This window comes from Gordionus sp. m RMFG-2023, chromosome 5, assembly GCF_954871325.1.
Source record: "Gordionus sp. m RMFG-2023 chromosome 5, tfGorSpeb1-WG-v2, whole genome shotgun sequence".
NCBI classification, from domain to species: domain Eukaryota; kingdom Metazoa; phylum Nematomorpha; class Gordioida; order Chordodea; family Parachordodidae; genus Gordionus; species Gordionus sp. m RMFG-2023.
The window spans coordinates 30,780,063-30,924,241 of NC_088779.1; the positions used below are offsets into that span (position 1 = coordinate 30,780,063).

At 27.9% G+C, this 144,179-nt stretch overlaps 6 protein-coding genes and 9 long non-coding RNA genes across 18 annotated transcripts; 9 read left to right on the plus strand and 6 right to left on the minus strand.

The window, feature by feature from the left end:
- Positions 1-11,335: 11,335 nt before the first annotated feature.
- Positions 11,336-11,988, minus strand: LOC135930008 (uncharacterized). Its single transcript, XR_010572704.1, has 3 exons — positions 11,778-11,988; positions 11,671-11,724; positions 11,336-11,545 (listed from the first exon to the last, which is right to left on the minus strand). It is a non-coding gene; the product is annotated as an uncharacterized LOC135930008 (long non-coding RNA).
- Positions 11,989-17,360: 5,372 nt separating this feature from the next.
- LOC135930037 (uncharacterized) lies at positions 17,361-19,743 on the plus strand. Its single transcript, XR_010572711.1, has 4 exons — positions 17,361-17,502; positions 17,572-17,625; positions 17,704-17,764; positions 19,262-19,743. It is a non-coding gene; the product is annotated as an uncharacterized LOC135930037 (long non-coding RNA).
- A 6,659-nt stretch (positions 19,744-26,402) lies between these two features.
- Positions 26,403-26,960, plus strand: LOC135930019 (uncharacterized). Its single transcript, XR_010572707.1, has 3 exons — positions 26,403-26,565; positions 26,614-26,667; positions 26,731-26,960. It is a non-coding gene; the product is annotated as an uncharacterized LOC135930019 (long non-coding RNA).
- A 1,285-nt stretch (positions 26,961-28,245) lies between these two features.
- LOC135930490 (uncharacterized) lies at positions 28,246-30,061 on the plus strand. 3 transcript variants are annotated; one of them, XR_010572790.1, is made up of 5 exons: positions 28,246-28,439; positions 28,487-28,540; positions 28,600-28,754; positions 29,325-29,624; positions 29,912-30,046. It is a non-coding gene; the product is annotated as an uncharacterized LOC135930490 (long non-coding RNA). The 3 variants fall into 3 exon arrangements; XR_010572791.1 differs by having other exon boundaries at positions 28,253-28,439; positions 29,325-29,392; positions 29,488-30,060; XR_010572789.1 differs by having other exon boundaries at positions 28,259-28,439; positions 29,325-30,061.
- Positions 30,062-30,245: 184 nt separating this feature from the next.
- Positions 30,246-30,843, plus strand: LOC135930489 (uncharacterized). The gene is made up of 3 exons (XR_010572788.1): positions 30,246-30,416; positions 30,465-30,518; positions 30,603-30,843. It is a non-coding gene; the product is annotated as an uncharacterized LOC135930489 (long non-coding RNA).
- Positions 30,694-31,442, minus strand: LOC135929727 (uncharacterized). The gene is made up of 2 exons (XR_010572634.1): positions 31,094-31,442; positions 30,694-31,052 (listed from the first exon to the last, which is right to left on the minus strand). It is a non-coding gene; the product is annotated as an uncharacterized LOC135929727 (long non-coding RNA).
- An 846-nt stretch (positions 31,443-32,288) lies between these two features.
- LOC135929669 (uncharacterized) lies at positions 32,289-33,799 on the plus strand. The gene is made up of 4 exons (XR_010572629.1): positions 32,289-32,447; positions 32,516-32,569; positions 32,614-32,674; positions 33,323-33,799. It is a non-coding gene; the product is annotated as an uncharacterized LOC135929669 (long non-coding RNA).
- A 3,195-nt stretch (positions 33,800-36,994) lies between these two features.
- LOC135929623 (uncharacterized) lies at positions 36,995-38,176 on the plus strand. Its single transcript, XR_010572621.1, has 3 exons — positions 36,995-37,201; positions 37,246-37,299; positions 37,453-38,176. It is a non-coding gene; the product is annotated as an uncharacterized LOC135929623 (long non-coding RNA).
- A 6,284-nt stretch (positions 38,177-44,460) lies between these two features.
- Positions 44,461-45,570, plus strand: LOC135929621 (uncharacterized). The gene is made up of 3 exons (XR_010572620.1): positions 44,461-44,619; positions 44,672-44,725; positions 45,069-45,570. It is a non-coding gene; the product is annotated as an uncharacterized LOC135929621 (long non-coding RNA).
- Positions 45,571-47,793: 2,223 nt separating this feature from the next.
- On the minus strand, positions 47,794-50,964 carry LOC135930352 (cytochrome P450 3A24-like). The gene is made up of 4 exons (XM_065467135.1): positions 49,940-50,964; positions 49,037-49,348; positions 48,320-48,703; positions 47,794-48,105 (listed from the first exon to the last, which is right to left on the minus strand). The coding sequence occupies exons 1-4, from the start codon at positions 50,962-50,964 to the stop codon at positions 47,874-47,876; spliced, it is 1,953 nt and encodes a 650-aa protein (XP_065323207.1). The 3' UTR covers positions 47,794-47,873.
- Positions 50,965-58,131: 7,167 nt separating this feature from the next.
- Positions 58,132-64,350, plus strand: LOC135929876 (peripherin-2-like). Of its 2 annotated transcripts, none has more exons than XM_065466612.1 (8): positions 58,132-58,396; positions 59,108-59,224; positions 60,773-60,895; positions 61,333-61,438; positions 61,488-61,740; positions 62,744-62,885; positions 63,441-63,655; positions 64,158-64,350. In XM_065466612.1, the coding sequence occupies exons 1-8, from the start codon at positions 58,165-58,167 to the stop codon at positions 64,314-64,316; spliced, it is 1,347 nt and encodes a 448-aa protein (XP_065322684.1). In that variant the 5' UTR covers positions 58,132-58,164; the 3' UTR covers positions 64,317-64,350. The 2 variants fall into 2 exon arrangements, with proteins under 2 accessions (XP_065322684.1, XP_065322685.1); XM_065466613.1 differs by having other exon boundaries at positions 63,441-63,670; positions 64,158-64,246.
- Positions 64,351-66,810: 2,460 nt separating this feature from the next.
- Positions 66,811-84,329, minus strand: LOC135930396 (probable ATP-dependent RNA helicase DDX23). Its single transcript, XM_065467191.1, has 17 exons — positions 84,194-84,329; positions 84,028-84,153; positions 81,216-81,429; positions 79,206-79,344; positions 78,487-78,614; positions 76,683-76,859; positions 71,238-71,317; positions 70,603-70,739; positions 70,180-70,268; positions 69,982-70,127; positions 69,441-69,618; positions 69,105-69,194; positions 68,828-68,977; positions 68,382-68,533; positions 67,918-68,026; positions 67,365-67,539; positions 66,811-67,229 (listed from the first exon to the last, which is right to left on the minus strand). The coding sequence occupies exons 1-17, from the start codon at positions 84,301-84,303 to the stop codon at positions 67,003-67,005; spliced, it is 2,427 nt and encodes an 808-aa protein (XP_065323263.1). The 5' UTR covers positions 84,304-84,329; the 3' UTR covers positions 66,811-67,002.
- A 1,107-nt stretch (positions 84,330-85,436) lies between these two features.
- On the minus strand, positions 85,437-90,968 carry LOC135930563 (leukocyte elastase inhibitor-like). Its single transcript, XM_065467385.1, has 3 exons — positions 90,177-90,968; positions 86,107-86,481; positions 85,437-86,027 (listed from the first exon to the last, which is right to left on the minus strand). The coding sequence occupies exons 1-3, from the start codon at positions 90,863-90,865 to the stop codon at positions 85,769-85,771; spliced, it is 1,323 nt and encodes a 440-aa protein (XP_065323457.1). The 5' UTR covers positions 90,866-90,968; the 3' UTR covers positions 85,437-85,768.
- A 7,291-nt stretch (positions 90,969-98,259) lies between these two features.
- LOC135929400 (leukocyte elastase inhibitor-like) lies at positions 98,260-102,037 on the minus strand. The gene is made up of 3 exons (XM_065465955.1): positions 101,246-102,037; positions 98,977-99,351; positions 98,260-98,629 (listed from the first exon to the last, which is right to left on the minus strand). The coding sequence occupies exons 1-3, from the start codon at positions 101,932-101,934 to the stop codon at positions 98,350-98,352; spliced, it is 1,344 nt and encodes a 447-aa protein (XP_065322027.1). The 5' UTR covers positions 101,935-102,037; the 3' UTR covers positions 98,260-98,349.
- A 6,737-nt stretch (positions 102,038-108,774) lies between these two features.
- On the plus strand, positions 108,775-121,641 carry LOC135930353 (uncharacterized). Its single transcript, XM_065467136.1, has 8 exons — positions 108,775-109,922; positions 110,230-110,538; positions 111,216-111,602; positions 111,798-112,026; positions 118,839-119,752; positions 120,044-120,343; positions 120,757-121,119; positions 121,401-121,641. Exons 1-8 carry the CDS (start codon positions 108,931-108,933, stop codon positions 121,630-121,632), a joined length of 3,726 nt encoding a protein of 1,241 aa, XP_065323208.1. The 5' UTR covers positions 108,775-108,930; the 3' UTR covers positions 121,633-121,641.
- The last annotated feature ends 22,538 nt before the right edge of the window (positions 121,642-144,179 follow it).

Sequence of the window (144,179 nt, forward strand, 5' to 3'; positions counted from 1 at the left end):
TTAAGGACATTGATAACTTGCTAATCGTTAAACATATATATTTGTTTCTAGATTAATATAACATGGTTTCGATTTAGAGCATTAGGGGTTCTAAGCTTTTTCTCGAGAAGGGAGAAGGAATGGGGAACCAATATCAGGATTGAATATCCCTCTAATAAATTTTATTGGAGATCGTTACAGTTGTAGGCCCTTGGTTATATTACATTTTTTTTGAAAAAGATTTCTTCCTTCCTATTTTATAAAAATCCTTTTTAGTCATTATTTTCATGAATTAATTATTGTATAATAATTTTAAAATGATAATTACGAAGTAAATTTTAGAAGGGGAAATTTTCCCTGTTCATTTATTATATCATTCGGAGAATTAGCTATAGAAGATTAAATAAAATAAATTATGAGCATATATAAACAAAATTCATTATATATGTGCAAAACATTCGGTGGTCCATGAATTAAAACATTCATTATTATGATAAAACTCTTCTTCTCTTCTCTTCTCTTCTCTTCTCTTCTCTTCTCTTCTCTTCTCTTCTCTTCTCTTCTCTTCTCTTCTCTTCTCTTCTCTTCTCTTCTCTTCTCTTCTCTTCTCTTCTCTTCTTCTTCTCTTCTCTTCTCTTCTCTTCTCTTCTCTTCTTCTTCTCTTCTCTTCTCTTCTTCTTCTCTTCTCTTCTCTTCTCTTCTCTTCTCTTCTCTGCAAAGCAGTATTTCGGTTTCAAATCGGATCAACTTTAAATCGCTTTTTAAGCGCGTTTTCTTAGAAATTTTCAAATTTTGATTTTACCGGAAATGTATTCCAGCATATTTAAAAAAAACTATCTTATGATTCGTAGATAATTTCTTCAAAATTTTAGTATAAATTATATTAAGTATTAAAAGTTGATGCAAAAAATTATCTGAAATTTATAGGGTTAAGGTGTTCAAAATTATTTCTCAAAAAATAATTTAAATTTGAAAAAATAGCATAAGCATGAGTCGCTAACATATATAAAACAAATGTAAAATCTCTATTTTATATGCAATGTAGATCTAGGTATGTATGAAATTATTAATATAAAAATTATAATGTATAATTGCATCATTACGATTAATTTATTCCTAAAAAAAAACTTTAAAAATTTTGTTAGTAGAAGCCAAAATAATATTCATAAAAAATAGATGATATATTTTTTTGCATAATTAATGAGATAAAATTAAATTATTTTTTATGCAATAAATATAGTTTTAAAAAAAATTGTTATGAAGCATTTTATGAAGAATTTGGCTTGTACTATAAGTATTCCGTGAAGAATTTAGCTATTCCTATCTATTGAAATAATATAAAACCCTAATTTATACATTTTTTTATAAAAAATTTAAATTTTAACAAATTTCAATATATCTTTTTTTCAGCTTATTTAAAAAAAAATATTATTTCATTGATAATATAAGCAAAATAATTTCACAAACATGACGAAAGTAAAAATGTTGACACACCTCCCGAATAAAATTTTTTTAAATAAACCATTAAATTATTTAATGAACCCTAACAGAAAATCGACTTCCATAACAAATTTTTATCTTTTATCTAAGAAGTTACTAGATTCTTTTTCCCGTTATATAGAAATATTTTTGATTGCATTCAGTTAATTTACTGGGAAACTGATAAATTAGAACTGCACATTTGGAGGGAAAAACTTGTAATATTTAAAAATAACCCTTAAATATCTTTAAATAGTTTTAAGTAAATTTTTTTTACCGCTAAATTATTATACTTTTTTTGGATAATATATTATATTTTTATATATATAAACTACTTAATATATCTTAAAAAAAAAATAAAATGAAATAGTTTTTCAATGTATAAAATAAAAATTAAATGCTAAATATCATAGTATAATGTAAATTAAATAAAATAATTTTTCCAATTTGCATGCCATTTATTTAATTGTTAATTTTTTTTAAAATATTATTTTTTAAATAAAGCAACCTTCGGTCTATTATTATCTAAAGAAAGATATTTTACAATTAAATATTTCTCATAAAATTATTAATGATGTTTAAAAAAAATATTTTAATAGGATTATTTCTATATATTTTCATAGTGATAATCAACTTTAATATTCAACAATCCAACGGATGCTATTCTCATCGTAAACACACATAAATATTACATATATCCATAAAAATCTTAATAATAATTTTTATTTTTTTAACAAAAAGATAGTCCATTCAGTAACATAGTAAGGGCTCATCGCCTTTTCATAAGAGCAAACGGTAAACGTATTATATATATATATATTATATATTTGAAATTAAAAAAATTATATTTTCTAAATTTTCTAATGCTTTAAGGTCAGAAAAATTTCTGCACAAGATATTGCAAATCGTACGATTACGTTTGTTGTATATGCCGGTAATTTTAAATTTAAATTCGCATTTTGTTGATTATATAATTAATTTGAGAGATGATATAGATTCAAATTATCAATATAAGATCAGGCGTCTTAAAAAAACGCTTAGATATTTTATTTTAAACATAATTGTTCCCGAATTTAAAATTAATAAAGGGTAAATTGTTTTGGTAAATTTAAAAATAATCTTCCAATTTTTGGAATTTTAGGAAAAAGTCAATCATAAAAAATATTCCCAAAGAGAATATACAATAGAGATCTACATCGGGCTTAAATATCATTAGGTCCGGACCGAAAAAACCCTGCCCGAAATTTTTTTTTAAAAATAAATTTTTTAAAAATTAGGCTAACCTGAGACCAAAAATAAATCCCAGGGATTAATCGGGGAGGGCCTTGCAGATATAACTAATATAAATGGTTATCAAATGAAACATAATATAAAAAGTTACTTTGACCAGTTTTTAATTAATCTCTTTATTCATATGTAAAGAGGGTGTGTGGGTCTTAAATTAGCTCTAATCGTTTAAAATATTGATATTAAATCATATCTGCTTATAATATTCACGTGGGGAGTCCCTATTAAAAAACTGATAATAAGATCTTTTTTAGTTGTTTTCCTAATCCTTTCTTTAGATTCTTCGAGTAAACTATGACCAATTTAAATGAAAAAAAAAAATTATGATAAAAATTTGTAGACTTTCTGAATCACCCATTTAGAGATTGATTTAGGATCAAAGATTATTGTTAGATAAAGTTATCTCTGGGTATATAAAAAATGGAGAAGTTCGATTGGATGACTGAAATAAGTATACAGGAAAAAATTTTACCTAAATTTCAATTCTTTCTTTGTAAAAAAAAAATCATTTATAAGTGAATAGTTTGTGATTTTTATGGCTTTAGATTTTTTTTGGGAGTGTATCTTATGGGGAGTGTATCACTCCTCGCAGTAGTAATTCGAGGAGTATGCTAAGTCACTCCTTAAAAAATTGTAAATTATAGAAAGATTAACAACATATTGGGGCAGTGTTTTTTTTTTAACCGCAGCGATAAAGTTTGACAAAATCTTTAGAGGCGGCTAAGTCGTAGCGATGCGTTATTCTAGAATTTTGACATTTTTAATTGGTATAAACATACGATAACATAGCAAAAGTAACCCTTGTTCCAATTTATTTTTTAAATAGATGTGCAGCATATGTCAGAGTTAGCTAAGCAAAATTACCAGCGGGAACGGTATAGGGATTAAAGGAATTTTTTTCTATATTAAGCTATTATGTTTTATAGAATTTTGTGACAACGTCTACGTTCTCTAAATATAATTTGACAATTTTGGGAATTTTTTTTTTTTACTTCTCAAAATATCTTAAATAATCAATAATTGTGGAGGTTAAATGTAATATCTGATCAACTAAAAATAAAACCGAAAAAATAGATAGAAAACGATTTCATCCTAACCCTAACACCCTTTAAAATGGTGATTTTTAATTGACAATTATAACATAATTTATTGTGATGTGCAACTAATATATTAATTATAGTTTCATATAGATATCAGGGTAAGGGGTTAGCTTTTTTAACAAGGGACTCAAATTTTGAAAAATTTTAAACATTCGCAGAAACAAAAAAGTGGTATATTTCTATTTAAAAAATATATAGAAAACGCTAAAAATTAGGAGAAAAAAAAGAAGTAATACTACCTAAAATCACACAATCCTTTTTAAATATATATATTTTGGATCTTTAATTAATTGTTCCTATCTTTATTTCTAATTCCTAAGTAGATAATTAATTATGAGCGCTTCATATATTATTCTTATTAATTAATATATTTTTTTTTTCAATCTAGTTTCTAGAAGAATTACGATTTTTATATAAGAATTTTTTTTTAAAAAAAATAGTTTTTAAGCATTATATATTATATTTTTTATCTTACAGCAGATATTAGAGTCGGCAATGATCTAGATCTATCCTTTCTTAAAAAAAATGTCTTAGCCATTAAATCAAAGCCTTAAAATATATATTTATCATTGGATTCGATTACCATTTCTTTAAAACGTTTTAATATATATATTTTTTTTAGGTATACAAATTCTTTTTTTTCATTATACATTATTAAAATAAAAACCATATTTTAAATAATTCAATTTGTAATTTTTTTTTGTATTAAGAAATAGAATTCCTACTCAAGCCTCCGGATAACTATCACCTTGTTGCCATAATTGTTAGCAACTTATGCCATATTAATATCTATAAAAATTTTAAAAATTAAATATAATAATATATCTAATACATCATCATACATTATTACCATAAATATAATGTTACCATAAATTGTAAAAATTTTTTATTTGCCCATAAAGAATAAGTCAAAAGACCTATAAACATTTTAGCTGTATTTATTAGATGATTGATACAATATAGTTATTTTTCTTCTCTTTCTTGAATATTTGTTCATGATGTAGACATTTTAAAATCTTGTCGTTTTACTAATTAAAATTTAATGTATATTTTGTTTTATATGAATTAAGAAAGGTTAAATTTGATTTGAATATATGTATATATTTTTTAAATAATATATGAGATTTAAAAATATTTTTTTATATATAATTAATTATATATGTTAGAGAGTTTATGCATCGCATTAATTTTATTTCTTCTTTTATATATTCCTTTATTTTTTTTTTCAAAAACGATTTTACAATTTTAAAATTAAATACAATTGTAAACGATATCAAAATAAAAAATATTTAATAGAAAAAAATAAATTTATTATTTAACAAAAAAAAAGAAGAAACTTAAAAAAGAGGTTGTAAAATTATATTTTAGTTTTTGTGTAAATTTGGATCATGAACTTACAATATTTATCGAATAAACTTCCAAAGAAGATATATTATTTGCATAATTATGATGTAATAATTGTTTGAATTTGCGTCATCTTGTATTTAATTTGTTCGAGCAAAATATTACATTGTTTTTACATCATAATTTTTCTAAAAACTTAATTATTTATTATATCTTATTTCATTTACATTCCTTTGAATCAAATACGACGTTTTTTTTATAGGATATAACAATCTCACTACTTATTTTATTTATCAAAAAAAAACACATAAATTCCCAAGAATGATACGTATATTATTATTTAGCAAAATTTAATATCGCGAAAACATTTGTAAATAATAACCAATCCACAACGATTTACAATTTTGATCGGTATCTTATATAATACTACAATGAAAAATAATACAATAATCTGTACATATTCCTATTATACATTGATATATGTATTGTATACAGTAATATTAAAACTAAAACTAATGCCATAATAATATTTAATACTAATCTGGAATCCTGCGACAAAATATAATAAGGGAATTTTTATTACGTTATTTATTGTTGTAGTTAATATTTCATATATGACCAAACCAGTATTTAAATATTGAATACTATTTATGAATCTATCATTACCAACCAATAATGGTTTTGAATGGTGCCGCATAATCAATATGCATTCGGTCAATTTAGAATTGATGTTAATAGTGGCATATCGTGTTTCCATCGTTACATTTTTCTACCCATCTTTATATCTTGGTTTATATTAGGCCATCACACGTATTCTCTTGCTCCTTCATTTACCATTCCAATATGTCCTTGATGTATCATGCATAAGTAAGTTGTTCATAGGTATAGTATTTATCATTTTAGTTCTCCATAGTAAATAACCTCTCCCTGTTTGTAACGAGAACTTTTACCATGAAATTCATTGAATTTTATAATCCCATTTAACTATAAAAGATTTCCTGCTAAATTTAGCATTTTTGAGGTGAATGCGATTGATCTCTTCTTTTTACCTTTTTTAAAAAATAATTTATACAATGTTTTGGCCATTTCTGCAAAATTTGAAACGAATTTTGAATATTAATTATTTTTAAGATGGATATAATCACAATAATTTTATGTATTTTCATACAATATTCAAATTTTAGCAATACATAGATTATGTAAATAAAAATCGAAATGCCAATGGTGAAGAAATTAAAATATAATTTATATATTATTTCTAAATGTTATTTCTAAATTTTTATGTTCTTAAATTTTAACATATAATGGATTAAAATCATAATAAAGGTATAAAGTTCAAAGTTTATTTTCGTAGAAATTTTCACATTAATTTTTCCTTCACCTATAAATATTTAAGTTAAATCACATATTTTTATATACTTGCCCTTGAAAAAGTACTGCTTTGTTAAGTTTTTGTCTAATATTTAATTTGGTTACAGCCATTTGCACTACAATTTACTACAATAGATTTCAAATCAAAAAATATCTTTCCTCAAAATATTAAATTAATTTTTATAAAAAATATTCATTCTAACTTGATAAGTCTAAATATATTTGAAAAATCTTAAAGATATTCATGAAGTATTAAAGAAAACAATAAATCTTTACTTCTCTGGAAATGACAAAATTTTAAACTATATTCATTATTACTATAGAGATTTTCTTTTATATTGATTAGTCTATATAAAATATTAAAGATATTCATTAAGTTATAAACTGCAAATGTTAATAAAGAGCATAAATGTTTAATTATATTCTCATCAAAAGGTATATATTCTAACTTGCTTAGTCTAAATAAATCTTAATAATATTCATTAAGTATTAAACATATCCTTTACTTTCTCTGCTAAATGTTAATAAAGACCAGAAAATATTTAATTATAATCTTAATACTATAAAGAGTATTTATTCTAACTTGATTACTCTAAATAAATCTTAAAAATTTTCATTAGACAATAATCTAAACAGTATAACTCTAAATTACTTGCTCTTAAAATGTTTTTTTATTCATCTAGTAAAAAAATAAGATCATAAATATAATATATAACAAAAATAATCCTGAAATTCGTGAAATTATAATACGTTTCTTTCTTAGCTCCAAACACAAAATGGCTGCTACTCAATTCAATTTTTGCCACTCCGAATACATTAATCGGCAGTCTATAGTATTAATATCATTGTGTGCCTTACAAGTTTTATATTATTTTTAGATTCTACACCTGTTCATTAATTAAATGTCAAAGAAACCTATTTGTTTAAAATTTTTTTTAGGTTTTTCACAACATCCAAATATAAAAAAAAGAAGCGCTATCCAATATTTATTCTGGTTTCCTAAGAAAATATTTTTTTTAATATTTATGCATTTAACGCCCTCTTATGGATATATATTTGTTAAATTTTACAAAATAAAATGATAAAATTTGAGTTGTAATAATTTATGTAAATAATTTATTTTCCAATAATATTATAAGTAAAAAATGGAATTAATAATTATTTTTTAAAAAAAAAATGATTATATAATCAAATAATTTGATTGATTATGATTTATTTGCTTTTTTAGAAATGCATTATCTAATCATACCAGTTTATGAGTTAGATGAGGTAATGTGAAAGTTGTTTTTCTGGCCAATCAAAACATAGTGTATATTGACTGAGCCTAAACAGTGTGTCAACTGGCCATAATATATTATTTAATAATTTTTCAAATATTACAATATGAAATACTCGCAATAGACCTATCTTGCATGCCTCTTCCATTTTTTAGGTATATACAATTATATACTAATTTACAGAGTTGTTAAGGTACATTTTTTCAAGAACAAAATTGGGGAACCGGAGCTAGCTCCTTTTAGGGCTGGAGTAGAGGAGCGCCGCTCCACCGCTTCTTTAAATTTAATGTATAAATTAAAATATTTTATTAAATATTAATAATATTTAATAATTAAATTTAATAAAAATGAAATTTAATTTAATTTAAATTTATCCATTATTAAGTGTTTAGCCGAGTTTTATAATGGTTTTTCATCTCATCATTTTAAATTTTAAACATCAAGTTTTCCTTTTAAGATTAGAAATTTTTTTGAAAAATCTTGGAAGTCATATTAATATGTCGTTATATAGACATATAATAAAAAATAGTTTTAGATATTATGGATTTATGATATCATAGATGAAGAAATCGAATTTCCATTTCCATCATATAAAAAATATTTTATGGTGTGGCACTCCATTACATGGAGTGGGAGGCGGGAGCTAGCTCCTTTTAAAAATGATAGTAGCGAGAGCGGGAGCTAGCTATTTTTAAAAAGGAGCGTTAACAACTCTGTTAATTTAATTAGTATTAAACATATAAAATTTATCGTCATATATTTAAATAATATATTTTTTGTTAAACATTTCTTATTTGAAAAATTAATCACTTACTATCTACTTAAGCATTTTTATAAATTATTAAAACTATATGTACATAATGTTTAATACACCAACTCTAATGAAAGCCATACAATTTTAGTAACTTTATTTACATACAAAACAAACAAATAAAACATTGCCATTCGTACATTGATTATGAGCTCATTTTTCAAATTGCAGGCATTTAATTCTTCACTTTTCTTTCTCTTTGAATATGCCCTCTTGCATATTACGCAAAGCTACTCATCATTAGTCTTATTTAAATATTTCTTTTAAAAAATTAGAAAGTGAAAACTCCCAAAAGTATAAAGAAGAGAAAATTAAAAAATAAAATTGCCAAAAATTTTTTTTATAAAAGTACAGAATCTCCAAAATGATTTTGCATTATAATATAAACCTGAATATATTATTTGCATACCAAAAAATATCTTAAGAAAACACTTGGTAGAATCGTATTTAATTCTTCTAATCTCATTCATATAATTCAAATCGATTTCTATAATAAATTTCATGTATAACTAACAAAAATACAATTTCTATAATTCTCAATAATATGGGAAATTTTAAACTTAAAATAAATAATATTCACTCGCAACAAGTAATTATTTTTTTCTTCTTAGTGATGTATTCCCTTAAGAAAATAAGGATCCAACACAAGTTGCATATTTAACTCTTCTATTAGTAAGATAGGCATCATAAACAGTTTTAAAGCTTGAGTAAGAACTTTGTAATGGTTGGGATCGATAAGATATCTTATCTGACCTGAGTCAATAAATGCTAAGATCTTATTGAATTTACAGTCAATAAATGCTAAGATCGTATTGAATTTACCTTCTGTATTAACTCCTCCTTTTACAATTAATAAAGGGTTTAAAAGTAGTGTTGTTAAACGGCTAACTTAATATTTCATCCAGAATAATATCACGCATGCCTAAAGATTTTGCTTGTAGAAGGAACCAAGGTTAGGACATATATTAGCGAAAATATCAAGGTTTACGGCTATGTTTTTAAGGCTAAAATATTGAGCTAGCCGTTTTTAAAAATCGGCCAAAACGAGTCGATTAACAACACTATTTCAAAGTACCAAATCCAAACAACAACAAAAAAGTCATTCAAATCAACCACTTACTTTTTCGTAGACGATAAAATTTGGTAAATGAAAAAGATTACTTATTCTACATATATTTTAAATTATGGATAACAAGAGAAATATCAGTCAAAAGTAGACTACAGTTGTTCAATTCGTTGATTATCCCCATTCTTTTATATGGAAGCGATATCTGGAAAAACTCAGACTAAAAAACTTCAAGTATCAATAGATGTCTAAGACTTATTAATGGATATATATATCCTATAGTCATCACAAATGTTAGCCTATGGAAAATATCCAAACATACTCCAGTCGCAGTACAACTGAAGAAATAATTCAATTATTTGAGCATATTCTGAGAAACACCGGAAATAATTTGGCCTATGAAGCCCTTGACTGGCTACCAATTTATAAAAACAAAAGATATTGTAATTATAAAACGTACTGGCTAAATAAAACTGTATTCGACATTATAAATTTGAATATAAGTCTAACTCAATTTACACATTTGAATAATAATAAAAGTTTAATTAATAAACTACTTAAAATGAAAACCAACTACCTTATAGATCGATAGTTTTTCTTATTTAATCATTCCATCCCTATGGGAGGTTTCAGTAATTTCCTTTTCCTCTTTTACCATTTTCAAGCTCATTCTAAGAATTTACTACGTAACCTTTATATTCCTAAACCTGATATACACTCATTGGATGGTTATTCAATTTATCGCTGCTAAACGTAAGTTTTTGAACCTTATTTTTAATATATTATGTTATTATATTTATTTAAGCCGAGTTTTATTATTTACTTCTCAATATTATTTTAAATAATTCATTACTTCTCAATATTATTTTAAATAAAATTAATATTGCCAATATTATCCTTCCGTAATCAAGTTTTATTTTTAATCGGGCATTGGATTTTTATCTCTCTTTTTATCTTCCCATGGGCCTTTAAGTAAGAGGCTTTGCCTCTTGCGCGCACAGGTAACTACGGCCTGTCCAAAAAACATGGATGGTCCTCTTATTTATTTAATTATTTCCCATTCTTTTATCCCAGTTAGATGGACTCTTACGAGAGAACCAAGCGTTTCTCTGTTGTATATATATCTTTGATATATATGACATTTTAGGGATAGTGCGCTTAATATCACTTATCACGTAATCGATTTTTTTTTCTCATCTAACTAACAAATTATATTTTTTGAAAGTTGTATATTATTTCTTTGTTTTTTGGTATTCTAAAATGCAATTGAACTAGTTTACTACAGTGGAAAAAACTATAAGAAACAATATATTTATATATAGAAATATATTTATTATATAAACTCGCTTCTATACTATTATGTTAAAGGATATTTCTATAGCATACTTAAAATAAAATCAAGGAATAAAAAAAATTAAGGTAGTTATGTATTTTTGATTATTTTAAATAAACAAATATACATATAATGGTATACCTAGGCTAACAAAGATGCTTATTATATTTCATGCTCTTCCTGTTGTTTAGGCTTTCTATTTCTAATATTTTGAAAAAATTAACACATTTTTATATGAAAATAATTGTACAATTTAATATTTCACTATTTCAACTATTTTACAATCCTTACAAAAATTAATATAATACAAATGGGTTTAAATTTTTACAAATAAATTTTTCTTTCATAAATCCCCAAATTCATTTATTTTTTAATATAATAAAATAGTGTATATCTTGAAATAAATTCGATAGCACCCTTAGCAGAGTTGGCAAATTCAACACATACAGCATAAATACTCATTTGAGGTGCAATAATCGTGGCAAAATGTGGTCTTATCTTATAACACAAGTTAATAAATATAATATAAATATTATAATTCTTATAAAAACTATATAAAACTCTTTTTTTAAGTCTTAAATTTTATTAAACATGAAATTTGTAAATTGATATAAAGATTTTACCAAATTTTTTTAAATAACTGAGCTGTCTTTGTAGTTCTTTGCTTTGTGGATCATCTTTACAAAAAATAAAAAATGATGGAATATATGATTTAATCCCACAAAATTACAGATATAGTTAGGGCATCCCTCGTTCCAGTGACTCATGATCATTATAATAATCAAAGTATATAAAAGTCCTACAAGATAGAAATTTGTTTCCATTTTTTATTGCAATTATGTTAAGAAAATCTTCGCTTTTATATACTATTTTTAGAAAAAATAGGCTAAATATAGAAATGATTAATTTAGAAATATTAACAAAATTATGAGATACGTGATAAAATTTTGATAACAATATATTTTAATCAGAAAAACATAATATTTATTTACTTAAAACTGTCTTAAATATTTATGCCAAATTTTAATTTATTGGAAAAGCTCTTCATTTTTATTAAAAAAATAACTTGTCTCATCTTTTTTACTTTCTTTCTTTCTTTCTTTCTTTCTTTCTTTCTTTCTTTCTTTCTTTCTTTCTTTCTTTCTTTCTTTCTTTCTTTCTTTCTTTCTTTCTTTCTTTCTTTCTTTCTTCCTTCCTTCCTTCCTTCCTTCCTTCCTTCCTTCCTTCCTTCCTTCCTTCCTTCCTTAAAAAAACAAAATTATTTTTAAAATATATTTTTAAGGTTATTTGTTTGTTCTTAGGGCCACTTCAAATAAACTTCGTATTGTTTTTTTTTATTGGAATTAATTAAAATTTTAGAGTTTATAATTGCATAACATACATATTTCAGACTTAAACATGGTATATAGATAAAAAAAAATTATAACACCAAAATTTATTTAGTTATATTTTGTACTCCTGAGAATAGTTGAGTTCTAATAATAATTGACGCAGGAACCATTTCTGAAGGGTGGTATGTAAGTTGTGATGGAAAAATTGATAATGACGTTCAAGAATGAATAATGCGTAATTTTGACTAATTTAGATCAAAGTCGAGAATGATATTTAGTAGGATGGCTAATAATTAGTGTCTAAGGTAATGCATTATGGCTATTTTAGTATTTCACATGACAAACCAAAAATGTGCTAAAGGGACCTATAAGAAAGCAGGCTTGAGTTCAATCTTATCTGTTTTCGTTGCCGTCGCTAGCATCGGGATAATTATAAAATCTTGAGTTTGAAGGGGCATAGAATAAATTTTTTTGAAACTTCCTAGAAATTCTTGATCATCCGAGGTGTGTCGTCTCTTTTGCGAATCAGGAAGAGTGTTTTAGGCTTGATAATTGAACTTTTTGGTGATAGTAGAATGTGATGAGTGTAGCGAGGATGGAGGCTGATAACCTTATATTATTTGTATTGGGAATCAAAAATTAGGTGAGCTTGTAGAATTTTCCAGTGGACTCACACTCACTGTTGGACTTCTACGCGGATGAGGTCTTGACAGACGCGTTGTATAGTGTGATTCTCCTAGATATCATATTGGCAATTATTATTGGGTCATCTCCAACATCTATTTGTATCTGCGCTGTTAGTGATTTGGTCATAATCCTCATAGATGCTATAACCTTTATAGGCTCGTCTCCTTCGTCATCTAAAAATAATAGGAAGGTTGAGGTTTAATCTTTATATCCAGCGCCAATTCATAGCAGTTTTTTTAGCCATTTGGGTTTCAATGTTACTCATTACCATTATTTTTATTAAAAATAATTTGAAAAATTTTTTCAATGACAAATAGTGACAACTATCATGTTTCAATATATATTTTTTTTATTCTACAAAAAGGGTTTAAAAATAATTATTAGGTTCATCTTGGCTTTAATATTAATTAAATATGTTTGAAATATGTATTTGACACAACTTTAAAAAAAAATTAGTAAAAATTTGAAAATAGCGATTTAACATAAATGTCTATTTTGTAAAGATCACCTTTGAGATCTTAAGAAGGAACGTATTTCTCCGCACTGCTATATGAGTGCCAAAAGTTTAACTAAATCAATTTGCATTTGAGTATTTTATATTTTTTTTTTATAAATTGTTTTAAATTTAATATTGGAAAATTTTGATTTAATTAATAACTCCATCTAGAAAATAAAATATTATCGATTTATATTTTATATATAAAAAAATATACAAGCAGCTTCAACTGCCAGAAGAAAAATAAAAATTTTTTAAGAAGCATATTTAATAAATATTTAGCATATTTTTATTTTTTTTTCCCCAAAAATGTTTTATTTTGACCTTGAGAATAATATCTCAAAGTTTACAATAACATTAAATAAATGATATTAAATTAGTTTTTGTCATAAATAATATTTCTCTTATATCTACTTAAATAAAGGTTCAGTACACTCAGTATAAACAATAGAAATAATCTGACCATGTTTTGAGTGGTTTTAAAAGAATAAGATTAATTAGATATTTCGGTTAAATTTATATTGAATTAAGCATGTTTAGCACAGGAAGCACTAAATTTATTAGATGATTAAAGTTTTCAGTTAAATATAAATATTTGAAAAATTTGTAAATTTAATTAAAAAGAAACGTTTAATAAGAAGTTTATTGAATTAAAATCATATATATAAGTTTTAATAGGACTGAATTTTGGATCGTGTTAATAAATACTAACCAAAAATACATCTAACTATAATTTATCAAGATTTATTTCAGCCAAATATTTTATAATATATAAAGTTTTCATTTTTCTTCTAATAAAACATTAATATTCATTCAAAATTAGGAAATGATTTAAATCAATTTTGAAAATATTTTAAATCAAAGGAAAAGTTTCTATAAAAAATATTTTATGAAAAATGGTTTAATTAAAAATGGTAGAGGTTTAATAGAAAAAGATAATATTAATCAAAAGCCTAGAATGAGAGGGGGGGGGGTTGTTATGAGATTCAAAAAAAAAATTTTTTTGGAAAAGGGGAAAATGTTTGCACGAAATCTTCGCCAGTAGAATAAACGAACACAACCACTGAATCATCTTGAATGGCTCAGAAACCTCATTACTATAAATATATTAAAGGATATCTTAATTACGATTAAATATTTGTGTGAAATAACCTTGATTTCCTCTTCTATTTAGCTTAAAAATTATTTTTCACAGCAAAGTTAAGTAGGCCATATTAAACAATGACCATTTCCTCTGTGTTAGAAACCTAGTAGTCTACAGGAGACGGAGGAGTTTGTGCAATAACGTAATAAATAGGAGCACATCATTTTAGTTCAATAGTAGTGAACATTTATTATAATCGTTTAATTATTATGTATATAATTAATTTAGTGATTTTTGCAATATTAGTATAGGTATATCGCGTATTGCTTATATAAATTCAATTTATATATTACCTCGTTATTCATAAATCTATAAATATTTATTTAAATTTCTGGATGGTAAAGTTAAATGTAATATATAAAATTATTAGGCTTATTTCCTAGGTTTAGCTTAACGCTTTATTAGCGTGATATATAGTTGGCTTTTTAAGAATCTGCTAAATACCCAAAACACGTAAGAAAAGAAATTAAAATTTTAAGCATGCCACTAATTTAATTTTATAAATAAAGAATGAACTTATATGCACATATACCGTAAAGTAATAGTCAGTCTTTCTTAAGAGCATATTGTATATCTTATAGATACATATTGCATAAATAATTCAATCATATAGAATATAATTAAAGATGAACTCCCTGAGATTCTAAAGAGTAGTGAACGCCCCTGCTTATTAATTATATCAGGATGTGGTTATGGTATTACACTTTTTATATTTCAATAAACAAAATTAGGCATAGAAATTAAAAATTTTTTACAAAAATATACATTATATACTGTTATAATAATAATAATCAGAATAACATCTCTATTCTATAATTATGTTATACAATGATGGAAACACATGGTTTTAGCTAAGATCGAAAACTAAGAAAATAATAAAAAGGGTTTTATATTTTTACTTTATATTTACATTATGATAAAAGTTAATAAATATCGGGATACTCATAATATCATTTTATGTATTCATAAATTTTGTATATCCTTTTCTATTATTTAACAACTTAATTACTATGAACTCTCAGACAGTTAACTGATGATATAAATAAGGAAAGCTTCAGACCTTATTCTAGGTACTTATAATTGATAATTGTTGCATATCAGAGAATATATGCTCTGACAATATATGCAATTAAAGTCCGATTTTATATCGTCGGCCTAGAATTGGTGCACAAATGTTTAAAATGAGAAAATCAATATTAAAGTTTAAAGTCTAGGAAAAACTTATTGATCAATTTTGACAATAACTTTGTGCAAAAATTAATATTTTATAAATCTAATTTTGATTTATATATATATATTGGGAATAAATAAGTTATTATCTTCTCTCTAACTCAAAAATTTTAAAATGTCGAGTGGAATTCTAGATCGACGATATATTGACATATGATTAATCAAGTAAGAAAAGAATGCATTCTTATCTAAAAACATAATAATGCTTAGTATTCCAAACATGAAGGCACACATTTCCTGTAAAATCAGATTTTTAATTATTTTTTTTAAAATCCACAAAAAATGAATTTAAAGTTGAAAAAATAACTCATCGCCTGAAAAAACACATAGGGGATAACATACATATATGAAACAAATTGAAAATGTCTATTTGTATATAATATAGACCAGAGATGACAATATTTAAAAAATGATATTGCGTCATTATGATTATTTATTTAAAAAATTATCAAATAAGCTGAATTTGAAATAAATGTATAACTTAGATTTCATATATTTCATTAGATAAAAAGGCAAATTCTTTCCAAAATATTTCATAACTATATCATAAGAATAAAATTACTATATTTTTAACACAAGAGGGATATATTTATTGCTGAAAAAAATTAAGTTTAAAAGACGAAAGTTTAAGGAAATTTATATTATCTCATTAATTATGCCAAAAAAAAAATATATCATCTTTTTTATGAATATTAAAATATTTTGTCTCTCTCTACTATCAAAATTTTTTATTTTTTTTTACAATGAAATGATTATAAAAAATAATAAAAATTTATGTCACAAAATGTGACATAAAATAAAATGCGACACACCTCCCGAAAAAAAAAATTTAAAATAATATTTAAATTATTTAATGAACCACAACAAAATAAAATTCGACTTTCCCAGAACAAGTTTTGTCAGAAGTTACTAGATGTGTCTATATCATTATATAGTTTAATTTTATTTTAAAAGTCGTAATGTACTAACTAGTGTTGTTAAAGGCCTCGTTTTGAGCCGATTTTTAAAAACGGCTAAATCAATATTTTTAGCCAGAAAAAGAGTGGCTAAGCTTGGAGATTTCGATAATATATTCTTAGATCTTTGTTCCTGCTGTGAGCAAAATCTTCAGGCGTAATGTTTTTCTGGATGGCATACTGAGTAAGCCATTTTAATCGGCTCAAAACGAGCAGTTTAACAACATTATTACTGACAGAGATGGTATCCTACAAAAATGAGATACATGTTAAAGTAATAATAAAATGGTAACAAGGATTACACATATTATTCTAAATTTTTTTTTTTATAATTATAAAATAAATTTCAAAAAAAATTATATATAATAACATTAATTATCATCATATAATGTTAAATATTTTAAATAAAATAATTTTCCAATTGGCCATGCCATTTATTAATTGTTTAATTATTTTCTATTATATTATTTTTAAATAAAGTAAAAATTAATTATTTTTCACATTAAAATTAATTATGTATAAAAAAACGTTTTCTTTAATAGTATTTCTGTATATTTTTATAGTTATAATCTACTTAAATACACAACAATCCAACGGATGCTATTCTCATTGTAAATACACATAAATATTACATATATCCATAAAAATCTTAATAATAATTTTTATTTTTTTAAAAAAAGATAGTCCATTCAGTAACATTGTAAGGGCCCATCTCCTTTTTATCAGAGCAAACGGTAAACGTATTATTTATATATATATATATATTTGAAAGTAAAAAAAAATATATTTTCTAAATTTTCTAATGCTTTAAGGTCAGAAAATATTCTGCACAAGATATTGCCAATCGTATGATTACGTTTGTTGTATATGCCGGTAAGTTTAAATTTAAATTAGCATTTTGTCAATTTATATTATCAATTTTGAGATGTCAATTTGGCAAATATTCCACTAGTCTAAAACACTTAGATTTTGCTCAGAATTTTGAAATTAATAGAAGCTAAATAATTTTAAAACTGAATTTTAATCTCACAATTTTTTGAAATATTTTCTAATCATAATACACGTGTGTATAAAATGATAGTAAAAAGTTAATTTGACCAGTGTTTTATCTCTATCATTATGTAAAAATGGTTAGGTCTTAAATTTGCTCTAATATTTTAATATTGATATCTGTTCCCGTTTCTAAAATCTCTAAAACAAGCTAAAAATTGTGAATACCTTATTCCCAAATTTTATGATATCACATTGTGAGCAATGATAATATTTTCAACTATTTTATTTTAGTTATTTTTTCCAGATAAATTAACTCAAATATAAGTGTTTACGCTTTAGCATAATTAATTTCGAATTTTATTTTAAATGTTTTACTAAGAAATATAAAGAGAAATTTCTAATTTTCTGCAATTTTTAGTTTTAGCTATTTAAGAACCTATCCCAATTAGATCCAACTGATATAATTACATGGGAAACCCTAATAAAAAAAATGATAAAATGATCTTTTAGTGCTTTATCCTAATCATTTCTTTAGATCTTTCGAGTAAAATATGTCGATTTAAATGAAAAAAATTAAACTTTCTGAATCACCCATTTTGGAGACTGATTTTAGACGAAAGATTATTTGTCAGATAACGTTATTTCTCTCTCAGGAATTGGATTCCTGAAATAGCACAAAAAAATGAAACATGTTTATTTATTTACCAGTAGAAGCCGTCCTGGAAAACATTTTCCTGCAGCGAGAGTTTAACATTTCCTAAAAATAAAAAACAATCTTTAATGATTTTGATCTTGAAACATTTTTTTTTTTTTATAGAATTAACATCTTTTCAGAAGATTTGCCAACATTCACAGAAACAAAAAAGTGGCATATTTCTATAAAAAAAATATATTATAATTCTATTTAAAATTAAGGCAAAAAAAGTATCATTTTTAAATATATATTTTTTGGATCTTTAATTAACGGTTCTTATCATTATTTCTAATTAGATAATTAAATTCTAGGCGCTTCATATACTATTCTTATCAATTCATTTTTTCCGATCTCGTTATTTTTATATAAAAATAAAAATAGTTTTAAACAATTATATAGTATTTCTCAGCTTTCAGCAGGTATCGAAGTCTCTGATGATCTAGCCTTTGGTTTCTTAGAAAAAATTCTGAGCGCTTTAATCAGAGCTTTAAAATTATAAACTTATCATTTACAACAGTAATACATATATATAATGACTTTAAATTGGATTACCAATTGTTTAAAACATTTATATTATATTTAAAGGTACACTTAAATCTTCATTCGATATACTACATAATTAAAAATAATTAAAAACTATATTTTAAATATTTCAATTTGCATTTTTTAAATTTTGTCTTAAGAAATAGAATTTCTTAGAATTCAGTCAAGCCACTGGAAAATATCTACTATCATCTCAACTTAGGCCATATTTAATTATCGATGACATTTTAAAACATTATATCATATATTACCATAAATAATAAATATAGTGTTACCATTTATTTGTGAAAAATTATTATTATTAAATACCGAGAAGAGAAAAACCCATAAAATCTTATTAAACATTCATAAGAAAAATTGACACATCCCTTTCTAAATTTCTTTTTTTTAAATTTCTCCTTAATTTATAATTTCATTATTTATCACAATTATAATAATCTTGCATTCAAAATTTTTTAATAATCTATTTATATTAATTTTATTTTACGGTATTATATTGTATATACATTTTTAGCCATTTATTGTTACATTATTATCATGGTTTATATGGTACATATTTTATTCACAATTGATTAATCTATTTATATTAATTAAATTTTACGGTATTATATTGTATATACATTTTTAGCCATTTATTGTTCCATTATTATCATGGATTATATGGTACATATTTTATTCACAATTGATTAATCTATTTATATTAATTGTATTTTACGGTTGTATATACATTTTTAGCCATTTATTGTTCCATTATTATCATGGATTATATGGTACTTATTCACAATTGATTAATCTATTTATATTAATTATATTTTATGGTATTATATTGTATATACATTTTTAGCTATTTATTGTTCCATTATTATCATGGATTATATGGTATATATTTTATTCACAATTGATTAACACGGGAAGGGTAACAATAAATCTATATAATATTTAATAAAGATAAAATGGCCTTGCATTATATTTTTATTTCTTTGAAATTTGCTTTGTGAACTTATAATTATATCGAATAAACTTTCAAAGATATTTTTGCATAATTATGATATAATAATCGTTTCGAATTTGCGTCATCTTGTATTTAATTTTGTTTAAGCATGATATTATAGCGTTTTTTCATAATAAGAATAAGCCGAATTTTTTTAAATTACATTATTTCTTGTTATAGTTTATATTTCCAGTTATTTAAGATACTGATGGAACCGTATTTTAGAGTGAACTATTTATGAATCTATATCACTACCAACCAATAATGGTTTTGAATGGTGTCGCATAATCGATATGCATTCGGTGTCGTCCATTTAATTTGTTTGGGGACAATTTTGAATCGATTTTTTTAGAGGCATATCCTGTTGTTCCTGGCAATCGTTACATTTTTTCACCCATGTTTATATCTTTGTTTATATTAGGCCATCACATGTATTCTCTTGTTCCTTCATTCTTACAATTCCAATATGTTCTTGATGTTTCATATCTAAACAAGTAGGTTTGGTATTGTAATTTTCATTTTAATTCTCCATTGTAAATAACCTCTACCTTTTATGACTTCGTCTCTTCTTTGGTAGGCATGTAGAGAGTACATCATTTTGCATTATTATTATTTTTCAATTTTGTTTGCACTCAAAGGAGTTTGTTCCCAAACCTGTATTTGATCTAGAGTTTATCCTTTAATATTGTGTTCACTTGTATGGATAAATATAGAAAGCATGTCAGATTAGCTCTTTGGCTGCTACTTTTGAATTCAATTTTATATTGATATCTTTGTAATAATCAAGCCCACCTTTATATTCTGGTAGTGAATGTTAACGGTATATAATTTGGTATAAAATAAACTCATTAATAGCTTGTGGTCTGTTTGTAGCGGAAACTTTTTTTTAAAAATTCCCTGAATTTTATAATCCCAAATATAATGGCAGAGCTTCTCTTTCTATTTAACTATAAAAGATTTCCTGCTAAATTTATCGCTTTTGAGGTGAATGCGATTGGTCTTTTCTATTTTACCTTTTCTAATAATGTATACAATGTTTATGTCTGCAAAAACGGATTTTGAATAGTAATTATTTTTAAGATAGATATAATCACAATCATTTTATGTAATTTTTAAACAATATAATCAAATTTTAGCAATATCAGCTTATGTAAATAAAAAATTAAAATGGTAATTGTGAAGAAATTAAAATATAATTTATACATTATTTCTAAATGTTATTTCTAAATTTTTATGTTCTTAAATTTTAACTTATAATGGAAGTATAATATTATTGTAATAGTTAATCAAGTTATAATTAATATAATCTTAAATATTTTATTTGGCTTGTTTATATTTAAATTCCTAATGTAAACTTTACGAGATATTACAAGATAGAAAGTGTAATATTTGCAAGAAAAAAAAACAGTAGAAAAAATTTTTTTCACAAAGATATTAGCCTTTGTTGAAGCTGGATTACATAAGAGCGAATACACACTAGAGAGTGACTGCATGACAAAATACCTATATGTGTAAATACCAATGACTATTCATTGAGGAGCCTTTGTGACAGGACATGACAATCTTGCCAAATTTGTCACATAAAACAGAAATCAAATTACAAAATCTTTTGTTATTTTCAAAATGACATAACTACAATAATGACCTATAACAGATATTTTGTAAAGTGAATTTTTGAAATGTTATTAAAATAATAATTATATATTTTCAAATATTTAAAAAAAATTATTTGTTATAGATAATCAATAAAGAAGCTTTAATTAATTCAATAAGGTAAGGTACCAAAAAAAATTCATAGGGTATAAAAATATTCAGAAAAATATGGAAATCCATTGTAGCGGAAAATAAATATCAAAACAGATAATTAAGGAGTGTATTAATTTGAAATATTTTTCTTTTGCAAGAGCGATGGCTAAATCAACATGGAAAAATCTAACGATCGGAAGATAAAGTATCCCATAAGAGATTGCTTTATAAGGGATCAAATTTCTAAAGAGTGGGTACATTCCCACTTGGCAATTGTACCATAACTTAGCTTTTCTAATTTTAACCAGCTAGCCAGGGAAACCGTATACAAACTTGTTATAAAAGGTAAATATCTTGTTACTGAAGCAAATATTGCTAGGGCAATGTTTGAGAAGGTGTGGAAATGTAAATTATTTATATGAAGATTGTAAATATACTATTTTTTTTATTAAGATTTTATTATTGCATAACTGTTGAAATCTCACGAATAGAGACTAGCCAAAGTGAATCCACAATTTTAAGGAATGATTTTAATCATATTTTATATAAATAATATTATATATTATTTAGAATCACCATTATCTAAGTATAGGATCATATTGTATCTTTCAAAAAATTGAGGAATATTGATATCAAGGTAATTTGCATTTGTAAATATATTTATTATTCTAAAACTAAATTTATTTGAACAAGTTCTTGAAATCGAAAAAAATAAAATAAATGAAAGAAGATTATTCGTCAAACTCTTGGGATCAATCTTATGCCTGAACCCTTGCAAAAAGATCAGAGATGGGAAAGAATTTTTGGTACATTTTTTGATAGCTGATGAAGATTAATAATAAATAATGTAATTGCATTATTTATTAATTTAATTGTAGGGTTTTTATGTTATTGTCAACCAAAATTTAGTAAATTTTTTATATACAATTAACATTATAATTATTCTATACTTATCATTATGAATAAAAAATGCATTTCAATTTATCATAGCCTAAAAGAACTAAGGATTTAGGAAGACCCTTAAAGGGGCTTGGCTAACATTTGCTATTGGGGCTTGTTGGACATAATTTCAATAATAGGAATAGATTCTTATGATATTCTATGTACATATATAGAATATAATTTTAGGTTATCAATTCTTATATTATATATAATCTATAAAAAATTACACTGGAGCTATAGGCGATTTTGTAAAAAATCGGTCCGACCAACCCCAGTCTCCCCTACTCTCAATTTTTGTCAGATATTTTTTTAAAAACATTTTTCTATTCTTCATTTGATACCATTTTTGTCTAAACATTTATTTTAGTATTTTTTTCTATTTCAATTAGTTTCTCGATTCTCTGTATTTTTTCCTATTTTTATTAATTACTAGTAGATGGCCCGTCAAAAATGACGGGGAATGAGAATTTTCTTCTTACTTTTATGCTAGATGTTACCTGTTATTTGAAAATAATATCCAATTTTTATTCTTTTTACCTCCTGCCCCCTTCAGGCCGGGTTCAATCCATTAAGACTAAGTGTAAATACTATTGTTTGATTAAGAATAAATTTAAAGCTTTTACTTGATAATACCAATATTATTTATTAAATATTAATGATCACTTATACCTAATATTTAATATCCCAGGCAAAGTACAAAGCCATAATAATTTTGAAAAATTATTTCAAGCCCAATGAAAGATCATAATAATTTTGGTAGTTGAGAACTGAAATAAAATTCAAACTTATCATAAAAAATTATTTAAATGCTTTTAAGACCTCATAAATACTCTTTTAACTTCTCCCTTAACAATCAATCTTATTTGCTATGTATACCTAATAAATTAAGACTCTGTATTTTAATCCTTGCTCCAAATAGCCAATGGATACCACCACTAAGTTTGTGACACAATCAGGTTGACCTCATATTTGATTTAAATATATGATAGGAGGTCTTTGTTTAAAAGAGTATTTATGAAGATCTTAAAAGCATTTAAATAATTTTTTATGATAAGTGTAGGTTTTATATGAAACACATGTGTATATTTAATAGTTCCTTTCTAAAATAATCATTTTTATTATCATTTCAAAACTGGAGATAGATTAAATACCAAATTTTATTTTTTTTAATATTATTCTATTCTCCACCAAATGAACTTTTCTTTAAATCCAAAAAATTTATTGAATAATAATTAACTAAAATTTTATTTTAAGCTGCATCCAAAATGTTTTAAAAAATCCTTAAAATTTTCACAAATTAATAAAAACACTTTGGGCACTTTTAAGTTTTAACAAAATTAAAATATTCAAAATGTTTATCAAAGTATACTTTATAAAATTGTTTTCCCCTAAATTCCTAGAGACATACTATGACATTAAAACTCTCCTTTATTCTACCCAGTTTGATTAAATATCTTTAAAGCCAATTTTATCTGTAGGTTAACTATATAATCTATAAAAAATTTAACCTTAATTAACGTTTTCTGTAACCTTATGAAGATTGTAAAATGTGTTATAAAATTGAATGAATGTTAAGGTTGTTACATGATTATTATTGGACCTATTACCCTATAATCATTTTTATTGGACTAATTTTTTTTAAAAGAACACTATTGGCTAAATTTGATTGACCTTTTTTGAAGATTATTATAATAGATGAGATAATTCATACAAAATTTATTTATACTCACCATAACAATTTATATAGAACCGGAGGATATCACATTAATAGATGCTATGGGTGTTAGGTAACCTTACCCAATATTATGTTAATCGTAAATACATATATTTCTTATTATAACCATGTCTAATTGGCTAATATAATAAATCATAATGTATAAATAATATATTCCTACATATTCCTACAATAATAAACTACTCCCTTTAAACCCTTTAAATAAGTTATCACTGGCCCGTTGTAATATTGCCGGAGAGAAAAATATACCAAATGGTAGTCTTATATATTTAATAATCCTCCATAATCGAGGAAATTCAGCAATTAACGTTATTCATTTGCATGCATTTAGGGAATTTCAGTTATAACATTAGAAATTTGTTCCAATTTCCTCCGAGTAGATTTTTTTGATATATCTATTCTAAAATTATAAGAAGCAAGTTTCTAATGTTCGTCCTTGTTATTGTATGTTTGCTCTTAGTATGACCTAATGCTGATATATAGGTACCTGTAAAGCTTTTTAATTTTTAGCATGCAAGTTGGTAATTTAGGACGATTAAGTCTGTGTTTCTCTAATCTATTTCGTTCCCACTTTTTGCTAACCCAACATGTAAGGATGACAGCAAAATATTATATACAATACTATATCTCAGACATATTTTATATTTTTATTTAATTTTTATTAAGATAATCATGTCTTATTAAATAAATCGAAAATTATTAACTAAAATTTGTATATTAATTTGATGGTTTATATTTTTAAAAAAACTCTTAGCTATTCTCCCTTACTTACACTATTTCGCCTAGAGTATTACTTGCTGGAAAAAGAGCTTAAGAGTGACCAAATCATAGTACATACACTTTCGTGTGTGAGCTAAATTACTATTCAATATTTGCTTAACCCCTTTCCTTAGAAATTTTCACAAACCTATCAGATAAAATATACAGCATAAAATTATTATAGTTTTACCTATAATAATAATTTTAATAAATTTCAAATAATAACTCCTACCTTGTATAACCAATTTTTATCATACTACCAATCGAGTCATATGAATATTTTAAAAAAAAATTCATCCAATACGCTATTACGCACTATTAATAAGGCTATAAAACTCTTGTTTTAGCCTATTTTTTTATAGAAATTTCAGCCAGCTTATATCTAAAACCAATTTTTCCGATTGGTAATATTTATCGATTCAACATTGTTTCCTCAAGGCCAATCTAAACGTTATATTTAGCGATCGTGCCAAGTAGTCGTATTCTTTGATGATGAAACTAGTAAGAGAGCTTAGCAAAGCGAACGGTGGTTTTTTTTAAATTATGTTTTTATATAAATGTTACAGACAAGGTTGGAGATAGTGGTATTGGCGTATGAGTTGATCTCATTGCTTGATATGATTTGTCTAAAATTTCAAAGTAATACAAGTATTCAATGATTTTTCTTTCCATATTTATCCAGATTTAAGCCTTTTATATCTAGATATAAATATATAGATATCTGATCGGGCTGGGAAACCTTAGTACAAATTTTAAAAATGGGCAGGTTCGGGTAAAAATTTAGCCTGACAGGGCATAAGCTAAATTTCAATGGGGCCAGACCTCAAGATTATTCCATTTGTTAAGACATCTAGATGCATTGTTAAGTCTGAATTATATATTCTAATTTTATTAGGCTATGCACTTAAATGATATCTATTTTATTTCTTTAAAACTGTATAATTTTGGTTGAAGATTCCAAAGGTCATAAAAAATATTAGTTAAAAAAAATATTATTATTTTAACTGTAATTATTTTCAATAATATTTATCATGTCAAGTAAAAACTAATTGCAATTAAAAATAAAAAAAATTAGTAAATTTATAAATAACATTTTAACGTTATGATTAATTGGATTATCTTAAATTAGTATATAAAGACTGATTTTAAAAAAAAATAAAATATTTTATCAATATAAAACATGATTAAAAATTTGTATCTAATAGGTTTTCTATATGCTATGATCATTATTTTGATCTTCCTGATTCATGGATCCAAAGGATGCCCTCTATGTAAAAAATAGATAGCTTTCTATGATTATTTTTGATTTGATATTTAAGATGATCCAACAGACCCTGAAATGATTACTCAACTGCGTTATATAAATGAACATGGTAGGAAATATATTAAAACATGATAAAATTTATTGATATATATATATTAATAAACAATATAAGGTAAAACTTTCTTCTGCCATGACTATTGCACCTCAAATGAAAATCTCTGTTGTCATTGCTACTAACAGCTAACTCTATAGATAATATATTATTTTATTATTAAAGACATATAACTTTTACTGTACGAAATTAAAGTTGGGTATTTATGAAGGTTTATTATAACTATATATATTTTACAACAAATAAAATTGTACTAATAACTAGCGATAATAAATTTTACTGTAAATATATATATTCTATTCAAAAACTATAATAAGTAAAAAATAATAAGCATATTTTTAATATGTTTGTTACTGACAATATTCAAATATTTAGTTCATTTGATAAGAAAAAGAAGAATCGTAGAATATCAGTTCTGATTAAAAGATGGGTGTTTTGTTCTAGTTCTGTGAGTTTGTGTATCTTCATCTCAGTTCTGTAGTAATTTGCATAATCGTCATGGATTATTTGTGAAATTCTGATGGCATTTCTAGTCGGCTAACTGCTAGATTTTTCAATTTTGTAGTAAGTTGTGTAATCATCATTGCCTATAGTGAATAGAGGATATTTGGTTGGAGTAGTTTGTTTAGTATCAGGTTACGCCAACTACATGAAATTATGTAATATTTAATAAGCCCAAAATATAATGTTTAAATTTTCATAGGAAACTCACAGTTCTCTTACTCCCAATTTTTAAATTCCGAATGTGGCCGGTTAAGAATTTAAGGCTGGCGGGCGGATAAAGAAATTTAAACAATGTGAGCGGGTGGGTTAAAAAAATTTAAAATCATTTGAGAAAATATTAATAAAAAAAATGGTTCCTATGAACTTTTTTGGAAATTAAATATTAAAATTTCCTTTTTTTTTGGTATCATAAAAACTCTTTTGTATATTTACATTTTTTGTTTTTAAATTAGTTAACTGATGTTATATTATTAAGTAAATCGATATTTCGCATAGAGTACAACTCGCTTGACATAGAGCTTTAGGGTTAATAAATTTTTGAAAACGTTTCTCACGTGGACGAAATTACTATTAAATTTTTGCTTAATCCCCACTTCCTCAATATTAATTATAATTGGTTTTATTTTGGACTTTAACTACTATATATTACTGGTAAGTTTTTGTATTTATGTAAATCAGACCGTGCTGGGCCCACCTTAATACAATTAGGAACTGAGCGGGATCGCCTGAAATTTGGCCTGGCCTGGCATAAACTAAATCACAACATGGCCGGACATAAAAATTTTGCTATTTGTACACAACAAATAAATGCTTTGTTAAGTCTGCATTCTTTAATAGACTATGCACTTAACGATATCTGAGGATTTTTATTTCTTAAAAAACCGAATAATTTTTGGTTGAAGTGCCAAAGGTCATACAAAATATTAGTTTTAAGAAAAAAATATTTTAAGTGTGTTTTTATAAAAATTTTAATTTGAATAATTGTCATAATAAGATATATTATCAATAGTCAGTAAATATTTAGCATGTTGGCATAATTAATTGTATTTTTATTATATTAAAAAAAAAAAAAATTAGAATATATTTTTTGTAAATAATATATAAGTTAATCTCGTATTTAAATTAGATTACGATAATATAAAAATATATTCTATTGATATTATTAATATAAAACATGATTAAAAGTTTGTATCTAGCAGGATTTCTGTATACTCTAACCCTTATTTTCAACTTCCTAATTCATGGATCCAAAGAATGTCCCCTATGTAAAAATAGATAGCTTGCTATGATAATTTTGATTTTATTTTTTTAGTTGATTCAAGAAACCCTAAAATGAATGCTCAAATACGTTATGTAAATGAACATGGTATTATATTAAAACATGATAAAATTTTTGATATACATAATATATATTTAATACTCAAGGTCGAGCTATCTTCTGCCATGACTTTTGCACCTCAGATGAATATCTCTGCTGTTATTGCTAACCCCTAACAGCTAACTCTACAGATAATAGCTTATTTTATTATACAAGACTTATAATATTTATTATGCGAAAATAAAGTTGGGGATTTATCAAGGTGTATATTTTATTTATATATTTATATATATATATATTTCATAACAGATAAAATTATACTTATAACTAGTAATAAATTTTACAGTAATAATACATTTTAACTTTCTATTACTATGTTTGTTACTGACACTAATCAAATATTAATAGTTAGTTTGATAAAAAAAACGAAGCATATTATAATAATCGTCAGTTTTGGTTAGAAGGATAGGTGTTTTGTTTTGAGTTTTCTGTGAGTCTGTGCAGTTCTGTCTCCGTTCAGAGTAATTTGTATAATGTCAATTCTTTAGAGTATAAATGGTTGAAGTAGTTTCTGAAGTTCTAATGGTACTGCGAGTCAGGGCGGACTTCTAGTTTCAGTTCTGTAAGTTGTGTAATCATAACCCTCAGGATTAGAGAATAGTTGGCTGGAGTAGTGTCATGTTGCAACAACTTAAAATTATTTGATTTTAATAAGCCTAAAATTTATTACTTAAATTCTCATAGGAATCTCTTAGTTCCCTTACCCCTAATTTTTGAACTATGAATGATTGAGACTTACATTTTTTTAAAAATTATTATATAAATATTACAGACAAGGAAATCCTGAAATTGGCATATTACCTTATCTCATTGCTTGATATTAATGACTAAAATTTCAAGGTAATACAAGTATTCAATGATTATTTTTTTTTCTCCATGATTTTTAACAAGATTATCCCAATATGATTTAAAAAGTAAACCAGAACAAAAAATAGAAAAATAAAGCGTGCGTATTGAAGGTCTGCAATGCTCCTCAGCATGTGCCGGGTTGGGCAAACAGAGTAACTAACTAGGCCTATTAAAAACAATAATTGACTGGATTATTGATAATTTCCGATATTTGATAGAAGTGGTAATCCATGTTTTATTAATTTTAACCCCTTTCTCAATATTATAAATAGTTGTTTATTTCGGTGTTTAACTATATATTTCGGGTGGGGCCTTGTATTTACTAAAATTGTACCGAGTTTGGGAACCATAGTACAAAATTAGAAATGGTCAGGACCGGGGCATGTAAAAATTTGGCCTGGCCGGGCATAAGCTAAGTTAAAACTGGGCTTAACCTGAAAATTTTGCCATTTGTATATATCTGGTATGCAATGTTAGCGTCTGAAATATATATATTCTAATTTTTAATAGGCTATACACTTAAATGATATCTGCGGATTTTCATTTCTTAAAAAAAAACCGAATTATTTTGGTTGAAGGTGCCAAAGGTCATACAAAATATTAATTAAAAAAAAATATTATTTTAACTGTGTTTTTATATAAAAAAAATTTATTTGAATAATTGTCATAATAAGATATATTATAATAGTCGTCATTTCAATAAATGTTTATCATGTTGGTAAAACTAATTATATTTATATATTTTAAAAAAAAATAAAATATCATATTTTTTCCAAAATAAATTAGCATATTTTTCCTTAAATATAATAATATTTTAGTTTGTATCGTATTTATAATATTAATATATGTCACGATTAATTAGATGTATATAAAGACTGATTTTATCAAATATATTTTATTAATATATAATCAATAAAAAACATGATTAAAAGTTGCTTGTATCTAATGGGATTTCTATATACTGTGATAATTATTTTGAACTTCCTAATTCCTATATCCACAGGATGCCCACTCTGTAAAAAATAGATATCTTGCTATGATTATTTTTAATTTTATTTTAAAGTTGATTCAACAAACCCTGTAGTAAATGCTCAACTGCGTTATGTAAATGAATATGGTAGGATTTATATTAAAACATGATTAATTTTTAGATATATATCTAATTTTTTTAAAATATATACAAACTTTTTTAATGATCAAGGTCGAGCTCTCTTCTGCCATGACTATTGCACCTCAAATGAACATCTCTGCTGTTATTGCACACCCTAACAGCTAACCCTATAGATTATAGATTATTTTTTTATACATGTCATCTTGTAATTTTTATTGTACGAAAATTGGGGATTTATAAAGGTGTATTTTATTTATATATATATATCATAACAACTAAAATTATACTACTAACTAGTAATATTAATAAAGAAAAATATAGTGTAAACATATTTCCTATGTTTGTTACTGACACTACTCAAATATTAATAGTTAAATAATCGTCAGTTGTGGTTAGAAGAATAAGTGTTTTGTTTTAGTTGCTCTGTGAGTTTGTGTAGTTCTTTGTCTCAGTTCTGCAGAAATTTGTCTAGTCGTCATCGTCAGTTGTGTTTAGAGTATAAATGGTTTGAGTAATACCATGATATATTATATACTAATACTATTTAACATAAAATTGATATGAAATGTAAACTAACTTACAGCTAATCTCATGAGTTTGCATAAAAGTAATTTTTATTGGTTCACCCATTTATTCACCAAATAAGAATTTCTGATTACTTGTCATTTATCTTAATTCCGACCACCCTGTCGAAGCCCATTCTAGTGCTAATTAGTAATTTTGATTTGGAAATTATTCGAATAATATTTATAATTTCTTTTACTAATCTAATAATATTCATATATTCTGAATCAAATATTCAAAAATCAATGATAACGATTGAGTAGCAAAAAAAAAGATGTATTCCTCCACTGATAATTTTTTCGAAATTTATTTTTAAAATTGTACAACACAAAAATGAATATTTTAATAAGAATCTTATAATTGCAAATAAATTTAAAAATCTAGTAATGTAAATTTAAAAAATTTTTTTTTTTTAGCAATGGTTGTAGGCATTGCCTAATTTCTAACATATCTGTTAGCCAATATTATAGATGTAAAGTAAATATAAAATGAATAATGTAATTTTAAAGATTGTTATTGCATAGTTATAAAAAAAAAAATTTTAAAAAATATGTTATAATTTTATCATTAATAATTCCTTTAACATGTAACTCATTTTGTGGGATGCCTCTGCTAATACATTAAAACGAAACGAATTATTTTGAATAAATTAAAGATTGATAATGTTTCTATATAATGAAAAAATACGGATCTAGTAACTTATTATAGACAGAGTTGTGGAAGTCAATTTTTATGTCGGGTTTATTAAATAACTTAATGTTCATATAAAAGTTTCATTGGGAGGTGTGCCGCATTTTATTGTTCGTCACATTTGTGAAATTATTTATTTATTTATTTTTCATTTTATCCTAAAAAATTTTGATAGAGGATGGCAAAAATATTTAATATTCATGAAAAGAATATGTATCTACTGTTTTTAAAAAAAAATTAATTTTAATCTTGTGAAATAATTATGAAGTTATTTTTGGGGAAGAATTATTTGGCTTTTTTTATAAGTATATTCTGGGAGGAATTTAGCTTTTCCTATTGAGAAATATTTTAAATCTATATTATACATTTAAAAACAATATAGATTTTAACAAGTTTCAATATGTATTTTACAGCTTATTTTTTTAAAAAAAAATATTATTTTATAATTTAAATATAAATTATCGTAATGATGATGCAATTTTACTATAATTTTTATTATTTTTTTAATAATGTCTCATCTCTGGTCTACATTGTATATAAAAAATAGAGATTGTCCATTTTGTTTTATATATATATTATAATTAAAAATGACTAAAAATTTTAATTTAGAGGGATTTTTATTAGCCTTTATCATTATAATTAATATTTTTTTAATTCATGGAGCCATGGGATGCTATCAATGTATATATATATATAAATAAATCTTATTTATATATATGCTCATAATTAATTTTATTTAAATCTTCAAGATGATCCTCAGAATAATATAATGAATGAACAGCTCGTATATTTAAGAAGAACTAGTAAAATTTAGAAACAAAATTAACAAATTTTATAATCTTTAAAGATTTGGAAATGTTCTGCTCCAATAAATGCATTCTAAATCAATATGTATGTTGCATATGTCCGTAAGTTTAATTTTTTTTTATTTAACGATCTTATACCTGATATATTAATTTATCAATTTAAAGAATAAATAGCAAAAATTTTAAATAGAATAACTGGTTAAATTATAATAAATTTGTGATTTAAATATATATTTTAAAAAATATGATAAAAATAATTTTTTAAGAAATGTTGTATAAACTTTTTAATTCTAATGATAAACAATACTTATCGTTTCTAAGCATAATCAGTGTCGGGTAAAAAAAAATAATTTGTATATTTTAGTTTAAATATAAAGTTTTCGTATTCAGGCGCAAAGGCAAATATGAGATGAGCTGGTGGGTTTAGCATAGTTATTTAATTGCTCAGTAATTTTATATTCCTAATTCATACTTGATTTCATCAAAAATATACATTATTGGTTAAGGAGGGTAAGTTTTATTCAAAAAATTGAGTATTTATGGTTTAAAATATTTATTCGGTATGGGTTATTTCCTAATTTCTTGCGTGTTGAAAATATATTGTAATCAACTATAGATATTAAATAAAATAAATTCATCAATCCTGATAGTGGTTATTCATTTCCTCTCCCTCCTCTAAAAAAATCTTAGAACCTGATGCTCTAAACCAAAACCATATTATATTAACCTAAAAAATATATATGTTTACAGAGTTACTAATCAAGTCGGATAGCGTCGATTGGCAAGTTATCAACCTCCTTAACTCGTTCAATATCAGCATTCTTTATATTCAAATATTTTTAAAAAGAAATATCTATTGCAAAAATTATACTTATTATTCGTGATTGAAAGATGATATTGGGAACACACCGCTCCTAAAAATTTATTAATTAAATTTTACTATATTTGTTATAATCATTTTGTATCAAATGTTATTATATTGTAATATTTTTATAAAATAAAATACACACATTTATTTTAAAAGTGATTGAAAGATGGTATTGGGAACACACCGCTCCTAAAAATTTATTAATTAAATTTTACTATATTTGTTATATTCATTTTGCATCAAATGTTATTATTATATTGTAATATTTTTATAAAATAAAATAATACACACATTTATTTTAAAAATTTAATACGGGCATTCTTTATAATAACGGATGTTGGACTAAAAAAATTTTTTTTAAAAAAATAAGCATGTTTATGTTTTGAAAATGAGAATTTACAATTTTATTTTTGATTTAACCATATGTTAATAAATGTTATAAAATGTAAAAAAAATGGGAACTTAATTGTATGTATTGTCGGAGTAGGCTTTAGATACGCAACAATTATCAATTATAAGCCTAGGAGCTCATATCTGGAGTTTTTCATATTTATATCATCAGATAAATGGTGCAGAGTTTAAGAATTAAAAGTAAATTATGTTATACAAAATCTATGTACATACAACGATATTCTAAGTACTTACTCATGCTATTGTACTGCTAAGATCTAGAAAATTCGGTGTGAGGATGAATATTTTAATCTTCAATTTTATTCAATATGATTGCATCATTTATTCAATATGTATCTATAAAAATTTTATTTAAAGGAACTAGATAATTTCAATTTACATTTTTTAATTTTATCTCTTTAAAAAAATTAATAAAAAAAATTTATGGATTTGTGTATACCGAGGCAATCTATAAATTAAATAAATATATATATATATATAAATATATATTTCTATATAAATATTACGCAATAAATATATATTACAATATATTGCAATTTTATTATATAAATTATATATTTTATTCGAGACATAGTAGAATGAGAGGGAATACGCTAGTGTATGCAAAATTTTTTAAAACAATAGTGAGTATAATAAATGTTCATAATGCTATTGAATGAAAATGATGTGCTCCTGTTAATTACGTTATTTCACAACTCCACCCTCTCCTGTAATAGGGGTTACCTTGGTAGTGTCATCGTACTAAATTACTAACATGTCTCTACAGAGCTATTCGGTTATATGGATGCATATTAGGATCCTTCGATATAACTTGAACAGAACTTTTTGTGTTTCTAAAATTCAAAGAAAATGCCCGTGGTTTAAATCTTGCATACTAAAACTTGCTTATAAAATAATTTCGATTTTAAGCTATGCGAAAAGATTTAACTAGAAGAGGAAATCAAGGTAGTTCACACAAATATATTAATCGTTCCTTCAGGGAATTATATTTTTATTAAAGATATCTTATGATATATAGTAAAAGGTTTCTAAGTCATTCAAAATGATACACAGGTTCAGAGGATGTGTTCGCTAATCAAGCTCCCGAAGATGTCCAGCAAATTTTTTTTCTCTTTTATATGGTTGAACCTTTTCCGAAAATTTTATTTTTTTCTATGAAACTTTTCCCATTTTTAATCGAACCTGTTAGAACATTTCCTTTTGTGATAAAATATTTCTAATTGGTAAGATTATTTCCTTTTTTTTGATTTGTATATATATATATATATATTAATATTTTTCGAAGAAATAACAAACCTTTATTTATATAAAATATTTGGGCTAACATAAATCTTGATAAATTCACGTTAGTTGTATTTTTGGTATTTATTATCACGATTCGTAAATTCAGTCGTATAAAAACTAGTGTTCTTTAAACTACCTAACTTAGGTTAACTATAAAACAGCGTAGCTATGTATATATCCAAAAATATTCAATTCAAATCGTCAAGTTGAAACTCAACTTAGAAGCTTAATTCAATTTTTTTTAAGCTAAATGCTTGACTGAGCCACATTAGAGATGGTCAAAATTAGGGTAATTTAATAAACACTAATAGAAACTTTTATATGATAAATACTAATTACCAGAGTTGTTAAAGGATCTAGATACAAGTATCTAGATATAAAAATGTGGTATCTGTATCTGTATCTAGATAGATTTTTGATTAAAATATCGGTATCTAGATATTATTTTAGAGATGTATCTGTATCTAGATCCATTTAAAAAGTATCTTTTAACAACTCTGCTAATTACATATCATTTAATTAATTGTTACTGTAAACATTGAAATATCATTCTCAAGGTTAAAATATATAAAAACAACCTTTTTTAAAAATAGGTTAAATTCACTTTTTGACAAATATGTAAAAACAAAAAAATATGATAAATATTTATTAAATATGTTTTTATAAAATTTTTTATTTTTCTTCTGGCATATGAATCTGTGTTTATTATTTTTTTTATATATAAATTATAAATCGATAATAAATTATATTGTAGATGGAGTTAATTAAATAAAAATTTTAATTTCCAATAATAATATTAAATTAAAATTTAAAACAATATATGAAAATATAATAAAATTGATTATATAAATATTAAAATTATTATTTTAATATATTTTTTTAAAATAAATCAAATGCAAAATTGATTTAGTTAAAATTTTGGCACTCATATGACGGTGAGGAGAAATTTGTTTCATTAAGGTCTCAAAGATGAACTGTTAAAAGACATTTATTGTATTACATCACTATTTTCAAATTTTTTAATTTTCTTTTAAGTTGTGCATTGTATAAATATGTATTGTAAAAGCATTTAATTCATATTTGCGCGAACCTAATGACAATTATAGTAACAATAATCATTAATCATTATTTTTAACAGAATACTCGATCCTTGATGGACATGGTCGATACATGGTAGTTGACCATCAACCTTCAGAAATTAATTGTTCATAACATTGCTCTTATCTGGAAATCGATATAGGTTTTCATCTTAAGATAACGGTCATTGATATTTAAACCGGGCCAGCCTCTAGTTGTGTTAAAATAAATTTCAATTAATTATAAAACAATCAATCACATTTCATAATTTAATTATTTAAAACAATTTTATTTATATAATTTTAATACCATATAATATAATAAATATAGGAAGATTATTCCATGATTAATATTCTAATGATAAATTAAATTATATTAGTATTACCTACTATGCTTATGAGTTTGTATAAAAGTTACATATATATACAACTATTCGTAATAGTTCAAAATATGACCAAAAAAAATATTTAGTGTAATAATTTTTTTTGTTATATCTTTCGATCATGTTTAAGTCAGAAATATGTATATGTCATGCATTATATACCAAAAGGCAAAATTTATAGTTTAAATTCCTACCAATAAAAATAAAAATTTGAAGTGGCCAACAATAATTGTATTTATACAATTTATATCTAATTCAAGAGATATATCATTTACTTCCAATTAATTAAAAATTGGCAGAATTATTTATGACAGTTTTAAGTAAATAAAATTTTTGTATTTTTCTAATTTATGTTATTTTTGAAAAAATTAGATCTAAAAATATCTTCATATCTCACATCTCATAATTTTGATAAAATTTTAATATAATAATCGTTATTTTTAGATTATTTTTTAAAAATAGTATATAAAAGAGAAAAATTTTTCCCCATATTAACACATAATTGTTACAAAAATGAATACAAATTTCTATCTTTTAGGATATTTATATACTTTGATTATTATATTGATGTTAAGTCAAATATTTATGGGATGTCCCAACTATATCTGTAATATTATTAAATCATATGTTCTATCATTTTTATTTTGTCAGTTGATCCAAATAGCGACGAACTACGCAGACAGCGCACTTATTTAGAAATATTTGGTAAAAATTTTTTTTATATTATTTACAAATTTTATGTTCATTTTTTAATAATATTTTTCTTAAAAATGTTTTAATATAGTTTTTATATAAAATTTTAATAATTTAAAAAAATGAATATTTATTTTTATAAGTATTAACTTTAATGCTATAAAGGTGAGAGTAGATTCTGCCACGATTATTGCACTTCAAATGAATATTTCTGCTGTAAATGTCCGTAATTCTGTCAGATTTTATATATATACAAAATAAAATTTGGAGAATTTATAAAAGAAAACTTTTATTATATAAATTATTGCAATGATAACTATGTTTTATAAATAGATAAATTATTGATTAATTATTTTTAATAACAAGTTGGTATTATTTTATACTATATTTGGTACCCCTAACAACGACAGGAGCATGAACCATAATACGCACCTTTGTCAGTAGAGGTATACTTTTATTCTATGGGATTAGTTTATTTTAAAATATTCATAATCATCGCCACCCTAATATTTTGTATTCGCTATTGCTATTATAAATTTTATTTTGGTAAGCTTAGAGAAATATCCTTAATAAAGTAAGTATTCATAGGAGCTGGCGTAAAATAATAAATATTTTTTCTATATTATAATCTAATAATATAAATATAAAATTCTATTTTGTTAATTTTTGGTGTTAAGGTACAATTTTAATGTAATAGATTAAATGGATAAACGATTTTTGTAAAAGTAATATATGGATATATTATTTTCTTATTTGTAATCATATAATATATTGTTATATATTATATAAATCACTTCATTTCATTATATATTCCATTTTTTTAAAAGTAAATCATTTTTAATTGTTTTATTGTTTTTCTTCTACAGTTTAATAAACTAGTTCAATTGCATTTTAGTATACCACTTCAAAAATAATATGTTAATTTATTAATTAGAAAAATCAATTTTTACAATCCTTTTCATTTTCTAAACTATATCATCTACGAAAGAATAAGGGGTAACTGTGTATTTATCAATTTGAATGATTACTTTTAATTTGGATATGTTAATTTTAAACTCTTTATCAATTGTTAAAATAGGAGTTAATATGGAAGGTAAATTCAATAAGATCTTAGCATTTGTTGACTTGGGTCGGTAAGAAATCTTATTTAATCCCAATCCGCTCAAAGTTTTTATTCCATGCAGTCTTTATTATACATGACAAGCTCCAAAACTATTTTTATGCCTATCCTTGCTTATAGAAATGTAATAAATATGCAATGTGTGTTAAATAATTTAAGGAATACCTGACTATAAAAAAAAAATATTTATTTATTTAGAGTTGAAACTTATTTATTCCGTTTTAAATTTCCATATTATTGAGAATTATAGTAAATATTGTATTTTGTTTAGTTATATACATGAAATTTATTCTAGAATTGGTATTAATAATTAGGAATATATTAAAAGATTTAAATACGATTTTATCAAATTATATGTTCAGGATTATATTATAACTAAGAGATAGCCCGTCAAAAATGGCGGGGAATGAGAATTATCATCTTATATTTATGCTAGATGTTAGCTGTTATTTGGAAATTATATCCAATTTTATTCTTTTTATCCCCTCCCCCCTTCAGGCCAGGTTTCCATTAAAACTAAGACTATTTACTATTGTTTGTGTAAGAATAAATTTAAAGCTTTTACTTGATAATACCAATATGTTAAATTTAATGATCATTTATACATAATATTTAATATTAAAAAAAATTCCCAGGTAAAGTATAAAGCCGTAATAATTTTGAAAAATTCATCCAAGCCCAATGAAAGATCATAATAATTTTGATAGTTGAGAACTGAAATAAAACATTTAAATAATCATGATGAATTTAAAAATACAATAATAATCAAATTTTTATGTGCAAAATAACTTGATTAAGGCCAATGTCTGACCCATAGTTAATAATAAAAAAATTATCAAACGTCCAAGCTCATAATTTTCCCCAAGCCCAGCCCAATATAATTTATAAAAATATTTTCCAAGCCCAGTCCAACTCATAATAATTTTCAAAATTTTTTCCCAAACCTGGAGATAGGTAAATCTCTAAAAAACTTATCTATTTTTTATTCTATCTTAATCTCACACCTACTTCAGACCAAGGCCAACCCATTTAGACTAAGAGTGAATACTATTTTTAAAAATAATATTTAAGTGTTAAATATAACACCTATGCCCTAATATTAAAAAAATTCCCAAGCCAGGTCCACGCACTTGGGAAAATTTTCTCAAACCTGCCAAAGACCATAATAATTTTGGTGGTTGAGAATTGAAATAAAATATATAAAAAGTCACAATGCATTTAAAAATACAATCAGAATATAAAAGTTGTATGGGCCTTAGTTTTTGATCAGGCCTGGCCATGTCTTCAAAAGAAATTTCAGGCTAATTTCTAGCCCATATTTAAAATTAATAAATTTTTTGAAAAATGTTTAGCAAGCTACGTCCAAGTCAAAATTAATTGTGAAAAATATTTACCAAGCCCAGGAAAATTCAGAACAATTAATTTTTTCCTTGGATCATGAAGAATATAAGAGGTTTATAAGAATTAAATCTGTCTAATATATCTATATATTAATTGGGTAAATTTTTTAAAATTATCATCAAATGAAGGGGAAATATCTGATTTCCTATCATTATATAAAATTCATGAATACACATTAAAGTACCATGCTGAAAATATGTTCATCCTAATTTAAATTTTAAACAAACCACCATCTTTCCAAATGATTTATTATTTAGTTACAAATTATAAAATTAAATTTAATAAATTGATATTAAATTACAATAGAAAAAATAAAAAGATATTAGGAGGTTAACTACAATCATAGTCAAATTATATATAAGTAAAACAAAAATGTTATACATTTCATCAAAAATGTTATACATTTCATCAAAAATGTTATACATTTCATCAAAAATGTTATACATTTCATCAAAAATGTTATACATTTCATCAAAAATGTTATAATAAATTATGAATAACATACATTCTACAATTATAAAGTTATGAGAAAATATACAACACTATATTATAATAGATTGAATTATTTAATGGTAATTGTAGAATTAGTATGTGGACAATTTTAAAAAAATTATTTAATTCTTTATTTTATCCTTCAAAATAATACACTGCTAATAATCTCTGCAATTTCACTTGGAATATCTGTCAATTTTCTCTTAAACCATACTATAAATATATTACAATAACTCAGATCTTAACATTAAAAGGTGCTGGAAAATAAGGATCTACAATATGTCAAACATTATGTATGGTTAAAAGAAAATATTGATGATATTACCAAATATTCTGAGTCAATTTTAAAATTGACAGACAAATGTAAAATATTAAAAGGAAAAAATATAAAATAGTTTATTATTTTAGGAATCTAAAAATTGACATCTTGGAACAGTATTATTTTATATATGTATATAAAATTAATTGCATCATACCTTAATTAAATTTCTATCCCTATTTCTAATGATTCTGTACATTATGTTACTATGTTATTTATTATTGAATAATAGCTAGATCAAGATAATGCCAACAAAGAAAATTAAAACCCTACAGTTATTAATAAAAATATTCCTATTCCTACTCTTAAAAGATATTATATCATTTCTATTATAATTTTATTACATAACTCAAATATAATAATTTATATATATTTTATGGAAAGATTATCTTTAAAATAAAAGTTATTATTAGTTTTCCAACTGTTTATTAAATATTGATACAATTATTTACAACATATATTTATTTATTAAGTATAAAAATAAAATTTAAATATAACTATTATCAAATAATAAGATCATATAAAGATTAATAACTGAAAGGTAATATATAATAATAAATACAATTCATATCTTTTAATAAATAATTAATAATTGAATCATATTAAACATTTTGAATATTTAATTTTTTTAAAACTTAAATGTGTCCAAATGTTGTTATTAATTCGTGAAAATATTAATTTTTTAAAAACATTTTGGACGCAGCTTAAAATAAAATTTTTAGTTAATTATTATTCAATAAATTTTTTGGATTTAAAGAAAAGTTATTTGGAGAATAGAATAATAATTTTTAAAATTATAAAAATAAAATTTGGTATATACTTTCTCTCCAGTTTTGGAATAATAATAAAAATGATTATTTTAGAAAGGAACTATTAAATATACACATGAATTTCATATAAAACCTACATTTATAATAAAAAATTATTTAAATGTTTTAAGACCTTCATAAATACTCTTTTAACTTATCCCTTAACAATCAATCTTAATTGCTATGTATACCTAATAAATTAAGACGCTGGATTTTAGCCAATGGTTACCACCATAGAGTTTTTGTGAGATTCAGGTTGACCTCATATTTGATTTAAATCTATGATAGAAGGTCTTTGTTTAAAAGAGTATTTATGAAGGTCTTAAAAGCATATAATTTTTTATGATAAGTGTAGGTTTTATATGAAATTAATGTGTATATTTAATAGTTCCTTTCTAAAATAATCATTTTTATTATTATTCCAAAACTGGAGATAGGATAGATACCAAATTTTATTTTTATTATTTTAAGAAATAATATTATATTCTCCAAATAACTTTTCTTTAAACCCAAAAAATTTATTGAATAATAATTAACTAAAATTTTATTTTAAGCTGCATCCAAAATGTTTTAAAAAATCCTTAAAATTTTCACAAATTAATAACAACACTTTGGACACATTTAAGTTTTAAAAAACTTAAAATATTTAAAATGTTTATCATAGTACACTTTAAAATCAGTTTTGATAATAAAATTGTTTACCCCAATTCCTAGTGACATACTATGACATTAAAACTATCATTTATTCTACCCAGTTTGAAGTTTAAATTTCTTTGAAGCCAATTTTAAAAGACTTGAAAATATTCCAATATATTAACGTTTCCTGTAGGTTAACTATATAAACTATTAAAAAAACATTATAAAGTGAAGATGGTAAAATGTGTTATAAAATTGAATGATTGTCAAGGTTGTTACATCATTACTATTGGACCGATTACACTATAATCATTTTTATTGGACAAATTTTTTTTAAATGAACACTATTGGCTAAATTTGATTGACGTTTTTTGAGGATTATTATAATAGATGCGAAATAATTTTTAATATTTTGTACCGATATTTTTTGGGAATTTTTTAAGTTTTCACATTATATCATTAATGTTTTTCGTTGGTCTTGGATAAAATATGATAATAATATCGGTAATTCTTATCTATGAAATTAATCATTATTTTAGCCAACACTTTTAGATTAAGCCATAGAGAAATGGGTAACTAAGAAGGAAGCAAGGGTATCTTGAACTAAAAAAAAAGATACATAAATTCCAATTATCAGATACATTAAAAAAATCTCTCGTTACTTTTTTAATTGAGTAAAAATAAATATATTTTTGTCACCAAGGTTCATAGTTTCTTAACCTAGCTTAGTCAATTTTCTTTGTCAGATTTTTTAAAAATGATGAAACAAATCTCTTTAAAACGGGAAGTTCTCGCAGAAACTAATTGTTAGTTACACTGCTCAAATATCCTCTCTAGAATATCGATGTAGACTTTCACCTTAAGACGTGGTCATTTGATACAGAAACCGCGCCAGGCTCAAGATTCGCTAAAATAAATTTTAATTATTTTAAAACGATACCCAATTTTACTATAAAATATAGGGAGGATTAATTCCATAATTAATATTCCATAATTGATAAATTAAACAAGTATTACTACTATGCTTATGAGCTTGTATAAAAGTATCGGGCCTTTCAGTGTCTTCCTTTACCATTATTAATTTCTGGTTGCGGCCCTGCATGGAAGTATTATTATATTCAACTGTTTCGTAGGAGTTTAAAATATGACAAATAAAATGTTTAGTGTAAAAATTAATAATTTTTTTTAATAAGACTTTTTAAATCTAAAATATATATGTTATGCTATATATTTCCAAAGGCAAAATTAATGGTTTTGATTGGTTCCAAAAAAAATACACATTTCATTTTGAAGTGTCCAAAGAGAACAAACAAAAAGTAACCTTAAAATATATTTCAACTATAATTGTGTATTGTTTATACAATTTTATCGAATTCAAGAGATACATCATTTACAGTATTTTTAAAATAAAATGAAGAGCTTTTTCAATTAATTTAAAAATTGGCAAAATTATTTAAGACAGTTTTAAGTAAATAAAATTTTTGTCATTTCTAATTTAGTTATTTTTAAAAAAATAGTGAAATATAGATTAATTATTTTAAAATAAAAAACTATTATTTATTGTTTTTTTATATATTAGATTTTAAAACCTTAACATCATGAAGAGCATGTAGCAAAATAAGCATCTTTGTTAACCGTGGTAGGTACTTTCATTTTATGGAATATTTTTTTTTTATATTCCATAATGTTATTTTAAATTTTATTTTGGTATGCTAGAGAAATATCCATAATTAAGTAGTATTCCAATATTGTGTTTATTAATGTATATCATTTTCGTTTGGCTTATTGTATTTTTTTAAATTTTTAGTAAACTATAATTGAATTGCATTTTGGAAGAAAATAACTAATAAAGAAATATTATAATCACTTTTAAAAAATATATGAATTTATTTTAAATCCTTTTAATTTACCAAATTTTATCGTCTATTATACGAAAGAATGAGCGGTGATTATTGATATGAATGATTTTGTTTTAGAAGGAAGGAAGGAAGGAAGGAAGAGAAGAAAGAAAGGAAGGAAGAAAGAAAGAAAGAAAGAAAGAAAGAAAGAAAGAAAGAAAGAAAGAAAGAAAGAAAGAAAGAAAGAAAGAAAGAAAGAAAGAAAGAAAGAAAGAAAGAAAGAAAGAAAGAAAGAAAGAAAGAAAGAAAGAAAGAAAGAAAGAAAGAAAGAAAGAAAGAAAGAAAGAAAGAAAGAAAGAAAGAAAGAAAGAAAGAAAAGAAAAGAAAAGAAAAGAAAAGAAAAGTTATTTATAGTTTTTAATAAAAATGAAGAGCCTTTCCAATAAATTAAAAATTGTCAAAATTATTTATGACAGTTTTAAGTAAATAAAATTTTGTTTCTTTTTTAATTATTATTTTTTTTTAAAAATATCTCGTAATTTTGATAATAATTGTTAATTAGAGATTATTTTTTGAAATTTGTGTATAAAAAGAGAGATTTTTTCTCCATATATAAAACATAATTGTTATTAAGAATGAACACAATTTTCTACCTGATAGGATTTTTATATGCGCTGACTATCGCAATGATCATGAGTGACTGCCCTACCACTATCTGTAATTTTGTGTGCTAAATCATATATATTCTATTCATATTTATTTTTGTAAGATGATCCAAATAGCAGGGAATTACGCAGACAACTCGAATATTTAGCAACGCATGGTAAAATTATTTTTTTATGCATCGGGCCTAATCAAGTCCGGACCGGCCTGAAATTATAGAATTTTGCCCGACCATTCCCGAAACCCGGCCAGAATTTATTTAAATATAGAAATTAATTTTTTTTTTATAATTATTCAAAATAAACGATATATGTAATATGGCGTCTACTTTCTATATATAAAATCACATATTTTTTATTTTAAACAAAAAATTCAACATACAATCGATAAATTTAGATATATTTTAAAAAAAAATATCTAAGGCCCGGGCCGGGTACAGAATCTGGCCTACTTTTGCAGATTTTCTAATTTATAATATATTTATTAAACTTTAATGCTATAAGATAGGACATTATTCTGCCACGATTATTGCAACTCAGAAGAATATTTCTGCTGTAATTGTTAAATTTGCGAATCCGCCCAAGTGTGCTATATCAAATCTATTTTTAAGTTATATTTACTATTTCGTTATATACAAAAAATACAGAAAAATTTATTGGAAATAATTTGAAATAATTTTAAACTCTTTAATTATATTAATTTTTTTTTTGTAATAGAAAATAGTTGAAAATATAAATTATAGATTAATTATTAATTATTTATTATAAGATGGCTATTATTTTGTCTATATTAGATTTATAAACCTCTAACAACAGGAGGAGCATGAAGCATGATACGCTCCTTTGTTAGTTCGGGGTACTTTCATTATATGGGATTTGTTTATTTAACATAATCATAATCATCTCAACTTCTATAATATTTTTTTTCATTCCTTATTGCTATTTTAAATTATTATTTTGCTATTCTGGAGAAATATCCTTAATAAAGTTAGTATATTACCTAGAAGAGGGTGAATATTATGTGGTATGGAATTAGAAAAATTAAATTATACCTATTTTACAAGCGTTTTTAAATATTTTTATTACGCAAATAATATATTCAGGATTATAATATATGCTATATCATTGTGGAGATTCTGTACTTTTTTTCACATTTTAATTTTACTTTTATTTTTTGTTAACTTTTAATTCATTATCTCATAAATTTTATTAATTTATTATACCTTCAATGTTTCCTTGTTGGTTCTTGGATGAAATATGATAATAAATATACAGTTAGGTTTTATATATAAAATCAAATGATCATTATTTTTAGCAACCCCTTACATGCTTCAGGGTGCCTTCACACTTAATTAAAATTTCTTACTTTAGCAATTTGTTACATTACTATCCCTTCACTTCTAAGATAACTGTTCTCTTTTTTGAAATAATTTCAAGAGTAGATGGATACTGAACCTGCTTCGTCACTCGTCTCTCTAACCCTCTGAACAAGAAAGGCTAATCCAAATTGGATTTAAAAAAATAATTTATACCTATATAAAGATATAAAACACTGAATTGAACATGCTTATAAGCATATACTTGAAATTATTTTTGAAACATTATGAACTTCCTATATTATGGCCCTCATTTTTATAAATAAAACATACGGCGATGTTCAAAAATAATAATAAAACTATAAATGAAATTGTTTATATCTTCAATCGATAACATTTATTTTCATAGATGGTGTTAAAGATTATATTTAGGGGGGGGGCTTAACAAAATCTAATTTTCAAATTGGCTTTAGCAAATATATTTTTTTTTACTGACCTGATTCTAGCCTACATTTCTGATCTCAATGGTTAATAAATTCTACCAAACAATGCTCTAACACTTTTTATTTAAAAAAGCGTATTTATATATTTGTCAGACTCTGTGCAGGAGAATCAATCTGATATGCCCTCTTATCTATTTAAATTTTTCTAGATATTAATTTTTTTTTTATTACAATAATAACCGTGACGACATTTCTTCTATAAAAAATATTCTTTCTTAAATTTTGAACTTGGAAGTTTTTTTTAAAAAAAAATATCTGTCTTTAAATGGAAAATAAAAACATTGAAAGAAAAAAAGAGAATAAAATATGGAAAATATTTACAACTAACCCAAAATAGGGTTTCCTAGTGGGAAAACTTGTTAGCCTATCCTATACTAAAAAGCAATTAAGTATCAAAATTGTTGCATGTTCGCTATTATTTCTTAATATAATTTCTTAATATATTTAATCGATATTACTTTTTAAACGTAATAATAGATTATTGTATTTTTATATACGAAGCCTTTAGCCACAATTTATTTACCATAAATTGATTTACGATAGGTATATATTCGATGTGATCTTTATATAATATATTATTCTGGATTAATACTTGAAAATAAAGTTATTCTAAATTGAAATATTCACCTTCTTTTAACAAAAATTAAGTCAAATACAGAACAAAGGTCTTATTGTAATTATGATAAAATTTGACTTTTATTTAACAAAATTTTTTATAGTTTTTTTTTCTAATGCAAAAACTTGACTATTACTTAAACAACCCTGACGGAGTTTATTACTAAGACTTCATCATTTGCCCAATTTTAGTTGTTTTTACGAATAAAAATTTAAACTAATTAGATTGAAAGTTGTGACTATGGATCTCCGAGAAACGCCATTGTGAGGATAGTTGAAATTTTTTATTTTTAAAATTAATGAAAATTCCCTTATCAGATATTCTACAATTTTTGGAGATTTCGAGGTTATAGATGTTCAAATCTAGGAATGAATCCAGCTCGTTAGATTTCAGTGGCGATTTAATTCATAAAACTAATATTTTAATAGTTACATATCCCAAATTGATTATAAATAAGGGTGAAATTTTATTTAGTTTATGTAAAATACTTGATAATTGATACAAATAATTTTATGTAAGAAAGAAAGAAAAAAAAGAAGAAAGAAGAAGAAAGAAAGAAGAAAGAAAGAAAGAAAGAAAGAAAGAAAGAAAGAAAGAAAGAAAGAAAGAAAGAAAGAAAGAAAGAAAGAAAGAAAGAAAGAAAGAAAGAAAGAAAGAAAGAAAGAAAGAAAGAAAGAAAGAAAGAAAGAAAGAAAGAAAGAAAGAAAGAAAGAAAGAAAGAAAGAAAGAAAGAAAGAAAGAAAGAAAGAAAGAAAGAAAGAAAGAAAGAAAGAAAGAGAAAGAAGAAGAAAGAAAGATAGATAGATAGATAAATAGAAAATAATCATTATGTAATATTCTATGTACATAATAAAAGAACATTCAATTTTAAATATTAAACTCTGGGATGAGCCACTAACCATATTCCGCATTCTGGATAATGGAACTCGCTCTTTTGGAAAGCGGTTTCGTAGGGCGTGTAACTGTCCAAGGTCTTGGGGCACTTTCTAAATTCAACTTTCTGCAAAACGACAGCTAGAAATGTCTTCATAGTTAACATAGCGTATTTTTCTGCTGCACAGTTGCGAGGCCCTAATCCGAACGGCAGATAGGCATATTTGTTATAGCTGATATAAATTTACAAAAAAAAACATAAATGATAAGAATTTTTTTGCTTCTCTAGACTTATCCATGAATAAAAGGTTTTGATTGTGTAGATTGATGAAGTGTAGGGTTAATTATATTTAAAAAAATATATATATAAATCTAGTTATATTTTGAAAAAAATCTTAAATCTCAAGGGATCCTTTGCTAATTATTAGATTAAATTAATTTTTTTACCTATTTTCGATGCTAAATCTTTCCGGATCAAAGATATCAGGATCAGGCCAATATTCTGGATCATGATGTATGTCGTAAATTGGTACATTGATCAGCGTTCCTTTAAGAATCTTTATTCTACTATCTTTAAGCGGTAGGGTATAATCCTCATTAGCCACCCTATTTATGATAGCCACGGGTGGATCGTGTCTAAGGACTTCTTTCACAAACATATCTGTATATTTTAAACGTTTTAGGAAGTGGTAATTCACTTTGGAATACTCGGAATTCGGAAATTCTTCTTTATCATATCTGCTGTTCCTATTAGGAGAATCATGTTCACTCATTAGTATTTCACTATCATCGTCATTGCTCACGCTAGATACCATATTAGTTTCATCTTCCCTAAATGGAATGAAATACAGTTTTCAATGCTAAATTTATGATATTGTTCTAATCCAAACAGAACTTATCAAATTCTTTATAAGTTAGTCTTGGATAATTATAAGCCTCCCTAATAAAACTAATAAAATATAACTTTATTACGAGAGCATGTTTCTGATAGTTTTAATGAAAATAGCTTATTGTGTTAAATAAAAATCTCTGTCAGAGAAAACATTTCAGCAATTGTTTTAAATGTAAGCTTAACCTTCCTATACAAGATAACCGGGTTGATACCGAGTGAAGATAGAAATCCTAAGAGGTTTTCGCTTAACATTTTTAAATATATTATTTAACTTATGAAGAGATGCGCTTCCTAATTCCGCTACGATTTCTTGGTATATAAGATCTTGCATGCCGGGATTCTGGGCTAGGTGATAGACGACCCAGGACAGAGCCGTTGACAATGTTTCGTAAGTGGCTAATGTAATGAATATCGAATTCGCCTCCACGTTCTCCATGTCATAATCGATCATATTTTTATTGTCACTTTTTGTCAAATAATTGACGAAAGGACAACCTTTGATACGATCGACTAACGAGTTATCGCGACGTTCATTTTGAAAATTCCTTTTAGCCGCGTTTAGCATAATCTGATACAGGTCTTTCCTAATGTATAAATTTTTTTCATGTTAATTATTGAATTTAAGTGTGTGTGTTGGGGATGTGATTATTTCTAAACGACTCAGTTTAATTAATGGGTGTTCAAAATCATTATACAAAACACTACAAAAACTGATATCATTTATTTAATTTTCGTAATATTGAACCATTTTTTTACGACAAAATATTTGTTCACATAATAAGGACAATTAGCTGAGAGACATGGTGAATTTACTAAAAAAAAAATAGGATAGTGTTATCTTTCAATTTAAGTAGCGAAAAAGGGTGACCGGGATTTTTTAAACATTATATCTCTCAAAAAGGACATCATGCAACAATGATATGATGTAATTTTCAATACTAATCGTAACCTTAACCCTAACCTAACCCTAACCCTAACCCTGACCTTAACCCTAACCCTAACCCTAACCCTAACCTTAACCCTAACCCTAACTCTAACCCTGACCTTAACCCTAACCCTAACCTAACCTTAACCCTAACCCTAACCCTAACCCTAACCCTAACCCTAACCCTAACCCTAACCTTAACCCTAACCCTAACCCTAAAAATAATTCTTAAAATACATTCTTATTTTACCGATTGAAGAAAGCGTCTTGTCTTAGGCCAGCGAACTTCCTAATGACATCTCTAATGTAGATGAGAGATGGCTCACCCACAAAAGAAATCCTCAACAGGCAGGAGATGAGATATACAATCGGCTTAAGCCAGCTTAGAATGATAAATCTGTGCATTTGGTACGTAAATATTTCCCTAGTGCTTTCCATGAATTTTGCGTGGTCACGTGTTCCAAACTTTAATTTGAAACCGAAAGAGTTCCTGGTCATGATGTCGATAGCGTAAATTCCGAACAACGGTTTTGTTTCGAAGGGGGTCTTCCCGTCAATCTTAAATGGGTAACGCGTATTTTGTTGTTTCGATTGACAGCTGCTATCTATTATTTTTTCGGCCGAAATTTTCGGATCATGATTTCTTTGTTTTGTATAAGATTCGTCATCGCTCATTTTATAACTTTTCTTTGGCAGCCCTTCCGAAAGATTAAGACTATCTTCAGTCATCGATCCAGCCTTTTCCACTAAGTCTAAGGTGCAACGCACATTGTCAACCAGCATTTGCTTTATCATGGAAGTGGTAAATGTTCCCACCAGATTTTGACGATTTATTTTCCACTCCCGGTAAGGCTGAGCTATCACCGCTTTGGTCAAACATTTTTGATGCAAAATTAGGAGTCGTCGATTGGGGAAGGTGTGAAAGTCTCTGACAAACACCAATTTTAGTATCAGAGGATCGGAAACAACAACGGTGCAATTTAAACCCTCGCATACGGCGTATATTTTATAGACTTCCTTCGATGATACATTCTCACTATTTTTAGGTGGGTACAGCTGATTGCGCCAATTGCAGTAACATATTTGAAAGCCGTGTTTCATTAAAGACAACTGATGTCCAAAAACGGGATAAATCGGTCGGGGGTATAAAAGCCCGCTCTTTCTTACAAGGTAATAAGGGTTGAATAGGAGATATATAATACACAGTGTTAGGACGATTAGCATCAACACGAAAGCTGGAGTGGCATATGAGTCAACGAAAAGAATGGTATCCATTTATAATGGAGGTATAACATACGTTTGAATATCGACAAATATTGTTATAGTCTATTCCCTGATTTTAAAAATGAATAAGAATATTATGTACTTGAAAAAAAAAATTGGTAAAGCCCTCAATAGACCGGGGTTATATTGTCCATAAAAAAAAATTAAGTGATATAAAAAAAACTATGACATCTAAAAGTTTTTCTTAATATAAAATTGTTTTTTTTAAAAAAAAAACGCTAGGGTATCTGCACCTTTTCGCGGTACATATCGTCGCGTTTTTTTTTAAAAAAGATTTTTAAAAAGATTATTAAAATTTTTTTATATATAAAAATGTTAATCTTGACGTAAATAAATGAAAATATATTTATTGTCAAATATCTCTTATTTTATATATATATATATGTATCACCCAGAATATAGCTTGTTGTCACATGAAAGTCAATTATCATTATATTGTCATTCGTGGACCCTAACATAAAATGTTTATTGTTTCATTGTTCTTTATAAATTGAGTTAATTTTTTTTAAAAATGTATTTTCAAAATAATCCTCGCTAAAAAATATGGTTACACGGATGCCGTCTCAAACCTGCTCCAGGAGTCTTCACATTTAATATTAAAACTTAATTTCAAAATTACGATAAATATTGTCAATTATTGAGATAATTTCGAATGAGATGAAAATGACAAAAATTTAGATCAAATTCCAGCTAAAAATAATTTTAATCCATATGCTTCTATAAAATTTCAATATTTTTTTATTACCAAAAGTTCGGACTACTGAGAATGTTGTCGGCGGATCTGATTTTATCAGTTTCCCCCAAAAAAAGCAAAGGAGAATCCATATTAAATGGTGACTAATATATTATAATACAAATAGCTTCCGCGTCAAAATTAAACTCACAAACAGATTGGGAGGATGAGGATTCATTACTGATGGAAGGGCCATACCTAATGACCTAAGCAAAATTATTTAAAGCTCAATATAACCAGTTTTGATATGTATATTTACAAATAATTTAAATTTTTAAATTACTCTTTTTTAAAATTGATTATTTATTAATTTCATTTTTATTTGAAGATCTCACTTGAGGGAGGGGATATAACTTCAAGCCGGGTATGGCATCCTACTTTGGCGGAAATAGCAAAAAAAAGATTTGTCAAAGCTAATAAGACTAGCAAGATAAATGCTTCTTCTGAAGCGAGGCTCTAGCATTACTGGAAGATCTTCAGAGAAAAGAAAAACGTGTTCGAATCCTAGAAAATGTCGATTCATTTATTATTTTATGCATTATAATTACATATAAATAATATCAATTTTTATTTATTTTCAAAAATATTTTTATTTTGATCAAAATTAAATTATCCATAATTTAAATCGAATATTTTATTTATGCTTAATAATAATAAGTATATTTTCCTAAATTATAAAACTTATTTTTGTAGAGGGGTAATGGTGAAACTGAAATTATTATTAATTTTAAAAATTTTTAAAGAATGTCCATATTTAAATTTTATGATTGGCGGGCTTGGGTTAAAAAAATTTTTAAAACTTTGGGTGGGTAGAGTTATGGCGCGAAAAACCGGCCCAATGGCAGACCTCTATTTCAAATATCAAAGTTTATATCAGTTTTTAACAGAATATTTGAGAGGAATTAACAGCTTCTGGAATAACACACTTACAATTATGATGAGGTATATTTTTGTAAAGAAATATATATATGTATGATATTATATATTTTTTTTTACCTCACTTTTGTTTAGGACAATCCTTGAATTTTAGAATTAAAAGGTAACAATTAATTATTAATCGATACTTTTTTAAAAATTAATAATTAATAATATGACATTAATCATATTTTTTGGACTTAATTTTATTTATATATATACTTATATGTCCTTAAAAATTTACTAAGTTATTTATTAAAACTAATTGCCAAAAAAAATATCATGAGGGATGAATTTTAATTTCTTCTTTATAAAATATATATTTAATAAAAAAAACAGCTGACAGGTGATTTTTTAAAAAATTAATTAATTAAAAGTGAATTCATTTGCATTTTGAATGTTACTTAGAGAATTAGTATATTAAATTATATATTTTTCTTTTAAAAACATCCGGAAAAATCTTGAATAATAATGTTAAACGTTTCATAAAGGGGGACTTTTATTAAGCAAATTTTATTCTAACTTAGTATTGCTAAAACGGCGTCCATCTGCTTATTTTTAAATCAAGATTTTTTAGGCAGAAAATCAAAAAATTACTCAAATTGTCTAGATTTTAGTAATCTAAAATTGTCTAGATTTTAGTAATGGATGTCCAAACCTTTCTGCCCATCTTGTAAACACAATCTCCAGGCCTTGCATAATAATTTTTTTTTGGCTATGATATTGGCTTAGAGCCGTTTAACATTTATTATTCTTAATGATGTACAAAAAAAGCTATACATTACAGATGTTTCTATCGCGACAAAATAAATTTTTAATGATATATCTGAATCACAAGTTAAACATTGAGATTTGGGGATGTTTTTAGAAATAAATTTTATAAGCTAGTTTGCCAGAATACATACATTGTAATCAATGCTAAATTATGCTTTGTTAAATTTTTTTTATACCTATTAATGACCTTCACAGAGGATGATAATGATTTAAAGTTGAAAATAAAATAGTTACAAATAAATTATTTTTTTGAAGCAAGTTTAGAAGATTTGATTTTGCAAGAAATATGTTCTAACTCCTGCTAGACAGTGAAAGCTTGGGCCATTTTTCTTTAAAAAAAATCCGATAATTCGATATAATTAAACTAAAACTCTAAATAAAACCATTTTATAGTAATTAGCAGAGTTGTTAAAAGATACTTTTTAAATGGATCTAGATACAGATACATCTTCTAAAATAATATCTAGATACCAATATCTTAATCAAAAATCTATCTAGATACAGATACCACATTTTTATATCTAGATACTTGTATCTAGATCCTTTAACAACTCTGGTAATTAGTGATAAAAAATTTATTATCCCCCCCCCCTTTCATTCGATGGTAAATTCTTGCGTAGACGCCTGCTTCATTTACATCTACTTTAAGGTTTTATAATATTTGAATGCTGGAAAAAAAACTAGCAGTTTCAATTTGTAATAAGGTCTCCTCCATTTTTAATAAATCCTCTCCACTGACTGGCGTATCCAGGATTTTTCTAAGAAGTTGGGGGGGGGGAGGTGGGGAAAGAGAGCACTGTTAGGTAAAAAAAAAATTTTTTTACCTGTAAATTTTATTGGAGATCTTTAAGTCCATTCATTGCAAGCATTTGGCTGTATTAGATCTTTATAATTTTCCCCTCCTTCCCTCTCCCCTCTAGGCTTTTGGGCACTCGCCTGTTGTGTCTCTAATGTTTTTTTTTTACTCTAGACTCAGAGACAACGAGAATAATATTAAGAATTCAAATTGCATCCTTAATAATCACCATTAAGTCACTTATGTAACCAATAGTTAGTGCTAAATATTTATAGGGGAATGTCACTCCACTGGCCCATTACATCATGAGCACTTTGCGCATCATTACGAGAGCTTGTTTAGTATTTTTTTTTTGATGAGGTATTGCGAAGTTGGAAAAAGATATGTTTATTTTTTTTTTACCCCTTCAAAATAAATACAATATAAATATTCACCATTCACTCACAAATGCTAACTGTCAGTTTATATTTGTTTAAATTTCCCATCTTCGCTGCCTCAACCATCAATGGGGCCAAATGTGGCCCGGCCCCCTTTCTCCCCCTCCCACCATCTTTTTTTTCTAACCTCTTCTCTTACCTTCCGGTTGAAGTAGTGGCTCTGATTTTTATTGGAATAATTGAATTATAAACTTTTTGAAGATCATAACTAACATTAAATAATTCTCATTTGTCTCCGCAACCTTTATATTGAAAATCTAGCATATTGTAAAACTATTTGGGATGACTTCAGTATTAGATTATCCCCTTACAATATTCGATATTTTAGATACAATACCGAAATTCGGATCAAAAAAATGCAATTTGAGGACTAAGTTAAAGAATGTTATTCATTTCGTATATCGATCCGTAGATAACAGCTGTTAGATTTTTGGAAAACATGATCTCGCGCAGTATTCCCACAGTTATGCCACACAATCCTTCTCGAATCTTAAAAAATAATTAAAATTTTTAATTTATATAAAATTAAAATTTATATTATTTGAGTAATCTTATTATGAATTACAAATTCAAAAAAATATTTCTGTTTCAAAAGAGTAGGGTAATGTCAGCTGTTTCACGGCAGCGGGGGAATTGTTACGTCATCGCCAGCCTTACGCTGCCCCGATAAGACTTTTAGCGCATGGATTCAATTATATAAAAACAAATATATCTTTAAAAATATTGAACGTTAGGTTTTTACTTATCAAGACCTTAAAGGTTCATAAATAAGCTGAATCAGACCAAAATTAAATATCCTTAACTGAAGATACCTTTGACCTTAATATTTCTCTAACTTGTCTATCATTTTTGAGTTTTATTGAAATGAATATATTATTCAATGACATATAATAATACCTAGACTGACTGTGCATTCATTAAAAAAAGTGTACATCGAAGAAAAACAGCTGGGGTCGCCATTTTGATTTTACCCTCTAATTATTAATTATTAAAGAATTGTCTGATAATCGATATAATAAGGAAGCAAGTTATCGATTTAATATTAGTTCTAACACGAGAATAATTACTCTATGGGTTACCAAGATGGCGGATACAGCTGATTTGCAGACGCTTTCAAATGCGTTATTATGAATGCATCGTCAAGTCTAGAATTTATTTATTTATTTTTTATATAAAAATTCTGAAAATTCTGAAATTTTTTTTTATTAGACTGTTGTGTCCTAAATCTAAAAAAAAATATATAAATAAATAAATTTTTAAATATTTTGAAGTAATAAAAATAATAAACATATAATAAGCTATTTTTAATGTAAAAATAAAATGGTGTACTAAAATCATTTTTTAGTCGTTTAGAAATTAATGGGTTAATTCTTATTTGAAGTAAAGTATATATCGTTTTTTTTGTTTTTTTTCGTTTTCGTTTTTTCTGACAATGTGTTATATTTTAGAACTTTAAAATCAATTTTTGTACGCGCTTTTTAAAAATTTAAAAATTTAAAAATTTAAAAATTTAAAAATTTAAAAATTTAAAAATTTAAAAATTTAAAATCTGATTTTACCGGAAATAAAACTTTTCGAGTCATTTTATAAATTTATATAAAAAATATATGGAAAAATTTAATAAAAAATAAATTCACAAAAAAAATAGCAATATGATTCTTAAAATTTTACTTCAAATTATTTTGTTAAGAATTTTTTGTTTCTTTCTCTTGTGTAAAATTATTTAAAAAAAATAACATATTAATTTACCAAAATATGATAAATAAATTTTAAAATATATTTGGAAGTCGAGAAAACGAATGTATCCAAAATATTTTTATCGAAAAGCTCTCCAAAGTCCCATTTTGCCAATCAATGATTGATTACGATAAACGAAATCCAAATATGTTAATATATTATGTTTATATTTGTTAACAGAATTTTGCTTTATTAAACTTTTAAAAAAACAATTTTTTTTGTCAGTTTTGTAAATAGCAGAGTTGTTAAAGGATCTAGATATAAAAATATGGTATCTGTATCTGTATCTAATATAGATTTTTGATTAAAATATCTGTATCTAGATATTATTTTAGACGATGTATCTGTATCTAGATCTATTTAAAAAGTATCTTTAAACAACTCTGGTAAATAGTTAGTTGATTTGTTTATTATATAAATTAATTTTTTTTCAAACTGGCAAACATAAATTCATTTTGAAATAGATTTATAACGATTTTTTTTATTACTTCCTAGACCGGATTCATTCACTTTAAATCGATGTGAATCAGCTGTTTACGCCATTTATATTTTTTTTAGCCTTCAAATAAAAAATTCGAAGATTTTATTCATCTTATATCTTTTACGGTTAAAACAAAAGAGATTCATCAGCTGATTTACATGCAAACCATGCTTCAAAATGCATTTTAATAAATGAATCGTCATCTTCTTCCTAGGTAAGTGTCATATGTCATCTAATTTCCAGTATGTCTTTGTTTTGAAATGTCAATATTATTTTTTTCGATTTCTCGCAAACAAAAGTCAGTTTCACCATTATCCACATGAATTAGATACCGCAAAAAAAGATAAAACTTTAAAAAAAATCAGCTGATTTATATTCCCCATATGATATCAACGTAATAAAACCCCGGGATTAAATAAAAAAACCAAATTGTTAGCCTAATATTTGGCAAATTCATTAGTTTTATATAAATTTAATTCTATCCAGACAGCAGTCAATTATTATTTTAAATCAATTATTCTAAAAATAAAATTTTGACTTAGGCCACTCACACCAATAATTTATTTTTCGTAATCGATTTCTAATCTATTTTTTTTATAAAAAAAAATAATAACTAAAATTTTTAACCGACATCTTTTTTTTCTTCTTGATTTGTTTAATCAATTTTTTGGTTAGATTGATTTTGAATCGTGTTTGGAAGATAAGATGTTAATAATTAATTTATGGTAGAAAAGACCGGAAGGAAATGGCTAAAATTTAGTAATCTAAGACAACTTTAGAAACAAAATGGATGTGTCAGAAATAGTCATAATCATTTATGAATGGTGATGAATCCATATGAGGGGGGGGGGGTATTTTATTGAAGTTATTATCATGAAGAGAAGAGAAGAGATGGAGAAGAGAAAGAAGAAAGAAAGAAAGAAAGAAAGAAAGAAAGAAAGAAAGAAAGAAAGAAAGAAAGAAAGAAAGAAAGAAAGAAAGAAAGAAAGAAAGAAAGAAAGAAAGAAAGAAAGAAAGAAAGAAAGAAAGAAAGAAAAGAAAGAAAGAAAGAAAGAAAGAAAGAAAGAAAGAAAGAAAGAAAAAAGAAACTTAAGCCCGTGGATTCATTTTGCACACATTTTACAAATTAGATAACAATAACATAAAAAATAAAATTGTGACAAAAAAATAAAATAAAAATAAGAAATGTTCTAAAAACAAAACATAAAATTTTAGAAAAAAATAGTATATAATAAATTTAAATTATGTACTATTTTTTTCCCTCCCCTTTTTTCATTGGCTAATTTCGTTTTTTTCGAATTGATTCCTCTAAAACAGAATGAAGGGATACTTAGGAATCAAATTCACGGAGCGGCGCAGGAAGATCTGCTGCGCCTTCTTACTATGGATATACAGCAAATGTTTATTTTCTTCCGTCATAAATATGGCGTCCGGCGCGTACCTTTGGGCGGAGCTTCATCATCATTCCAAATTGCTACCGATATTCAAAGACGACACCGTCACCGTTACCATTTTGTTAGTTTCGCTTCTCGGCGTTTTAATCAACATAAGTGCGTAAAGAAAATTAATTCATTTCGCATATTTATATATATATATATATATCAGAGACCAGCAGGCCCGACCTACCAGGTTCGGGTACATTTTAAAAAAAATCCGGGCCGGGCCTGAATATATAAAACCCGGACCGGGTTGGACCGAAAAATATTTTAGAAAGAAAAAAAATTTGGACCGAGCCGCGCAAATGGTACCTATGTATAGGTCTCCGATATACATTCACAATGAATATATATTGCAGAGTCCCTAAGAAGCCAAAATTTTAGAAATTTTCTATTTTCACAGTCCCAGCCCAGATTCCTTTTTCTTAAAAAAATTTTTTCTTATGGCCCCAAGTCCAGAATTTTAAAAATATTTTAAAATTATTTTGGCCATATTTCTCTAGATTGTTTTTTTAGATTGATATCTAAAAGATACGAGCAGTACTGTTAATGTTAGACTCCCTTTTCCAACTATATTAAAACTGATTCAAATAATATAGTTTAAACTTATCGTAATAATTCGTACGGAACCCGGTTTTGCAATATTTTTATCTTCTTCTGGACTTAGCACCGGAAATAGATCCGAACCATGCTGGTCTCTGGTATATATATTTATTAAAAATATTAATTTTAAATATAATATTTAAGAAAAAAACTTTGATTCATCATTGTTTGTAGATAGGAAAGCCTAAAATAAATATCATTTATATGTATATATATATATAGTTAAGATCAAAGTCGTATTCGATTATCACTTCCCGTATTCGAGATTGGCATGGGTAAAGCACATAAATTGGATCATGACAATTGATTGGTTGCTCACCTACGCTCTTTTAGGATTGGGTAAACTTACATTCAATTAATTTCGCAAATATTCCAAAAGGCAGTTTTCCTTTTTCCAAGGCATACAATAAATAAAAATAACCTGATGTTTAAGCCTTGAAAGGGTAATATTCCATATAGCTTTAAGCCAAATTATTTATGGTCAAGCAATAACAAAAATCCTAATGATATCAGTCTTATACCTGGATCTTAGGGTCGAGCAGCTTAGGAGCACACCCGAACTAATAAAAACGTTATAGTGCAATTTTTCGAGCCAAACTCTTTGAAATGAATAAATGCGTGAAAATTTTTTCTCATTTGTGAGACTATTACTAGATATCTTTGGTTAAGAATTCCTAACATTTATCAAATTTATAAGGTAAAAAAAATTAAACGAAATAGGATAATGAAGTCTTCTAATAAAATCTAGCCATTAGGGAAATTCATGAGAACATTTGCCTTGATTCATGGCTCTATATAGCTATGCAAGTTAACTCATCTCACCAATTTTAACTGTTTTTTTTATGTTATATATTTTTTTTATAAGTTTTTATATTATGTTAGTTATACATTCCTTTAGATATCAATTTTAAAATAAAATTATTTGTAAATGTTGTTACAGGTTATCTACTGAATATAACAATTTAATCTTTATTTTGCACTATGGTTTTGGTTAATTAATGCACTACATAATCAGCTGTTCAATATTTCGTGTAAAATTTTTATGTGAATATTAGGTTAAGAATTCTATTAGTCTTGTTAAAAGTTACTTTTGCAAAGTAACGTTACAAGATACATCAGTAAAAAAAAGTAATGAGTTATGGTTTTACTAGTTTTATATTTTTCATATTTAAATCGTTATACAAAATAATTTTTATTTGCATATTTTAATCAAAGCAATTTAAAGTAAAAAATAATTGAATTAAAAAAATATATAATTTTTTTATGAAAATTTATGCTTATATAAATATTATTGGATTTTATGATTAAACTATTTTTATATTAAGCGCCAAAAAGGCTGCCCTCATTTATAATTATCTAAAGTAACTGTTGTATTCCAAAAAAAGTTACTTATAGTTACTAAGTTATATATATATTGTTAAGAAAAATTAGTCACCGTTATTTTCTATGCGAACATGTATCCACTAGACATAGACAGCATTCGATTCTATTTATACGTAAAAAATTATGAAATTTTGAATAAAGTCTTCTAAAACAAGGTCATTTGATAATTAATCGAATAAATAAGTAGAGGTAAGCAGTGGCATACCAGCGATGCTTCCTAAGGGCCCCTATTCAAGCATTTTGTTCCTCTGTGAAGCTGGTCCTGCCACACTGGTTGTCGCGCCACTGGTTACGAGGTATGGCTATGACTTTTAAGAATTCGAAACAAATATATATTTACAGATAAGTTGATAAAGGAGGATGATCAAGTCATTCCAGATGGTCACTCAGAAACCCTCTAGATATAATTTATTCAGTGCATTTAAAATTAGTTATATGATTAAAATAAAAATATGTGTGTTGATCAAAATATACATTATATATATAACAATTTGTAATTATAAGGGAGTCTCTGTTTGGTTATCAAAAAAAATCTCAAAGAAAATGTAGATCTAGAACTGGCAGCCGCCATGCATAAGTATCGTTATGACATCGAAAGAAAAATTGAAATTGACAGAATTCATATAAGTTAAAAGTTTTTTATTATTATTATTTAACTTTAAAAAGTGATAAATAGGTAATGTTTTTTATAATTTATTGACTAAAACGTTTAAAATGTGTGTTTTTTTTAAATATATATTCAGTTTTTATTGGAATTTAAGTATCTTTTTGTTCCACTTCTGATACAGAAGAAATTCCCAGATATATATTTAATTAAGTCTTTATGTTAAGGACATGAATTTTAACCAGGGACCCTAACAGTTAGGTATATAAATTTTGGTTACAGTTTGTGCTTAGAAATTGTAAAAGCCATTTTTCTTAGTAAATCCACTAGAAAGATAAAGTGCCTTAATATTCAAAAAAATTGATATGCTGCCAATCAAAAAAATAATTCATTATATAAAATTTTGTCGAAAAATAGTTGACCAAAAATGACATTTTTCAAATTGTCATATTAAATTTAGGTTTTCGATGTTGCGGTAGATACTCCTACGCTGATTGGTTTAATGTCACGTGGTTGGAACATAAAGAAGACGTGTTCAAAATTGTGTTCGTAGAAGCCGTCGAAAGGTTAATCAATTGATATCACGACATTTAAAAATAAAATATATTCCACTAGTAATCCAGAACGTGATCTCTTGGCCAAAACTCACAAAATGATTGACAACGTTCCTTGGAGTTGTTGCGACCCGAAATCTCCTAGGCCATGCATTCATTTTGGAGTTCATCACAATAACCTGCATTACAATTACGATTACCGAGTCAAAACTACCCTATACGATAAGGGCTGTGTCGAACCTATTTACACGTATTTCGGAGAATATTTTATGCAATATTTCGCTATATCTACCTACATCATCAGCACCATAGAGGTTTCATTTAAACCAAAATGATTTAATCATAGATTCCTTTAGTGCCGCATGGGTCACATTGGGGGGTGGGGGGGCATGGCGTCATAAATAGAATAATTTGGTCCATTCCCGAAGAATTTATTATATCATCACTAAATACTAAATTGAACACATTATCGAGAAGTAGGTCTATAGAAAATTATATATTCGATTTTACTCGAGGTTCAGGGATACCAATAAAGATTAGAAAATAATTCGAATCGAATATCTTATGTATGATATTGAATTGGTGTCGCACCAAGATATATATTGGATATAAAACGTTGTTAATAATTTTGGCGTATTTCAACTAAAATATATACTGTATTTTTTTCTCTTTATTTGGCTAAAATTTTGTCGATGAAAACTGAGCAAAAATTATTATTTAATTAGATGTTTAATTAAGAAAGAAAGTTAGAAAGAAAGTTAGAAAGAAAGAAAGAAAGAAAGAAAGAAAGAAAGAAAGAAAGAAAGAAAGAAAGAAAGAAAGAAAGAAAGAAAGAAAGAAAGAAAGAAAGAAAGTCTAATAATGCTAGACAACACATATAATATAATTATTCGATTCGTCGTATAAGAGCAATAGATATTATTCGATTCAAAATTTACGAATTGAATTACGAATATTTATTAATCGGTTCGATTTTTTTTTCGAAACACCGATCAGGAGAAATTATAAGAAAATTATTTTTCCTTCCAAAACTTAACCCCCCCCCCCCCCCAAAAAAAAATACCATTAAATTTCTAATTCTATTTTGTATAAAAGGATTTAAGACGGGTCAAAGGCTTTTAGACCACTTCCGGCTTTGGCGGAGAATCTTTAGCCGGGATTGGATCGAAAATAATTTCAATTCCCGGTTTTGATTCAAGAAATGTTTTTAAAAAAAGTTATTTTTTATTTTCTTGTAGCTAAGATTGGGCTCTTAGTAAGTACATAGCGCATGCGTTAATTACTTTCATTTTTGTATTTTATTTTTTTTGGCGCCAGGGTTTAGCCCTATTTCTTCTGATGTACGTCAAATCTTCCATTTTTGAATCCATCAAAAACGAAGATTTGTTAGCGGACAGCTACGGTTATTTCATAGGAGGAGTTACCCTCTTTAAGGATATTAAGCAGAAGCACGAGACTCGTAAGTGTATATATATATATCTTATAATTTAAAAATGATGGATCTCTTAAAATCAATTTTTCCATTGGAAATTATTTTTTTCCTCGTTAAATACAATGAGCATTTTATCTATTTATAAAAAATAATACTTTTACAAAATTGCTTGAGTGTGATAATTTAATTTAGTTTTTTTATAATATCAAAATACATGTATTTTTAAAAATGTTTTTTTTTTAGTTTTTTTATAATATGGCATAATACGTGTTTTTTTAAAATGTTTTTTTTTTTTCAGTTTTATATTAAAATAAAAAACCCGGACAGAAATTTCTTAGTGTTTCTTTTTTTTGAGCATTTAAAAAACTGTTCCTAAAAATTAAGTTATTTTATCTCCTAGTCCCTTTTTTGTCCTTAAGTCTTTTCGCCCTGGGTTCTTTTGCCCTGCCAAAATTTAAGGAATATTTAAACTACTAATTTCATGTACGATTGTGTGACCAGAGACTATAAATACTCTGTTTTTATAAAAAAAATATCATCTTTTTTCCTATATTGATAAAAAAAAAATGAAATATATTTTAGTAATGAAAATGAAGGAAAAGGATATAAACGCCATGAACGATCCCGATAACTTGAAGGCGGAAATGGCCTACCAAAAATGGAGGCGCGTATCGCAAGTGTTAGCGGATAGAGTCTTATCTCCCCTGAATAAAATCAAAAAGGACTCGTTCGAATTGAGCAAAACCAAAATGGGAACTGGGCATAAGAAGGATTTGAATAGCGAGATGAATCGAAAGGTGCTAAAATCTTGAGTTAGCCATTTTCAAAAATTCGACTAAAATGAACCGTTTAAACATTGTATAAATATTAACCCCCATTTTAACAGTTGCGCATTATATAGGATCAGCACTAAATTTTTAGATTACTAAATTCTAGTTGATTTATAACCAATCAGTCGTCTTTATTCCTTATTCACACTATCCCTGAATCATGATGCAGCAAATTAATTACAATTTTTTTAGGGGGCGAGAATTATATATATAATAGTGAGTCAATTAATTAGACCCTGCAGACCCGGCCCGGTTTTTAATATTTTTAAATATATCCGGGCCGGGCCAGGCATCAGGGCCAAGCAGATGTTTATAAATGATATCGAAAGGCATTTTTTTTAACATCCTTCGATTTACTATAGTTGGGATGAGAGAGGGGGGGGGGTTGATGTTAGGTTTTTGAGGGGAATTTGCCTTGAGTGGATACTTACTTTATCACCAGTATATTATAATAATAAATATTTATTAGAAAATAGATGAAATTAGAGTTACCAGGGATGTTAGAGATGCAACGATGACGGAAAATAAAGAAGGCAAAAGATTAGACGTGAAGGAGAAGGGTATTTCGCCGAAACTTATTGAATTTAATTCATCTGAAGATTCGCAAACGGAGTCTGACTTCCAATGATTAGGAATTTTTAGCAGAGAAGTGTAAAATAATATCGCCATATTTTTTTAGGCTTTCTTCAATATACAAATTTACCATTATAAAATTCACTTTACCTGCCTTTATCATACATCTTTCTCTTTGTATTTATGTTATTGATTTAAAAAATTTTTTTGTTTTGTTTTAATGGTTTGATTGGAATTATTTTCCTCAATCATGTTAAATATAATATTGAATTTGCATTCGGATTATATATCCATTCGTGGCCAGGCTTAATTAATCTCTCCCTTTCTAAATAGAATCCAAATTTTTTAAAAATGATAGGATCGTGATACAGATCCTTTCATCGATACCTCCGCTTACCTTTTTCTAGGATTCTGATTTCCTAAAATTCTCAAGAAAATTCAACCCAACATTTTTGATAAGGTAAAATATGTAAAGAAAACGTTTAAACATTATCATGATTTTCCTCCTCTTCCAAAAATTGTGATTTATTTTAGATCTGTATCTTCAACTTTATTAGGTTCGGAGAATGATATAAACCTAATTTAGTTTATCCCTATTTCAATATTTAAAAAGTGAATTAGAATGGTAACAAAAATTAAAATTCTGGTGGATACTAAATTAGATCTATATTTTTCCCCCTCATTTTTTTTTAAAGAATAGATACGGACAATTTGCCAAAATTATCATCGAATCCCAAGATCATCTTTTTTGACCTCTAAAACGGTCTCATTGTGGCACATACCTATTAATAAATATCGATAATTCAAGAAATAAGATATAAAAGTAATATAATAATAAAATCTAGGATCGTTACCGATAGTTGAAATAATTTTTTTAAAAAAATTAGCGCGGCATTTTTTTCCGATGAATCGGTTTGAATGAGAAACCTATTCTGTCGATTTCTTAACAACTTCTGCATCAGTGTTTAGTAAATGAGCAATAAAATAGGATTTTCTGTCGCCATCCAAAGAACCCGATATGCCACTATTCCCATATGCGCGTAATAACCCCGTCATTCATTGCGAACACCAACTATTCGTTAGTGTTGTTAAACGGCTTGGTTTGAGGCGATCTTCAAAACCGGCTAACTCGATATTTTAGCCAGAAAAATATCGTCCAAATCTCACGATTTGGTGGGTAGATGTTCGAACCCTTATGCCACCTACGAACATAATCTTAAGAACTTATAACATTTTCCCTAATAAAATATTGAGTTAGCCGTTTTCAAAAATCGGCTAAAAATGAACCGTTTTTAAAAATCGGCTAAAAATGAACCGTTTTTAAAAATCGGCTAAAATGAACCGTTTTTAACAACCGGCTCGAAATAAACCGTTTTTAAAAACCAGCTCAAAATAAACCGCTTATAAAAACCGGCTAAAAATGAACCGTTTTTAAAAACCGGCTCAAAATAAACCGTTTAACAACACTACTATTCATATTAATGTTGTAAACGAAGTTGGTTTTTTTTTTCAAAAAAAAATGATGAACGTCGTTTCTTTTATTTTCGACGAACTTTGAACGCGAAAACGTTTTTTCGAAGAACGCTTTCGAATCGATTTTGGAAAATCTTATTTATTTTTATTCGTTTGAAAAATAAACAAATATCAATCCGAATTTTTTAAGGAAAAAAAAGGTTATTTTTTTAATCAGCTGTTCTTTACAACATATGAATTTTTTTTTAAACAAGGCCACTATTTACGTTCTATTATGGTTTGTTAACTTTGAATATTATTATTTATATTTTATAGATTAGTGTAAGCGTGAATGTTGCTATTTCATCATCATTATGATTTTATTTTCCTAGGGGGGGAGCGGGGGATTAAATTTCTGAGGGTTGGGGTAACGTCTTTGGATATATAAAAGTTATATTACAAATTAATTATATTTTTTTTTCTATAAATAAAAATATTTAAAACTATTGACTATAAACTCTATAAACATGGCTAATATATTGTGTTAAAAATATATGATATTTATTTGTATGAAATTAAATATTTAAAAAAAATTATTCATAAAGTTTTGAAAGAACGTAAACGCGTTTCTTTTTTTGAAGGCGAACGTTGAGCGCATTCGACTTTTTTAGAAATGTTTACAGCACTAATTCATACACATCTGATTTCTCCTGGCACTCCTACACATCCCAACTCCAGGTCTATAAATGAGTAATGGAATTTTTGCTTCCCAATAATGTTTATCTTAAAATTTGCCTCATAAAAAACGTCTAGCTGAAGCAGTATAAGGTTCAAATTTTTGTTATAAAATTTTTTTAAATATATATATTTAAAAAGTTAAATATATTCTTATAAATTTTTAGAGGGACCACCCCCCCCCCTCTATAAAGTGGCTAAAATATTTTTAAGAAACAAAATTTTTCTATCCATATAATCAAATAAGAATACACAATAATATACAAATCACAAATGGTATGATAATAATATTCTAGATTATAAATAATATTTGTTCATAATTATAAATTTCATCAATAAAAATTACCCCCCTTTAAAAAAACTTTTATCCTGCTCAATATTTATTCATATCAAATTAGGCATTTTCAAATTTTTTTTTACTTCATATATATATATATATATATTATAAAATATTTACAAAATTTTATAAATAAGTGTGTGTGTGATAAACATCCCCAAGACAAATCATAATTTTCGTAAATCTTTATATTTTTTTCCCTCTAATAAAAATTTGTTCAAGGCAAGTAAACCACCTCATCCTTCCTTTTCTTAGCCACGAAAGTTCCCGGTTTTATTTGAGCTTCTGGGTGATTCATAAGTTCGACGGGGCAAAACGAGGAGGGGCTAGATACGAGACATTGCTTGAGGTCGTAAAAAACGGCCGAGTCGTCTCGAGTTAAAAAGGATATAGCTATACCCGATTTGCCGGCCCGACCTGTTCGGCCTATTCGGTGGGTGTAATCTTTAATTATTTATTTTAAAAAATAAAATATTTAGTTCTTCCCAAAACTAAGGTTCTTATCTGTTTAAACTTCCTCACCTTCTAATCTTAACCGTGAGATATCCAGGATTTAGTGTTAAAAAAATGATTGATTACCTTCTATACTCTTGGCCATATCGTAATTGAGGACTATGGAGACGTCCGACACGTCTATACCTCTGCTGGCTACGTCCGTTGCTACCAGAATATGCTTTGTCCCGTTTTTGAGAGAGGCTAAAGCGAAATCTCTAGCTTCTTGACCTTTACCCCCATGGAGAGTGCACGATAGATACTGAATTTCGTGACAAACAAAATTAGAATTGGAATAATTATCTTCTCGTAACATTTATCAATATATATATATAAATGGACATGATTCATTTTAAGTTTAACCAATTGGTAGATTATATTCAAAAACTAAAAAAAAAACTAATGATCTCTGTAAATAGACCACAGCGCAGGTTTCTTAAAAGCAATATTTTGAAATCTGGGAAGGGCAAAATATCCAAACAATGTGGAAGCCTATTAAATACCAAAAATTTTTTTAAAAAAAATCATGGAAATGCTTTGTATACGTTTTCTGTATGATAATTGTTCTTATTTTATAAACGACAAAATTATTCGAGCCATTTTATTGCTTTAAACATATTCCAAATTTAAAATATAATACCCCCATTTTCTCCAAAGATTTGGCGAGTATATCAGCGCCCTTCTTTTGATTAACGAATATTATGATGGGAGGTTCCACGCCTTTATCCAGAATATCCAGGAGTTTTTTCCTGTTAAATAACAACAACAAAAAAATAATTAAATACTGTATAATTGTAACAAAGTGTAAATATTTAATCGGTATATAGAAAACTTTAAGAATAATTTTAAAAAGAAAATCTTGTTAGAGAACTGTTTCATTCATTCCATCAGTTTTTTATATTTCTTTCTTCTGGGGTTTAGTTAGTTTATCGAAAAAATCTATTTAAGGTACATTTTATTATTAACCAATGATCTTTTTTCTTTCACAAAACATAAAGGCAAAACATAGAATATATTGTTTCGCTAGATCAAAGAAAGCCTCGAGGAAATCAGGTTTAAAGTCATAAATAGGAAAAAAAAATGATATAGGGTAATTTTGTTAACCTTTTCTCGTTTTCCCCCACCATGTAAACGATTTGTTCCACTCTATCAACCGGTCTGCCGATAGAACCGATATATACAACGGCAGGCCTCCTCAAATAAGTCCTGGCCAAGCGTTCAACGGATGGGGGCATAGTGGCCGTAAACATGACGGTCTGAAATATGGGGAGGGGTTAAAAAAAAGTAATATATAGTTATATAGATAGGCGAGGTTTTGTCCTTTTCAACGGTAGGTTGTTGATACGCCAAATTATCCAACGACTAAATAAATGGGCGGATAAACCGGCGGCGTGACCGACCTTAATCGGCCAGCAGCGCGTAGGTCTAGGATAAGGTGTTAGCTGGCAAAAACCTGGTGGTTAAGTAACTATAAAACCCATTTAGTTAATTTCTTACTTTTTTTATATTATCCTTATGTGTCTGTAAAAAAAAATCGAAGAAAATAAAACTTGTCTGTATTTTTCTTTGGTGGCAAAATTTTTCATGATAACGGATTCGTCTTCGGCTTCTTCCGTATCAGGTTTTTTATTGCTGACAGGTAGGAAATCCAGTATTTTCTGGACGTCAGTTTCGAAACCCATGTCAATCATTCGATCCGCCTTAAACAGTTTCGAAGAAAAGTTGTCATAATATTTTCAAATAATAAGTTAATTAGTTTTGTGATTTCTTGTAATTTAAAAACGGTTTTTTATCAAAAATTATATATTTTTTTTAAAATGAGTAAACCTCGTCTAACACGACGTAAGTGCATTGATTCAGCACGATGTAGTGGTTAAGCAAGCAATCCAAAAGCCTACCAGGAGTAGCTATGACTATCTAAATTATTTTAAAAAAATATATTTTATACCATTCATTAGTTTCTTTCTAAATATCTCACTATTTCGTTTTCCTATTCCTAAAATAAACTTAAATATCTTCTTCCAAAATCTTATTTTCAAGCTACGGTCAAGATTAACGGATCCACATTAAATATTTTATATGACGTTTTTCTTTTCAATTTTAACTTAATCACTTCTTTCTCTTGACATGATCAAAAATCGTGAAGAAAAAAATTTACTAAACTTCGCACCCGCGTCTGAGCTTGAAACCTTGATCTTCTCTCGACAGCCCGCCTATCAAAGAAACCGTTCTAATTTCCAAGGGTCGGCCAAACTTAACAGTTTCCTCCTCGATTTGTTGGGCTAATTCACGGGTGGGCGCCATTATTATGGCGTAAGGTCCTTGGTCGTTATCGGAATCTCTTGGTTTGTTTTATGATTTTTTTAGAGGATTGATTTTTATTATATATTTTCTGAGGGTTAATATATATGTAGAGGCAAGATTAATACATAGAAGATCATGAATTAGCATAAATAATTTGCTCTACTATAAAATTGGTTGACAATTATAATTATCAGATATATACACGTTAAACCTAATTCATCTCATTTTTCATAAAATTTTAAAAATAATTTAATCATAAAGGCGGAAAATTAAAAGGTCCAAATAAAAATACGTTTAAAAAAAGTATAAAATAAGCCGACGCTAATTTTGAGCTCATAAGGCATGAATCTACCTCAAAAGTAACTCTAAAGGATAGTAACTTATACATAAAAAAATAAACCTGACTAGCTTAGGCAGTGAAGTGATCCAAACTAGCAAAGGAAGAAGAAATGCGAGTGTTTTACCAGACCCAGTTTCCGCCACTCCTATGATATCCCTATTTTGAAGACCGATAGGAATGGCTTGCCTTTGAATGGGTGTAGGTTCCTAAATAACGATAAATAATAAAACGTAATTTAAAAATAAAGAATTTATTGACCTTGTAACCAATCTTCTCTATGATATTCATAATTTCTTTGGGCAATTTGGCCTCTTTCCACGATCTATAGGGAACAGGTATCCGGCCACCTAATTGATTATAATTTTTAAAACATAAAATTGTAGTTGTCGTAGATAGTAAACTGAATCAATATATCACAATTAGATCATAATTATTAATCTATTCACTCCCCCTCCCGACAAAAAGAGGCCTAATACTGAATACCCACCGCGAAGAGTTTAACTATGTTAGCGAGTTCTCTGAAATTTTTAACTAGAAAACTTCTCTCCGAAAATCTAATCTTAAATCTTATTTTTTTTTGAAATTTGATACTTTTCTTTTTTCGAATGTCAGTTATTCAAAAAATTTGTTCAAATATATATTTATTTTAATAAAAAGGGAAGGGGGGGGGGAGTTGAGCACCTTTGATGCTGATATTGTAATCCTCTTTGAATATCCTCCAATCCCTATCGGTCATTTCTTCGAGCGATTTATCTGTCCAATGGCGATCGTCCCATTTCTCTTTGGCCTCCCTCTTGGCTACTTTGGTTAAGCGAGATCTGTGATAAATGGTAATAGGAAATCGAAATCAATTAATAAATATAACAGTAATATTAACGACGAAAATAATAACACGTGATATTAACTAATAAAAAAAAAGTGCCTCATCACCCACCAATAGAAATAAACAAACCGAGATTTCCATCCCAAATGGGAACACGTATTTTTTTTGAAGCATTGTAATTTTTTTCTTCTTAAATTAGAAACGTATGGGAAATCGAGAGAAATTAGATTTAAAAATCAAACGAAAAAATGGGTTTAGTTTTGTTCGTATTATTTGAGTTAGCGCCATAAACCGTGCAACAAGTAACTTAAGACCGTTCCTTTTTTTAAAAAAGTAGATTTTTTTTAGAGCTAACAAAATAGGTGGGAGGTGAACAGAAACAGTTTTCGTCACGGTAAATTAAAGTCAAGAATATTAAAAAAATAAATACGACCGTTCAAAAATGTTTACGAATGTATATTTTTAAAAAAAAAACAATAATCATAAGGTAAACTTTTCCTGTTCCTTTTCTGAGCAATTCCTTCTCTTCTCTATGAAGCGAGCATAGAATTCGGCCTGTTGTTTGCGTTGAGTCTTAAATAGAGAAATATTTTTTTTTATTTTTGAATAATGAAGTAACATTCAACCCGGGGCAAAACCGCAAGAAAAATCGAAATTTATTTATTCAAATTAAGATAAATTTGCTATCTGGTTTATTTATTTTTATTTTAAAAAAAAATCAAGAGAAATTAAACTTAAAAATAAGAAAAAATTTTTGAGTGTTTATTTTGAATTTAATAGTTGTTTTTTTTTTTGTATCATAAATATATTTAATACCAATCCCTAAGTTTGACATTCTCAGTGCGTTCATATCATAAGATATATAAGAAAAAAAAATTCTGATTTGGTTTTAAAATAAACAATCGATAAGGTTTTGGCTAGTGTTTTTTTTTTCATTCAAGTTTATAAAATAGAGCACGTATAACTTTAGATGAGATTAAGTGTGTGTGTTTTTTTTCAAATGGATTATAAACTATACATAATTCCAAATATATTTTATCTCACAACCTGAAGCCTTGCTCCTTTTAAGTATTCGTGAAATTACAAATGGTTTTGGTGTCGTTAGAAATATTTCTACGTTTGAGTCGGCTGGGTCAAACGTGGAAGCATTTGTGAAAGTGGAGGTAGGGATTATTGGGCTAAGTGCGCACATCAGCCAATGATGTGGGAATAGTGACTATGGGTTGTTTAGTTGTGAGGGCAAGGGCAGAGCAGAGAAGGCATTAAGGGTTCTAGGAATTGCTGGTGATAAGTTGGGCAGCCCAGAATGAGGACACTTTATTTTATGGTTACGATGAGATGGCAATGGTTACTTCAATAAGTTTATTACATAATGGGCAGTTACATCTGGTAGGTGCTGTGTGCTGAGGTCTAATAGGCTCATGCATTAGGAATTTTTATTATATTTTGGGTGAAGGTGAATATCATTATTGTTAAAAATCACAGATGTGTTTATGGATACAATCTATCTATTAGTGTCTGTAAATCAAAATGCATATAAGTAGAATGTGATGAGATTTTTGTTGACAGTTGCCATAAATTATACAATCCATATTACCGAATGAAATAATCTAAAATATCTGCTATCTGCATTATGATTTTAATATATAGAATTTCGTATGTACCATACTTCAAATCTAATTTATTATATGTGATCATGATAACTGTAAACATTTGATTGCAAAGATGGCTTTACAATGGGGTAATTGATCTATATCATTAGTAATAGCATTATTGTGTTGTGGGAATTGAGATGGATGAGGGAGACAATGCTGATGGTGAGTGGAACTAGATGCCTAAGTATACGGGTTAAAGTATCTAGATCGCAATAGAGCAGTATAGTATGCCTCATTTATGTCAATTCCCACAGTATAGTATTGCTATTACTAATAATATAGATTAATTACCCTATTGTACCATGTAGTTGCAATCAAAGTGTTACAGTATATTTCTTTCATATTGATTATGGATAACGTATGGTATGTAAATCATTCTATATATTAAAATTGTAAATGTAGTTGCATAAATGTTAGGTATATTTCTTTCAATAATATTGATTAACAATAATATCATGACATTTTTACTTGCATCTGCATCTTCAAGTTTGCAGAGTTAATACACTAGATTGTATCTATATGTATATCTGCAATTCATGCAGCTCAATAATGATATTCACCTTCACCCTAAATATAATAAAAATTCCTAATCCATGAGCCTACCAGACCTCAGCACAGCACCTACCAGATGTAACTTCCCATTATGTAATAAACTTATTAAAGTAACCATTGCCATCTCATCGTAACCATAAAATAAAGTGTCCTCAATCTGGGCTGCCCATCTTATCACCAGCAATTCCTAGAACCCTTAATGCCTTCTCTACCCTTGCCCTCACAACTAAACAACCCATAGTCACTATTCCCACATCATTGGCTGATGTGCGCACTTAGCCCAATAATCCCTACCTCCACTGTCAGAAATGCTTCGACGTTTGGCCCAGCCGACTCAAATGTAGAAATATTTCTAACGATACCAAAACCATTTGTAATTTCACGAATACCTAAAGGAGCAAGGCTTCAAGTTGCGAGACACCTGTGGAAAAACTTGACTTCCTTGTTAATTAATTAATCTTCTGTAAAACACTGGCTAGACACCCTGTCATTTGCCTTTACTACTTTACAAGTTCCTGATCCTGCCAGCAAAAAATCCCTGACCCAACAAATTAAGGATGCTACTATATACCCCTTACCCATCAATCACATTACCACATCTTTTACGAGTGATGACACAGATAAAAATATAAATCATATTAATTGACCTGCTCACCAAGACCAGGCTAATATCTAAAAAAAATGGACAACCTGAATGTTAAATCCGCTATACGTCTGGCAACCTCCGACAATAAGCTGGCTCCCTACGACTTAGTAACTTATCAGACCCTTCTCCTAAAACACCACTCACACGATTTCAAAAAGGAAATACCGATTTACCCTGAAACTCCTCTAATTGCGGCCTCTTACACCGCAAGCGACGTTTGAAAGGCTATTCTCTCCTTCAAACGCGATTCTTCACCTGGGTTCGATGGGTATATTCCTACAGGACCTAACTCGCACCTTACATAACACAACAAGGTGTTGTTCTAGAAAAAATTACCCAATTAATCAAACGTATGTCTACTGGAGGCATACCACCCGCCATTATTCCACTGGCTCTCCGGAGCTAAACTCATCACTCTCCATAAACCCGATATTCGCCCAATCGCTATCGGAACCACTTGGCGCCAATAAACTGCCAAACTAGTAGTTAGCAGATTATTGTTCACAATATCCAATCACCTTTGCCCGAATCAATTAGACGTAAAAGGTGGATGTGAGGTATCGCTTCACATGACCAGGATGTATCTGCAAACGGACCCCACCAACGCTATCCTAGTCAAAATAGACTTCTCCTCGAAAGCCTTTACCTCTCTAAGGCGTTGAGCTTTTCTAAATCCTATCTCCACCCTCTACCCAGAATACTCACAATTTATCTTCAATTGTTATGCTAATCCCTCACATCTTCAATTCGGAGATGGATTGATTCCTTCTAGCGATGGGATACAACAAGGTGATCCTCTAGGTTCCTTTTTGTTCTGTCTGGGCATTAATAGTCTAATACGAGATCATTAATGACCAATGCAAGCTAAATCTTCATAACTGATATATCGACGATGGTATACTAGGAGGCTCACCGACTGAAGTTATGAAGGCAATAAAAATAATAAAATCCAGAGGGAAAAGTTTGGGACTTCGAGTTAATCAAGACAAGAGCGAATATTGTCCTCTTGGGATCATTGACCTTAACTACGATACTATGTTCAATCATACACCATTGAACGCTTTAACACATCTCGGATCTCCAGTAGGTAAAGACGAGTCCTTTATCAAGTTCTTTGCCAATATTCTACCAGAGATATCCCTTATGCGCGATACACTATCTTGCCTCCCAGCTCACCAAGCTTTCTTCTTATTAAAAAACTCCCTTCTAGTTCCAAGAATTATATATACACTCCGATCGTCACTTTCTTATTTCTATATATTTCTTATTTCTATATATTTCGATGTCCTTATAATTTTATCTCAGATATTAATATATTAATGTATCAATTTCCTATTTCTATATAATATACTTTTATTTCCAAATAATAAACAGAATAAAAATATAATGTTATAAATTCTTCTTTTTCAGGGTTTTTATAACCCACATAATTAATAAAAAAAAATATTGATAAAAAACAAATAATATTGATTTAAAAAAAATAATATTGACAAAATTATAATATTGATAAAAAAAAACAAATAATATCGATTAAAAGAATATGAGTAATAATAAAGAAAAACAATACATATACACTAAAATAAGCGTGCCTACCACAGTCACGGATCTTTCAATATGATGTCAACCTCGCTTCACATGAACTGGAGATTAAACGCCTTACAGAAGATATACTCAATCTTAAATTTGGGGAATTATCATGGTTACAGGCTACCTTACCAACCAAATCCGGCGGCATTGGTATAAGGTCACCTTCCTTACTTTCCGTTAGTGCGCTCATATCCTCTCGGCTGTTCTGCGAGACCATCATTCAAAAACTCACAAAACATCCTGACCCCTTACTCCTACAGGCAATTGATCTATGGAAGTCCCTTTCATTAGTCGATCCTCCATCGTCGGCATTACAGAAGGATTGGGATAAACCTCTAGTTGGCAACTCGGTTGCATTCGTTAAATCAAGGAGCCAACCAGAGGACCATTCTCTACTCTTCTCCATTTCCGAAGGTAGTGGATACAAATTTCTTGATGACTTTCCTATCCCGAAACCTTGACCAGTTCCTAAGCAATGATGAGCTACGTCACGCCATCGGTCTTAGACTTAATCGCGTCATGATCAATACGTCGGTCAAACGTCGTCCAAAGGCCGTCACTCTCTATACTGCAAGTACTGTAGAGGCAGATTCATTAGGCATTCAAAATGCAATGATACCATTGCCAGGGCCTTAGAATCCGCCGGCATCCCATCAACCCTCGAACCTACTGGCCTTTACAAATACGATGGTAAGCGGCCCGATGGTTCGACTATGATCCCTTGGAAGAGGGGGGAATTCCTAACTTGGGATTTCTCATGCATCGATCCTCTTGCCCCTTCCATATAAATAGAGATGTCATACTAGATGCCAGAGGCGAATAAACTAGCTAAGTATTCGCCATCTCTTCCCGCCAATTATACATTCCTCCCATTAATCGCCACGACTCTAACGTCGTTCGGCTCTCAGGCCCTGGACTTCTTTAAAGAGCTGGGAAAACGGATCTCTGCTAGGACCGAGGATCCCAACGGGGGTATTCTTCCTACGCCAAAGATTAGCCATAAAAATAGTAAAATACAATTATCTCAGCTTTATTTTTTTAATATCTGAAACCCCGTAATTGAACATACTATGCATAGGATAGACTTTGGCCATTTTGCTGCCTATTATAATGTTAACGCTAAAAGGGAACTTGAATCTCAATCAATAAAAAATAGCAAGAATTAATGACTTTGTATATTTATGATTTACTAATATTATATTTTTTTACTATTATTATAACTTACCTTGATATATTGTCTAAATAAAGATTAACTAATTACTAATTATATTTCTAAAAATCTAAAAAAAAATGCTAAATATATCTTAGAAAAATTGATAATGCTTAAAATATGAAAAAGCTACAAAACAATTCTCTAAGATACAGCATTTTTAGATTTGGGTCTGAGGGGGCTCCCCAGTTAGTCTTCCTGGGATTATTTTTTCCACCGGTGCAACTAAGGATTAACAGCCGTTTCCATCCCACACTGGAACAACATGTTGTTTATTTTAAATTTAACCTTGATATCGATGCCGGCAAGATTTCCTCTCCCGTAGAACAATAAATCGTGCCGATCTTTGTAAATGGGATTGTAATCGATAGAGGTGTCCTCGGTAGCATCCCAATCGAACACGAATTTCCGCTCGTTGAGTCTGCGTGCACGCTTTTTCTTCTTCACAACTCCCAGGTACTTTTCCTGTTAACAAACAAAATATGAATTCAATTCAAGATTAAATTTTTGTTTAAAAAAAACGATTACGCCCTACATTGCATGGAATATAAAATACAATGGTGGTCAAATCGTAATATATTCATAGGGTTGGGGTTGTTGGGGTTAACCAATGGTATTTTTTCTTGGCGAATTATAGCGGACATTATTTCGGTTAGATATTTATCACGAAAACATAATACGTTTTTTAAGAGAAAAAATGAGAACTCCCAGTTGGAGGATGAAGAATGGGACTAAGATAACCGGATATTGAATTATAAATGTGCTGTCGTAATCGTTAAAATTATAGACAACATGGACCTATCGCAATCATCGTATATCAATATTCTGGCGCATTTTAAGGGACCGTAATAAGCGTTACGGAAAATGGCATTTTTACCACAAATTTATATCCAATTTTTTTTTAATAGCATGTTTAAGGGTATCTTAAGCTTATACGTACATCGTTGGTCATGGGATAAGAGAACATAACTTTGTTGTGAATTCCTTTGAGCTCAGCTGTATTTGGAACCGAAAAATTAAGGAATTATAAAAATTATTTGTGAAAATCTCAATTATCCTTTTTTTTAAAGAGATTCTAACATTTCAGAATTGAATTTGAATATTTACCCGCCAAAGGAAAATAATAATGGCGTCTTACTGTCAAATCGATCACGATTCGGCCGACCCCTTTTTAAAATTGTCTAAAATTGCTGGAATTATTTAGATCGGTAATAAAATATATGGACAAAGCAGTAAGTTTTAGCTTCGCTTAGCACATATTCTCTCCCCATCTCGAATAATAATCATGAAATTTTTCTTGGTCACAGAGAAATTGTATTTCCGATAGTATTAAACTTCCAGTTAGTATCTTATTGACCAAACTCCACAGAGATCCTTTCTATTGCTACTATTTATACCTAATACAAAAAAACTTGGAAGTCATAGATAGTAACGAAATTACAAAAATAATTATTTCCGTCTCGAAATGGAAAACAGATACTAGCATTGGTAGTAACGATAATCAAATCGGCAAAGCGATTTACGATACAAAATAAAATTTACAACACACTCAACCTATCCCATGTCATCAGCTCGAATCTTTCACTGGGCATGAAATAAAATTTGTCGGGAGTAATAAAAATATGGGCATCATCTAATCATGAATTTTCTTAAACTATATGGTTCATAATGGACTTATATTCATCGTTTATAAAAATATAAAATTGATGCTTGCTAACTATGTAAAGTTAACCCCCCCCCGCCTAACACTAAAAATCTACCGTAACTCACCTGTCCATCATGTTGAAACACCCGCCCCTTTGACTGATCTTACTCGAATGTCATAGATAGGAGTTCATAAACATATCAAAAAATTAAGTTATAAAGTTGCCGAGATAAGCCCTTTTCTTTCGATTCCCATTGAAACCACCAGCGTTGCAAACGATATAATAGGCGTTGGGGACAAGATACCCGGAAGGTGCACAGTAAAAGGGGGGGGGGAGAAGAAATACTTTGCAAGGTGCGGTTTTACTTCCGTTTCCTAGATTTCGCCCTGGTTTACCTAATTTCGAACTTTGAGTCACAATTTATTTATTATTTATAATTTCTAAACCTTGATGGCACCGAGTTCTTTGTCCTTGTCCTTTTCCTCCTTGATTTTGGTTCTTTCTTCCTCCTTTTCTTTGTCCTCTCTCTCCCGCCTTTCGCGTCTCTCCCTGCGCTCTTTCTCGTAAATGGTTTCTAAAACGACAATCATTATTATTACAGTAAATAATGGTATCTCGTATATGGTTCCTTTTTTTTAGCTTTATCTTTCTAAATTTAGCTTTCATTTTTTTCCCCTTTCTCTATTCTTTTCCTACCACCATTTCCTTTATATATTATATTTATACCAAATGTTTTGGCCAAGTTTTTAAATACTCTTAGTTTTTGTTAAATAAGCCAACTAATTGAATGTTTTTTAGGAAAGTTTTCTTAAATCAATTCTTATTTTTTTGATATTTTGTAAAAAGTTTCATGTAAAAATTTTAATGCTCTGAGGCTGAGCTTCGTTTTCCCCCTACCAACCAGGAGAAGCCCCACACTATAATTTTTTATTTATTTAAACCTAGGAATGATTCCACATTTGAGCTATGAAATGCTGGCTAGGGTTTCAACGTTCAACAAGCCCGCCCGCATCAGCTTATTCACCTACATGTGCTGTCATTTTATCATAATCAAGTTAAGGGTACGCATGGTAAAACATCAGGTACTTTTGAAGTACTGACGAATTACCAAATTATTGGTAAAACCCAATGCTGAAAATGAGATACGAATAAAAATATTGTTTACCGTTGCTCTGCAAGGCTTGTTTCAGAAACAGCTGTTGCCTCTTCCTGACTTCGTCGTTGACCTTCTTCTTCTCCGAAACCTCCTGCTCTCTTCTTTTAATGGCTTCGGCAGCGCGTTCTTCTTTACTCAAAAATTTGGGCTATAAAAAATTATAAAAGAAAGATGAAATCGATTTTCGAGTGGAATTGCGCTTATGATACAGCGCTCAACCCGGTTTAAATTATTCAATTATTTTAAGCCTGACAAGTCTCCCGAATTTTTTTCCGAAACCGGTCCCGGTTTTAAGCTTGATCAGTTTAAATATTTTTACCCCCGTTTTGTAAATCGAATCGAATATATAGGCCTTCCAAAACCCACGAACAGAAGGATTGGGATGCGTGTTGAAAATACTCCCGAATTCTCTTAAATCGGTTATAATTTCTAAATAAACTGAAAGTTTCTTTTAGGATTGTGAAGTGTCAAAGATAATAACACGTGATGAGAGATGGAAAAATAATCCAATATAGACTAACAAACCGATCCAGACCCCAAATTATCTTATATATTGGATACACAATAAAATATTGTTATTAGTAAGGCCAACTCGTTCAGACCGAATCCGATATTCGTATAAAACCGATTCGATATCCGATATTTACATTTATTTACAATCCATCCTTAAGCCAATGTCATAAAAAATCGGTATATTTTTTTGCAAAAAAGTGAATAACTACAGGCAAAGCAAGAGCACCGCAAAACCTTTAGTTTCTCACTGGCCAAGCATGCAGCCCGACAATTCGTTTATTAAAAGTGTACGCACATTCAAGCAGATGTAGCTAATTTCATTGGCTATAGTAAAAGCCATAAGGGTATATTTCGTCTAAAATACCTTTCAATAGCGGAATCGATAAGTACTAATTCATTATCGGTTAGTGTTAGTTAGATGAGTCGAGTTGAGCCGATTTACAAGACTAACTCAATACTAGGCAGCAAAGCCTCGAAATTCTGCTAATAGATGTCCAAACCCTTTGCTCTTTCTATGAGCAAAATCTTCAGGATTGAGTTAATCTCAAATGGAGCCATTTAACAACATTAGTTAGGATTTAGTATCATTGTTTTTGGGGCCAAATCAAAATTCGTTGCATTCTCGCGAATGATTAAATCCATTTATTTTCCCAAAAAAGTTAAATCATTTCTTTTTATTCATTGTTACTGAGAAACCCAACAATTTTCATTGGTCCCCAGGTTTGATATTCCAAGTGAAATCGACAGTCACATTGCGTCACGGACAAGTTAAGGGGGGTATTTAGCACCATCTTCAACTGTATCACCTGCATCTTTTATAGCATGCGAGATTGGGCAGAAGTCTGCAATGACCGGTCTTGATTAAGCAGGACAAAAAAATTAACGGGTCGAGCTTTTGGGCTGGATTATTGAATATTGAGTTATAATCCATAAAGTATATCGGGATAGGTCTTGTTTAAAGAAACGGGGCGGGAAAATTTAAAAAACTAAATTTCAACCTGGCCAGACCTAAGAATTGCTTACAAACGGGATCTTATCCATAATTTAAGCAATTGCATTAAAATTGGTAGAATAATATAAAACCACACACCTCTATATAAATTATATAATGTAAATAACTTTTGTTATGAAAAGTAGCAAATTAATAATTAAATATGCCCACCACTCAAACTAAATGAAATTAACTCGCATGTCAACACAATAACAATCACATTAAATACACAGCTATCGTGAAATATAATTTTTGGTAAATGAGGCTTATCTTATATTGCTTAGTTTAAGCCAGGCTTTTATATTTATAGACAAAATTGACATTATTAAATAGTGTAAATTTTTACAATATCAGAATGATGACCAAAACAGCTTTTTAATGATTTATGGCAGAGACCTGCAGGTCCAGCCCTAAGCCAGGGTTTAAGGCCAGACTGGACCATATTTTAACTGGGCAGCCCAATACCTCTGCAGGTCTTTGATTTATAGCTTAAAATTGATATCAAAATTTTGTACTTTGCTAAGAGCTTCCTGATCGGCCTTCTTTTTAGCCAGAATTTCTTCCAATGATAATGGAACCTTTTTAGCTGGCTTTGTTGGATCGTTTTTATCGACAAGAAATTCATCTTCCTCAATTTCCATTTTCTTATGACTATTAACAACGAAGGGAATTTTGGAATGACTACGAGGTTTTAGTTTAGCATACTTATTTGCAATATCACTGTGATCTCTATTGAGCCAAGTATCCGTTCAAGAAAAATAATTTTATAAAAAAATATTTATTAATTTCAATTAACTGTATAAGCATTTCATTAAATATATCAATTGTCCTGCCACTTGCAGATAATAATACCATTCTTTTCGCTTTTGTAATCAGAATAAAACTTACACATGACATTATAAACTACTTAATTATAATAACTACATAAATTGGTTCTAGCAAGATTCGAGTTATTTAATATTTAATTTAGACATGATACTAATCAATAGTTAACCCTGAAATGCTTAACTAGGCATGGAATAGTTTCATTGGTAAAATTAAAATTTGAGAACACGAATTAAATAGTCACAACCTCAAAATTAAGCAATCCTTTTTCAGACTTTTACATACTATTTTATAAAAAAAATATATAGGGAAATATTCCAAAAATTATTAGGTGATGAATACAAATTATCTTGTTGACTGATCTAAATCATTTGCAATTACTCAGGTTTGGTCTTTGACCCTTGTCAGGGATTGGCATATTCCAACCAAAGGGCAAAAGATTCTCCAGCTGTGCAGGACAATATGTGCTAAATATGTTTACAGAGTGGATTTTGACGGACCTTTTAAAGCCGAGAATTGAGTAAATTATGTCTTCATCTTTTGTAAAATAAATTACGAGGCAATCTAGACAACTTGTACGAAGTTATTTTATGGACAAGGCAAAAATAATTCTTAAAAAATTTCTATAAGCTAGGTTTGGCCTAGATGCAGTTTCAAACTCAAATCCTCACCTTTATCTTCCAATAGGAATATTATTACTCTATTTTGTAACTTTTTAATTATGTTATTATTTTACTATGTTAAAAAAAATATATGTGGGAAGTAAATTCAAATTTGCTAATTTTCTATAATAAAATATCATATTCAATTGATATATAACCAAATATAAATATACATTTAAAAAATATGATTGGAGTAGTTAAACGTCTCTATTTATGCCAATTTTAAAAATGGCTAAGTCAATATTTTATCCAGAAAAACATTACGGAATCCTGAAGATTTTGGTCATAGATGCCACAAAGGTTTGGACATCGATTGGCAAAATCTTAAGGCTATGACAATATTCTCCAAAATATTAAGTATAAAAAATAGGCTGAAATCATGCCATTTAACAACACTAGATGTTAAGAAAGTAAACCCTTTCATTTTGAGTTTTTAAAAAAAATCACTAAAAATGGAAGAAATGGCATCCATTGTTCCCAGAATTGTGGACGACTTTTAAAAATATTTATGATATTATCCTATTTAAAAATTCAATTTAAATCATCTCGTTGGCCTAGAATTGGAGTACTTGCTCCATTTGCGCAAATGTTTAAAATGAGAAAATCAACATTAAAATCAATCAAATATAGGAAAAACTCATTGATCAATTTTATCAGAGCTATAACTTTGGCAAAAATTAATATTTTTTTAATCTAGTTTTTATTTTTACATATATTAGGAATAAATAAGTTATTATCCACTTCTAACTCAAAATTGAATATGTCAAGTGGAGTACTCTAGACCGACGATCTATTAATTTCAAATTTATTTTAAAAATTCAACAGAAGTGTGTACGTTTCTAGCAATTTTGATAGGGAACCAATTTTTCTATGATTTTTGAGAAAAACTATCACCAGCAACTTTACAAAACTTGAAAAAGAAATAAAAAAAAATTCAGCTTAACTTTGGCTTCATCAACTGCACTGCAGGTTCATATTAGGGCTTTAATAATTAAAAGAAAAATTTTTACCGATTAACCAATCTATCTTAATTAAAAAAAAATTATTAAAAACTTTAAAATCTAACAATTTTGGTTATTTACTCAAAAACAAAAAAATTCGGCTCATTTATAAATCTTAACATTTTATATGGTTTGGTCAATAAAAATCCAGGCTTAATCACTGGATTAAAGATTACTAAAGAATTTTAATAAATCATCATTAAAATATAAATTTACAATTTTATCAAAAAAAGCAGATATTTTCAAAATTTTATAATACCTTAGGTCATGTAAAAATTAGAAAGTTATCAATTTTTAACATGATCATTTTTTAAATAAAAATTATATTTTAAATTTATTTCCCATAATTACTTTTTATAGAAAGTTATCAATTTTTAACATGATCATTTTTTAAATAAAAATTATATTTTAAATTTATTTCCCACAATTGCTTTTTAATTTTTAAGTTTCAATAGGTAATCTAATGCTATTGCATATATGACTCAATTCGTAAATATTATTTGAGTGAATTAGATGGGGAGGGGGGGGGGTACTCAGAGTATTGGTCAGTATCAGCTTTAATTAAAGTTCAATCAATAATAAAAAATGATACTTAAATTAAAATCTATTTCAAAAAATTATAAGCTAATTTCTAGGATAAGAAGTATCAGCAAAAAAGTGATATGTATAAATATGGTGTAGGTCCCAATTTACTGTGAAGTATTCCAAAAATGCACATAAAAAACAAAATTATAATTTTAAATATATTCAAAGTAAAGTAATTTATTATATTAGTCTCAAGATTATTATTATACATATTAATATTAAAAAGTTTTTATAAAAAAAATTATTTTGAATACCTCTTTTCAATACTTTTGTTTTCATGTGTTTGATGATTATCGTATCTATTATCATTAGAATGTCGTTTATCATTATCTTTTAAATTATTATCATGTTTATGCTTTTCCTTTTTGTGTTTTTTATGTCTGAAAAATTGTCTGTAAAAATAGTTAAATATAAATAAACTTTTTATGGTTATCTACAAGCGTATTCTCAACTTCTAATTTTGAATAAGAACTATTTTCTTTATGATTGATACTATGAGAAGAATCAACATCCATATCAGTCGAAATCATTTTTTAAAGAATATGCTAGACATTTTATAAAATAAGAAGATTGACATCTATATTATTTAAGTTAGAGTTAGGGTAAAATGTTGTGACATGGTAAAATCTGTGTTATTGTATACTTTAATTTAATCTAATTATTATTTATAGAATTATATTAAACATTTCTATACTAAGCTTTTTTTTTCTTTATTTGTAATTTTATTATTCAAATACTTTTTACTTAAAATTATTAAATTTTATTGTATATTATAATCTTTTGTTATAATTTTTTTGTATCTTTGATATAAGTATATTCGTTTTACCGTTATTAAATTTTATCTTATTTGATAGTCCAGAAGATAAAAGCAAGATGATTCTTAAATTTTGTATATCTGATATCTAATTTTTATTTAAAGCAGAACATAGTAAATTATTCTTCAACAATAAATAATTTATCATAGGACTTTGACACCCCAATAAAAAATTAATTTGAAGCGACCCTTTAAAACCCATCAATTTACATAAGCTTGAAAAATTATAAAAGAACTACTAAGTGATTTTTAAAATTGTATTTGTGCTTAGAATAAAAAATAGGCAATATTTTTAGTTTTGTATACATTTAAAAAAAGCATTCGTTCCCGTCGGTCTAATAATCGAAAGAAATTCGCGTTCAACGCTGGCCGCTGAAAATAATATTGCTATATTATTTTTAATAAATATGTATTTTATTTTTAAAATTTATTAAAAATATTTTATTTTTCTTTTGAAATTTTTTAGATGAATTATTCTTAACTAAATTGTACACTAATTCATCAAAATAATATTTATTAGAATTTTTGAAAACTTTTTATGCAATATAAATTTAGGACAGAAGGTTGATCCATATCTCACAGAACAAATATTAATTTAAACGTTTTTTACCCGGGTTGAGCTCTTAAAAAAAATAGTAATTGATGTTTTAAATAGTATTTTTGAAAGTATATAAAATATGGATATGAATGCATTTAAAAAATAATTGGTCGTTGATGAGCAAATTGCTATTGACTAGGCAGTAAATAATATTCACCATGAATGATCTTATGTTAATAATAACCTTTAAAACACATAATATTAATTTTTTTTGATTAACTGATTATAAATTTTTATTATTATATCATTTGCCATCTTGAAAATTATAAAAATCTACAACTCTTTTTTATTAAATTTCTGTTATAATAAAAAAAAACGAAAATTACATATTCATATCTCTCCGTTAGAACTACTCAATAATGAGTTCACAATCTATAAATATATTATTCATCAAACTATTCCCTCTTTTGAGCCAACTGCTTGCCGATATTATTTTTTTGTTAATTTGAATTATATAATATCTTTTAAAAAAAAATTCAATATTTTTACTAGAACTATTATTTTTCAACATAATTATTATAACAATAATTTTTTATATAATTCATAATTTAAAATATTTTTCATATTATTGATATATAGTTATTTAAGATGGTCTGCTGTAAGTTCCAATAAAAAGAATATTCGAATTAGAAAGATCCATAATGAAATACATAAACGGTCTATCTGCTTGAAACGTAATTGGCAGGAAAATAGAAGACCTACTTATAACAACGCCAGTGGCTGCGGCTGCTTCACTCCCTTTTTCGTTGACTTCGATAAAGGCTTTGTGATAAACCTTACTTATATAAAGTCCTTCAGCATCCATTGGAGTCTTAGTAATTTCTGATAGATCTGCTTTGTTACTTATAAATATTTAGTTTTATTAACATAAATAAGGGAGTTATGAAAGAATTAATTTAATTTTTTATGAAAAAAAAATACCTAAATACATCAGTAATCCCTAATTTCTGCAATATATCCTTCATCTCGACCTCGTAATTTATCGAAAACTTAGGCAATATTGCTTTAATTTTAGTATTGTGCCTAACATCCGCTATCAATTTGGCCAATATCGAAGGGTTGATATCGATGATAAGTCCCTCTAATCCATTCTGTTCCGGAAGTAAGAAAAACATTGCCAAATTGGAATCCGTATAATCTAACCGCAAAACTTTAACGGATTGTGGGTGTTTTATAGAGGAGTCCATTGACGTAGAAAAATCGAAATCCCCATAATACCCTTCCTTAAGACCTTGCATCATATCAACCTCTTGGATTAGTCCATCGTCGCTTTTAAAGGGTATCTTCTTGGTCAATCTTTTTTTGATAAAAATTTTTATAAACATAAGAATATTGCCTTAATCAACCATTAAAATTTTTTTGACTCGTTATTTTTATGTGTAAGAGGCGTCTTAACTCACATAATTACATCTTATTTTGATGCAGTAATCTTAACTTGCTGCTTTTTTTAATCCAGCGAGAAAAGCCACATGTTTATAATATCAGCTGGTTAAAATTTCGAAACAGCTGTGGGAACATTTTTATATAGCTAGGACGGACAAAAGTTTTTAAAATATGTATCTCCCTGCATCCCTAGTGGTCTTTTTATAGGGATGGGGAATGAGGAATAATCCAGTCAGAATATTATTTTTTATTTTGTGAATCACATCGAGATATTATGTTAGAATTTGTTATAACCTCAAAACCTGTTCCCAAATTTACCCTCTAAAAGCAAAGAGACGAGTATTAATGTAAACTTGGTTTACATTTGTTTTCCATGTCCAAATATCATGTTAGAAATCTCCCACCCTTCCCCACTCCCTCCCACCCAAAATCACCCCTGAGACACAGTGATTGCAACGATGACTATTTTGCTTTTATTAGATACCCTTGTCGATAATTTGTTATAAAATTTTTAACTAACCCCCCTATTATCTAGACCCGAGATTTTAATTATAAATTTTTTTATTAGATACTCATTTAATACACTTGTCGATATATATTTTTACATAAAAGTAATCCCACTTCCCTCCCCCCTTTGCAATTACATAGATCTATGCCTAGAGTGATAATTTTAATGTCATTCGAAAATTCTTTTTTATTAATTTTCATTTGACACTCTTGTCGATATTATATTTTATCAAAAACAAAACTATTAATTCCAACCCCCCTCCCTATAGACCTAGACCCGAAAACCTAGAGTGATGATTAATTTTGAATTTTATAATAGCGCTCACAATAATGTAAGGGAAATGAAAAAAAATAAACACTCAAGTTAAATCAGAGACCTACAGTCCCGGCTAGCGGGTACACGGGTCAGACCGTATATTTTGTTCGGGCCAAAACCGAATTTTTTTTTTTTAAAAATCCGGCATTGCAAATGGCATTTCTGCAGGTCTACGAGTTAAAGGTATTTAAAAATAAAAAATATTTAAAGATATGTGAACAAGGTCTAAAGCAATTATATATATATACTAATAGACAACCCGTCAAGAATGACGGGAATAAAAAAAATTACGAAATTATTATAGAAATTTTTTTGTATTAAATAAATGAGATCTTTCATTGTTTGCATTATTTCATGGAATTATAAGGCTCTAATACCTAAACTATATGTAACTATGCCACAATATGCCGGAAAATTAATCAAAGTCACTACTCCTAAGTATATCATTACACTTTTAAATTTAACAAATTAATTTAAATTATAATTAGCCAATCGAAAAATTAAAAGGCAAAATAAAAATTTTATCTCACCATTAATACGTGAAGTCTGGAAATGGCATTACCTATTTATCCATATCTTCCCTACATTTTTGATTATAATTTCGTATATCTTACGCTAAATTTAATAAATCTCCTTTATTTAATAGATAAAAAAAATTACTATAATAACATGATCTTTTTTATTCCCGTCATTCTTGACGGGTTATCAACTAGTAACAATATGGAAGATTATATTACAAATTTTAATATAGAAGGTGGTCCTTTGAATCGTTAAGTCAAAATTTCGAATGCCGTGCTGTACAAAAAATTCTTCTTAAAATTTGACATTTATAGAGATAAAGTCTCCATCGATTATTTTAACATTAAGAAGATAGGAAAACGTTAATTTCTTGACAGGGCGGTGGAAATTATATTACAATTATATTCGTGTATATTTATATACTATGCATGTCGTTGTTTTGTAGTTTAGGTTCGGAATAGCGTTAGTGTGTGTGGTGAGATATCACAGTTATCTAGTTATATCCTTCACAGAGTAATTATCAAGAGTTAAGCAACCCCTTTACAAAAAAAAAATTGAGGATATCTATCAGCTGCTCTTCCTCCATAAAGGTGGCCAGCTTATAGGAGCTAAGCCGCGGTAACTGATATTGAATAGAATATGATTATGATGTTTGGGTGTCACATGTGGTTTTTGACTTAGTATGACATTTTTTTTAACAGTTTTTGAAAAATTGTTTCCAATTTTTTCATTAATTTTTATAATATAAAATGATATCATAATTACATACGATTAATTGGATAATTCTGAGGAGTCAAATTTAAATATGAACTTTTAAGAATCTATAAAAACTGTATATTTAATCTTCCATGAGGAGGGAAAATGTCCACTCTTCTCTAATCCTCTTTTGGGATATTGTGAGGTGGAAATATATGGCTAATTGAAACAGTTTATTGTAAGATTAAAAAAAATACGAGGATACATATATAAAATAAAGGCGTGAAACTAGCAAGGGAGCGGTGATACCTTTCCCACCTAAATAAATTATTTTAAAAATTTGCATGAATAACAGAATTTCTAAGTAAATTTCTATTGTTAATAAGTAACATTCTATTTTAAAAATGTTAATATTTCTGGCGTATATTTTATCCAATGACATATAATTATGCCTAGACTCGATGCATTCGTAATAATGCATTTGAAAGCATCTTTGAACACAAATTGGAACCGCCATTTTTGGTAACCTATTACAGTGTTGTGATGATTTAATGAAACATATTGACGAATTTAATTAAAACACATGCATACATAATTTTAATCTTTACAAATGTTACAACAAAAGAAATAATAATTTCACTTTGTCATATTTTATTTATTTTTTGCAAATATTATCATTTTATATGGATGGGTTTAAATTTGATCGTCAATATGTTTCATGATATCAGCAATAATTCTCATGTTAAAAACTACTATCGAATTGATAACTTGCTTCCTCATTATCTCGAGGATGATCAGGCAATTCTTTAATTAAGTTTGCCTCAGAAATAGGAATGAAATTGGCCCTCTCGTTTAAAATTTTTAATATATGGGTAATCAAAATGGAGTCCCCAGCTGTTTTCCATTGATATGTAGTACAATTTTATTGAATGTGTCTAGGTATTATTATATGTCATTGGTAAGTGGTACCTTTGCGGGTCATTGATGATAGAATTTGAACGAAAAATGTAGTTAAAAGTTAATAACTTTATCTAAATAACGACTTATAAATTACTTATACTTAGAAAAAAAAGAAAATTATGAAAAGTCCAAATAATGTTTATAAAAATATAATATAAAAGGGCCCACAATAACCGGACCTAAAAAGACCTCATAAAATTTATAGGCACAACTAATAGTGCCCCACTCCCTTATACCCCAACTTACCAAAATTCTAGCTAATCCTTCATTTAAGATTATACCAATATATTTACAATACCATTAACATAATATAACCTTGATCTTGAAATTTTATATATTATAATAATCTATTCAATTTTAATTGACAAAAACATTTTTTTTAAAAATTAAAAATTAAAAATTTTTATGGGGAAAAATGAATTGTTTATGTAGTAAAGATAGTGAAGTGATATGAAAATATTATTATGCTTTTAAAATTTATTAAAAAAAATTAAATTATAAGCTTCAAAACTTAATGGTTCTAACTGGTAATAACTTGTCAAAATGCTTATTTAATAACATTTTTATATTAATTTGGTAAGGAAAAATATTTTATTCGTATTTCATTTACTTTGGATCGAATTTATCTTTCCAATCTCCTTTAAAATAAATTGTGCTGATCAAAACTAGCGAAGTGGAAGCGTCTAGACTGTTAGGAGGTAATAGATCTAGGATCTTTCCGTTAGTGGCTTTCGAAATATCCGCATTTATAATGCCTACGGCCTTTTGCGATTCCTTCCTAAAATCCAAATTTTGTACAGAAGCTTGGTAAAAACGTTCTACGTTTTTCAGGAAGGTAGGATTGAGGGGAAATGTTTTGTCGGGGTAAATCCCGTTTCCGGTCTCCAGAGTCACGTTCCTTTTCTGGTCCTTGGGGCCCGTTAGTAGCTTGTCAGCGATAGCTTTATGCAAACCCTCTTGGTTTAACGGTGTCGGAATAGGTTTAAAATTCGAAGAGTAATGCAAAGTGCTCGATAATTGATTGAATGTTTCTCCCTTAGCTCCTAGCATTATCATAGAAAGTACTTGAGCCACATTGAAAGGTGATAGAATGATATTCACATTCTTTATGCCCTTCAAAGAGGTCGCAGCTTGTTTCAGGGTGTCGAAAGTGAATTGGTTATTTGCGAGCGCTAGATTAGAAGCCCCATCAAGTTTCTGAGCTTCCACAGATTTTATCATGAAGAGTGAACATACGAAAATCAAGATTAACCTTGCTGAAGGCAAGGCGTTTAACGGGGTTGATGAATGAAGGATCATAGAATTTTATATTTGAAATTATCCTTAAAATATTTTTAAACTTTTTTAAAAAAAATGACCATTTATAAGCCAATGAAAACTAACTTAAAAAATTATAAAAAATATTCTTTATTAAAATTTTTCCGATGTTTATAAATTTTTTCTTTATTATTATTATGCTTGGTTTTTGCTTTGCACGTTAATGATATTATTTATTAAAAAAATAATATGTAATATTATAATCTCTTTTTTTTATTTACGATAAATTAAATCTTATCTTATAAATAACAAATTTAAGAATTAAAAATTAAATATATTATTAAAATGACATTTTTTTTAAAAAAAATAAATAAATATTTGAAATGACATTTTAAAAAAAAAATAAATTAATTAAGTAAACAATTTAAAAAGTATATCTTATAGCTTCTTAAAATTTAAACGAGTATTACTTAGTTTTTACACGTTGGTGACATACCTTTTTTTTAAAAATATTGTCATAATGTCGTTCAACAAATCAAAATCAATCATTAATAATTATTTAGTTAGATCACTATTTTGTGATTTTCTACCTCTAACAATTTCTTTATCAAATACGGAAATAGTAAAACCTAAAATCGTATATTAATGATGTCACAGTAATACGAGCACTACTTAATCTTCGAATTGATGCGACTGTCAGCGCCCTTGGAATACAAGCAAGGTTTCCCTAACTTGAGATTAAACGCGAGGTCGTTTCGCAAAATATATTACCGCTGCTTCCTTCGGGCGACACCCGGTTCTCCTCTTTAACGTTCGTTTTTATTTCCATAATCCTTTCAGTTTCTCAAAGGTTGTTGAGCATGTAACGAAACTAATTACCAGCGATCCCTAAGGAAACCTTCCTTCCATTTGGGTTCAAAGAAATCTATATTAAAAATCGTTACTTAAATTGTATCTAAATTTATGCGTCAATAAAACCCGAATGGGTTTATCTTATCTTATTTTATATTTTTTTTTTATCATTTTAATTCGCATATTATTATAATATTTCTTTATAGTAAATAAAAAACATGTTTTTGTTAAACTATTTTTCAATTTCTCATTATATATATAATTTCTGAGGTTCAATAACTCTGGTAATGCCTCTATTATATTAAAATAGTAACTGTAGAAATAAGAATGTAATTTATAAAATGATAATGGGGATTACACGGTGTAGGAAAAAATAATATAATGTGTATTTGTGATCTGTATTTAGCCAAATTTGCCCGGCCAGGCTCGAATAATTTTTAAAATATTTACCGGCCCGACCCGAATTTAATTTAAATATAGAAATTCATTTTTTATAATCACTCAAAATAATACGTTATAATGGCCACTAGTTTTTATAAATAAAAACCAAATAAAAATTTAACATAAAATTGATAAATTTAGATATGTTTAAAAAAAAAATTTCCAAAGCCCGACCCGAACCGGCCCGACTTTTTTAAAGAAAAGATCCGGCCCGCCGGACCGAAACCGATATTTTTTAAAAAAGAGCCGAGCCTACTTTTACAGATGTCTAAAGTGTATGGCCGTTATATAAGTAAAATTTAAAAATATCTTTAAATTCAACAAATAAAATGATTAAATCACTTAATATGTTTTTTTTTTCATTATTATTTAATAATAAAAATAGAATTTTGCCCCGTATTGTGATAGGAACTAGAAAGGATAAGGAAGGGTTTCAAAGAAACACTCGTAATTCTTTTTTAGGATTCCAATTTGAGTTTGTTTTGTTTGAAGGAACGGGACTCGTTCATTTTTCCCGGCAGTACTTTTTGAAATTTCTATGCCTAATTGATTCTGAGGAGAAGGGTTTCCCAGAAGCATTATAAAGATTTGAGGGATAGAAATAAAAGAATTTTGCATTTTTTTTTAAATCTCTTGGAAGTTCCTAAGAGATCAAAATTTCTAGAGGGAAATGAGAAAACAAGATATTAAAGACACCTCATCGGAACGCTTACATCCTCATTTAAAAGACATCTAAAGGCTCCAAAAAATTGGGGAACTGAAGGAAATCAGAGATTTGCCTATCAAGCTATTCAGATTTTTATGCCGTAAATAGTGGCCGCCTGTTTTGAGACAAGAGAAATAATTCCTAGAAAATGGATCAACTTGCTTATTGCATGCAAATCTAAACCCAACAATCAGAATAAAAAAACGTAGCCTATGACCAATAGCAATTTGGATATCGTTTGTGAGTAACAACTCCTTTATCGCATAATGTTTAGCCTTTCATGGCCGTTTTTTTAGCGTTTTTCTAATTACTTAAAGGTTAGTTGTATAAGGAGACAAAGAGAGTTTTTCAAATAAGCATCGAAACATGGGAACTATGAAGCTCTTTAATTGGCTGGAAACGGGGTAGTCGGGACTTTCGAGAACTAAAGTAAGCCAATATTGTTTGACCGAATCTAGAAGTGTCGTTTACTTAGATAAGCAAGGAACGTGAGTTGTTAAAAGATATCCGAGATGAAAGGAACCAATCAATTGCCATTAAATTGGGCGGGCGGATAGGGTGGAGGTGGGTAAACATTAGTGCTCCCTTGTAAGCTGGCAAAGAGGCAAATGACCAATTAAAATCAGAAATCTTTAGCACTAAAAAGGGATACTATAAAATGTTAATTAGAAAGACTCAAAAAGGAATTATATTGGAAGACCCGTGAAGATTTAAAGATGTGCGGAAAAAAAACTAATGTATGAGAAAAGTGATGAAGGTTCTTTAGAGAATTAGGGATTGAATCAAGTTGTCTAGAAAATATTGACTGAGAAGTTGAAAAGTCTATAGGAGAACCTAAAAAACAGAGCTCTTCGTGGGTAATGATTCTAAAGTCTGAGGTATTAATATCCTGTTTGTTGATAGAGAATATCATGCATTTTTTTTATATTTAAGGAAATACCAATTTTTGAAGCTTATACTTCAACGTAATCGATGGCCGACATGACATTGGGAAAAAATTCACCAACAGAGACATTGTCGAGATATACCATAAATTTAAATCTAATTTGAAATCTTGCTTTAGATATTTGATCAAATAAAGAATACCTACAGTCAAGAGCAAGGGGCCTAGTGGATCACTTTGCTGAATACCCTCTTGTAAAGGTATGAAAACTCCCCAAATTTGAGTAACGAGAAAAGCTATAGCAGGAATTTATAAAACCCACATTTGGGAAAGTGTTAAAGTAGGAATGAACTCCTATGAATGCTGTTGAAGTCATTCCTAAAGTCTAACTTCGTCAGTGTTTATAAATGTAAGTGCAACATATGAGGCCAGTTCGTGCCCACACCTCTAACTTCAAAATCTAACTGAGAGAGAAATATGAGGAAACTGGCATTATAGCGGATCCTGTTCAATATAACCTTGACAACTAATCGACGAAAGAATGACCATGCGTCTAATGGTTTAATACGATCATCCAGTTTAATCAATGCACCAAAAGGAATAGGACGTATACGAAGAGGAACTTCGCATAAGAGGATATTACAAAATTCAGTTAATTATAAAACCTTTGTCAAAGCATTGCCTTGAATTAACAAAAATACCTTGTGTGAACCCGTCGTCGTCCTTTTTTTTAAAGGTCTTCAGGTACATGAGAACTTCACCACAGGTAAAGGGATTAGGAGAGGAACCATAAGTGTGAAAGTCGAGAGGCGATGCCAATGGATGTTTATCGAGAAGTTGTTGAAATGGTAGCATTGATGGAAGAAATAATATCATCGGAGGTCAAAATTCGAGCAGTATACATTTAATATCTCCAAAGTTTAATTTTTCAGAGATCAATATTGCAGAAAAAACTGAATTAAAGAGTTAGATGAGGTAAATTCATCAATGATGGTTATTATCAAATGGACACTTTCTTCTTGATTGAAGCTAATAAATGATTTATTTTATTTTTAGGTTTAACTAGTATACTGGAATACAAAAATTAATTTAAGTCTAGTAAAATTTAAAAATATAAAAATTAATCTATTTCCAGCTATAGACAAGTTGTGAACATTTTAAAGTGAGAGCAGAGGAGTAGATACCAATCAAACCTTTCCTGAGCATACTGCCATAACTGTGGAGAATGAAGGGATTGGATACCCTACCCTGTCTTGGATACATTGTATTCGTGGAGAAAATAGTTAGACTTTGTAGTTATGGAGAAGTTCAGAGTAGAAAGAGCGGTTTCACCTAATTCTTAACGAATTCCGAAATTGACAAATTATTCTTTTAATTTTAATTTTTTTTTTAAGAGCGGGATTGATGTAAAAAGTGAGGAATTGGGAATACAGATTTAGGGGGAGAATATAAAAACGCGAAATGGATAAATCTCTCCATTTCCTAATATTCGTTCCAGAGTTTTGTCTTGGGGAAAAAAAGTGTATCGATAATCCTTGTGAAGATGCGTTTATAATAAGTTACCTAGAAAGAAAGAAAGAAAGAAAGAAAGAAAGAAAGAAAGAAAGAAAGAAAGAAAGAAAGAAAGAAAGAAAGAAAGAAAGAAATAAGACAAAATTATTAAATGCGATTGCGCACAAATTGAACGTCTCAAGGAAGAGATACGACTTAGATATTTAGAGCAAATATCAGCGGTAGCAAGTCCTTGTTGTAAGTAAAGGGATTCCTGATCGATCTTTTTGCGAATAAGTTCCCTCACTTCTTTAAAAAGGCATCTAACTTTGCTGCCGAAGGTGGTAAAAATGGAGGGCAGACGTTGGGGATATATGAGTAAGAAGGATCTATTGAGTTGTATTTAGTGGTAATCTGGGTTTCTGCTAAGGCAAGAGCATCTACGTAGAGGTTGGATGGTGCATTTGGAGATCAATGTAAACTAAGATCTGACCCCTTTACCAAGGAATTAAGGACATTCCATCAAGAAGTTTTCCATCGACTCTAAATATGTCGGTTGTTTTAAGTCTAAATATAATGCCTGCAGATTTAAGTGCACGCGAAATGATTTCCCTACATTTGGTGCGCCATAGGAAACGACAACCAAATCTTACCCCGTCAGCGGAAATCGTCAACAGGTTGTTGAAATATGGCTTAGGGAAACTCATAACCGAATCCCCTTAGTTCATGTGGTGAAAAATTGTGAGATTATTATAGTGTGGCTCCGATTTTAGATAAGTGAAGGAGACTTAAGTGAGTGGCATATTCCAATCTTTCTATGAACATGTGGTGGGTCTTAGAGTGTTTGGGACAACGGAATATGAATCTTCTGATCGAAAGAGTTAGGGGATAAACGTAGGCCTATACCCCCGAGCGTGCATGGAAGGTGATGCTAGTAACCATGAATTATGATTAAGTCGGAGATTAAGGATCTCCTTAGATTTGACGGAAGTTTCAAATAATTATAATGGTTCAGGAAATTCAAAAATTGAAGTGGATCGGAGAGCATAAAGAATTTTAAGAACGTAATAAAGGTTTTTGAGAATAATAAAAGTCTGATGAGGAGGGAGATGCTTGGAGATGTTTATAAAATTGAAGTAAAATTAGGATGATGCGTTATCGAAGAAGTGATTTATGGATTTCAAACCACAACTGGTAAGCAGAGATGAGAGGGATTAGATTTCCTTTGCATTGAAGTTATGGGTGAATTGGGATGGAACAATATAGCAGGTCTCGGTTTTCTGCTCGTTAAGTGAAAATCCAATTATTTGAGAGCGTTTTAATAATGGTCAGTGCCTTTGCGATCTCGTGGGGGTCGTAGAATATTTCGTCTTCGATGTACCAGGTGTGCAATGGAAGATTGCAATAGGCCTTAATGTTTTTCACAATTTCATTTGATAGATACCTTTGCAGGAAAAGTGAAGAGCCTATAGGATCACTTTGATGGATCCTTTCTGATGACGAAAGTAAATAATTGTTGAATTGGAAGATGAGATGGCAAAGAATAGCAGGAGTGGAAAAAAAAGGTGGGAAATTATCGCTATATTTGTGGGAGAAAGTGAGAGGCGAGATGGAATTGAAAGAATTAAGTAAGTTTTCAATAATGAATTTTAGTAACTAATTTAAATTTACAATTCTATTATGTTTTCAATTAAATTATATAAATTAATTGATAAAGTTATTTAAAATATAATGTTTTAAAAATATAAATAACAGTTTAGAATAATAATATTGGTTCAGTTTAAACCCTCTAAATGAGATTCATTATACGTGTTATAATCATGTAAGGGATAACTACGTGGAGGAAAAGATGCTGATAAAATTACTACTTTATTAGGTCCTTTTCCGGTTTGTGCTGACCCAAGGATCCTTCGCTCTAAGAGTATAAAAGGACATCTCCCCCTTAAACTCGATTTAAATTTTGGCATATAAACCTTTTTAGGAACAATGAATTGAGAACCTCCATTGTTTTTTATTACAAACCCCGCAAAACTTATATTATACAGAAAGAACACCAACGCTATATTTTATCATTAATATGCACGAAACAAATAATAAATCGTACAGTTAAAACAATTTTCAAGATTGTCTTCTATTATATCAAATCATATACAATCAGTTAAAAAAGAATTTTTTTTTTCTACTATGGCTTGAAAGGGATATCTTTTATGTGCGTTTTCAAATTTATCTATATAAATATAAAATACTAATATTCTTCTACTCTTTGAATGATTTATGGTAACGAAGATAAATCCTCAAATATTAGAAGATATTTAAAAAAAGAATTTTTTTTTCTACTATGGCTGAAAGGGATATCTTTTATGTGCGTTTTCAAATTTATCTATATAAATATAAAATACTAATATTCTTCTACTCTTTGAATGATTTATGGTAACGAAGATAAATCCTCAAATATTAGAAGATATTTAATTGATTCCTTCTAAATCTATTCAGAAAAAAAAAATTAATATCATATACATATATAATTTATATAATGTTTTATGTTACTATTGATAATATCTATATTAGTATTAAAAAAATTATAACGATACTAACCCTATAAGAAATGATATAAATGTAAGTTTCAGCACCAGAAAGGAACCGATAAAACGTAAGTTAAAGAAAATCGTTAGAAATGGAAGCTGAATTCTTAGATTCTACACCGTTATAACGGGAATAGTTAATCGAAGGTATAAAAGTTTCAAAATTTGCGTTTTAAGATTCCTTCCTAGAATAAATCTTATGACTCCTGGATTATCAATTAAGAATGAAAGAAAGAAAGAAAGAAGAAAGAAAGAAAGAAAGAAAGAAAGAAAGAAAGAAAGAAAGAAAGAAAGAAAGAAAGAATGAAAGAAAGAATGTTTTTATTAGTGCGTGAAAGAAATGTTAATATATTAATTTTAACTGATTACAGTTAATTATCATTTTGTTAGCACTACCTAATAATAGGTTTTAAAAAAAAATTTTTTATGCTTCTTTGCTTTACCATATAATTATTTACCTATAAATATATGATATCAATAATTAATCTTTGAATTTATCAAAGTAAACAAAATAAAAATTCATCATAAGATATAAATAAGTTATAAAAGTTATATAATATTATTCATAAATTCATGCATTTGTTTGAGGTGGTTTGCTGTAAGTTCCAATAAAGAGAATGTTTGAATTGGAAAGATCCATAATAAAATACAAGAATGGTCGGTCGGCTTTGAACTCAGTTGGAGTCATGACAGATAACAAGGATATAACAGCACCGGTGGCCGCGGCTGCTTCACTTCCGATTTCGTTAACTTCGATAAAGGCCTTATGATAAACTTCAGACAAATACAGTCTTTCAGTCTCTGAAGAACCCGATTCAGCTCTGGAAATCCCTGACAGATCGGCCTTGTTACTTCATTCAAGTTTTATTATTTTTTTTCCAAAATATAAATTAACATAAATGAGTGTGTAGCTTTAAAGTAGATACATCTGAAACTCAGCACGGACAGCCTTGGCTTGTGAAATTATGAAAGGTCAGGCTTTTTAAAAAAAAATTCCCGACCAGGGTTACCTGCAGGGTTATGGATGGGCCGGGCCGGGCTTAGTACATCTCTAGCTTAAAACTAAATCCCCAGATTCGAATAGTGTCTCATAAAATTCATAATTATTTACATCACATATCGATGTTATTTTCGTTGATCGACATTAATAAATTTAAACGTGTACATTTTCCTCGTGTGCAATAATATTATGATGTACCCAAATATATCGGTCATCCCTAGTTTCTGCAAAACCTCCTTCATCTCGATGCCGTAATCAATCTTGAATTTTGGTATCGTCACCCTAATTTTTTTTTCGTGTCTTAGCCCTTCGATCAATTTTGTCAGTATAGCCGTGTTGAGATCTTGGATAAGCCCATCTAATCCATTCTGCTTTGGAAGCACGAAAAACATGGCCAAATTGGAATCCACGTAATCCAATCTCAATACCTTCACCGGTTGTGGATGCTTTATGGAGGAGTCCATTAGTGTAGAAAAATCGAAATCTCCGTAATGACCGTCCTTAGAACCTTGCATCATGTCAACTTCCTGGCTCAGTCCATCGTCGCTTTTAAATTCTATTTTTCTCGTTAACCTTTTTTTTTAAATTTTTTTTTTAAATGAAACAAACAAAATGACTCTTAAAAATAATTTTTCAAAATGATAAATTTTCGCGATTGTTGTCGAAATAAAAATGTCGGGGAAACCGGCGGGCCCGGTCCTAAGCACCGGATATCCGGTCCGAGTCGTATTTTAATATTTTAAAAATATATCCAGGCCGGGGATGAAAAAAACAACCAGGAGAGTTTTCTGCCTAGAAACGTTGTTACCGAGTTGCTTCGAACGTTAGATTTTACTGAGAAGGCGAATAATTTGCGGGTCGTGGAAAGAAATTACGATGACGCGGAAAGGTGAGGCGCTCACCAGATTTGCCCGTAATGACTAGATGACCTGCGAAAATAAAATAAATCGTTCGAAACCCTTGGCACCGGAAACGCGGAGGATAAATTTTTAAATCAAGTAATATGGTAAAGCATATTTACGGGGAATTGAATTTAACTCCGGTAGAAGTGTGGGAACTGAAAAATAATCGGCGTTTACATGATAAAATGGATTGAGCGTGGCGGATACCGTCAAACGATTCGATTGGTCGAAAATTATCGTTTAAGGGGGAAAAAAAATTAAGTTGCCCATGGGTGGTAGGATTAACATCTTTTATGAATAATTACTGGATTTGGTTTTACCGGTTAATGTTGTGAATGGAAAGGCATCCTCGGGAAAAGTAAATATTTTCGAGTGTTATAAAAGGCAATGGTAAATTTGATGAACAAATATAGCGAAATAAGGAAAAAACTAGCATTCCTAAAGGAAGACCGTAATCGATCTCCGTTAAAAGAAGGGATTTTTTTTAACAGCATAACTGATTTATAAAGGAAAATTTTGAATAAAAAAAAGTGTGTCTAAATTTTTTAAAGAAAAAATATCCAATAACCGCAGTAGCTTTCACTGAATAATTTCTACGTGAATTTATCCCAATTTATAGCATAAGATTTTGGAACAAAAAATACATAAATTCTGGATTCAAAAATATTATTTTCTTTAATTCCTTTTTTTCATATTACGAAATATTTTTAGAGGAGAAAAATTTTTTAAAAAAAATTGATGATTTTCGATCATCCAAATTATATTAATTTTATAAATTTTTTAAAAATATGATATTCGCGTTTAATTATATAATTTATTTTATATATATTAGTTAATAAATGTATATGTAATGTAATGTAATATAAATATAATAAACATTAGCAAATAATAACCTTGATCACGAAAAAAAAAACTATTTAAAATTTTTTGGAGAATGATATATGATATACTATTATTGTATTCTAAATAATAATAAAAAAATTGATATTTATTAAATACTAATAGCTATCCAGGGATTTTAAGTGAAAATTTTGAAATTTATCAAACGAAAAAAGGGGAAAAAAATTTTGAGCTTATGTAGACACCCCCCCCCCCTACAGCTAACCTGTCAAAAATGAAGGGCGATTTGGATATTTCTCTTGAGCTAATTCCTCCATGAATGACCGGTTACATATATGGTAAGGACCTAATTAGGTGGTTTCTGTAAATAACTTACACACAACTAAATTTATGAATGAGAGACAAATATCCCCTTATAAATTGGTGTATGAAGATTCAAACCTGGTCGTTGATGTCAAATACGATCTAAAACCGATTCCGAACTCAATTCGGTCGGTTAGCGGCCCGGATAGGCTGAGCGGATAGTTCGAAAATTTAACATTAATAGGTTATGTAGTCTACTTTTTTATTTCGTAAAGGTGAGTTGAATAGGAAAGTTAATAGGTAAAATTAAATATTAAGAAGATAGGAAAAGATGACTTAAAGATTAAGGAAATCATACATTAGATTTTGTGATAACTTACAGGAACTTGTCTTTGAAAATTAATTATCTTATTAACACTTACTTGGGATCAAATTTATCCTTCCAGTTTCCTTTGAAATAAATGGTGCCTATCAAAACCATGCGAGTGAACGCGTCGAGACTATTAGGGGGTAGTAGATTTTTGATTTTCCCGTTGGTGGCGTTCGAAACATCTTGGTTTATAATTTTTTCTGCCAGTTTCGGCTGGCTCTTGAAATTCAAATTTCGGATAGTAGCCCTGTAAAAACGTTTCACATTTTTTTCGAAGATCGGGTTGAGAAGAAACGTTTTGTCGGGGTAAATTCCGTAACCGGTTTCTAGGGTGAAGTTTCTTTTTCGGTTTTTGGCGCCCAAATGAAGTTTTGCAGCATTTGCGATAGCTTTGTGCAAACCTTCCTGATTCTGGGGAGTCGGAATGGGTTGAAAGTTCGAAGAATAATGCAGGGTGTCCGATAATTGGCGGAACGTTTCACCCTTAGCTCCTATCATTATCATAGAAAGTACCTGGGCCACGTTAAAGGGAGACAGAATAATATTGACACCATTTTTTAAGCCCTTCGTTGAGCTGGTCGCTACCTGTCTCAAAGTGTCGAAGGTGAATTGGTTGTTGGAGAGGGCCAGCTTGGTTTGAGAATTCTGGGAATCCATAGATGTCGCCAAAAACTGGCGGTAAATCAAAATCAAACATGCCGATCTCAAAATAGTTCGTAGGGAAAAGGGATAACCTGTCATTGACGAATATTCTTTAACAGCCCAATCGGAAATCTATCATTTAAAAAAAATTAGCGTTATTAATTTTTTTTAAAATTATATAATTATAAAAATTAAGATTTTAAATTTATAAAAAATCTATTAAACATTATCAATTATATTTTATTTACTATATTTTTGTTTATTTTCGTTGCAAAAAAATAAATAAATAAATAATCATAATAAATAAAAGTTATCCGATGTCAAAAATTTTATTTTTTCGATATGACAAATAATTGTCGTATTATTTTGTAATGTCATCCGTAAAGTAAATCAATCTTTAATAGGTATAAATATTAAAGTTTTGTTATAATTGCTTTATTTTATATTATTTTAGACTTTGTCAAGCTAAAAAAAAGAACTGGCAAAACCCGATTCGTGGTCGAAAAAGATCCTTTTTTATTTTTGAAGAGATTCACAACCCGAACCGAGCCCGAGACTCGACGGGTCGAGCTACGGACAGACCGTGCAGTTATAAATAAATGCCTATTGTGTAAATAAATAAGTTTTTAAAGAGGTCAATTTAAAAAATAATTTTTTTAGCTCCTAAAACCCGCTTCTTTGAGCAGTATCTTCCGAAAAAGAGTTATAGGGAATAAAATTTTTAGGTATATCGTGGCTGACAATTAGATTATTCCATCTCCACTTTTCCTTAATTTTTTTTTTTGTAAATAGAATAATCTAATTATATATAAAAAATATATGATTTATTATATAAAAAAAAGTCATTTTTGACAAAAAAAGAAAGGAATATATGTACCTGATAGATGATTATAGAAATAAATATGAAATTTATATATAATTTCAAGGAACGTTCCGGAAAGGTTGCGGAATAAGCTTTCCGGTTTTATTCCCGTTCCATAAAGTTACTCGAATTTCCGTTGCAATGTCCATAATTTTTTCCGGAAGAAAAAGGATGAAACTATACCCCCGGGAAATATTGTGTGCGCATGCCTGTGACCCAAAAAATATTTATAATCTTAGCATATAAAATTATTAAATAATTATTTATAAAATATTCGTTTAAATGTAAAAATAATTTAATTTAAGTCATTTGTAAATGGTTCAAAATGTAACGATGAAAACTTAGCATCCGACCCCTCATTACCTCTAAAATTTGTTTTATGGGCGTTTAGCGGATTTAGTCGACTACCTCCCGGTCGTAACTATTTTAAATATGTATTTTTCTTGGTTTTTGTATTGAGTCAAGAATAATATTTTAAATAAAATGCATTCTAGCCAAGTTAGAAGAAAGAAAGAAAGAAAGAAAGAGAAAGAAAAGAAAGAAAGAAAGAAAAGAAAGAAAAGAAAGAAAAGAAAGAAAAGAAAGAAAAGAAAGAAAAGAAAGAAAGAAAGAAAGAAAGAAAGAAAGAAAGAAAGAAAAGAAAGAAAGAAAGAAAGAAAGAAAAGAAAGAAAAGAAAGAAGAGAAAGAAGAGAAAAAAAGAAAGAAAGAAAGAAAGAAAGAAAAGAAAAGAAAAGAAAAGAAAAGAAAAGAAAAGAAAGAAAGAAAGAAAAAAAGAAAAGAAGGAAAGACAATAGTGACACTATAAAAAGTACTCAGATTTAATGACATTTGACAGACTAAAATGATATTCATGATAATTAATCACTACATGACTGACGATTCATTCCATTTTTTCATTCATTCATTCCATACATTCATTTATTCATTCATTCCATACATTCATTTATTCATTTATTCATTCATTCATTCATTCATAAATTTATTTATTTATTCATTCCATACATTCATTTATTCATTCATTCATTCCATACATTTATTTATTCTTTCATTCATTTATTTATTTATTCATCATTCATTTATTTATTCTTTCATTCATTTATTGAAATGTGTATAAAAACAATATTAGCATGGTAACACGCCATTTTTGTTCCCAATTTTACTATATAACTTTATGAAACTATTTTTTGCTCAGATTTAAACTAGACAATGGAAATTTTATATGCTGATGTCTTTCTTATCCAGTGTTAAGAAAAACGGCTCTTTTTAAGCCGATTTAAAAACGACTTACTCAAAGTCTTAACCCCGGGTTTTCAATTTTTCAATAAATGTATAAAATATATTCACAATAAGATCTAACCGTTCGTATCCAATGGTTTTTTTTCTAATAACCAATGATTATACTTTATAACAAATCTAACCAATTATAGTTAATAAATAACCTCAAGTCATTTTATTATAATATTGTGGCCCCTTTGCAGGGGATTGCTTGAAATCCGAGATAAGATACCTTTTAAAGGCTTTATCGAGGACGTACTCATATCGATATTTTAAGAGTAAATGGCATTTATTGAATTTTTGAAGCTATAGAATTTGTTAGTGAATATAATAAATCTCATCTTGGGATAAAGCATCTCTAGGTAAAATCATAATGTTTAGATAAAAAAAATTTATTTTCCTTACCCCAAATTCATTATAATACTAAAAATATAAATCTATTTTTTATACACTAAAAAAAAGTAGTTATATTTATTTTCTATTTTATCAATTTAATTTTTTAAAATTACTATTATCTTAGGGATATCGGTTACATGGGGTAACAATGTTAATTGCGAATAACTTTATATAACGTTTAAGCCTTTAGAAATCATAAATTTAAGTGTTTGAAGATGTAATTTTATATATAATTTCTTTACCTACGTTAATCCTTCGAAATATTGTTGTATGTTTTAATATATTTTTGCCAAAAAATTTTTTTATTAATACCCACCAAATTATAAATATTATACTTTAAAACAACTGTGTAAACTTATTTTCCTTGGCTCGAAAAATTGAAATATATTTTGAAACTATAATTTTAAAGAAATAATATATTAAGCTTGTATATTAAGAGAGACACCGTTATTTATTGTGGTGTCTTTAAAAAATATTAGTTAATATCCAATAATTTACCAAACCTCACTTGATTATTATAACATGGTGTAACACAGGCGCATAGCCAGAAATTTATTACAGTTGGTATGCAATTAAAAAAAAATTTATATTAAAATAATTGCTTTTTTCGGTAGAGTTAAAAATTTATTGGAACTAATCGATTTAACGTTTATCGATAACCAATCATATCAGAAATGACAATTTCGAACACGAAAAATAAAATATTGGAAAAATACAAAATAAATTATACTATTAAAACAAAATGTTATAGGTATAACCAAGGACGTGAACCCATACCCGGGTTCAGGAAATTTAAAAAGTGTTTGGTCGGGCATTTTGAAACCGCAGAACAAACAGAGACCGACTCATTAAACCCGGGTTAATATGGACCTGGGGCAGGTCTGAAACACTTCTCAGGAAATCGGTTTCGATTAAGTTCCTGTTATCAAAATTTCTATTAAACTAAATTTTAAATTCTTGAACTCGGGGTTCGGGTTCACTTACCTGGGGTATAACTGGTAATGTAAATCGCAGTAAAATTTTCCTTCCTTCCTTCTTTCCTTCCTTCCTTCCTTCCCCCCTTCCTTCCTTCCTTCTTTCTTTCATTCTTTATAAAAAAAAAATTAAAACACTTTATATAAATATTTATGAATTTTTTTTTTTAAAAAAATGGACACTTTTTGACTATAAAAAAAAATTGTAAAGCAATAAAATCGCTATCATTTTTTTGTAGCTTGTTGGCAAATTATAATTAAATATTTATTGTATCGACTGAAATTATCAGAATTTCCCCTCTTTTAATTCCGATAAACCCTAAGCGCTGTTAAACGGCTCGATTGGAGCCTATTTTCTAAAAAAATGGGCTAATGGTGCGCACATATTGAACATTTCAACGCTTCGTTTCAAAACGCAAATAATGCATTTTAAATCCATTCGTTTATATTTAGCATTGTTTGCGTTTTGTATTTTGAATTATTTATATGCGTTTTGAAAACGCTGCGTTAAAACGTTCAATTTGTGCGCACTGTAACAACAAGCCTGAAAATTTTGCTCATCGAAGGCACCAAGGTTTTGGATGCCCATTATCAATCTCGAAGGCCCATCCAATAGTTATTCGGGTTAAAATGTTTGAGTTGAGCCATTTCTTTAAAAAATTGGTTTCAATAGAGCCAGCCGTTCAACAACACTGACCTATACTATATCTAGGATTTATTTACAGAAATATCAGAGACTTGCAAAGCTCTGCTCTTATAAAGGCCGAGTCAGTGAGGGAACTCGGGCGATAGAAATGCCTCATTTTGTTAACTATTTTAAAAACTTCCAATTCTATTTCTTTTTGTAAAATTCGGGCAGTGACATGTATACCAAAAACGCGATCTGTTATGAAGGATAATTTTATTATAATAATAGCTTATTATCTCATTAAATTTGAAATATTTTTTAAATTATAAACAAATCAACTATTTGCAAAAAACTTTAAAAAAAAACGTTTTTAATTTTAATTGGCAAATTCTCATATCAAAATAATAAATATGATATATTGCCATATTAGGATTCGATCATCATGATCAATCATTGATTCGTAAATTGGGGCTTTTCCAGCGTTTTCTGATAAAAACGTATTTGGATGCATTAGTTTTTATTGACTTTCAAATATTGAACATTTTTATTATGATATTTTGGAATTAATATGATATATTTTGATAATTCGATAAAGAAGAAAAATAGATTCTTAACTTTGAAGGTAAAAAATTTTAAAATATTGTCTTTTTTATTTGTCAATTTTTTTTTTTTATCTATGCGAAATTTATATCTTAAATTTTTAAAATATCTTTAATTTTATAAATATAAAATCAAAAAATAAATGCGTAAGAACAATTTAAAAATTATTAAATAGGTTATTTTAATGGGCAAATTATTAATTAATTGGACAGTTTTAAAAAATTATTTCATAATTATTTTCTAATTTTTTGGGCATATTATAAATTGATTAAATTTTTAAAATTTTTTTCAGACTTATGGGAAAGTTTATTTTTATGAAGTCGCAAAATTTTATTGTTTGGTATTTATCAGAGTTGTTAAAAGATACTTTTTAAATGGATCTAGATACAGATACAACGTCTAAAATAATATCTAGATACAGATACCACATTTTTATATCTAGATACAGATACCACATTTTTATATCTGGATACAGGATCTAGATACGAGATCCTTTAACAACTCTGGTATTTATTATAATTTTTTTTTTTAAATATAGTTTTATAAAAGAAGTTAGAAAAATAAATAAATAAATTTATTTTGCTAAGTATCATCATAATAGGGTTAGGGTCAGAGTTGATGAACCCTACTATTTAATCAGTCCGCTACCGCCATCGCTATTTGTCAAAAAGAAATGGCGCGCTACAGCTATAGCTACCCATCAAAAATAAAGTAGCAAGCTTTTAACTATTTTTTAAAAGTAACTTTGGCCTGCTTTTTAGGTTAAATTTTTATTTAAAAACAAAATTAGAAATAAATTTCATAAAAATGAACATTTAGAAATATTTTATATATAATAGTTAATTTTAGATCATAAAAAAAAATTTATGTAAAAAGAACTATAATTTATTATAATAAAAATAAACTATTTATTGTAATACTCATTTTTTGCGCATTTTAATAATAAAATAATTTCTATGCATCCCCCAAGTCTAGAGCGACGATCAGAAAGTGTAAGTATTATAGATAAATAAATATACATTTAAAGTCTCTTCTAGTATTATATAATATCAAAAAAAAAATAATATTTGACGGACCAATTATCACCCATTTTTGGACCAAAGTACCCAGAGCAAGGCTAGGTTGGATCAAAAAAAATTATTTCAAATCCAATTTTCTAAACAAGCATGGATTCTACAATAGCCTCTACTTTGAGAATTCAGAATACGTTTTATTTATTAAGAGATTAGTTTGATGTTTTTGAATTTATCGAGGTTTGAATGAAAGTGGTCCGACCTACCCCGCCCACATGTGTTAGAATACATTTTTAAAAAAAAACCGCGTTGAAAAAAAAGATTTTGCTATTTTCCCAACTTTAAAATATTTAATAAATACTATTATCATCCTATGTGAAAGTCATGAATACGACAAAACAGAAATAAATACGAGCTAAGGTGCAGCCTGTAAGAGTTGTTAGAAATTCCATTCAAAATGCTGGTCACATGTTAGGTTCCATCAGTAAAATAATTAAAAAAAACGACATAATTTTTTGATTTTAATTTTATATATTCCAAGTATATACTAGCTGAAAAATCTTATTAAAATTTTCTTTTTAAAAAAATATTATTTTCAACTATTGAGACATAACAAAAGTAATTTTTTGGCAATAAAAACTTTTTGGTACTTTTTTTGGCATTCTTTCCCTTATCTTTTTTATATTAAAAAATACGGTTGAAAATAACGTTGAATTGTGTTTTTTAATGTTAAATATATATAAAATTCTCGTAGAAAAACATCCAATGCGATTAATTCACTTTTAGTTTAGTTTATAAATATAATCTAAAAAAAGGATATAATTTTCGTCCTTATGATATTTTTTGGCAATAGTTTTAGTAAATTTACGATCATAAAATTAATATATACCCTCATTAATTTTTATTATAATATTTATAATAAAAATATTTTTCGACATAAAAAAAAATTTTAAGTCCTAAAAATGATTGCTAATTTATTTAATTTTTTTTTAGAGGTCAAAATTGGATGACAATAGTCAATTAAAATATTATTAATTACTTATATTTTTATAACAAGGATATTAATATTTTATTTGAATATTACAAATTTTGATAAATTAATTTTTTTGAAAATATGATTTATAAATTTATGAGATGTTATAAAAATTAATATATTTTTTGTCATATAAAGCTAAATATAATTTTGATTCGATCACTAAAGGTTTCTGAAATTAAAAGTTAAATAATAATAATATGTGCCATTTTAAGATTTTATTTTTTAAAAATTCGAAATATATTTAATTATTTTTAAATTAAGGAAAAAAAACGCTTATAATATTTATCAATAACGCATTTCCCTATATAGAATGGATGCCATTGCCACTTTCGCATCGTATACAACTCTAGCCTTCCTGCTAATACTAATCTCAACACTGTGCATTATTTACCTCACATTTCGTCCTTATTACCTTCTAAAAAGGAGTGGGCTTTCATACCCCTTACCTCTTTACCCCATATTTGGGCATCAGTTGTCTTTAATGGTAAAGGGCTTCCAAATATGTCACAGTAGTTGGCGCGATCAGCTTAATTCATCTAAGAATAACCAAAATCGATCGAAGGAATTTTACAAAATATATGCCATATGCGATGGTTTAGATTATAACGTTGTCATTTCCGATCCTAGAATACTGAAATATGTACTAGTCAGAGACTTTCACGCTTTTCCCAACCGGAAGCTCATGATTTTGCACCAAAAATGTGTGGCCAAATCTGTGATTGCTCAACCTTACCAGGAATGGAAAGAAAATCGTAAAATTCTGATAGGAACATTCACCACTTCCATGATAAAGCAAATGCTCGTAGAAAATGTGCGATGCACCATAGATTTAATGGAGAATGCTGGATTGATGACTGAAGATCGTCTTAATATTCCGGAAATGATCGATGACGAATCTGGTACAAAAGTCAAGAATCGTTACTCGAAAATTCTAGCAGAAAAAATAATAGATAGCCGTCAATCTAAACAACAAAATACACGTTACCCATTGATGATAGACGGGAAGACCTCCTTCGAAGCGAAAACTTTGTTCGGAAATTACGCTATCGATATCATAACCAGGAACGCTTTCGGTCTCAAATTAAAGTTTGGTACGCGCGAACATACGCAATTCGTGAAAAACACTCACCAAATATTTACCTATCAGATGTATAGATTCATCATGCTGAGTTGGTTTAAGCCGATTGCGTCTCTAATCTCCAGCCTGTTAAAGATTTCTTTTGTAGGCGAGCCTTCTCTCCTCTATATTAGGGATGTTATTAGGAAGTTCGCTGATGTGAGACTAGGAAGCAACTTAAATCGGTAAATAAAAAATATTGTTTAATAACGTGAAAATTTATGATAATTATTATTAGTAATTACATATCTTCAAATGTCGCAACATACTTTTTAAAATCCTGGTGACACTTTTTAATACTAATATTCGATTAAAAGATGCCACTATCTTCTCATCATGTCTCTACTTAAGGTTATCAATGTGACTAAATATGCTATATTTCAAATATATATTTACAATGATATAGGATTTCCTAAGTGTATATCCACTACCAAGTTCTAAGATCACATCCCAACGCTTAATTCAGAATTAATATTTGTAAAATTAATATAGGAAAGACCTTTATCAGATTATGGTAAACGCGGCTAAAAAGAATCTTCAAAATGAAACTCGTCGTAATAATTCGATAATCGATAATTTCAAAGGTTGCCCGTTCGGCAAAGTTTTTTCAAAAAATACCGATAAAAATATAGTCAATTACGATATGGAGAACGTGGAGGCGAATTCGATATTCATCATATTAGCCACTTACGACACATTATCTACAGCCCTATCCTGGATCGTCTATCATCTAGCCCAAAATCCCGGCATGCAAGATCTTATATACCAAGAAATCGTAGAAGAATTAAAAGCAGCCTCTAGGTAAGTAGACACTAATATTTTTGTAAATATTTAATGTTATTTGGCTCTGCATCTCACGTAGAAAATAATTGAGCCAACTTACACTTAAAATTGTTAAATCTAGCATTTAATTAATAAGAGATCTTCAGTACCCTTCCCAGCGCTTTACACCTGGCGAGTAGACAAAGTATTTTGGGCCGGGAGGCAAGATGGGCCTGGCAAACATAAAATTTTACATATATTTGATCAATATTGATATTTCCTAGAACTGATAATCCATTAAGCATAGTGTTTTTTAATTTAACCATTCCCCACGATTATTGATTGTTATTAATATATTTTTTGGTTTAGGGCATTGTAGTAAAAAAAATGAAAAATGGGCCGGGCTGGGCATTAATCTAAATTCCCACCTGGACCGGTTTGAAGATTTTGCCATTTGCGGACCTTACCTATAGTTTGTAAAAAAGAATTTTTAAAACTATAAATTCACACCAATATTAATCAAACAGAAACATAATTCCGCACTGACACTCATTTTATAAAGCAGTGTTAGTAATTTATAATAATTGCAATCTAAAGTTGAATTCCCTTGTCAATATAAGAATTACAATAAGCCCGTAACGAAACAGAATGTATATATCCTAGATTGAACTTGGAACAATCTTCCTATTATAAATATCACTTTGAAAAAATATTAGTGAAGATAAAACGAATATAGATTGCAGCAGCGTGAGTAGTGACGATGATAGTGGAATACTGATAAATGATCATAATTCTCGAAATTTGAATGGCAAAGATAGAAATGGAAATGATCTAAATTCCGACTTTTACAAAGTAGATTACGACTTTCTAAAACGTTTAAAATATACGGAGATGTTTGTTAAAGAAGTTCTCAGACACGACCCACCTTTGGCTATCATAAATCGCGTGGCTAACGAAGATTATACTATACCGATTAAGGATAATGAAATAAAGATTTCGAAAGGAACGTTGATTGATGTGCCAATTTACGCTATACACCATGATCCAGAATATTGGGCCGATCCTGACACCTTCGATCCTGAGAGATTTAACAGTGAAAACAGGTAAAAAAATTTAATCTTATAAATTATAAATGTGAATTATTTTATATATCTGATTCTAAGGAAGTCGTACAATATGTTGGTAAAGGGATACTTGAGAGTGTTAGTTTTAAACGGTTAACTGCAGTTTATATATAAGTTTTTATTCTACAAACTCTTTCTAATTATATATTATTTTTTTGTCATTTTTTTATTCAGCTATAACAAATTCGCGTATATGCCATTCGGACTAGGACCCCGTAATTGTGCGGCAGAAAAATATGCCATGTTGACTCTGAAGACATTTTTAGCTGTCGTTTTGCAGAAAGTTGAATTCAAAAAGTGCTCCAAGACATTAGACGGTTACACGCCGTACGACACCGCTTTCAAGAAGAACGAGTTTCATTATCCGAAATGTGGTATATGGTTAGTGGCGCATCCCAGAATATAACATTCCTAATTGCAATTCTAATGTTTTACAAAATAAATATATGTATACTTTAATTAGTATATAAATAGTACATAGTTTATAGTATTACAAAAAAAAATTGTTTAAAACCTATATATATATGTATTTTTTTTATAAATATTTTGGATATAGAACTAATAAAAATAATCGTTAGTTTTTCCCCTCTCCATGATTATGATCTTTAATGATTCCAACGATCTCATTGCTAAAATTGAATCCATTGCAAACCAACCACAGAATCTTCAAATATTGAAAGTAATTCTAAATACCGATAAAGGCCTGCATTTCTTAGAATCCACAGAACACTCATTTTCAATCTAATTAGTCAAACTTTTTATTTATTGACAAATAAACATAGGGGCTAATGTTAAAGGCTAATGCTAAATCTTGTCAGACCAAATTGCTAAGACATTAGCTATACTAAATAACGAACATTCTAAATTTTCATAACAATTGCAAATAATACCTAATTTGTCTTTTTTAATACAATTTTTAATTAATTTTTCTAAAAAAATATATTTTTCGCCTAAGGATAACTTCAATAAAACAAAAATTTAACTTCCGGAATTAATTTGTAAGAAAGAAATATTGAATGTATAAGGTGTGGCTTGATTAAAAAAAAAGATATTTGAAATGTCACGGTTATATTATGATAGATAAATTATCTCTTCAAAATGGTTGATAATTTTTTTTAAAAAAAATTTCTAAACAACACTTGATAGGTTTAATTTCATGTATACTTATTTTGCATTTCATCATTGCTAAAAACTAATTTGCACCTCTGTGAGATTAAGCAGATACTTATGGTCCTAATTCTTAGATACCGGATACCGCTACTGTAATCGCCTAAGTTATCCTTTTGATTCGATTTATTTGTTGTTTCACAAAAAAATAAAAAAATTTGATAAATAAATCGTCCAAACCTAGATTACTAAAACTTGACCCTGAAGGCAAAAAAAGATTTATTTTAACATCCCTCGACAAATACTGCAGTTAGAAATCCTAGAATCCCTATTACCCAACCTCATAAGGATCATTCTTTTCGTCTCAATTGATATGATACCCCTCGTGTGTGTTTTAGAAATAAATCTCTCAATTCTAAATATAATTTAATAGAATTTTAGAGATTGACAGATGAATCGATTGATGTTTCGTAAAATTTCAACCAATTATATTAACGGGATTTAAAGTTATGAATATTCAAACTTGGACAAACAAAATTCGATCTTTCCAGCATGAAAAAAATAAAAATTATAATTTTTTTTCCCCAGACTACTTATCTAACTTACAAAAAAAAATATCACGTCATAATCACGTCATTTCCATTTAAGCAGACGATAAAAAAATAATATAGTCTTCAGTAAGGATGATAGTTTGAGACGGAATTTTCTAACGGAAACTAGTTTATCGCAGCGATGCGCCGAATCATCAAAGAAACTATGTTGGTGGCTAGACCACGTATACATGAAAAAGGTTGATTCTGTTGAAATATCGTATTGAGCCAGGAAGACAGGGCTGGCGGCACCCATAAAACAATTTGACAAGTATCCTAAGAAACAAGTATTTCGCGAACTTCAGTGCATGGTTATTATCCACAAAGATCTACAGCTAAAATCTTTAAAAAAATATGCCTCGAACCTAACTTATGCGAATAAAATTCATCGTCCGGTACCTACCAATCAACTTTTAGGAAATATCTTCAGAAGTTAGTTCATTTTATGTGGTTCACGTGCAAAGCTAAAGTAACTCCATTGGTAAATCTGCACTATGATAGTACTTTGCAGTTCCGCCGAGAAAAAAAACAAGTTGCGGCATATCGATTGCTTCTTACTAGGTTCAAGTTTTTCTAAATCTGTCACAGTTTTAGTCGGGGTACAAGTCTTGACTGCACGGAGCTAATATTTATCGATCCAGGGGTCAAAATCAATGGTGCATATTATCGTGACTTTTTACTCGGAAATAATTTATTGCCGCTGGCAGTAAATTATATTCCAGGAGGGCTGTGCTCCAGTTCCTTTAGACCCAGAGTACTGTGGATCAGCTTTCAGGAGAAAGGATTTTATTTCACCCACTCTTTGCCATCCTCCCAATAACCGCGATCTCAATCCGGTCGACTACAAAATATGGAACGTCATTCCAAAACGTGCTTATCAACCGCAGAGGTGACATTCACCATCCCAAACAGCACTTGCGGATGAATGGAATCGCTTTGATCAAGAAATTGTTGATCCATGTAATCAAGGAAGGAAGGAAGGAAGGAAGGAAGGAAGGAAGGAAACAGTAAAGTCAGATTTTTATAATATTAAAAAACGCGCCGATTTAAATTTGAAAAAATAAATTATTAACGTCATCATTATATAATTAAATTAATGTCTTTATGACATCACTAAATTTTAAAATAACATATATTTTTTTGTCACATTTTGCGTAATTTTAAACCTTCCATAACCTCAAAATTTTATATTAAGAAAGAAAGAAAGAAAGAAAGAAAGAAAGAAAGAAAGAAAGAAAGAAAGAAAGAAAGAAAATAGAAAGAAAGAAAGAAAGAAAGAAAGAAAGAAAGAAAGAAAGAAAGAAAGAAAGAAAGAAAGAAAGAAAGAAAGAAAGAAAGAAAGAAAGAAAGAAAGAAAGAAAGAAAGAAAGAAAGAAAGAAAGAAAGAAAGAAAGAAAGAAAGAAAGAAAGAAAGAAAGAAAGAAAGAAAGAAAGAAAGAAAGAAGGAAAGAAAGAACTAAATTTTGGAAATTTTTTTTTTATAAAATATTTATGTATTCTTTTTAGTTTTACAAACTATTTTTTTCCTTTTAAAATTGTTTTATTTAGTTTGGGACAAATATAATCATTTTAAAAATTGTTTTTTTTTATAAACTTAATTACGTTTGAAATGCGATTTATTTTAATATATTAATTATATTATGCAAAAAGAGATAAAGAAAATATGATTGTTTTATATTATATATTTTTTTTAAAAAAAAGTTTACACAAGAGTTGGCCATAACCAGGATATGATTCCTCCATGTTTTTCCGGATGTTAAAAGGCTAATCATTTGGAAGAACGATAAATATTAAGCTCATAACTTATATTTGTTATTTTTTTTCCCGATAAATATGTTTAATTCATAAATAAATTATTGTGAATTTTTAATTTTTTTTTAAAAAAAATAATTACTTAGAATCCTATTTCACTTTCTAGTTCTTGAGATTAGTTTCCTACACTAATCGAAACAAGGGGAGTAGCAGCAGTAAGACTATTAGGAAGTGGTAAAAACAACATGTTCGGTATCCGTAGAAATAACCTACGCTAACATATTTTCTATACCCGCTATGTTAGTTCAAAATTTATTTTATTGGGGACGCTTTGCAAAAAAAATTTTACGTTTTTTTTTTCATTTTTTTCTAGATTCTTTTTTCTTCTTTTTTTTCCGGGATTTACCTCGATTTTAAAATGATAACTAGAGATTTGTGCTGGCTCTTATTGGTATGGAACGGAAGAAATCAAAGGATTAGAGAATGCATGTTTTGCTCTCATCTCTATTGACCCCTTTATGGCATTGTAAAGGTATATATCTGTTACAAAGTATATCAAAGATAAATTGGTTGTTGAAAAGTGAACATTATAAACTTCTTTCAGATTTTTAAAATCTCCACAAATGATATCTTAAGTATTTAGAAATTTCAAAGGAACAAGTAAATTTTAATTAGCTAATATGAGAAAAATGATGGAATAACAAATAAAATAATTTATTAGAATTTATTTTTAAGAGTTCAAAGCGTGAAATAATACGTCGCTTCAATTAAGAAACTCTAAGAAAAAATGACAAATTTTACCATTTCTAATAAGAAGTTTTTTATAAATAAATTGCCTTATATTAAGTAAATATTTATTTAGTTTCGAAAATAAACGATATAAAAATGTTTTAAAAAATTTTAAAATTATCATTTATGCCCCGGTGGAAAAAATATTTACAAGAAAATGTATATATTGTATTGTAATATATATGATATATTTGATAAATATCAATTAGCGATTTTTTAAAAGATAGTGCTGATGTAAAACGATATATATATGTATGGATAAAATAAATATTTTTGGAAAGAAAATTTGGGTATTTTTGACATTTCTAATATTTGACAAGATAATTTATCATATTTTATAATTGATTCTATTAAGTATAGGAAGGAAAGAAAGAAAAAAATTCTTATCAATTTAAAGGGTAAAATTTTATCACCGTATATTTATTATAAATTATAAATTATATATATTCACTAAGAGACCTGAAGAATACCGTTAGAACAGCCAAGCACGGATTTTTTTAAAATACATTTCTTTCGGTCCGGCTTGGCCCGGGGTTTATATTCTCGGGCCAGGCTCATTCGGCCCCAGCATTTATTTTTAATTTTTTTTTTTTTAATATTTCTCTATCTTTATTTAGACGATTTATATCGAGGTAAGTTATAATAATAGTTAAAAAAAAAATATAATATTAGTAAATCAGAATTATATAAAGTCATTAAATTCTTGCTATTTTTTCTTGATTGAGATTCAAGTTCCCTTTTAGCGTTAACATTATAATAGGCAGCAAAATGGCCAAAGTCTTTCCTATATATCATAGGATACAATTGCGGGGTTTCGGATATTGAAAAAATGAAACTGAGATAATTGTATTTTACCATTTTATGGCTAATCTTTGGCGTAAGAATCCCTCATTGGAATCCTCGGTCCTAACAGAGATCCGTTTTCCCAGCTCTTTAAAGAAGTCCAGGACATGAGAGCCGAACGACGTTAGAGTCGTGGCGATTAATGGTAGGAATGTATAATTGGCGGGAAGAGATGGCCAATATTTAGCTAGTTTATTCGCCTCGGCATCTAGTATGGCATCTCTAATTATATTGGAAGGGGCAAGATCGATGCATGAGAAATCTCAAGTTAGGAATTCCCCCCTCTTTTAAGGGATCATAGTCGAATCATCGAGCCGTTTACCATCGGAATCGTAAAGGCCAGTAGATTCGAGGGTTGATGGGATGCCGGCGGATTTTAAGGCCCTGGCAATGGTATCATTGCATTTTGAATGCCTAATGAATCTGCCTCTACAGCGCTTGCAGTGTAGGTGACAGACGTTTGACAGAGGATAGTGATAAAGTATTACCATATCGCAATTAAGTCTAAGGCCGATGGCGTGACGTAGCTCATCATTGCTTAGGAAGCTGGTCAAGGTTTCGGGATGGGAAAGCCTCAAGAAATTCGTATCCACTACCTTTGGAAATGGAGAAGAGTAGAGAATGGTCCTCTGGTTGGCTCCTCGATTTAAGGAATGCAACGGAGTTGCCAACTAGAGATTTATCCCAAGCCTTCTACAATGATAGCTAATAACCGCCCCGGGTATTTTTTTTTAGAATATATTCAGCCCGACCCCGCTTTTTTTAAATAAAATACTTTTAGGTTCAGCTAGGGTATATTTTAAAATTACAATACGACCCGACAAAGACAGGCCGAGCTTGCAGGTTCTCATGCTATATTTACTATTACTATATACTATAATCTATAATCTATATTTCACGAAGATTAAAAAAATAATAATTAATATGCTATATAACTATTTTGAATCAACTGAAACGGCATCCATAAAAAAAAATATAAAAAATCAGTTCGACTAGAGGTATAAAATGATCGATATCAAATATAATTTTGTCTTTAAAAGCAACTTATATCCTCGAGGTTTTAGTGATTTATTCGGTTTCAAAGCCATCTCGGGTCGGCTACATCCTATTTTGGGTAATAAAGACAACTCCAGGTTATGTACGGCAATCATTAAAGGGAAAGCGTAAATAATACTACCATTTATGTTGATACATCTTACTTGGCTTTATTTATTAGTATAAAATATAAAAAAATAAACAGTGTCCAAACATTTATCCATGTTAGTTTATTATTACCCGTCCTGAGGCCTGTTTTTATATCCATGGAAAAAATTTTTACGTAATATCCTTGATTAACTTCAATAAAAACATCAAGATGTGATGTTACACCCCGCATATAATCATGGTAAACCCCTATATATAATACAATAAATTTTTTTTGTGATTGATCAAAATATTTAAAAAAAATAATAAAACAAAGTTCGGTTCACTCTAGCGTTGTTAAAAAACCCGATTCGAATCGGTTTTAAAAACCGGCCCAATAAAGATTATAACCGAAATAACATTATGTAAGCCCTAAAGATTTTGCCCTCATAGCTGGCAGAAATGCTTGGACCTCTATTAGCCTAATCTCGTTGCTTTGCACAATATTTATTTTAGCTAAAATCTTGATAAGGCCGTTTTGAATAATCTACTCAAATCGGACTTCTTAACAACACTAGTTACACCACTACCCATTAATAATTTGTTATATTTTTTTAAAAAACTCAACACCAATATTCACCGCCATTTTGTTTTTCCTCACCACCATTTCTAATTCACTGCCATCAGTAATCTTCTATCCTTTGTTCTTCACCCATTTGTGACGATTTTGCCAGCTGGTACTATTAATAATAAGATAGCCTTTGAATGGAATTCAAATATTTATACTAATTTTTATAAAGATATATAAATAATCAAATGCGAAATTTCAAACCATTTATTTTAAATTAGGAAAAAAAAGAATTGTCAATATCCATAGTACGTTTATACTTCCCAAATGCACCTCACTCCTTATGTTACATCATATACAACTCTGACATTGGTGTTGACTTTAATAATTACTACACTGGGTATAATATACCTAGCATTGCGTCCTTATTACATCTTAAAAAAGTGTGGACTTCTATACCCCACACCCGTTTACCCCATATTCGGACATCAGTTGGCTTTAATGATGAAGGGCTTTCAAATATGTCATAGTCATTGGCGTGATCAGCTTTTTCCTTCCAATAACGATAAAAATGGATTCAAGGGCAAAAATCAACTCTATAAAATATACGCAATATGCGATGGTTTGGATTATAGCGTTGTGATAGCCGATCCTAAGATATTGGAGTATATACTGATTAGAGATTTTCACTCTTTCCCCAATCGAAAGCTAATGATTTTGCATCAAAAATGCGTAGCTAAATCTGTGATTGCTCAGCCGTACGATGATTGGAAAGAGAATCGCAGAATCCTAATAAAAACGTTCACGACTTCCATGATGAAACAGATGATCCTGGAAAATGTACGATGCACGGTGGAATTGATGGAGAAGGCCGGTTTGACTACCACTAAGGTAGAATATTTTAATGTTCCATCAAAACTCTCAAACGAAAATCAAATTAGCCACGAAGAATCCTATATAAGGGAGAGGCACCCTAGACCTAAAATCCCGGCTGAAAAAATAGCAGAAAAATGTAAATCCAAACGTGAAAACCCTTCCTATCCACTAATAATAGACGGAAAGACGCCCTTTGAAGCCAAGACCCTTTTTGGGGTTTATGCCATAGATATGATAACCAGAAACACTCTTGGCTTCAAATTAAAATTTGGAACACCTGAACACACAAGATTTCTGGAAAACACCCATCTGATATTCACTTATCAAATGTATCGATTTATCCTGCTAAGATGGTTACAGCCGTTAGCATCTCTAATCTCTACCCTATTTAAAGTATCGTTCGTTGGCGAAGCTTCTCTTCTATATATTAGGGATGTTATAAGAAAATTTGTGGACGTGAGATTAAAGAGCAACGTTAATCGGTATATTAATTTTACTTTTTATAGAAATATTGCTTAGAAGTTAAGAATTATCAATTTTATTAGAATTTAGGTGTTGTTTAAATATTTATTTTTATAATGTTATTTTTTCTGAAATTATAAACACTTGATTTAATCATTAAATCTTTCATTAAGTTTAATATATAAATTTTAAAATATTATTTTAGTTTAATATCTCTTACTATGGTTTTTTAAAATTTAATTTGATATAATATATATAAAGAAATAAATAAAATTAAAAAAATTTACCGAATCTAATAATTTTTCATATAGGAAGGACCTTTATCAAATTATGCTAAACGCAGCCAGGAAGAACATGCGCAAAAATTCAGCCGATGATCTCAAAGGTTGCCCTTTTGGAGATGATTCTGTGAATATACATAATCAAAACAAGATTAATTACAATATGGAGAACGTAGAAGCTAACTCAATCTTCATAATTCTAGCCACTTACGATACATTATCCACAGCGCTGTCTTGGATCGTCTATCATTTAGCCCAAAATTCCCAAATGCAAGACAGGATTTATCAAGAGATAATGACTCAACTGAGAGCCCCAATCCCTGATTCTGGGTAAAGTATAACAAATGCTAATAATGATACTCTATTCATTCCAACCTTGTAAAAACTTATATGATTATAGGCCATTAGATAGATTAGATAAGATAAAGAATGTTTGTAAACATTTCAGCCATATTTATTATATATCCACATTTTTGTTTGAAAGAAATTATTAAAATTAATTATTATTCCTGGCCAATTTCACCTTGGAAATATTTATTATAAATATAAAATCTTTAGCGTTAATCTAAAAGATACCCATCTTTTGGCTTTATAAAAATTCTTTGTAATAATAAACAAGCTATGGTTATTTTTTTCAGGTTTACCAAAATATTAACACAGTTATCTATAAATACTAATTTTAGTTTTAAAAGAAAATATATATCTAAATTTATCTCATTCAAAAATTTTATTTTTTAACACAGATATACAGATACTGAATGTAGCACGAACAGCGAGGATGATATTCTAACAAATGATAAAAATGTGGCTGATTTAGATAGTAATGATAAATACAAATATTCGCAGTTTTCTAAAGTGGATTACAAATTCCTAAAACGCTTAAGATATACGGAAATGTTTGTTAAAGAAGTGCTTAGGCATGATCCGCCACTAGCTATCATAAATCGCGTGGCAAGTGAAGATTATACCATACCGATTGAAGATTGCGATATAAAGATTCAAAAAGGAACTTTGATTGATGTACCTATTTACGCCATACACCACGATCCAGAATATTGGCCTGACCCTGAGCTCTTAGATCCGGAGAGATTTGAGAGTGATAACATGTTATTCTTAACATTAAGAATTATATGTGTCGTCTATTTCATCTTAAAATTTATGAGACTTAAAGGGCCTAATATAAAGATACAGGATACTATTTATCACTGAGATTTGCTAATTTATTGCTATAATATTTTTTTTCTAAACGTTGAAATAACTTAACATTTAATATAAAAAATAGATTATTAACCCTAAAGTTAGTTTTAGATATTAAGCCCTTTATTTTCATAGTAATTAATAATTATTTATCCATAATTTTATTAGTATCTTTCAAAAATTTTAACAGTTACAACAAGTTCGCTTATATGCCATTCGGACTAGGTCCTCGCAATTGTGCAGCGGAAAAATTCGCAATTTTGACCATAAAAGCGTTTCTAGCTGTCGCCTTACAAAAGATGGAGTTTAAAAAGTGCCATAAGACGTTAAATGGGTACACGCCTTACGAAACGCCTTTTAAAAAGAACGAATTCCATTATCCAAAATGCGGAATATGGCTAGTGGCTCATCCTAGGATATAGCTTATCTAATTGCAAGATATAGCTTTTTCATTATAAATAATAAGAATAGAATATATTAATTAATTATGTATTAGTATATTATCAAAATTAGATATTAGATAAATATTTATAACATATGTAATCCTATATGTATTATTATATAAACGTTATTAGGATTAGTGTTGGTAAACGGCTCGATTATGATTATGATAGCCTGAAGATTTTGGCCATATATGACTCAAAGGTTTGGGCATCTACTGGCAAAATCTTTAGGCTTTAGCAATATTTTTCTGGCTTATACTCAATGAAATTTATAGAATATTCAAAATTTCTCATATATTTTATTTCTCTTCTGTCTAGTAGTTAGGCCAGCTACGTTAAAAACAAGATGGTTAATTAAATAAGCACGTGACTTTTTTAAGTTTCTCGAATCAATTTGGCAAATAAAGATCAGGGAGTTATAATGCTAAAAGGTAAACCATTTTTTTCTTCAGTGGGAGTATATTTAAAATTTTTTTTTTTCTGCGAAACAATTTAACCTTGTAGACGCAATTTATATCTTAGACTCATAGAATTTGCCTACAAGCATTTAATTAAGAGACGTAATCACGGTAAGTTAGAAATTCATTACCAGATATCTTTTAATTACGTTAAATAGAATAAATAAAGTGTTTACTATATAAGTTTGTAAAAATAGCCATAAAATTAGATTTAAAAATATCGAATTATAAGTTTAGTCGAATATTAGCAGTTGGTCTAGATTTAAAAACATCCTAAAATATATAGAGAATTATGAAGGTTAGATAAAGTCTTTTCTATAGAAAATGATTTCTAATATATTAAAATAACAGTGGATAAATTTCCCCAAAAGAAAAATAGACAGTGATTTTATCTACTATACCCATCAGAATTCATGCAGTTATTCATACTTAATGCTAGATGAAGAACCTTATATTTATGGCGGACTTATATAAATTGGAAAAAAAAATTTAATTTTTGAATTGAGTTATAAAAATGTGTAAACGTTTTATAACTCATATCATTTTAAATATATATATATATAAACAATATTTTGGCCTTAAAATTTAAAAGTGTTTGAATTCATTTATATAAATTATATCAATGTTTGGGTCATTATTTGTATATAAATTTAATGTGTTTGGTTAAGATAGTTATAAAGAAAGAAAATTGCCAAATAATATATCGCGGCTAAAATGGTATATCTGGCATGCGCTAATATATAATGCCTGACTTGTACTTTCAATTTTTCTCCCCAAAGTAAGAGAACCATTAAAAGAACCCGAGTTATGAACAAAATGAAAACTATGATGTCACGCGTTAAGCGTGAAGTGAGCTAACCCTTTCTCCAGCTGGGTACGGGCCAGGGCGTGATTTGCCGATCTCTTATTTGTATTCATTTGAAATAGTAACAAAATACCAGAGTTGTTAAAAGATACTTTTTAAATGGATCTAGATACTGATACATCGTCTAAAATGATATCTAGATACCGATATTTTAATCAAAAATCTATCTAGATACAGATACCACATTTTTATATCTAAATACAGGATCTAGATATCTAAATTATTTAACAACTCTGCAAAATAGACCAAAAATTTTTTTAATTTTTATTTAACTAAATACTTTCGAAAAATATTCAAATAAATAACTAAATACAAATTTTAAAAAAAAAGAAAGTATTTGTAATTAAAATACAAATAATAAAAGTAATCGTATAACTAACCAGCCTAGATAAGATAAATTACTTTTCATTATTACTTATAATTGATTAAAAAAAGATTATAAAATTTAGAGATAATTTTTTTTTTTTTAAAACTCAATATCATAAATACGCCATCTAGCGGATAAAAAATTTATAATGTTCATACTTTATATGTTACGAAATTTGAAAAGAATATTTTTAAATTTAAATTTATTAAAATGTTTGGTTAAAATATTTTTATAAATAATTATTTATACCTTGTCCAATCATATATATTATAATTGTAAAGATTGATTTAAATTTGCATTTTGAGGCGTAGGTAATAAAACTAACCGATGTTTGTTATTTTTAGATTTTTTTTATGACGTAATTTATGAATAATACGCAATTTACGATTACCTTTCTTAAATAATGAAAATTTTTATAAAAACTAATTAATAAATTTACTTTTTTTGATTTGGATTTTATCATCTATAGTGTTGAGTAGATTTAATTCAAAATATTTCCATATTTAAAAATCATTAATTAAAAAAAGATCGATAATTAAAAATGTTATTAATTAAAAACAAAGAAAATAAATTACAACCAATAAAATAGATAGAAAATAAATTTAAACCAATGAAATAAGACCTTAATAAACCAATAAAAATAAAGATAATTAGCCAATAAAAATATAAAATAATATCAAAATAATAAAGTATATAAGAAAGATTATATTACAAAATATAGAAGATGGTTGAATCGTTAAGTCAAGGGTTCGAATCCCGTTACATATAAAAATATAAAAAATTTTCTTAAAATTCTTAAAATTTAACATTAGAGAGTTATAGTCTCCATCGATTTATTTAACATTAAGAAGATAGGAAAGTTAATGATAAAAATAAAAATTAACATTAAGGATATACGTAAACGTTCATTTCTTGATCACGGTGATTATATATATAGATTTTTCAAACATTTTTAAATATATTAAAACATAAAATATTATATTTTCGTTTTTTTTAATACTTTATATTATTTATTATATGAAAATTGAAAATAAAGGAATTTTATACTACTATATTAAAATTATTATTATTATATTTTTTTTTTTAAAGTTGTTGAAAAAAGAGAATTTTTGTTTTTAATTCATTATATTTTTTTGATTAAATTTTTGAAAAAAAATAAAAATTAATAAAGAATTTTAAAAAAGAAAAAAAAGAAATTTGTAGAAACACAAAAAAAAAAATAATATTCGAGAAATTTAAAAAAGTGAGAAATATCCGTTTAAAAAAAAGGATTAAAGTAAGATATTTTGAATAAGGAAATTGTGTTGAAAGATAGATATAAAGATATAAGTGTTGATCGTTTATTGTGTTGAAAAATATAAAAAGATACTGAGTGTTGATTTTTTTTATTATAAGCGTTGAGAATTATCACAATATATAATTAATTTGTTTAAAAAAAATATTTACACCCAATTTAGTAATGAAAATATTAAAACTGTACTAGAATAATTATTTAGGAAATAATTATATAAAAATTTTTATTCAATTGTCTCTACATTAATCATCTTACACTTTCTTTAAAATTTTTATCATCTATTCATAAGTTTTTAATAATAACGCTACTAATATCGTTTCACCCCAGTCTGGTTTCTCCGTAAGTGAAATAATGAGTGTAATAAAAAAAATGCATAGTAACAAAGCTCCTGGGCTTGACGACATTACAGCCGAGTGCTTAAAGATTGCACCTAGGAAGGACCTCTTCCTTCTAGTCCTTTTCAACAAAATATGGGATAGCGGTAACACCCCAGCAGAATGGAACATGTCCTTCTTAAGTAGCTTCCCCAAAACCGAAAACCCACGAAAATTTACTGATTATCGCGCTGTCGCACTTAAATCCTGTGTATCCAAAATATTTATGGTGCTAGTTAAAAACAAAATTATACAATCTAACGCCCCTTCTTTTTCCTAAACACATTTGCGCTTATAGACCTAACAAAAATATATTGGAACCAATATTATCCTTAAAAATAACGATGCAGAAATGCCACAAATACAAGATATCCTATTTCTACACATTCATTGATTTTAGCAGAGCTTTCGACAACGTTAACCTGAACTCTTTGGGAGACGCTAGCAGAATGCGGTATCGAACCTCAAATAATCATCATCTCTTAAAAAATCACTATTCCAATTCACTTGCTTGCTTTAAAATTAATGATAACTTCTCTTGTTTAGGATAAAAAAAAGGTGTAAAACAAGGTTGCACCCTCTCACACTTTCCTTTTTAATGTAATTATCTATATAAAATTATAAAAGATGTACTAGGAGCGGCTGATCTAGTTGATTTAGAGTCAAATGAGAAGATATTTTTTGTAAATAGAATAATATCCTATGCGGACGATATTGTGGCAAGAGTATCGAAGAAACCAAAAGTCTTCTCTATCTAATAGAGACCGTGAGCCATAGAGTAGGACTTGGGATTAACTTCAACAAAACTGTTATCCTCCCCTCCCCAAATGCGCCACCGATCCAAAATCTTACAGTGGGAAAGAACGTAGTAAAAATCGTGGAGAAAATAAAGTACTTGGGAGTAATTTTAGTTAATAAAGGAAGTTGCAAAGAAGAGATGAGGATGAGAATACAAAAAGCTAGAGGAGCGTTTTATAAATATATGAAAAATATGGAAAGCTAGAAAAATCTTGGTATTTACTAAGATTGAGGATATTTAATTCGATGATAGTTCCTATCGTATTATATGGAGGCGATATTTGGGAGGCTAATAAAACAGAAATAAGGCGTCTACAATCATTTATTAATAATTGTCTACGTACAATAAACGGCATTTTTTTATCCCAGAGTTATATCCAACTCTGATCTTTGGAAAAAGTCAATTCACACGCCAATAAATATCGCCCTAAAAAAACGCCGGATCCAGTTCTTAGCCCACATAATAAGGAACTCCGATAACAATTTAGCTCACGATAACATATAAAGGAAAACAATATACAAAATACAAGTCCTTACGGTATTATTAAACAATAAAAGATATAATGGATCTAAATGTTAATATGACACAATTCATTAAACTAAACAACAGCAAAAGATCCATTAAAAAGCTGTTTCACATCAAAAAAAAGTTACTTCAAATGAAAATTTATCTCAAAATTCCTTGTGTTCATTATCATTATCTAATATTTCCAGAGTTGTTAAAAGATACTTTTTACGTGGATCTTGATACAGATACAACGTCTAAAATAATATCTAGATACAGATTATTTAATCATAAATCTATCTAGATACAGATACAGTTACCATATTTCTAGATCCTTTAACAACTCTGAATATTTCCTATCTCAATATTTATTCAACTCATCATTATCAAATCTTTTCTATCTCAAACAATTATTCAATATCCTCTTTGGAAGTATTCTTTTGAATTTCTTTACTAAAACCTGTACTAATATGGGAAAAAATTTTAAACTAAAAATGTTACTCCGCCCACCCTAAAGTAATTAAATTTTTACTGAAGTTCTTGAGTATAGGCTCTTTTTTTGCCCCTCTCCCTTTTAAATAAGCCTACAGAGGTCTACAGAGGTCTACAGAGGTTTAAGTGACATTTTTCGAAATGTTGCGCTACAAATACGTGTGACTTGCCCACAAACTTATTTGAGGGCTCCTCATATTTTTACTTTTGCACCCAAATTAAATTAGTTCCAATAAGATGGAAATGAGGAAACCCTAGCGTAGCTCTGTTGAATTTCAACACTAGAGGGCAAAAATAATTATATGTATTTATTATTAATTTTTTTGATATCTGTAGTTACCATGATTGTAAAATAACATTTAAATGTTTACTTTTTACTCTCTGAGACGTTTTATTTTTATTTTCATTTTTTAATATATTCTAATGTTCCATCAAAACTTCCAAACGAGAGTGAAATTAGCCCGGTAAGAATCCTATATAAGGGAGAGGCACCCTAGATCTAAAATCCCTGGTGAAAAATTAGCAGAAAAATGTGAATCGAAACATGAAAACCGCACCTATCCATTAATAATAGACGGAAAAGACCCCCTTTGAAGCCAAGACTCTTTTTCGGAGTTTATGCCGTAGATATGATAACCAGGAACACACTTGGTTTCAAATTAAAATTTGGAACACCTGAACACACAAAATTTCTGGAAAACACCCATCTAATATTCAAATTTAAAAGTTTACGGTTAAAGATATATTTAATTTTTAAACTATTATACCAGAGGTTGTAGATATGATAACAATATTGATTCCTTTTAAAAATAAAAATTCTCGTTCAACTTGATTAATTCTATCTTTTCAAATTCTAACCTTTCCCAATCAATACTACCACACCCAAACCTAGTCCCTTCATTATCTAACATATATAAATAATTTACTTACACACTAATTATTACATAATGATTTTCATTCGTCTATCCAAATATTTTTTTTTTAAAAACTACTATATATTTCGATATAATATAATTTAATTGCACACCAAATTTAGAATTGAAATGATTTGAAAGAAATAAATAATAAAAATAAATAAATACGTTAGCGATGACATGACGTCACGATGACGTAGTGAGGAAATTGGAAAATTATGATAAATAATAATCATTGTAGGATAATATACAAAAAAATTTTCTTTTAAAAAAAAGTAATTTCTATTTTCTTTCGAAAATTCATGATTCGAAATTTTTTAGCGAAGTATATGATTGTGCAATATATGGGCGAGTAGATATCGGAGAGGAAGGAATTTTAAATTCCTCTTCCCAAAGGTGAAAAATGCAAAAAAAAAAATTATATTGATTGATTGGTCATCATTAAAAAAAATACACATAGGTATTAATAATTAGCTTTAAAAAAAAATTCGGCTAAATGTCTAATATCAATGATGATTTGATCATATGCGATGGTTACGTTGTAATTTCGAAACAAATCTTTAGACATTCGATATTCGCATAACCCCTGGACTTGCATTCATGTGCTCATCGTTCAAGTATATCATTTCAACAATTCGACTCATCTTTATATAAAAAGTTACGTTCAACTAGTAAAGTTAATAAAACTCTCGTTTCAAATTGACCAACATCATAAAGTCGTAATTTTTACGTTAACATGATACCAATACCTCTTATTATCTTTTTGATATGTTTCTGAATTATTAACTTCCTTAAGACCTAGGAACAAAGAATATTATAAAATTATTCTCTTTATTACATTACCATTTTTTTTAGTATTGTTAACGACCTCAATTTAAGTGGAGATCAAGATTTTAGTCAAAAATAATACCTACTCAAAATTTTATCATTAGAAAATTAAACTTTCCCTCTCTTTTATCGAAATACTGTAACTTGTTTAGGTAATATATTATTGGAGGCTTTAACGATACTATTCTTTGAAGATAATTTTTTTTTTATGTCGAATGTAAATAAAATGCTTTTGATTCGTCACGAAAATTCTTACAAATATAAAGAGTATTTTGTCGATATATTAAAATTATCATAATTTTTGACCATTTATACAAATTTAAAATCTCAATTTAGACGATTTAAAAAACGGCAAAATCATAGATTTTAGCCAATCATAGATTTTAGCCAATCATAGATTTTAGCCAATCATAGATTTTAGCCAATCATAGATTTTAGCCAATCATATATCAACTCAAGCCTCGGAATTTGGCCAAAAAGAGAGCCTAACTTTATGGTTATAGTTTTGGTACAATCTAGAGGGCTAGATAATATATGTTTGACTATAACTATACTACTGACTTAGTCGATTTCGAATTTCACTTGAGGTTTTTTTTTACTATCTAATTGACAAATACTGATGAAATCATTTAAAAAATTGTTTTCAATCATAAAGGAAGATTGGTGGATATGTTTTGGATATATTTTGAGTGAAACTGACATATATTAGTTTAATATCCATAGCACATCATCAAAGATTAATCTTAAGAATTACAAACGAGATTGTAATATTTGGCTTATATCTGTGACTATATTCTAAAGTAATTTTTTTTCTTCATATATACCTAATAAGTTAAAACTGATTAGAGTAACATCAATTATAACTTATTTAAATCAATATTTAAAGTAAGGTTATTATATTTAAAATATTTTAAAGAACAAAACATTTCTAATTCTTAATTTTAAAATTCCATTAAATATTAATTTTCATCGAGAATATTTATTAACATAGTAATGAAAATACCACTGTTATTTTTTGGCTTATTCATGGTTTCAATGTTCAAGTTTGCTTCTCAAGCTAATCGTAATAAACTTTAAATTTATTTTTAAATATATATATATATATATATATATATATTCATATATAAAGTTATCATATGACTTTCAGGATATTAACTTAAGTATATAATAATTAAATGAACACATCTTAAATAATATGTTAGAACAATTGTTATGTTTAGAAATTGTAAGAAATTGTCACTTTACTATGAGGCCTCGTTTATAGTAACCGAGATGATGGTTAAACGAGATGTTTATCTATGTAATTTAAGCAACAAGATACGACATTCCCTCTTTTTAACTGTCATTATAAACGAATCCTTAGGCGAGACTCATTGTAAGCATCAAGATTCATTACTAGAAATTTAACAGCAGTTCTTAAATTATCAAAATGATGCAAATTCATAATTAGAATTCGAGAATTATGTTATCATTTCATATATGTATATCTATATCAAAAACTGAAAAAAAATTAAATTCACAAAATTTCGAAAACTTTAATGAATACAAATAACTAACTCTATCAAAAGTATATGATTGTCTTATTTACACTATTTAAGATTTTTTTGAAAGTTTAAAAAAATTTAACATGATTTTGTTACTTGTTTAAATTTGTAATAATTTTCTAAACTTTTTAAATATAGTTTTGGATATAACTTTAATAAAACAAAATTGATCTAATTTTTTAACAAAAGGGGGTTAAACGCTAGGGGTACGCTAACAGCTAATCGCTTGCAATTTTACCCATCGCCTTACTGCGGCATATATCCTAGACTCCCAAAAAACGTTAAATTTTTTAGAATTTTTTTTAAAAATATATTATTTCATACATTTAGCTTATCTCTGCATGGTATATTGTCGTCAACATCACATTAATCAACCGTATCATGACCAATGTTTAAAACTTCACTGTCGGGGAAGATAGACGTGATGATGATGAATGATTGAAGGGGGAAAAGTCTTGATAATGATAATAATACATAGCATTAATTTTTCAAATAGTTTTTTTAAAACTTTTGTAAAATTATAAAATTTATATCGTATTTTATACGCCTCTCAATTTCTATTTTATTTGACTAAACTAATCAGGGGAGACCAGGGTAAAGCGATTGACGGGATCGCGAATAACTTTTTAACTCTTGAACCCATAGAGACCTTGAAATTTGGTGGTGAAGATGTATTTTTATATCTAATTTCCTACTGTAGGAGTTAGCTTTCGAAAAAACACTTTCCTGGTTGGAAATATTTTGCCCAAAAACCCGTTTTTACCCCCAAAAATTATAAAAATAATTATAGTCTATAGAGTTTTTAAATAGCTCGATTTAAATGGAATTTTTAAAAAATGTTTAACTCAATATGTTTCCTAAAGTTATAATAGCTATATTTTGTAAGCGTAAAAGTCACGCAATAACGATTTATAAAATATAAATCACATCGGGGTAGAGTTGTTAGGGGTAAAACGGTTATAATGGTCCGTGTAATTTAAGTTGTAAAAAGATCATTTTAAATATAAACGTCTATATAAAAAGTAATTCTTGAGGCAAAAAGTAGCATTAATAAATAGTTTGTGTGCCATTTGGAATAAAATTTTAAAAATAATTGAAATGTATATGATGCACCTTGTAATTTTTGGTATAATTTTTTTTATTATATTCCAATAATATTGAGATTGATTGGTTAATACTTAAAAGTGATAAATTGATGCCAAAAATTGCAATATTTATATTCTATTAAACAATAACAAAATACCGATCGTTTTACCCCTGTCTCTCCAACAAACGTGATAAAATAACTTATAATTATTTTGGATTGTATTTATTTTGACGATATATATATATATATACTGCATACTAATAATTATAGCTCTAAGTATAATGTTGGCGGCATTGTTGCACTAAAATTTTATATTATGCCATAGGAGATAGAATGACAAGTTATATAATTAACATTAAACATATGTCGATATGTATAGAAATAGTCAATAAAGGCTATACTAATATCTTTTTAATGGTGAATCTTAGTTACTTGGCCACAGATTGAGGTTGTATAAGAAGATCAAGATCTTGAGAAATTACGTGCCGAAGGGAACTCCCAAGGAAAAGACCATGAAGGGAATAATTGAATATTTTAAGAACAAGGGGTACTAAGTGGTAACAAGTCTTTTCCAAATACTTTTGAATATCAGATATAAAGGGTTGGTAATTAAGAAGGAAATTTAACAGTTATTATATGTTATAATCAATTTTATAATAGACAAAAAATCGCTGAATTATCTGTTTATAACATGTGAATTCGAGCTTTATTTTTAAAAACCTTATTTTAGCCATCTCACATAGACCAGCAGCCCACTTCAGTTCTTAATATAATAGTTGAATTTCGACACTTATTTATTCTTTCAAAGCATAACCTCAAAAAATTTTTTGTAAAGAGTTCCTTTTCCAGGATATTTAAGTTAATGAGAGCATTAATATTATGATTTGAACAATTGCCAAAAATGAGTTTGTTAAATGTTTTATTGAGATTTAGATACTAAAATTATCGATATAATGATTAGTTTATTTGTTTTTTAAAAATAAGAAGTTTATAATATTATTGATAATAGAAACTTTAATTCAAATTTGCTTGGTTATTCTACTCTCTATGATTTTAAGGAAGCGTTGAAAAGATAATACTAACATAATAATTGTCGCTGATAAAAAAAAATATATGTTTGCAGAATTCAATATATTAGTTAAAGATCAAATAGTAAGTAAAACCAGGATATGTTGGTACAGGGGGAACTTTAGTTCTCTCCAATTATAAATTTAAGCGATCCAATTACAAGACCGGAAATTTTTACCCCGATATAGATAATTACGTCATACATGATTGGCTAAAATTGAACCAAATATTTTAGTATTTTAATTTTTACGGAGGAAAATTTATTTTTTCAGAAATACCAACAGTACAACAAAAATTAAAATAGTAATTTTTTTAAAAAAAAGTGAAAAACAAAACCAAAATAATTTTAATAAAAATCATATATAATAGCCAAAGGCCTTACAATAAGTGGACATATAGAACCCCAATAAAAATTATGGGGAGAAAACCACCTAATGGTGCTTCCTTCCCTCTTTACCAAGATCATGGCTAGGGCCTATGATTTATAAGGTTAGTGAGCTAGGTCATGGTTGGCTATAGGTTGGTTAGTCCTGTTAAAAATTCAAATAATTTTCCATGAGTAATTATAATCTAAAACGCCGAAAACGTCACCGTGTTTTTTTTTCGTAGCGGCGGATGGGAGCGTAAAATTTTTAAAATGCTATTTAAAAAATTATATATATTATATTAAATATTATTATTATTTAAATTTGAACATTAAAATTAATCAAATATTGAATTTGTATTCCTAATCTTGAAATTGTGTTTTGATGTGCTGGTTTAGAGATTTAAATGCTAAGTGCTTCTATAAACAGATTTTCTAAAGAGTTGATTTAAAACAAAATGATTATTTTAAAAAAAAATAAATAAAGTGTCAAGTTAATTGATTCCTCGTCAGAATTGACGGATAGGACAACCATTAGTCGGGGCCGCACCACTAGATATTTACCTATACAGTCGCATGTTTTAAATCTGATTGATTCTGACTTGTGTCTATCACTTTTGATTTGTGGAGCAGATCATTCCAAACATCCATATTATATCACGTTTAGGTCTTCAACAATACCCTGGGAACTAGAAACGTGATGCAAAAGCATACTGGTGAGAACCATAATATCTAAAGTTAGACAGTATAAAAGAGTGGTGTTCAGCAACAAATATTTCTTAAAAATATTATCTAAATAAAATTTGTTGAAAAAAAAAAATTATTTTACCTGCATTAGCAAATTAGATATGGATATTGTGTTGAGTATATTCGTCTTATTATAAATCACTTGGAAAATTACTATTGGCCTAAAATTGTTATGATGATTATCATTGGAAAAATATTTTTTTAAAAGATTGTCTATCATAGATACGCCAATAAATACATAATTTTACATCATTTTAAGTAAACCGATTTACAATCAATGACAAAATAATTTTTGTTCTTTAAAAGGATTTTGTGGTGAATTGGTGAATGCAAAATTACAATGTCAACTTAAGGTGGGTAAAACTCAATTTCCTTTTTATCATCTGCAAAGACATTATAATATATTGAAACAAAAAAAAAACTTCCCTCATGATACAGACTGACATTCATATTCCCTGAATCATATGCCAATTTATGATATTTTGATGAAATCTCTTCTTCCTTTAGTCCTAAAAGTTAATTCATTATACACACACGTATATGTAAAACCTTAATTGAGCCACAGTGTTTAAAAAGAAATTCTGAACGTAGTGATGGAAGTGGAGCCATTGATAAGCTTTATGTCGGGATGGAGTTCAATGTTTGTAGGGAAAAAGCAAAGATCGACCTTCGAATATATACGGGATCTTTTTTCTAGACTTGTATCGATAAAATATTCTGACCTGAAAGTGATCAGGTTGGCACACCATATAGACTTTTGGTAACAGCCATTTAAATTTTTCTTACTAGGAATATAATTTAAAAGGTCAAGCAGTTGTCCCTGCAACAGAGGGGGGAAGAGGGATCCGTAGCAACTGCTTGTAAAAATTTGAGTGGGGTTATTTTATTTTTTAAAATTTTTTTATTAATTCTTTTAATGTTTTACTACATCCATCCATAACCAATTGATTTCCGGTTTATGTATGTAATAAAACACCCCCCCCCCCTTCACCCACTTATTATTTAATTTAATATGTATTGATGTCGATTTTGGTGTATGTTTAGTAAATTAGGGTTGTTATCCGCCAATTTCAAAATATTCCCAAAATTATTAACCAAAACAAAATACGAATGCTTAATTAAAAATTTGCGCATCGCGTAATATAAGAGATAATATTGGGACACACCACATTTGAAATAGACATGGTGGACTTAATATTAATGATATAAAGAAAAACTTATATCTTCAGGAAATAGGCCTCAGATCCAGGAAATTGCATTCCCAAGGTGCAATCCAATTATAAACGTAGCTAGGATTTTGATAAAGAGGGATGGGATGAGGGGGGGGGGTAGATTTTAAGAAATATTACCTCAAAAATGGACAAATAGCGAAAGTAATTTTTTTTAGGGTATTAAATCGCAATTTAAGAAAAAAAAATAGAAGTAAAAAGTGGGAATTCAATGTTGTTGTTGGTATAATAAATATTTTTAATATTTTTTTTTATACATAATTATTTTTTAAAAGTGTATACTAATTATAAGGAGAATGTGTTAGAAGAAAATATAGTATCTGACTCTGACAAGGATCATGAAATTTAATAGTGATATTATTGTGCATGAATCTTCACTGGCACATATGATGGCCGATTATGGACGGCTTTCGCCCACGAAAAATTTTATATTACAATTTAATACCCCAGAAAGAATGTGTGGATAATAACTGTTCTATTATTAGTAATAATAAGAAGATGTCTAAGTTATTTAATATCTCGGAACCAAGCCTACAAACAACAAGAAGGTTATATGTGTAATAATAAACTCATTGCAGATTCTAAACTGTACTCAATTTTTTTTCTCTTCTTATTTTACCAATATACTTTGAATACCAACCATCTGTCACAACAGATTAAATATAAAATGTGCTTATTAAGGAACTACTTAATGATTTAAGTATAAGTTTCAGAATTAGTGTTTCCATAGCTTGGCTTACTTCACAGTAGCATGAGCATAGTCATCATTTTGTTTTTAAACTCGGTTTTATCTTGTGGTTAGCAAAAATATGATTGAGGAATAATAAGTTACTGTCAACCAGAGATTTTCTTTTTCTATATTTTTCATACTGGAATATTACAATTGTTTTTAATAACTTATTTTTTCTTCTTTTTTACTGTCTTAGGGTCTACAAAATGGATGTAATAAACAAATTAAATACCTATTTAACAAATTTTTTTTTTTTTTAAAAAAGAAGTAAATTTATAATAAAAATATATTAGTAAATAAAGGTCAAATGTGTTTTCACCAATGATAAAATAATCAATCAATGTATATTACCGATTAAATATTTAAGACAACTTATATAAAACACTCGAGAATCAAAAAGTGTCATATTATTTTATTTTTAAAATTTTTTAACACTTTTTTTTTTAATATAAAAAACAATTTTTTAAACATGATTCCATCGGTAAAAGTAAAATTTATCATTACATATATATTTCAATCTAATCTTCCCGTTTTAACCTCTTAGAAATATTTCATTACGTCAATTATTTTATATAAAATATTATAAAAAAAGTTTCAGCATTTTGTTTTGTTGCTTTGCTTGGTTTCTGTGTTCGGGCAACGTTATCAAGGAGGCAATCCTCCTAAACAATCTTATGATAAGAACTCTTCGAGTAGAGCGATTGAAAAGACTCAGAGAGGAACGAATGCACAAAGGAAAAGCGGCGTTACGCCATGTGAGAAATTGATAGCCGGAAGTTTTTGCAAGGATCCCACCACCTACCCAAAGTTTAAAAAGACAAATAATTCTACATAATTTCTATTTTAAAACGAAAGGGCGAAGGAGTTGTCCTCCTTCGGCAAGTCTCAGTCTGGGAGGAGCTTGTTCATCGTGGACGACCCCATTTTTGTTCCTCCGGTAGTACGCTATTGCAAGGAGATATTCGAGGTCTTGGCCCCAAGATGGGCACTCAACGTTAACGGGGAAGGTAGATATATCGTTCAAAATGAAGATTTCGAGCAAAAGATTCTTTTCAAATATTGTAGCAGGTTTAATAAGATGAGAATAATACGTAGTTTCTAACCTTAACTTTATTATCATTTTATGGTTATGTTTTCTCTACCTTTTATGGAATAAGGGTCCGTTCAGTTTTAACCACCCAACACAGGACTCCATTTAAATTTTTTAGCTAGTTAAATATAAATTACATATTCGTTTTATTTTTATAGAGGATATTCGGGTGTAGGTGGAACATGCTACGATTATGGTAGCTGCGATCAACAATATTACAGTATTCAGTTGAGAGTATACGACGATATTAACGGAGTATTTTCTGATTGGTTTAAAATACCCTCTGGTTGCTATTGCCAATTCAATTAATATTTGAAAATAGGAAATTAGACATTTTAATTGTAAAATTTCTAGAAATTTTTTTTAACTCGTAAATCTTTTAAGCATATTAATATTTCTTTCATTTTGATGAAAGAAAAGCTTGAATAAATGTTTATAAATGTAAAGATATGGATATTGTGATGAGTATATTCTCCATTATTAAAAATCACATGGGAATTTACTATTGGCTTAAAAATGATGATTGTCATTGGACAAATATTTTTTAAAAGAACACTATTGGTTATTGACTTTTTTTGAGGATTATTATTATAAGATTAATTATGTATACTTTTATAATAATCTATTTAATCTATTGACTTCTAAGAAGGAACACTTATCATGTCATGTATATAAAATCAATTAAATTCACAAAAAATTAAACAATTTATTCATATGATATGATTATAAATGAATATTAAGATATAACCATTGTTATAAAGGTGTTATATAATTTAAAACTTAATGGACATAGGGGAAATTAGATATAAAATCTTTAACGGGCCAGGCCTGACTTGGTTCATTAATTGTTTAAAAGAAAATTAACTTAGCCTGGTCCAACTTATTTCAATTTTTTTAAAATTCCAGTCCAATCTATAGAATTTCTTTTATTTTTGTTGGAATAGCCATTATAATTTTACATTCACCAATTCAACCACAATCATTTTAAAATAACAAAATGTAATTATTTTGTCATGTAAATCGGTTTATTTAAAATGATGTGAAATTAGGTATTTATTGGCGTATCTATGATCACTTAGACAAATACCGTGGACGGCAAATGCTGTCAAAAGTCGATACCCCATGCCCAAAACTACGATAATGAACGAATCGGAAGATCGGTAATTTTCAGCTTCTTAGGGGATTTGGCACTGTGTTTATGAAGGTGGGGGGGGGGGGGCGTGACGTTTTAATGAACGTCAATCAATATATATTTTAGTTTTTTTAAAATTTATATTTTATTTTTATGAAAATTTCATTATGCACATTTTGATTTTAAGTGAAAAAAAATAAAAATTAAAATTCTTAGAATTATTCTTTAATCGTTTGAATTTATTCTTGCGTGTTGTGGTGTTGGGTAGTGTTGCGAAACGGCTAACTCAACATTTATCCAGAAAATTATTATGCGGGCCTTAAAATTTCGCTCAGAGGTGGCACAAAGGTTTGAACATCATATTAACGATATCTCAGGGCTTGGACAAAATTTTTCTGCCTAAGATTCTGAGTTAGCCGTAAAATCGGCACAAAAACGAAAGTTTACCAACTACTTATGAATGATTATGTAGAAAATTATCATATTGAAAATATAATAAGATTCATCCAGACCTTATTCCTCCTTTTACGCTCACGATACTCATTTCACTAATTATACTATCAGCAGTTATATTTTTTTTTACAAATTCCGAATTTTTCACATACAGAAGTTATTGTCGTAATTGTCAAAGTTCTTTTCATCTTTCAAGTTAAATTTTTATCCGATGAAAAAAAAACATTAAGGAAGATGATTATGCCAATTTCTTGGTCACCATTAATAGGTGGCCAATATAGAACACTCTATTTTTAATAGGATTTTGACGGGGTGAGGCTGAACCGAGCTAGAGATGCCGCTAAGTGATGATATCACATCGTTGATTTCCAATCCACGGCCCTGAAAAGGACGAATTACATATTAAAAGGAAGAATGGGGCTATTTATAAGAGAGATTATTTTACAATTTATTTTGCGGGGCTTACAGAAAGATGTACATTTAGTGATGATCGGTAATTAATCACTTTGAATAATTGTTATTAGTTTATTTACCAACAAAAAATAGTTATGCTTTAAAGGATAAGAGTCCAAACTATGGATTAGGGTTAAAGGTGGTAGATAAATATGTCCCCACCTACCCCCCCCCCCTCTTCATATTCGTCATAAGTACATTAAAATATAACATAAAATAAAATGAAACATATATACAATTAAAAAGGGCAAATAAACAGCAGCTTAGTTACAGTGGCGTGGACATGGGGGTGATTAAACCCCCTCCCTCATGAAAAATTTTTTTAATACAAAATAACCTGAATATTCTTCATACATTCTCCATAGTTATTCTAGCCCTACTTTTCTAAAAATACAATAACAACTTGATCAAATCCCCAAGAATCAACAGGGAGATCCCTTAAGCCCCTGCTCTTTTTTGCATTGGGATCCTCAAAATAATCCAGGAAATCAAATCTAAATCTATCCTTACCCTAAATTCCTGGTATCTAAAATGGCATCGCGGGCAATCTTTCCATCCATTCCTTGCCATCATCGAGAATCTCTCATCACATATTACAGGACTATCACCCAATCTCTCCAAATGTGGAATGCTTCTTAAATCTTACATCCATTCCTTTAGACACGACATACCACGTCATCAACAGAGACGAGATGACACATCTTGGATCACCGATAGGGGTGAAAAGGCCATCGAAACTTTTTTAAAAAAAATCCCTTAACAATTTATCTAAATTAAACACATTCTTTAATTACCTCCCCGCCCATATGCCTAAAATCCTATACGCCCGAAGATCCTCTCCGATCTTTAAAAACAGCGATATGCTATTTTTCTATGAAACTCAAATCAAAGGCATCTTTGAAAATATATTATACTTAAATCAACTTTCCCTCTTAGCCAATATCCCATCTCGTCTGGCTGCTCAATCTATATTATTAATAAAGGATCCACTCCTTTATATCCTGACCTTTTGCCCATCCAGCTTCTGCCATCCTATCTCTAGAATTCAAATAGACTGGGATGCTCCTCTGATCATCCGTTCCGTTGAATACCTAATTTCGAAAAGGCCCTTTGAGGACACTAACAACAACTAGTATTATATGCAAACTCAGGCTATGAATGGTTAGAAGCCATCCCCAGTTCTAATCTTGTTCTCCTCATCACTGGCGAACAGCTACGTATTTCTATAGCCCTCCGCCTTGTCTGTAATGCTATAGTTCCCTCCATTTGTATCTAATGTGGCCAGCCCATTGAATCGAAAGCTTACCATCCCTTGCACTGCAAGTTCTCCCATGGCCGACAATCTCGCCAAAATCTATCAACAACATTCTCCTAGCTACCCTTAAAAAGGTTAATATTCCCCTCGAACCGATGGACCTATCAAAAGAAAACGCCATCGATCCGATCATTCCCTGAACTAATGGTCTCCAGCTCGCTTTGGACTATACCTGTATTTTGCAGCAAAGTCCAACCTCTCATTTTCAGCCATCGAAAAGGTAGAAATCCTAAAAAAAGTACAAATACGCTGGCCTCGCCAACACTGCGTTCATGCCAATCGGTATTGGTAATAACGATTGCGCAAGCTTGAAAGTGAGGCTCTCAATTTCATTAAAATCGTAGGAAAAAAAATTAGACAGATCTCAGGGTACCCCAATGAAGGATTTTATACCTTCGTCAGCTGATTTCCCTGAAAATCCGCCGTTCCAATTTTTTATGCATTCACTCTTCTCTAGAGTGATATATGTGCCCTTTTTCTAATAATTGTTTTTCTCTTAGATGTTTCTTCATAGATTATATACATATATATATATATAGTTTTTATAAATTTAATTTTTTATATTTTTAATTCAATAGTTTATATATAAATGTTCATATTTGATTTAAATCAATAATTTATAATATGATTTCTTCATTGAAAAAATTTTTTTTTTAATTTAATTCTATTTTTAGCAAAAAACGCCCTAATGTGATCACTCAGATTTTTTTAGAGGAGAGGCCAATTATTAGTATGTGACTATTCTTGCATAGATTCCCTGGCCCCCTCTAACCAAGCCCTCCACATCTTGGACCACAAGGAACCACATAAAACCCCAAAATATGCAGAAATATTTAACCACCACCATCTAACAATCATTTTGATCACACTTTAAATAAACTTCTGCAAAAATCTAGACTCTCAACGCAGTAAACTCACAGAAAACCTCTAATAGGATTTTTTTTCCCTGACAATTTAAAATATCAATTTGGAATTTATGTATTTATTTTTATGTTTTTAATTTATTATTAATAATAATTCTACAGTATTTGATTATTTTTATATTTTTTTTTAAAAAATAAATTTTAAATTAAGTTTGCAATTGCATAAAACTTACCTATTTTGTCATATTCCATTTTATAAAAATATATATTTGTCAAATATGAAAAAAACAATAATTAATTTATTCATATTTAAACAAATGTCAAGCAAAGAAACACATCCTATACCTACATGTGGATGAAATGTTTCATGAAATATAGAAAGTAAAGGAGATTGCTAATATGTTTGGGATTGAAATTTTTAAAATCTAGAGTATTTTCTAGCCAATCGCTCAAATATTGATGCGTTCTACGATTGAGGATTTTTATATAATAAATATTTTTATTCCCTTTATTGATACATTTTTTATTTCAATTAAAGGAAAGATTAATTAGTCATAATTTTATTTTAAAAATTTTCTTTTCTTTTGCCGGTTTAGTCCAAATTGTTGACTACACTTGAAATACAAGAAGATTTTAAGAAAATCTCAGAGTTTTGTTCTGATGATTTAGTAGGCTCATGTGATAAGTTTTTTGTTATATCGAATTTTGGAATAAAAATCTTGACAAAATAGAGTATTCTTTGTGACCAAAAAAATACTCTGCAAGCTCTTTCCATGTGTAATTGCATTTTAGATTCCCTGCCTAATATTAAAACATTTTTAATTATTTTACCCACCTTACCAATTAGTACCTGCACTAATGAAAGGTCTTTTTCAACGTTAAAAAAGGTTAAAAACCTCTTAAAGAAATACCATCGGTGAAAAACGTTTAAAATGGATTAGCATAGGAGATTATTCTAGATAAAAATTTGAATCTAGATGAATTAGCAAAATCTCAGAGAAAAGAGACCTCTCTTTATAAATTCTGCAATATGATTATATAAGTTTTTTTTTATATAATATTTATAATCTTTTCGTTAAATGAATTCTTAGTTATAATATTTAAATAATTTTTGTATCAATTCTTAAAATTATAAGTAATTAATTACTATTTTTTATCAAAGTTGCCTATGTAAACTACAAATGTATATATATTATTTATCTTATAAACTATTTCGCATCTTATAAAATGAATAAGTAAATCTAATTAAATCACTGGATGCATTATAATACTGAAGTAACATAAATAATAAACATGTTACATTTTCCCTAACAGTAGATAAGTTTAATTATGGTTTTAGCGAAATTGATTGAAGAATTAATAAGAAAGGCGTTAAATGTTAATGCAAACCATATATTTAGAAAATTTCCATATTCTCATTTCGATGTCAATTTTTTTTTCTTCTTATTTTACCAGGAACTACTTAATGGTTTTAGTATAAGTTTCAGAATTAGGGTTTCCAAAGCTCGGCTCACTCCACAGTAGCATGAGCATAGTCTTCATTTTGTTTTTAAACTCGGTTTTTATCTTGTGGTTAGCAAAAAATTGATTGAGGAATAATAAGTTAGTGCAAAATCAGACTTTTCGCTCTTCTATATTTTCCATACTGGGATTTTTCTTCTTTTTACTGTCTAGGCTCTATAAATGGATGTAATAATCAAATTTATTTTTAAAAAAACCAATTTAAAAAAATGTTGTTTATTATTTTTACATTTTTTTTAAAAAAAAAAGAAAGTAATTGTTACTAAATATATTGGTAAATAAATGTCAAATGTTTTTTCACCAATAATAAAATAGTCAATCAATTTAAGAAAATTATATAAAACACTTGAGAATCAAAGTTAAATTTTTTAAAAGTGTATTATTTTATTATTTTTTTAAATTTCTAACATTTTTTTAAATATAAAAAAATAATTTTTTTAAACATGATTCCGTCAATAAAAGTAAATTTAATTCTTTTATATAAATATATATCATATTATAATTAGTTTTTAATCTAATCTTACAGTTTTCACTACTCGAAATATTCATTAACGTCAATTTTTTTTTTAAAAAAAAAAAGTTCCAGCATTTTGTTTTGTTGCTTTGCTTGGTTTCTATATTCGGGCAACGTTATCAACAAGACCAAAAGCCTCCTAGAAATCCTAATAATTGGAGCTCTGTGAGGGGAGGAGTTCAAAAGCCTCCGAGAGTAACTAATATACAAAGGAAGAGCGGCGTTACGCCATGTAAGAAATTGATAGCCGGAACATTTTGCAAGGATCCCACCACCTACCCAAAGTTAAAAAAAAACAAATAATTCTACATAATTTCTATTTTAAAACAAAAGGGCGAAGGAGTTGTCTTCCTTCGGCAAGTCTCAGTCTGGGAGGAGCTTGTTCATCGTGGACGACCCCATTTTCATTCCTCCGGTAGTACGCTATTGCAAGGAGATATTCGAGGTATTGGCCCCTAGATGGGCACTCAACGTTAACGGGGAAGGTAGATATATCGTTCAAAATGAAGATTTCGAACAAAAGATTCTCTTCAAATATTGTAGCAGGTTTAATAAAAAAGAGAATAATACGTATAATAGTAACCTTAACTTCACTGTTAGGGTTAGGGTTAGAATATGGTTTGCTTCCTAACTTTATAGAATTAGGGTCGATTCGGTTTTAACCACCCTACCCATGAACCCCATTTAAATGCCAATTTATTAAAATAAATCACATATTTGGTTTTTGTTTATAGAGGATATTCAGGTCTAGGTGGAACATGCTACGATTATGGTAGCTGCGATCAACAATATTACAGTATTCAGTTGAGAGTATACGACGATATTAACGGAGTATTTTCTGATTGGTTTAAAATACCCTCTGGTTGCTATTGCCAATTCAATTAGTATATTTGAAGATAGGAAAAGAAAATATTATAGACATTTTAATTTTAATTTGTAAAAATTTTAGAAATTTTTTTAACTATATTAGATATTTTTTATCATTTTTATGAAAGAATAGCTTGAATAAAAGTTTATAATGTATGTTAACGAATTTTTTCCACAAAAATCGAAAATTTATCACATTTCAAAAAGGAATCTTGAATTTTAATTTAATCGTCTCAAAATATATTATCGAGGGCAAATGTATTTTATAATATATTTTTGTGCCATGAATTACAGATTTTAAAATTAAGTTAGTTATTTTGCATTTAAAATTAGTTTAGTACCATTCCACATTTTTTTTTAATTTCTAGCAAACATTAATAAAACCACCATATTCCCTTTTCCCAACGACGTGAAACTAGTTTTATTATTATAATGATAAGATTTTAATTTCATTTCCTTGTGAGTATATTAACATTATTTAGAAATATTAATAAAATGAAAAATTTTTTAATTAAAGAGATAGAAATAAAACGATAATTTATTTTATCATGCATGATTATTTCTAGTTATATCTATTATGATTTTATTTTATCGATTCTTGAGATTTGGTAAATCACCTGAAAATATTTTATGTGGACTTTGATTAATGTATTG

What these genes read in the sequence shown, in the direction of transcription:
- LOC135929876 (XM_065466612.1), top strand. Translation starts at nt 58,165, where the DNA reads ATGAAGGGATACTTAGGAATCAAATTCACGGAGCGGCGCAGGAAGATC. An exon ending in CGGCGTTTTAATCAACATAA is followed by an intron (nt 58,397 to 59,107) that starts GTGCGTAAAGAA and finishes ATATATATATAG; the next exon opens with TTAAGATCAAAGTCGTATTC. An exon ending in ACATCATCAGCACCATAGAG is followed by an intron (nt 61,741 to 62,743) that starts GTTTCATTTAAA and finishes TTTTGGCGCCAG; the next exon opens with GGTTTAGCCCTATTTCTTCT.
- LOC135929400 (XM_065465955.1), bottom strand. Translation starts at nt 101,934, where the DNA reads ATGACAGGTTATCCCTTTTCCCTACGAACTATTTTGAGATCGGCATGT. An exon ending in AAGGATAAATTTGATCCCAA is followed by an intron (nt 99,352 to 101,245) that starts GTAAGTGTTAAT and finishes TTAAAAAAAAAG; the next exon opens with GTTAACGAGAAAAATAGAAT. An exon ending in GGGATGACCGATATATTTGG is followed by an intron (nt 98,630 to 98,976) that starts GTACATCATAAT and finishes ACTTGAATGAAG; the next exon opens with TAACAAGGCCGATCTGTCAG.
- LOC135930396 (XM_065467191.1), bottom strand. Translation starts at nt 84,303, where the DNA reads ATGATTTCGACTGATATGGATGTTGATTCTTCTCATAGTATCAATCAT. An exon ending in AACAAAAGTATTGAAAAGAG is followed by an intron (nt 81,430 to 84,027) that starts GTATTCAAAATA and finishes TTGGCTCAATAG; the next exon opens with AGATCACAGTGATATTGCAA. An exon ending in AATCTTTGGAGAAAATGGGG is followed by an intron (nt 67,540 to 67,917) that starts GTATTATATTTT and finishes CACGAAATTCAG; the next exon opens with TATCTATCGTGCACTCTCCA.
- LOC135930353 (XM_065467136.1), top strand. Translation starts at nt 108,931, where the DNA reads ATGGATGCCATTGCCACTTTCGCATCGTATACAACTCTAGCCTTCCTG. An exon ending in TAGTGGCGCATCCCAGAATA is followed by an intron (nt 112,027 to 118,838) that starts TAACATTCCTAA and finishes ATCTTAAAAAAG; the next exon opens with TGTGGACTTCTATACCCCAC. An exon ending in AGATTTGAGAGTGATAACAT is followed by an intron (nt 121,120 to 121,400) that starts GTTATTCTTAAC and finishes AAATTTTAACAG; the next exon opens with TTACAACAAGTTCGCTTATA.
- LOC135930352 (XM_065467135.1), bottom strand. Translation starts at nt 50,964, where the DNA reads ATGGATACCATTCTTTTCGTTGACTCATATGCCACTCCAGCTTTCGTG. An exon ending in CAAGACGCTTTCTTCAATCG is followed by an intron (nt 49,349 to 49,939) that starts GTAAAATAAGAA and finishes TTTATACATTAG; the next exon opens with GAAAGACCTGTATCAGATTA. An exon ending in GGAAGCGCATCTCTTCATAA is followed by an intron (nt 48,704 to 49,036) that starts GTTAAATAATAT and finishes CATTCCATTTAG; the next exon opens with GGAAGATGAAACTAATATGG.
- LOC135930563 (XM_065467385.1), bottom strand. Translation starts at nt 90,865, where the DNA reads ATGATCCTTCATTCATCAACCCCGTTAAACGCCTTGCCTTCAGCAAGG. An exon ending in AAAGATAAATTCGATCCAAA is followed by an intron (nt 86,482 to 90,176) that starts GTAAATGAAATA and finishes TATCAAAAAAAG; the next exon opens with ATTGACCAAGAAGATACCCT. An exon ending in GGGATTACTGATGTATTTAG is followed by an intron (nt 86,028 to 86,106) that starts GTATTTTTTTTT and finishes AATATTTATAAG; the next exon opens with TAACAAAGCAGATCTATCAG.